The sequence below is a fragment of the Tachyglossus aculeatus genome, chromosome 20 (genome assembly GCF_015852505.1).
Source record: "Tachyglossus aculeatus isolate mTacAcu1 chromosome 20, mTacAcu1.pri, whole genome shotgun sequence".
In the NCBI taxonomy this organism is placed as follows: Eukaryota; Metazoa; Chordata; class Mammalia; order Monotremata; family Tachyglossidae; genus Tachyglossus; species Tachyglossus aculeatus.
In genome coordinates, this window is record NC_052085.1 from 23,050,610 (window position 1) to 23,194,281 (window position 143,672).

General features: G+C 42.8%; 2 protein-coding genes across 2 annotated transcripts; both read right to left on the reverse strand.

Moving 5' to 3' along the window:
• Positions 1 to 3,021: 3,021 nt before the first annotated feature.
• On the reverse strand, positions 3,022 to 108,461 carry YAP1 (Yes1 associated transcriptional regulator). Its single transcript, XM_038761734.1, has 9 exons — positions 108,269 to 108,461; positions 102,790 to 103,040; positions 58,836 to 58,951; positions 41,852 to 41,965; positions 29,393 to 29,574; positions 26,464 to 26,511; positions 12,301 to 12,431; positions 8,850 to 8,962; positions 3,022 to 6,605 (listed from the first exon to the last, which is right to left on the reverse strand). The coding sequence occupies exons 1-9, from the start codon at positions 108,371 to 108,373 to the stop codon at positions 6,367 to 6,369; spliced, it is 1,299 nt and encodes a 432-aa protein (XP_038617662.1). The 5' UTR covers positions 108,374 to 108,461; the 3' UTR covers positions 3,022 to 6,366.
• A 12,806-nt stretch (positions 108,462 to 121,267) lies between these two features.
• CFAP300 (cilia and flagella associated protein 300) lies at positions 121,268 to 139,125 on the reverse strand. The gene is made up of 7 exons (XM_038761957.1): positions 138,991 to 139,125; positions 138,169 to 138,250; positions 137,540 to 137,615; positions 134,257 to 134,423; positions 131,288 to 131,460; positions 124,790 to 124,856; positions 121,268 to 121,891 (listed from the first exon to the last, which is right to left on the reverse strand). The coding sequence occupies exons 1-7, from the start codon at positions 139,098 to 139,100 to the stop codon at positions 121,757 to 121,759; spliced, it is 810 nt and encodes a 269-aa protein (XP_038617885.1). The 5' UTR covers positions 139,101 to 139,125; the 3' UTR covers positions 121,268 to 121,756.
• Between the last annotated feature and the right edge of the window lie 4,547 nt (positions 139,126 to 143,672).

A 143,672-nucleotide genomic window follows, 5' to 3' on the forward strand; every position in this document is an offset into this window, starting at 1 on the left:
ATGCTGGGATTAGTCCCGGGTCTCAAAAGCCAATGTTAGAAGTTCACTGCCCTTTACCAAATCCTGTGACTTGCTCAGTTCTGGTACTGGAGTTGTTAAACAGGAAATGCTCAGAGTACTGACCTAACAGTGGAGGCAGAGGGAAAATCTTTAACCTAATGACGCCACTTTCCAAGATTTGAGGTTTTGCATTCTCCTTTCTAAGGGTATTTCAAGGAAAGTCAAGATTTCAACAATTTCAAAATAATAGCCCGGAAGATGATTGGATTTGGTTTGAGCTTCCTGGAGACGCCTTTTTGGGGATAGGTTTGTAAGGCAGTGAGATAAAAAAAAAAACCTTTAAAAATTCTCCAGAGCAAATAAAAATGATACCTTTGCTAAAACGTAACAACTGGGACTGGTCAAATTTGGATTGGGAGAAAAAAACAAAACCTCTATACAAGCAGATGTGAACCATCCAAAGAGAGAACTAACTCTCAGGTTTGAAAGGTTCATTAGTTGAGGCCAAATCACAAAGTCCTCCTCCCTGTAACAAAGTAACACCAGCAGGCCCGTTAGCCTGGGACTGTGTCTGCTTTGACTGAATTCTATCTACCTCAGGGCTTAGCATGGCACTCTGCACATAGGAAGCACCTATTACCACAATTATTATCATTATATTATAATTATCAGGGCCACTGTCCTCCTACCTGTTAGTCTGAAGTGAGTGTGAGGGCCATTGATGTATGACAACTCAGATTATTATTACTATTGATGATGATAATAATAATACTATATTTGTATGTGTTCCAAGCACTGTACTAGATACAAGATAATCATGTTGGACACAGTCCCTGTCCCAAATGGAGAAGCAGTGTGGCTCAGTGGAAAGAGCGTGGGCTTCTGAGTCAGTGGTCATGGGTTCTAATTCCAGCTCCGCCACTTGTCAGCTGTGTGACTTTGGGCAAGTCACTTAACTTCTCTGTGTCTCCGTTACCTCATCTGGAAAATGGGGATTAAGACTGTGAGCCCCATATGGGACAACCTGATTACCTTGTATCTCCCCCAGTGCTTAGAACAGTGCTTGGCACACAGTAAGTGCTTAACAAATACCAAAATTATTAAATGGAGCTCTCAGTCTTAAGGAGGAGGGAAAAAGTGTAAAGTGCACAGACCTGGGGAGTCTAAGTACTGGGTTCTAATCCCGATCTGCCACTTGTCTGCTCTGGGACTTTGGGCAAATCAGTGAAATTCAGCTCCATTATCTGTAAAATGGGAATTAAATCTTATTCTCTCCTCCTTAGCCTGTGGGCTCTTTGTGGGACAGGAACTGTGTCCAACCTGGTGATCCTGAATCAGCCCCAGCACTTAGTACAGTGCTTGTCACATGGTAAGCATTTAATGAGCACAACAGTAATAATGATAATAACACCAGGTATTAAAACCTGTCCTATTTGAAACCCAGGGAAGCCAAATTGAAATATCAGCTGATTACATCAGAAGAATCCCAAGACACTCAAAACAGCGTATGAAAGAATTGTGCTGAGGTCAACCACAGAAATGTTTTGTTGCTTTTTTTTTGTTCATTTGTTCTTCTTCAGGCTCATTTCCCCTGGGAAAATACTATTGAGGAAATACTAAATAAAGACAATTGATTGAATAATCATTATGCTTAATTTTGGCATCACCATCATCATAATAATTGTGGTATTTGGAAAGTGCATACTATATGCCAGGCACGGTACTAAGCGCTGGGATAGACACAAGATAATCGAGCTCCAGTCCTACATAAAGCTCAGTCTTAAATCCCCATTTTACAGATGAGGTAACTGAGGCACAGTGAAGTGATTTGCCCAAAGTCACACAGCAGATAAGTGACAGGGCTGGGATTGGAACCCAGTCCCTTCCGACTTCCAGGCCCGTGCTCTATATCCTAGACCACACTACTTCTCTACTAAAGAAGTGAGGACAGAGTGTCTGCTGTAGTCGAGACATTCTCTTCCATGACCAGAGACTGAACCTGTGTTTCACAGCATGTTCCTTTATACACAGGGAAACAGAGCAAGGGAGTGTGGATGGCTCAGCACAAACCATCACCACTACTGCAAAACAAGTCAAGCATGTGCCTTGCTGGGGGTAAGAAATACCTGAGAAGCAGCGTGGCCTAGTAGAAAGAGCCCAGACTTGGGAGTTAGTAGTCCTGGGTTCTAACCCTGGCTTCACCACTTGCCTGCTGTGTGACGTTGGGCAAGTCACTTCACTTCTCGGTGCTTCTGTTTCCTCATCTGTAAACTGGAGATCAAATGCCCGTTGTCCTTCCCTGCTTGACTGTGAGCATCATGTGGGTCAGGGACTGTCTCCAATCTGATTAACTTGTAACAACCCTAGTGTTTAGCACACATGTACTAAGTGCTTAAATCCCATTACTACATCATTTCTTTGAACCACTGGCATCTGAGCAATGATCACCCAATGCCAAAAGCCAGAAAAGGTGCCATCACTTATTTTCATGGACAAACTGTTCCCTTGTGCCAGAGAACCTCTCTCAAAGTTAATTCCCCCTCATAGATTTGGCCTTTTTGTTGGCAGTATCTTCTCATCACAGGAACGAAGCAGCTTGGCCCAGTGGATACAGCATGGTTTGGGAGTCAGAGGGCCTGGGTTCTAATCCCAGCTCTGCCACTTGTGTGCTGTGTGACCTTGGACAAGTCACTTAACTTCTCTGTGACTCAGCTGCCACATCTGCAAAATGGGGATCAAGACTGTGATCCCTATCTGGGGCTGTGTCCATCACGATTATCTTGTACCTATCCCACCACTTAGTACAGTGTCTGGCACATAGTAGGCACTTAAATTCCATATAGAAAAAGACGGAAAAAAAAGAGACAACCTACAGTAGCAAGAAGAGGAGCACAGACGTTTAAAATAAATCAATACTAAAAAAAAAAATTAGACACTGCATGGGTTTCCACCTTCCTAACCTAATTCAAGGACCCAAAGCAACTGTAAATACTTTTTATCAAATGGTCAAAACAAGGGTGATGATTTTTAAGCACAAAGTATATATTTATACCACATAAACAAATGAAAAAAAAGTATTACATAAGGAAAAAATAATGTAACAGAATTTACGTAGGTACCTAACATACTGGCATGCTTTTTCATCTAAAACAACAAAAAGGTAACATTGGTACTATATATATATATTTGACAAGTGTGCATTTAAGAATTCTCTAATATAAAACATTAAAAATGTGGAGAGTAATTTTTCAGGATATAGAAAAGTCAATAGTTTATAGACAGGCAGACCCACTATTCATATAAAAACATGCTTGCAAAGTGAAAATTCATATTAGTACTAACTTCCCAGATGTGCAAAAGCTATTAACTTAATCACTTTGAAATTGTCTTTTTTTTTTAAATTGCATTGCTTGAGCTCCAACACTGATTGGTACAATTTTTTAAAAACTGTCCGATTTACTGTTACTCCAACATGCTCCCATAGTTCACTCTGAATTAAAACTAATTTAAAAATGTGGAAAATCTGATTCTTAAGTAACACCACCATAACAGAATTGCATTTTTAAAATGGCACTTCCATCTTTTAGCTACTTCATCAGATGGCGCTTCTGAAGATCGGCAACGACAAATCAGTTTGCACCAACAATCACTGAGCTTTCTACGGAGCTTATCCTGCCTACTCAGAGGACAGAAGAGACAAGGAGGGATACATGTTGGGGGAAAAAAACTGCTTTAAAAATCGGTTTACTGTTGAATCAATTCAGAAATACCTGGTTACAGTCAGAACTTACATCAACGCTACCCAATACGACCAAAAAAAGCAGTTTGGCGTTTTTACATATATATAATGAAAACACAAATCAAGACAACAGGCTGGGCCTCGAACCCTCCCCAAAAGGAGCAATTCTCTATACTCATTCCCACCCCTCGTTTTAGCATGTCAGGCATCTGAGATCACTGCACAGTGCCACAACAGTGACGCAGAACTGGTGAAGCGAATGTCGAAGGGAAACAGCTCTTGTTGGGTGGCTTTGTTTCAAATTCCTTAAGGTTATCAACAGTGGGATCGTTTCGTACATTTAGCCACCATGCTGGACACGGCAAAAAGGTCTTTCAGGAGGAGCAGGAAGTTTCTAAAATCTCCATCAAAATCCCACTAAAACCTTATAGCCTCCCAAATCTTGTGTGCCGTTGTTCACCGGGAGGTGTAGTTTTGTGTCTTCTTTACAGGAGTAGCTTTGATCTTCCTCACTCTTTAAAGAAAAAAATGCTGAACCATCCACTTGCTATCCTGTCTAAAAGATTCAGGGAGATGCACAGGGAATATTCCACCCAAACGCCATCTCTCTGCTGCATTTTTTTTCCTCTGAAGAATGACTAAAGTCAACCGTTTCGAATGCCTACCCGCTGTTACCTACAGCTGGTTATCTACAACCCAGTGACTGAGTCGTTGGAGCAATGGAAGTACTGAATGGAAGTCCTGAATACAACACTTGCCGTTTTCACTTCTGCACTCCTAGAACGAAAGGGTCAAACGGCATAGAATCTGAATTGTACAAAAAAGGAAAAACATCGTCTCGAGAGGAGACACTGCATACCAAGTTTTGGCCAGGAAACTGTGTCTATGGCTAAGTTCTAAACCCTTGAAAATAAGGGGTTTTCATGGAAACATTGACAGACCTTTAATTATAGAGGTGCTGGCTGGTGCCACTATAATTCATAAAAAATAATATTTCATAGCTTATACTGAAAAGTTGATTCATGCTCGTTTTGTTCATTTAAAAATACTCTTTGGAAACTGTCATAATTCCCGTAGACGGACTAGTGTCATAGCTCTTCCCGCAAAAATAAAAGTATAATCGCGCTTATCTCTATCCCGGTACTAAATTCAACTACCGATATACAATTCATTACCTGATCATTTCACCAGCTAACCATATTTTCATAGTCTTTCTACACACTACCTCAGGGCTAATTTCTCAGCACACAGAACTACACAGAACTAGGGACAACTGTATGCTTCGAATGTACGTAGATGGTCCTGAAAAGGTTTGTCGCTCTTAACTTTCTGCACCTTCGTTAAAGGCGTGTAGGTTAAAGTCTAGGATTTCCTTTCAAAAGCTACATTTAAGGGAAAGCTTTTAATCAAGTTTTCTCCTGTCACTGACTATCTATTCACTGATTTGATCCAGACTAAAAACTAGTTCTTGGGAGGTTTTCTCTCTTTTTTTTAATTAAAAAAGCTACTTTCAAATTCTTCTTCATGTCCAACAGGTGATATTTACTGTGCGTTCCCAGGCACCCCTGGGAATGCACTTCTGGATTGCTTCCAACCTGATTCAAACTTCGCATTTTTGCAATAGGCATGAAAAACAAACCGCTGGTCACGTGTTCTAAAGTATACATTCAAATCTACCATTTAAAAATAAATTGAAAAGTTACAGGAAAAAACATATAAAACTATATATTCAGCTATCAGGCTATATTAGACATATAATAGGTGTATTAAAAAAAAGAGCAGACCATCAAGATTTAAATAAGACCGTGAAACCAGAAAAATCTAGATTTCACAATAAAGAGAACACCTACAGTAACCCTCCCAAACTACAACCATTGCTACGTTCACTAATAGGATCAATTCTCTACTTTCCCACAGACGATAATGAAGGCCCGAGCACGTGGCGATAATTTGTGTTCAATTTTCTGTGGAAACTGCCTCACATCTTGCAATCCCTTCAAATAAGATCAGGAGCCCTTAGTGACTAATGAGAGCATTAGAAGTGGCACACACTTAACGTCAAACAAAATCTTCAGTCTTGGTTTGATCTGCATCTCCAAATCAGTATTGAGTTCTTTTGATCAGATACATCATTTTTGGCTTGTCAGACCAGAAAGTCGTGTTCTTCCTCTCGCCACAGGCAGCTGAAGAGACCACGAGTTGAACGCACTACAAGTTGGGACACGTAAAAGTGAACTCACCAGCCCGTGTGTTTCGTTCAGATGATCTACGCACACATAATTGGACAAAAGGAATGACATCCATCATTCAAAAGGGCTCGCCACCCCCTCCGTCCTCCCACCCACTTCCAGCCCACCGAATGAACAGTAGTTGCAACGGCAAACAGAACTAAAGATCGAGACCAAGTTGATGAGTCTTCAGGGTCGACTGGGAAAGAGGTCAGCAATACAGAACAGCAGCATGACAAGGAAGAGCAAAAATATTGGATGAATCTTGGTGGATATTTGTTCATTTCTCTCTCGACACAAGCTGGAAGTCTGCCCCAGTGGCTTGTTTGAGACCTCAGGAAGAGAGGACATATCTCCTTAGATCCTTCACAGATTGAGAATGCAGTCTCCCCGAGGCCTCTATAACCATGTGAGAAAGCTCTCTTTATCTAGCTTGGTGGCTGCCAGCACAGACTCCATGTCATTAAGGATGTCAGAACTCAGAGCCTCCTGCAGACTTGGCATGAGTTCTTCTCCTTCTATGTTCATCCCATCGCCTTCCAGGGTCCCCAGGTCCACGTTCGTTCCCGGAATGGCTTCCAGGTAGTCTGGGAAACGGTTCTGTTGGGAGGGCATGTTGCTTTGGCCGATGCTATCACCTGGTTGGGATCGAGAGGAAAAAAAGCAAAAAAGAAACACAGGAAAGGCCTTACTGAGTAGATGTCATGACTGGATATGCAACTGCAACAAACAAACCCTCTGGGTTCACCTAAATTTTGGGCCCAAATTTTCTCTCGTTGGCGACGCGGATCAGACTAATTTGTGGGTGTTTGGGTAGCGGGGGGTTTGGGGCAGCACAATAATGATTAAAATAATAATGATGTCTGTGGTACTTGTTAAGTGCTTACTGTGTGCCAGGCACCATAATAAGTGCTAGAAGAGATACAGGATAATCAGGTTGGACACGGAGCCTGTCCCAAAGCCGGCTCGCAGTTTAAACAGAAGGGAAAACAGGCATTGACACCCCATTTTATGGATGAGGTAACAGGCACAGAGAAGTGACTTGCCCAAGGTCACGCAACAGGCACAGGGCAGAGCCAGGATGAGAATCCAGGTCTTCTGACTCTCAGGCCTGTGGCCTTTCTACTAGGCAACTCTGAATAACTGAATTCCACAAGATAACCCCAGCCTCATGGAGCCAATTTGTTTCGGTAGCTTTCCCCTACCAAAACAACTATGCAAACTGACCGGTCAGAGTTTCACCTCTTCTCCTCACCCACGCTCTAGCACAGGGACAAATGAACAGCGGAATGACCCCCTTCTCCCAATCCCTTCTGCGTCATCCTGATTGCTTACTTTATTCACCCCTACTTTGGCCCCAATTTACATATCAGCAATTTATTTATTTATTTATTTATAATGTCTGCCTCCTTCTCTAGATTGTAAGTGCATTGTGGGGAGGGAGTGTGTCTACCGACTCTGTTATATCGTTATGGTGTACTTTCCCAAGCACTTAGTACAGTGCTCTGCAAACAGAACGTGCTGAGTAAATCCAAGCGATTGTGGCAGCAGGGGAGAGAAGGACAATTAGCTCCAGAAAATTCCAGAACGGACTGGATCAACCTCTTCATAGTGTTTTACAAACATTAAGCCCTCAATAAATACTGCAACTTGATTGGCCACAAAGTAACTTGACCCCAAGTTGTGCTGAGCAGTAAATGTATGTCCCTGATGTCTCCCAAGAGCCTGCAATTATTCCAGCCTCCCTGCCCAGCCCTTGACCTAGATTTTTTCCTATCCCAATTCACTGAAACTACCCCAGTGCTTAGTACAGTGTCTGGTACGTAGTAAGCACTTAAATACCATGCCCTCTAGAAGGGTGGTAAAAGAATAATAATAATGATGGCATTTGCTAAGCATTTACTATGTGCAAAGCACTAATGCACAACCCTGCCCCCTAAAAAAGCCAGCGGGCACAAGGCAGGGATCATTTTACAACCTTATTTTTACCATATAACCTCTAATGCTAACCTTCTCACTGTGCCTCCATCTCATCTATGTTGCCGCCAACCTCTCGCCCACGTCCGCCTCTGGCCTGGAATGCCCTCCTACTTCGTATCTGACAGACAATAACCCTCCCCACCTTCAAAGCCTTACAGAAGGCATATTTCCTCCAAGAAGTCTTCCCTGACTAGGCCTTCATTTCCTCTTTTCTCTTTCACCCTTGTTTTTGGGATTTGCACCCTTTAGTCACCCCTCCCTCAGCCCCTTAGGACTTATGTATCCATAATTCATTTATATTAATGTCTGTACCCTACTCCCGACTGTAAACTCATTGTGGGCAAAGAATGTGTCTACCAACTCTATTATACTTTCATTCATTCATTCAATCGTATTTATTGAGCGCTTACTGTGTGCACAGCACTGTACTAAGCGCTTGGGAAGTACAAGTTGGCAACATATAGAGACGGTCCCTACCCACTAGTGGGCTCACAGTCTAAAAGACTGTACTCAGTGCTCTGCACAGAGTAAGCGCTCAGTAAATACCACTGATCAAAGACACTACTTCACTTAAAGTAAGCTTTTGTTTCCATTTTTTAAAGTTTTTTGGTGCCCTCAAAAAGTTTTGCCTAGGAACACACAAAACATTACTAGTTTCTCAAAGTGCTTTAAGTGGTTGGTGAACTTTAGAACGGAGGGAAAAATTAGGCTGCAGCAGAGTAGCATTTCTAGGCCAAATCATACGTGGCGAGAAGTAGGGCAGAAATCCTCACAATTCGAATCCCATTTCTTCCAGGAACTGATGCTAAGGCTGGCTGTGAGAACACGCTTTGGCCAAGGGAAGGTGGGAGGCGCGCAGGGGAGAGGGGCACCGAACTAAGGCCCACAAAAAGGAAACCAACCTGTATCCATTTCGTCAACACTGTTCAGGAAGTCATCTGGGGTTCTGGGAACACTGTAACTGCTCATGCTCAGCCCGCTATCTGTGCTTTCATCTCTGGAGTGATAGGTGCCACTAGGACGACAGATGGGTGGGGGGGGATGAGCTGACACAGGATGTTTGAAGATGACTCCTGACACTGAGCAAGAATCAATGTTCTTAACGTTGAAATAATAATTGTGATACTTGTTAAGTGCTTACTATGTGCCAGGCACCATACTAACCGCTGGGGTGGATCCAAGCAAATAGTGTTGAACACAGTCCCTGTCCCATGTGGGGCTCACAGTTTCAATTCCCATTTTAATAATAATAATAATGATCATAATTGCGGTATTTGTTAAGCACTTACTATGGGCCAGGCACTGTAGTAAGTGCTGGGGTGGATACAAGCAAATCAATTGGATACAGTGCCTGTCCCAAGTGGAGCTCATGGTCTCAATACCCATTTTACAGATAACTGAGGCACAGAGAAGTGAAGTGACTTGCCAAGGTCACACAGCAAACAAGTGGCCTTGGGACCCCCCCCCCCCCCCAGCCTTACACCCCCCCCACCCCCACCCCATCCCAGGCATAGCCAATGTGCTCTGAGGTGAAATAAATTAATCCTATTTGAAGCTGACTGCTTCAGGTAGCCTGGGGGTCTCCGCCATCTGAGCCCAGCTGCAGTGGGGAATGGGGGTCCCAATTTCCCATTTGATCATTCCCCCAAAGGACAGACCCAGAGATCAGTAACAGCATCTAGAAGAGCCAGCTCCCCAGGCCACGAAGCACCCCATTGTTGACGCTGCTAAGCCAAAAGATCCTGGCAAGCCTCCCAGGTCTGCCCTCCACGGTAGATGTCCGGACAGCTAAGAGGAGGCGGGGCAGATGGAGAGATCAAGGGGTTGGGGGCCCAGGTGGGAGGGCCGACCGACAGGTCTGCACTTGACTTCTGCTGCATGCCTAGCCTAGCCCTGGTGCTAATGAAAAACTAACCTAAATAAACAGCTATGGATGCGTTTTGGACAGGGCTGGGGCAAATGAGTCACTGCCCCAGGGTGATCAGTGAACCTAATCTCTTGTTGGCGCTGTGAAAGAACGGGAAACAGGAGAAGCTTCTCAGTTAAAATGGACGGCAAGAGTCGGGGGCCAGACACACACATAACCCACCGTGTTCTTTAGAGAGAAATGACGTTCAAAGAAAGGGGGCTTTTTTTTTTAAGCATTAAATCTAAATGTTTTTCCAGAAATTTACACAGGACAGTAGTGAGGACTCGTGTAAAAACCTGGTATCATGAGGCAAATGTATGGATCTGTAAATTAGATGCCCTCTGACCAAAGCACTTTGAAATCAACTAATGGAAAATTCAAGTCAACAAAAGTAGTAAGATCCCTAATGGTTTCATAAAATGCATATGGCAAGCCTTTATCTTCACCATGATCGGATGACAGTCTGTCAAAGGATCAATGGACATTAGCAGAAATCCTAAGCCTACTGCTTGAAAAATTTCTCCTTACTAGGAGGGATTTCAAGACAATTGATTACATTTTCAGGCAGTAAAAAATAGCCCACTTACAGATTAATATTTCTATTGATGATTTGAAATTCAGTAGGAGATAAACTATTGTGAGCTGGATTGCATCTCTCCTGGACCGCTGCTGGCCCAGTGATCCAATTGTCAGCGGGTCCAATCCAAGTCCCAGGATCCAAGGCCAGTCTGGATTGACCTTCAAGCAGCTATCCCCAAAGCAGGGCTTCCTAGCCCTGGGAATCCAGAGGGTTACACCTCTGACTTGCCATGATGCCTCCCGTGAGGAAGAGATGGGGGGGGAAAGAAAAGGACAGAAGGAGATACACCTTTCCACTTTGTGGTTTAAGTGCTTCTGGCAAAAAGTACATGAGTGGGGAGAGACAGAATGAGAGTAGGTGGATGAATGAGGATAGGTGCATGTTTGTGTGTGGTGTGTGAGTGTGTGTCACCACCCACACATCTGGACATACACACACACACAGTGGGTGGCTGAGTAAAGCTGTGAGCAGCTGAAAGTTAGGAAAGAATGGGAAAGAAGAATGACTAGGGAGAAGGGTGGGATGGTAGGAGGGAGTGAAGAGAGAGGGACGAAGGGAGGGAGGGAAAAAAGAAAGCACTGAGAAGTACCAGGAGGAAACAATGAACAGTAGTGGGTGAGATGATGATGATGGTATTTGTTAAGTGCTTACTATGTGCCATGCACTGTTCTAAGCACTGGGGGAGATCCAAGGTTACCAGGTTGTCCCAGGTGGGGCTCACAGTCTTAATCCCCATTTTACAGATGAGGGAACTGAGGCAGAGAGAACTGAAGTGACTTGCCCAAAGTCATCAAGCTGACAAGTGGCGGAGCTGGGATTAGAACCCACGACTTCTGACTCCCAAGCCCGGGTTCCTTCCAGTGGATAGATGGTAGGGGAGACAGAGTGGCGTGTGGTGGCATTTGAGAGTGGTAGTGGGGAAAAGAGCTGCTGAAAAGCAATGGATGGGCAGTGATTAGACATAAGGGCAGGGATATACAGTAATGAGATTAGGGCAAAGACAAAATAGCAAAGTTTGTGTTTTGGAAATGTCCATCTCTGAGGATTTTAAATACTTGATACCTAGATCTCTTTTTAGAGGTACTCCAAAATAGGAAATCAATCTTTAGGAAAAAAAAAAAAAAAACCAACAAAAAAACCCTCAAACTCCATATACTTAAAAAACACAAAACCAAAACTCGGAAGAATGAATAAACTCTGCTCAAACCTTGTTCAATAGGCTTTTGTACGCAGAGAATGCAACATGTTTCAGCCTGCAGTGGCTGTTACCACACAATACTGTGTATTTATGTAATCTACCTGAAACATTAGATTTGCGGTAACTGGGGGAAAAGCGTCCTCAGCGAGTGGGGAATTAACAAATCCTGACCCTAGTCTTAATATGTTCGGACGAAGTCCAACCCAAAACTAAATTCCTGCACTTCAGTCTGGTACTTTTGAGATGACTTGTGAAAAGCCTGAGTTAAACACGTGTGTGTAAAATTCCCAGAGAGGGGCCTCAGAGCGTAGTGTGAGGAGGGTGTTCGGGTTGCAGCTCATTTGCTCTCAGTGAAAGGCATTCACATGTTCTTTCTTGATTCTGTAAGTTTAAATAACTGTTAGTCAATAGATTGGGCCCAGGCAAACACGTTACAACTCCGAAATAAGAATCCCTTCTGCAAGTCTGAACACTTCATTTCCTCCCACAGGAGACAGTTTTTAATCCTCGGCTTTTACTGGACTTGCCATTTAAGGAGCGATTCATCTCCAGCTGGTGTTCTTGGCACACTCAAATGTTCAAAATAGACCATTGCAAGCACTCTACAGAATGAGCCTCAAAATCACGATCTTTTTCAGCTATTTGCCAGGAGGTGTTCCTACAAACCTGTTAAGAAAGGGATCAGAGCTATTTGTAGTCATTGTTCTCAGCTCCTGAGACATTCCCGGAGAAGACACTGGATTCTGAGCCCCACCATCTTGTTCCATTGTTGGCAGCTGGCTTCGGAGAGCTAATTCCTACAAAATACAAAGAACACTTCAGTGGTGAATAATCCAATACTGCAACAAGTCTTTTATACGTGTGTGTATATATATGTACATACTCATACACACATACACAATTACAATAAAAACATCAGCGTGGAAACATGGACTCAAAGCAAAAAGCTGGCTTCTCCATTTAAAGCCAAACTCAAAAAAATCTTTCTGGACCAAAGAGCTCAAAACATTAAAGATGTCTTAGCCCCTTTTAGCTCAAAACATTAAAGATTGAATTATGTTAAATTTCAGCTCACCTACCTCGCTGCTATTTCTGTATCAGTACCTTGATAGTTAACTTAATTAAGCCCGTTGTATACACATTTGATGCCTTGTAGGTTGTAGACTGGCACCCCAAAGTTCTCCAGTGGACTAAGGCAGCAAGTCTTCACTGAGTGAAGGGGTGGCGAACCTAACTTCTAAATGGGACTTTTCTTTCTCCGCCCTCTTTTGGAATTTAGTTGCCTATTTTCTGTTATCTGTCTCCCCACAGCTACTCCCACAGTGATGAACAATAAAAAATCCCCAAGGAATGCGGATGACACGAGGTTTCCCCCAAGATATCAAAGCAGCCGTGGCAATTCTGGGCTCCGTCCAGCGGGATAACCCGACTTCCACTCCGGCTCTTGTATCCCGGGCCAAAAGCCACAGATGGCACGGAGCAGGGTTTGGTTACCCGCCCCTCCCCTAGGGGTGAGGCCATCAGATTGGGTGATGGGTCAGCTGTCCCTTGTCAATATCACCTCCATTTATAAAACACAATACTTGGTAAAAAAAAATTGGGCTCTGTTAGAAAAAAAATCCGTGGTTCATGATTGACCCAAACACAACTGAATCTAGGCTAGGCCTCTACAAACCTAAAGACTTCTGCGAAATGTAGAGGTCCCTTTGATCCAAGACCCGAACATGCCCGCTAAGGCTCCCCAAAAACACTTGTCCTGTGAGCTGGCTATAACTGACCCATTCCAAGCACTTGGAGCCAATGTTGTACTCAGTGGAAAGAGCCCGGGCTTGGAAGCCAGAGGTCATGGGTTCTAATCCTGCCTCCGCCATTGTCAGCTGTGTGACTTTGGGCAGGTCACTTAACTTCTCTGGGCCTCAGTTACCTAATCTGTAAAATGGGGATTAAGACTGTGAGCCCCTCGTGGGGACAACCTGATCACCTTGCAACCCCCCCAGCGCTTAGAACAGTGCTTCGCACATAGTAAGTGCTTAAAAAATAACATTATTATTAATATTATTATCTAAGGTCTGGCCTCGCTTCTGGATTAGGACCAGCCTGCTGGGGCTTCTGGTCCTTCGGATCCTAGGAGATATCCAAGCAGGTATGCGCCTCTGGGCATGTGTAATGACTCCTGGGGCCATAATAATAATAACGATGGTATTTATTAAGCACTTACTATGTGCCAAGCACTGTTCTAAGTGCTGGAATAGATATAAGGTGTTCAGGTTGTCCCACCTGGGGCTCACAGTCTTCATCCCCATTTTACAGATGAGGGAACTGGGGCAAAGAGAAGTTAAGTGATTTGCCCAAAGTCACACAGCTGACAAGTGGCGGAGCCGGGATCAGAACCCATGACTTCCGACTCCCAATCCCGGGCTCTTTCCACTAGGCCACGCTGCTGCCATGAATGCTAGGAGACCCAAGCCCAACCCATCATTCCGACGTTGGGCTCGGGTCCAGCTAGGTTCCGATAAACATATTACATTTTAAGACTTTAATGAAGAAGCTAAGAGATACTTACACCTCCAAGTCCTACACTACTTTCAAAAATAAACACAGCGGTGGTTTGGTGTAAGATTTGGAATGGGGAATGAGCTTGGCCAGCCTAAGGTTGCTGACCGAGGGGAGATTCAATAAGATTTTGTACATCTTGTAAAAGCACAGAGACAGTTTTTAGCCATGAGAGAGGGGTCCCAAGTAATACCAGTAAGGGAACTGGTTCTAGAAGAGAGCCCGGAGGTTGAAGGGGAAGGTGTGAGGGCAAGGGGTCAGAGAAGGGAAGATGACGTTAGCAACAGAGAAAAACTGTGAATGGAAAGATCATGGATGCCATTGGTTTAATCCCAGACCAGGTGCTGGCCTATTTTGTGACCTTGGGCCAGTCACTTATCCTCTCTGTGCCTCAGTTTCATCGTCTGCAAAATGGGGCTAATACACTTGCTCTCCTTACATCTTATATATCTTGTGGGTCAGGGACTGTGTCCAGTCTGATTATCTGTGTCTACCACAGTTTTCAGTACGTCGTTGGGGCTTAATAAATACCACTGTTAGCGTTCATCAGGCGTGAATGCTGAAAGGTAGTGGATTGTTCTGGAGACACCAAAGTTATGGGCTTCTGGGACAGGGAGGGTGACGGTGTTACTGACAGAGAGGGTCAGTCAGGAGGACTGAGTTTATGAGGGAAGATGAAGTCAGTTTAGGCACTGAGTTTGAGGTGCTGGCAGATCACCCAAACAGAAAGACCACGGACAGGACTGATTTAATTCCGGCCTGGCTCCTGGCCTATTGGGTGACCTTGGGCAAGTCACTTAGCCGCTCTGTGCCTCAGTTCCATCATCTGCAAAATGGGGATAAGATACTTGCTGTCCTTATACCTCTTAGATCTCAGGGGAAGAACAACTGCAGACTGACTAGCTGGAGAAGTAGGGTAGGCAAGCAGCCAAGCTCCCTGAGAGTGTGAGTGTAAACCAATGGTGGTGGTGGGGGACCCACAACAAAGCCACAGTTAGGAGTGAGAAGGGGAAGGGGAGATGGTGAATGGAGATGATGAATGGTCAGAGAGAGAGAAGACAAATCATCCGAGTGCCGTGATGACAAAACCACGGCCTGATGGCTCTTCCAGGAGAGGGGAGTGGGGTTAGAGCCCTCTTAGAGGGCTGAAGGAGGCCAGGGAGGAATGGACAGAGCAGACTTGGCTAAAGGCTGTTGTTGGGGAGCTTGGAGAGTGTAGCCTCAGTGAAATGAAGGGGGTGAAAACCAGATGGAAATGGGTACATGGCCTGTTGGAAGAGTTCGGGCAGGAGAGTGGGCAGGGAGATGGGGTGATAGCTGGAGGGTGCTGTGGGATCCAGTGGGCTCTTAGAATGAGAGAGGCATGAGCGTGTTCAACGTCAGTGGGGGAGATAGCTTACTGAAAACTGAGAAGCAGCACGGCCTAGTGGAAAGAGCCCGGTTTTGGGAATCGGGGGACTGGGTTCTCATCCCAGCTCTGCCACTTCCTTGCTGTGTGACCTCAGGAAAGTCGCTTGAGGAAACAGAGACAAAAGAAGGTAAGTGACTTCTTGGAATGGGATCAGAGGTCTCCTCAAACCTCAATTTCTCATCTTCCTCCTAAACCTCTACCTTTTAGCTTCTCTATTATTCTCAGCAGCACCCCCCGCCAACTTCTCTGCCACTCATTCCCATAACCACAGAGTCACCTCAGACCACACTTTCATTTGGTGTTTTACATAATAGTAATAATAATAATGACATTTATTAAGCGCTACTATGTGCAAAGCAGTGTTCTAAGCGCTGGGGAGGTTACAAGGTGATCAGGTTGTCCCACGGGCGGCTCACAGTCTTAATCCCCATTTGACAGATGAGGTAACTGAGGCACGGAGCAGTTAAATGACTTGCTCAAAGTCACACAGCTGACAATTGGCAGAGCCGGCATTTGAACCCATGACTTCTGACTCCAAAGCCCGTGCTCTTCCACTGAGCCAATGCAGTCCATTCTACGTCTCACCTGTCTCACATCTTCAGTCCTTATTTTAAACCCTACAATGAACTGGCAACTGGATTACTGAAACCGCTTCAGGATACACCAACACACAAACACACGCCAGCAGGGCTCCACTTTGGTGATCCGCTTCCCAGTGCATGACGGGAGTTTGGGCTCAATGGGAATTCCTTTCCCGAAAATGCTTTCTGATGCAGACTCAAGGAAATGGCAACCGATTAGTTACGGGTAAGTGAAATGGGAAAGCCCACCTCGCATATACGTCATTGCGTATAAAAAAAAAAGAAGCTAAAAATACTTGTTTCGCGTATCGAAGTGCACGCATTTTATGAGAAATATTTGACTTCTGAAATGCAGAAACGGAAGTATGAAAACGTTTCAGCCAGATTTCCTAGACTTGATTACTTCAGAAAAATCAAGTCATTCGAAAGCTATGTCCAACTATTTCTAGCTACTTTTGGGAAAACACAATCCTAGCACACAGATATTTTTAGCACAATGTTTTAACTTTGGGTGTTACACAAAATAATCCTCCAGCTCCTTAGAGAAAGAAATAACTTTAAATATCAAATCAGCTTTTGTAGCTTTTCCAGCCACGTCCCAGGACTTTAAATGGCGATGCCAATTTGGCACGCTCCTAAAATTAGTTTCTCTTTAATTCAAAATGATATAGAAAATGTGCTTTAAAGACATTACTTATTGAAACATTGTAATTCTGAAATACTGCTGCAGAGAAACAACAGAATAGAATTTGAATGCACTTTTCAATCAAATTATAATGAGGTTTAATTAAATATTCCACTACTGTTTCCCTACATTTAAAATTTTCGAGAGTTCTTTTTTACATGTTTCTACAACCACTTCCAGAAAAATGTGAGAGACCATCTCCACAGAAGATTTAGTTTACTGCTCTGAGGGATTCTCATTACAATCCGTGGCTGGAAATACACTTATGAGCTCACTTACGTTGCAAACGCAGATCTGACTAATCTTGATTGGTCTTACAATGCTACATTTCCAGAACTTGAGGGTGAAAGCCAGAATTCATTGTTAAGAGAAGAATAAGGGAGCAGAAAGCAGCTTTAAACAAACTACAAAATAAATCCAAGTGACCGCCCAAGACTCCGCTTCATCCCCACAACTCTCTCCCATCTCCACATCCCTTCCCTGATCCTCCTCAGCTGACTCTCTCTCAAGAGGAGATCTCCCACCTACTTTAATAATCTACATCCTCTATTTGTGCCTCCGGCTCCTACTGCTCTGCTTTCGAAGATGTTCATGGATCAAAAAAACTTCTGGACCTCACCGCACCATCCAGCTATAGCCCCATTTCCTGGCTCCCATTCTGGCCCAAACTCCTTGAATGGATTGAATACACCCACTGTCTCCAACTTCCTCTCCCCTAAATCCCTTCTTGATCCCATTTTGGCCTTATTCACTCCAGGAGACTGCCCTAATGGTCACCAACAATATCCATCATGCCAAACTTCGACTCCACCAGGCACTGTACTAAGCACCGGGGTAGATACAAGCTAATCAGGTTGGACACAGTCCATGTCCCACATGGGGCTCACAATCTTAATCCCTACTTTAGAGATGAGGTAACTGAGACACAGAAGTGACTTGCCCAAGGTCACAGAATACAAGGGGCGGAGTCAGGATTAGAACCCAGATCCTTCTGAATCCCACGCCCATGCTCCATCCACTACGGCATGCTACTTCTACATTATTCCAGTTGTCATACCCTGGCTTGCTTCCCCACTGACTTCCCCGCCTCCAATCCATATTTCACTCTGTTGCCTGAAACAGTTTTCTAAAACATTGTTTTGCCCATCTCTCCCCACTTCTCCTATGTCTTCAATGTTAATCCATTCCCCTCCACATCAAGCAGAAACACCAGGCCATTGGCTTGTCTCCCATTACAAGGTAAGCTTCTTGTGGGCCAGCAATGTGTTAGTTACTTCAGTCTACATTTCCCAGGCACCTGTTCAGTACCCTACACCAACTAGGAATTCATTACATGCCGTGGCTCTAATGGCTACTAATTCAAGACTTTAGCTTTCTCCTTCCCACTTACCTAGTCTTCTCCAAGTACACCTCAGCTCACACCCTTCTCCTCTTTAGTTCACCTACTCGTTGGGCCTTGTCTTCTTCTCTCCTCCCTCCAACCTCTTCCTCACACCTTTCCCCATGTCTGAAACTCCCTCTCCAAATCCACCAGTTCGCAACTCTCCTTACCTTCAAAACCCATCAGAAATCTCATCTTTTCCAGGTTTTCCTCAGTTAATTTCTGTTCTCTCCAGATTACACCCCTCCAGCGACCACTTCACCTCAGCACCAACAGTCCACTCATGAACGTGCAACCACTGGTGGCACTTGTATATATCTTACATGCGCTGACACTTAAGCATTTACTCATATACAGTTATCTCTTTTTGCTTCCTTCTGCTCTCTGTAAAGCTATTTTGGTGTCTGCCTCCCCTGTTGGATGTAAACTCTTTGAGAGTAGAGATGCTATCTCCCAAGCACTTAGTACGGTGCTCTGCTCTGCCCATGGGTAAGCAATAAGTAAACGTTATTGATTTTTTTTCCCCATAAGCCCCCGTTACCCATTTTTTTTTTTTTGGTGGGGGTGAGAAGAATTTAGAAGGGGAGAGGTTTGAAACTCAATAGTATTATTCTTGATTCAGAGATCAGAGGAAAAAATAAATTTGGATTTTAAAATACATCCCATTTCGTGATACAACTGTGTTTCACTAAAAGTATTAACATTACCTTTTTAAAAAAGTTCTCACAATGAAACATTTTTAACATTTAACATTTTGATGACACTGTCAATCCATCTTTTCTGTCTTTATATTGACTTAGAGCACTTCTAACTGCATTAGAGCCTTTAGCAGACGTTTAAGTTGTGGTAAACATACGGCCATTTTTGGATAAAGTAGGGTAAGGGCATCAAGGACTTCTTTTGTAAGTGACTTTTTCAAATGGGACTTGTTTTATAGACTCAAAAGCCAAATTTAGACATAAAATGACTCTAAAAATACACTTCTTATAAATAGTTTGCCTACTTGCTATCGGTCTGTGTTCACAATTTTAAAAATAGAAAAGAAGGGTCAGGGATGCCTCTTTTTCAGTCATAGATTTAACTCTAAGGACGCTGAAAATTTGACTCCACAGCTGGAAAAATTACCGTAGAGTCTGAAAACATACATCTTCTTAAATCTATGATATTTAACTAATCCTTCACCTTCTCATATCAACGTTAAGAATACAGACGAGGGACGCATGTTTGAACTTTCCAAACAACTTGAGAATCCCAGTTTCCCAACAGTCTTTCCCAAATCGGGGCACAGGGATTGTAGCCGTAAGGATCCCGAAGCACTTGTAAATCTGTGTAACATTAACTTATAATTCTGGAATTTAAAGGCCTTCATTTGAAATGGTCTCCAAGCACGATCTGGAATCTCCTCGCTGCTATCATGCCTAAAAATGCTCACTTCCACTTAGTGGCGGGGTGACAGCCTCTTATTTGAGTGCCCACGACTACTTCTGGGGCTCTTTTTGGCCCACCACCACCACTGTCACCTGACTCCGGTTCTAGAGCCCAGTTAAGGAAGGGGACTGTAGAATCCCTCAGAGGTGAGCAGGGAAATATTAATGACTTTATTATTAGTATTAATTATAATGATGATAATAATAGTGGTATTTGTTAAGCTCATCGTGGAAATGTATCTGCCAACTCTGTTAAATTGTACTCTCTCAAGGGCTTAGTACAGTGCTTGGCACATAGTAAGTGCTTAATCCATTGTACTTATTGTTAAGCATTGTACTAAGCACTGGGGTAGATACAAGATAATCCCAATCTCAGTAGGAGGGAGAACAACTGCTGAATCCCATTTTCAGATGATGTAACTGAGGCTTAGAGAAGTGAAGTGACTTGCGCAGGGTCACACAGCAGAGTGGCAGAACCAGAATTAAAACCCAGGTCCTCTGACTCTCAGGCTTATACTCTTTCCCCAGGCCATGATTGCAAAAGCCCCAGGGCCTTTTACCCTGCCAAAGTGGATCTCCGGCTGATTGCTTTTCTTTATCATAAAGAAACAGTGCTTAGAACAGTGCTTTGCACATAGTAAGCACTTAACAAATGCCATTATTATTATTTTTATTATTATAAAACTTGCAACGTTTTCATTGACTGTTCACTAAGGAAGAATCATCTGATTTTCTTTGTAAATTAATAAGGATTAAAAGAAACCCAATACCCCTGATTCTTTCGAGCAAGGCTTTACTTTAACCTAGGTTGGGTAGAGTCTTGAAAAACATAACGCAGCACATGAGTAAAGCACAACCACCACAAAGTGATGTTTTCCTTGCATACTAAGTGGTTAAAAATGCCCCAAAAGTTAGAACGAGCTTTTGCCCCCATATAAAATATCCAAAGAAATTGTGCTTATGAGCCCTGTGGTGGACAGAGGGGTGAAAAGCTCAAATTCTAGATGTTGTTACTTTTTAAAAAGGTAAAATGGGGATCCTGCCTCTAAATTATTCAAGCCACTAGCAAGATGAATGACAATCTGGAGAAAAAGAAGCCAAATTCTTTGCTGTTTGCAAATCCAGAAAAACATGATTTGTTGCCAGTGGTGCAAATGTTTTCACAAGGCTCAAAACAGTAGTATCATTTTGCTTTGTTGAAGTTCCAAACATGGCCTCTCCAGTACTGGGAGTAATGGTGCAGGACAAAATCTTTACTGACACTAATATTCCAGTTTTCATCACTATTAAACCAATAAATGACTGAATTTAACTTAGATTTATTAGTCCCAATAAGGACTTGGGTTTTGCAATTTCAGAAGCCAAAGCTTACTTATAGGAACAGCTTCCATGGAGGCAGAGGCAAATTAAGAAATTATTTTTGCTATCTGGGACACCTTCTGCCAACGACTCTGGTTGTTCAGACTTTGGCCTCAAGGGGCTCTTTTTAAGTAACCGAAACCTAATGGAAGAATGGGATTAAAAAGCATTTGTATGCTTCTCTTTAAAAAAGAGACCAAAAGGTTAAGCACTGGGCTTGAAATTTGAGGACTCCCTGAGCCTGAATTTGGAGAGAGTGTAAACTCAGCTCTCTGAGACCTGCTGGGGCTTAACTGGTCACCAAAGTTGGGCCAGGCCTCAAGCCTGTGTAGAGGGGGTGAGCACTTTGAGGTCACATGAATAGCAATGCAGAGGTCTCATGGGTCAATGGATGACCAATTCCTGTTCTAGCAAAACCAGGTACAAAATACACATTGATTTTTTTTTTTTAAATGGTATTTAAGTGCTTACTATGTGCTAGGTAGTCTACTAAGCGCTGGGGGAGATACAAGCTAATCAGGTCAAATCAAGTCCTTGCATGGGGCTCGTGGGCTTAATCTGCAGAGGAAGTTACTGAGGCACAGAGACGTGAAGTGACTTGCCCAAGGTCACCCAACAGACAAGTGGCAGAACCAGGATAAGAACCCAGGTCCTTCTGACTTCCAAGCCCATGCTCTTTCCACAAGGCCACGCTGATGATAGTATGCTTCTGTCCAGCAGGTCCCTGGGTATGTGAACTTGCACCCCTTCGACCCTGGGAGAATCACATTCTTTGACAATTCCCCCTTGTGCCTCAGTTTCTCTTCCAGTAAAATGAAGAAAGTAGTAGTTGAACATCTGGTGAACTAGTCCAGAAAAAATAAAATGCAGGCAGATGGAGTGGAAGAACAAAATACCACCCAATTTTATTTTAGAGAACTCTATGAAATGTTTAATTCTCCCAAAAACCATTTACAATTTTGACCGATAGCACTATCTTGAATTTCTTTTATGGTCCTTCCTCTAAGAGTTCATGGTGCTGGTTAGGACAAGGCAAAAACTTCCATTCTGCTTTCTGACTTAGCTTCACTGTTAAAGAAGAAAGACTAGCAACCTCCTTCTCACTACAATCCCCCACATTTGCACATATTGCTTTATGGAGTCCCATTTATTCTACAAACACACTACAAAAAGGCACAACTTCACTTTATCCTCATCTAAATTAACCTTTCTGATCACAGCAAAACTCCCCAAATTGATATCTGGAGGAATATCAAATCTGGAAAACTCTTCAAAAAATACTAGGTAAGCCATAACAATAGGCCCAACAGTTATTTTCCACTCTAAGCCTAAAGCATTCATTACCTTTCCCAGGAATTTTGTGGAAGATACACACTGCTTTGGAACACTGAACACGGCATGTTTAACTGCAAAACTAGAAGTAGGAAGATAGTACCATCTAAAGGCTAGAAAGCAATGGAAGTAAGTTTCTGAAAAGCATGAGTCATTTTTAATGAGGTATTTCTAATAATGAAAAGGAAGTAGAATAATCTAAGATAGAATTAGAAAAAGTGCTATTTGCTTGGCATCGTCAGAAGAATCCATGGTGACAGGCATTCTCTCATACTATTTTGTGGAGACACGTACTGACATATTATTATTATTATTGTTATTATACTTGGTAAGCTCTTACTATGTATCAAGCACTGTTCTATGTGCTGGGGTAGATACAAGTAAATCAGCCAGGCGCAATCCCTGTCCCACACGGGGGTCACGGTCAAAGCAGGAGGGAGAACAGGTACTGAATTCTCATTTTACAAATGAGGAAATTGAGGCACAGAGAAGTTACATGACTTGCCCAAGGTCACATGGCCAGAAAGCTGTACGGCCGGGGAGAGAACCCAGATCCTCTGACTTCCGGGCCCTGCTTTTTCCACCAAGTCACACTGTTCAGTTGGACAGTCGGGCACTCTGGTACTGAGAAGCCTCTCAGAACATTAAGGCCTGTTCTTTAAAATTTTCGGTTTACCCAACTAAACCATACAGTTCTGGTATTCAAGTACTTTGAGAGTTAAGTGCAACCCCTTCAAATAATCCTGATTGCATCATCCTATACAGCGGTGTTGTCCAACGTGTTCAGCTTGGGGAACTGGGGACTGGGTGGGGAAGGATCAAAGACAGCAGGGCGTTGTCACTCTGACCACCAAGACTGTATCTTTCCCTAGGGATACGGTGGGGGTGGGAGGGGTGGCAAGAAAGGGGCTGTGCATCACACTAATCCCTTTCCAATACCCGGGCTCAGAGCAGGAGAATTTACATATGGAAAAGGTCAGTCAATCAAGCAATCATATTTATTGAGCACTGTACTAAGCGCTTAGGAGAGTATACCACCATAGAGTTGGTAGACACATTCCCTGCCCTCTGAAGAGCTCAAGGATGAAAAGACCTGATTTGGAGGGTTTCATCAGCCCTTGCTTAGAGCTTCTCTACTTTTTTTAATCCTGCTTAGCTCTCGTCAGCTTTGGGATGATCCAGACAGGGAATCTAGTCCAAAAAGCAGAAGCAGAGTAAATCGTGGGTTCCCACCTTAACCCTAATCCCCAGCCCCAACTCCCCTGACCGAGCTTAAACCCACAGGGGCCGAGGTCCGTTAGCTCCTCTGATACACACAATCCATGATGAGCCCATCTCCAGATCACAGCACTCTACCTTCTGAGCGTCTCAGCCTGTAAGCCCACTGTGGGCAGGGGATTGTATCTACCAACTCTTTTGCATCAGACTCTTCCAATTCCTTAGTATAGTGCTCTGCACACAGTAAGCGCTCAGTGATTGATCGGACTGTCCTCCCTCAGCCGACCAAAATGGTTTGAGCTCACAGCATTACGGTGATGACGGGCTGTCATGACATGTTTTCAATTCCCATAACCCTGAACCAATAAGGCTGCTTTCTGAAAGGTGACTGAGGGACAGCACCTGAAATGAGTTTCCGAGCCAGCGGCGTAAACTCTTCAGGGGACAGGAGGGTGCTGACCTGAGCTCCAGTGTTTCCTGGACCAAGCCTTCTTCTGAAAGTTCCTTCTAGGGATTTTTCCAGTGGGATGGTCAGCCCCATGAGGAATAGCCCAGAAAATTAATAAATTGATCCCCTTAAGAGAGCAGGTGACAATTTGCTAGGTGTCCAGGAGAAGAGTGGAATCAGCCTAGAGTGGGTTTGAGATTCAGGAGCCCTACCACAGGAAGGTATGGTGTAGAAAAGAATAATAATAATAAGAACAACAATAATAATAAAAATAGTATTTGTTAAGCACTTTCTATGTACCAGGGATAACAAGCGCTGGGAAGAATACAAACAAAATTGGGTTGCACACAGCCCCTGTACCACATGGGGCTCAAAGTCATAACCCCCATTTTCCAGATGAAGTAACAGGCAAAGAGAACTGAAGTGACTTGCCCACGGTCACACAGCAGAAAAGTGGCAGAGTTAGGATTAGAACCAATGACCTTCTGATTCCCAGGTTTGGGCTCTATCCACTTCATCACACCGCTTTTTCTGAACAGTTGTGGGTAGAGAATGTGTCTACCAACTCTGCTGTATTGTACTCTCTCAAGAATTTTGTATAGTGCTCTGCACACAGTTAGAGCTCAATAAATACCGCTGATGATGATGGTGATAGTTGGAAGCTTCAACTACTTGGAACGCATTAAATGACTCTTAGTTCTCTTTTTTTTCCTGTTTTCTTGTTAAATCTTTCATTTTTTCCTCTTCAGAAAACAATGAAAAGGAAGATCGCCTCCCATGGGGTACATAACAATAATAATAATTATAATAATGATGGTGGTATTTGTTAAGTGCTTACTATGTGCCAGGCACTGTACTAAGCTCTGTTCTAAGTAAAGGGTTTAACAAATACCATAAAAAAGGTGCAAAACCATAATTCACAGAGGTGCAGCATTAGTTCTTGACCCACAGAGATTCTTCCCATGCATAAAAACTAAGTACTACCGCGTTTCTCAGACTTCAGTGTGCGAGGTGCTGATGAGAAAACCAACTTTGCTCATGCTTTTCCCCTTAAAGCTTTGAGCGCATTTTGGCTCATATTTTTATACAGGACTTGCTTTTCCCTTTTAACTGCCTAGTCCCCATTCTGGTTAATACCATCTCTCTGCAAAGCAGCGTAGGATGGGATTGTAAAACCAGAAGATACAGCAGGAAGATTTGAAGCAGCGTTGTGCAGGGGAAAGAGTATGGGCCCGGAAGTCAAAGGATGTGGGTTCTAATCCCACCTCTGCCATATGTCTGCTGCGTGACCTTATGCGAGTTGTTTCAATTATCTAGCCTCAGTTACCTCATCTGTAAAATGGGGATTAAGACTATAAGCCCCATGTGGGACAGGGACTGTGTCCAACCTGATTACCTTCTTTTTACCCCAGTGCTTAGTACAGTGCTTGGCACATAGTAAGAACCCAATACCCCAATTTTTATTTATTTATTTATTATTATTATAACTTCTTCTGAAACAGGGTAACTTCCTGTCCAATAAAGGTGGCATTACGGTGCTATCCATTCCACAAGCACTTACTGTCTGAACTAAAACTAACAAAAATAACCATTTGTGGAATTCCTTAATGCCCAAGAAAAGAGTGACTCAAGTTCCAGAGTCCAGCCGTCGACCTCCCACCCTACCATCTACCCCAGGGTGAAGAAAAGAGGGTTACAGTGTGTGCTTTATACACAACTGTTACCCCAGACCCATTGGGATGGATTGGGATGACTGGTCGTGAAAATTAATTCAATATGAAATTGGAGCCCTAATAAGAGAGATTGCCTTTTCCCTTTCAGCAGCCTTCCTTCTGTTTTTCTACTTGCTTGCATGAAAGGGTGTTCCCTTACAACATCTCCCACCCACTTCCCTCCTCTCTGGAGTGAGAGTCAATCCCCCAGACATCTAAACACCCCTGTTAGGACAGGAAAGTAACCGGTTCTGCTACTCAAGAAAAGCACCTACAAAACAAGGAATGAACATTTCTCTCAAAGAAGGATCTACTCAGAACCTCAGCACAACTACTTAAGCTATCTGAGTTACACAGGCTGGGTTCTCCTTGCTAGTGTGTAAACTGCTAAATGTTTGGGATTAAAATAAAAGTGAAATTATGTACCCTTTGAAATGACATCAGTGCACCCTGAGACCAAGCAGCAGTGTGCAATTTACAGTGAAAAATGTGCATGCCAAGATTCCCTGGAGTAGTTCAAAAATGGGAAAATCCCTTTCTTTTGAAATACCATAGCACTCCGCTAACATTGGCATTAAGGATTTCAGCAGAAAGGTGGCTCATGGGTGGATGAAGCTACAGATCTTCAGTGAGGATGGCTGCCCGCAGCACGATTTTCTCCCTTGGCTATTTAGAGTGGATATTATTTCTTCTTATGCTAAAACATCAGTTTAAGAGCCTACCTGACGTTTTGGAGAATTTGCTGTGCTGGGATTGATATTCCGCAATGCCTAAGAGTAAAAAATAAGATGGATAAAAATTACTTTAGGCCACATGGTTTGGCTGTGCCGGCTGATTTACAAACACCATCCCACAGCACAGAATTCCCTTGATAGCCCAAGAGGAGACAGACTGAGGGTGGTAAGAGCCAATGGAGCCACCAGAGGATACAACTGAAGGTGAGGAAGCTTTGACAGAATTTGAGAATGAACAGGAAAACCTGTCTCCTTGCCTCAGGTGCTTCAGACCCTCCAACTATCTGCCAATTGCTCTCATGCCATAAAGGAGAAAGGTCCAAAGTGGGCTGGAATCAGTCAGGGACATGCTGAAGCAAAAGGATCCATGGTATTCCAGTGGAAAAGAGTTCATGGAAAAGTAATAGACGACAAACTTGAAGAATGGGACCTAATTTACAGACAGCTAAGTTCTCAAAGACAGCTGAATCATTAAAGCAGAAAAAACAATGATTCTACAAGCCACCAATGCCCAACACTAGGCAATGACTCAGAAGAAGAGAAAACTCAAAACATTACACCCTTAAAGATAATAAAGCTAGTTCTTTCCAAGATCCATCACCCTTAGTTTGTAGAAGGATTGTAAAGTCTTCTGAAGGAAGAGCTTTATAACAGTAGTGTTTCACCCACAAAACCCAAGCTAACCTATACAAGCTATCTGGCAGGAGACCGGTTTCTACCCCCAAAAACATTCAGGAGGAGAAGCATTAACAGGATTTTCAAGTAGCAACTGCAAGGACTGCTCTCATCACTTAATGGATTTCACCATCTATTCAGGGAAGTCCGACTTGCATTGTTTGTTTGAGCCATTCAGGGAACAGGAGTTGTAAACTGTTTTCTAAAAATGACTGAAAAGTAACCCGAGCAAAAGGGAATGACTAATTCTACTCTGATTGGCGGTGCTGCCCAGTTAGAGAGACAGCATCACCTGAATGGCAATTTTCCAAGTCATCTTATGGCTCTTGGGAAGTCCTGATATTTAAGGATATGTTTAATAAGTAATGTCACCCTATTAATGGCAGATGATAAACAGATGTTTCCCCAATGCCACTTTTTGATGTCATGTGTTGGCTATTTTTTTCATGCAGTCAACTCTAATACCATCTTTACTGCAATTGGCGATATATTTAAATGTACTATTTAAAGCACTGTGTACATTGACAATCTGTCCACATTTTGGTAATAAAGGGCATTGGAACAAATGCATTAGAGGTTAAATGTCCAGATTGCCTAGGACAACTTCCCAGCAGTATGGTCTGGTCCACCATATTCAAAGCAGACAAATGGATAGATTTACTTTTAGAAAGGGCCTGAAGGGGAATTTAAGACTCCTCTCTATGGATAGTAAAGCCTGCATGGTTCCTTCTGGTAGGATGAGGGGAGAATGGTTAGACAGGATAGGAGGTGAAATGTTATGGGCAACTAAAACACGCTATTGTACATATGAACTGATCATTCTAAAAGAGTTCATTTTAAAGCACTTTGGTCGGCATTATAAATTCATCTGTGCTTTAAAAATCATATGTATAACACTAGAAAGCAGATTTTTAAACACCCTACAGAAATAAATGTACACACCCACATTTTAAAAAATTATGGTTTCAAGTAGGCTTGATACTCTGGGTTATCCAGTTGCAAATAATGAAACAGAATCCCAGTTCTAGTTTGTTGATTTTCTCCTCCAGAGCTATTGGCGTTATATGGCTAGATATGACATTTTAGGAGTGGTGTGAGCAGACCAGAAAGGAAAGCACTTGCCAAGCACACGTCTTCGTTAATTAAGAACAAAAGTTGGCAATCCAGAGAAATTCAAGTATAACTCCAGTGGCACTGAAGCGGTCCAACGATGCTATTCCCGTGACCCACTGACCATTTTCCAGAAAGTCAAAATCTTTGGTTTTCGGGGGAGACTAAGGGAGAGGATGATTGAGATACTGGAACTTAAATACAGTGATGAAGCCCCACAGATCGCTTGGTCTCAACATAGAAAATTCACCCCACCTGAAAAGGACTGACATATTGAAAAAGGCAATGTCATCTGGGGACCTGATAATAGGATAATGGCAGGAATGGGTGTTCCAGGAGAAGCAGTGAGGCTTAGTGGATAGAGCACGGGCCTGAGAGTCAGAAGGACGTGCGTTCTAATCCTGGCTCCTCCACTTGTCCGTGTGTCACCTTGGGTCAAGTCACTTTACTTCTGTGCCCCAGTTCTCATTGGTAAAATGGGGATTAAGACTGGGAGTCCTATGTGGGGCAGGGACTGCATCTAACTTGATTATCTTATATCTCCCCCAATGCTTAGAACAGTGCCTGGCACATATCGAGCGCTTAACAAACACCATAATTAGTATTACTATGGACTGTGTGAATTTGGAGGAGGAAAGCCAATGGGATAATCTAGTACTATACCTGGGAGCTTTCAAATATGTGAAAGAAATCATTCCAAACCCTGAAATGCTCAAGTTAAAAGCTGGTTAAGTGCTTGGGAGAAAGGAGACAGCCGGGAGTTCTAGGAGTAGAGTCTAATCCTAGCTGACTTTCAGAGTAGGTGAAAGACTTCCCTTCAACTCTCCTGTAAAACCCTAAACCAGAGCACCCACCTGCTTTTGAGAAGGGATATTCTGGATCTATTGTCATCGGTGGTCTGGCGCAGGTTTTGGCGCAACAAGATAAAAAAAGCCCAATAATTGAAAATGAAAAAAAAGTCAGTGAACAGGAAAGGCCTTCTACAACAATGTAGCTTCAGGCATTGTTGTGCTCCAGATCCCTAGAGCTTCCCAGAGGCTAACAGAAGCGGAGCAGAACCAGCCATGCTGAACATCACAAACATAGAAAAATGAAGAAAAGTGGAAGGTGGGTTTCTAACCTGTGGCCTCACCTGCCGGAGCAGTTCTTGGTGTTTCAGGCGAAGCCTCTCCTTTTCCATCTGCAGCTGCTGCAGTCTCATCTGTTGCTGCTGATTTGAGCTGCCTCCTCCCATAATTCCACCCTGAGGACTTTGGGGAGTCAATGGGGGTGGCTGCTTTACTGGAGCACTTTGGCTGATTCTCTGGTTCATGGCTAAAAGGGAGCAAAGATATGGTCCATAAAAATAAAAAAACCAAACCAAACAAAAAAACCGCACATCAAAAGACAAGAAGCAGCAGTTGACTGAGAATTATCACTCAAAAACAGCTGAGTACCAAGGGAACTACTATAACAGTAGTATGGAACAGGTTAAAAAAGCAGTCGTTCCCCATTACACGTCATTCTCTGCCACGCAAATCAGAACAGATTTCGTTACGTGTGCATCCACAAAACTCTACATCATTTGTGGATTCAATGCAGCATGGCAATAATACTAATTTTGGTACTCGTTAAGCGCTTACTATGTGTCAAGCGCTGTTCTAAGTGCTGGGACAAATACAAGGTCATCAGGTTGGACACAGTCCCTGTCTCACATGAGACTCACGGTCTTATCCCCATTTTACAGATGAGGTAACTCAGGCATAGAGAAGTTAGCCAGGAAGCCAAAACAGCTTAAATTATGTCAAGGACTTGCTGACTCTGAGAAGTAAAAGTAACCTCAATTAATAGCTTCATGTTTCATCACCTGAAAACCTGACAGAAGGTGATGAGAAGATTTGGGGGGAGCAGGGTTTGGTAAATGGAAGAATGTAAACTGGGTGTTGAATTAAGCCTTTTTAGAAGCTAATCATGTTGAAGTCTTCTGGCATGATTTCTGTTAGTTTGACTTATAAACGGAGTCCAATTTTTTTTCCTATTTTCTGCTTCCAAAACGCTATGGATCCTATAGCCCTTTCTTGCACAATCACAAGTCAAAATGGTTAAATGGCCAAGTCAGCACCAATGTAATTCTGATTACGTGTTCTATCCAGCAACACGGCTCTGTAGGTCACGGAAACTAAATACATTTAGGATAAATATAGGATCACATAGTTACTGTGCCAACTTCCATTTCTGTTGTAAACAGTTGATGGCCTGTAGTCAGTGTTAACAGAGCTACATATTAAATCCAGGCTGTTCAAAGGGGCAGCAGTGGCAGTAAATCAAATCAATGGGATTTACTGAGCACTCACTGTGGGAAGAGCAGTGTACTAGGCTCTTAGGAGGACACAATACATGAAGTTGGTAGATATGTTCCCTGCCCATGAGGGGTTGATTGGTAAGAAGAAAAAACATCCTTACAGAAAACACCAGTAAAAGAGGAGTATTTTAAAATGATTGCACTACAAAGGATTGCTTTACCTTAAGAACTATTTGGTGTAGAATGGTTTGTCCACATCTAGGGAAAAAACCAAAGTCCACAGTAGTTTTTTAAACAGTCAGAAAATGTCACAGCCAGACATTTTTCTCTCTCCATGGTTTCTAGCCATGTAGAAGGGGCTGGTTTTATCATAGCCTGGTCATTTGTTGTTGTTTTTTTTTGAAACAGAAAAACCCATTATTGAAATTAAGAGAGCAGAAAGACCTACTGAATGATCGCACTTCATTCCTCAGAAAATTGAGTTCTAAAATGGAGGAGGAAGCACTTGTTCTTAGTTACAGGTTCATTTTCATAATCTTTAAACCATTCCCAGTTGGGTTAATTGAAAACTTAAAGGCACTACACCTCGGGGGCAGGTTTTTGTTCCTGTGGGGAGGGAAAAGAAAGGGAGTTACCCTTCAGTTTGGATATCAAAAGACTCTTGGATGGGGAATCCAGGGGAGAAATGAAGGGACCCAAAGGGAACCAGAAGGGGTAAACGAAACCAGCTTTATCAGTATAATTTTGTGTAAGCACATTTGTTGGGGGAAGTCTTCAGTGTGGTAACTCTGGGACACAAATAATTTCCAGTTGGTCTTTGCTTACCAACCTGACTTGAACTGGCTTTAATTCAAAGGCAAATAGCCTGGTTTATCTACTAGAACTTAAGATTTATCAGTTCCCTATTGCATCCTGTTCTTTACCTTTTGAGTATGTTAAGTATTTCTGCAGAGTGCTGGGCTATGTAGCAAAGACCTCACAGGCAGACAAGAAACAAAGGGGGCTTTGTTTCTGGGGGACAGGAGGGGGCAGGGTAGTGAGAGGAGGGAAGAATAGCGTTACCCTTTCCCCACCTTTACAATCCCTACAGAAACCCTAATGTTTTCCACATTAGAGTACTTGTTCTTGGTTATCAAAAATAACCAAGTTTCAATTTGTTAAAACTTTAAAATACAGAAATAAGCAGATGTATTCCTTAGAATCTCTAAAACAGTATCTGTTTCAGCTTCATTCAACAGCCAACTGCACAGCCCAGCCTTCTAAGCAGCATGGCGCAGTGGAAAGAGTCTGGGCTTTGGAGTCAGAGGTCATGGGTTCAAATCCCGGCTCTGTCAATTGTCAGCTGTGTGACTTTGGGCAAGTCACTTAACTTCTGGGTGCCTCAGTTACCTCATCTGTCAAACGGGGATTAAGACTGTGAGCCCCCGTGGAACAACCTGATCACCTTGTAACCTCCCCAGCACTTATAACAGTGCTTTGCACACAGTAAACACTTAATAAATACATTATTATTATTATTAATGTAATAATAAATCAACTATTAGGGGAAACAAACGACTAGGAGAGTCACTTTCAGTTATGTTCCCGAATGTCACTATTTCCTTCAAGCCTCTGAATCTTCAGGGTTCAAAGTAATTTTTTCCCTGCAGCATCAAGGATTAAAGGTCCTTTTTGGAGACTGCAAATTTTTCAGACCAGCTTTTCTAAACATCCCCAACTCTTCAGAGTTTATTGCTCCCACGACCTTTCAAGCTGCACAGGTTTTAATAATAGGTTAAATGCCAACTCACAATGGGTACAGAAGAATTCCTTGAACTGGTTACAACTCCAGTTCCTACCAGAATCCACAGGATGGAATACAAAGAAAGAAAATCATCACTTGGTTGCAGGCAACTTGCTTACTGCCTTCTAATTTATCATTAAGTACAGGTTATACTTATTACGAACCTGTGAGAATGCTGTTCCTAAAAAGACCATAATAAATAATAACCAGTGACTGTAAGTTCTTTAGTAATAATAATGATGATGATGATAATGGTATCTGTTAAACACTCACTATGTGCCAGACACTGTACTAAGCGCTGCAGTGGTGACAAGCAAATCGGGTTGAACACAGTCCCTGTCCCATGTGGGGCTCACAATCTCAATCCCTATTTTACAGATGAGGTAACTAAGGCCCAGAGAAGTGAAATGACTTGTCCAAGGCCACACAGCAGACAAGTGGCGGAGCTGGGATTAGAACCCATGACCTTCTGATTCCCAGGCTTGTGCTCTATACACTACTTCATGTTGCTTCTTTCTGGACAGGGGACGTGCCTACCTATGTGCCTCCCAAGTGTTTAATACAGTGCTCTCCACACAATAAACACTGAGTGATCAATAGATGATAAGCTATTTCTGGGAATTTTGCTAGTGCCAGGAACTGAGCACCTTAGGACAAAATAAGAGCAAGGAGGCAAATTACTAGATCACCAGTCGACAAATCAATTATTAACTCAAAGGCCCACTGAATAATGGTGCTAAAATGGCTGGAAAGGATGTTTTTGAACTCATTTAACTCATCGAACACTTTCAATTCTAAAGCCTAGGGTAAGTTTAATATTTTCCCTCTCCTTTAGAAAAGTTACTTACCAAATCATAATCTTATATTGGGAACCCCAAATTCCCCACCACGGTAAAGATGTCTACCTTGCAGAATCACATTAATTACCACTTCTTGCCACCCTTCAAACAGAGGTAGGGTTTTGCTGCGGCTAGTTTTTGTAGCCTCATTCTGGTCTTCCTTGCTTGTCACAAATTTCCATTTACAATCTTCTTTAAGGGCTTTTTCTTTTTGCAAGAGGAATATCGAATTATAATGCCGGCATTCTTTTCAGCACTTTCCTTCCTCCGAGATGGCTGTGATAATGGGGGCAGCTTTTACTTCAGCTGAACTAAAATAGTCAATGCCCCTCCCTGGCACCAATTGATGCTGACTATGACTATGTGCAAGGCACTGTACTAAGCACTTGTACTGGTATCTCGCTGTTGATGGACCTGTGTTCTCCCACCACCCCAATTTATAGTTTCTCTACCTACCTTAAAACTGCTTACATTCCTTCCCCCCCACCCCCCCACACACTTTCCCAATGGCTGTCTCACCCCATTGATTTTCAGTTGCTAATGAGTGGGATTGTGCCTATCAACTCTACTGCATTCCTCCAAGTGTTTAGTAGAGTGCTCTGCACACAGTGAGCACTCAATTAATTTAATACCATTGACTGATTTATATTAACATCTGTTTGCCCCTCCAGACTTCGAGTTTGTTGTCAGCACAGCACATGTGTATGCTAACTCTGTGGTATTGTACTCTCCCGAGTGCTTAGTACAGTGCTCTGCACATAGTAAGTGCTCAATAAATACGAATGATTGAATCTGGGGCCCAGGCCTCCCCATTCCTCATTTTCTACATGAGGGCCCTGATTATGCACTGAAAAAACAATGCAAAAAACACTTAAATGCTCAAAAACCTTGTTTTGAGAACAAGAAATACCAACTGACCCTATCACCTCAAATAGTTAGGGGCTCTGCGCTCCAAAGAGTCTTCAGAATAACTATTCATCACAATCCGAAGCTCTCTACCCAATCCATCTCTTCCGACCCCACCAAACAGCCATGATGAAAACCCTTTGTGGTGAAACCACTTCCAAATAGTACAACGTGGTACAAGGTTAAAAACCAGGCAGAACATTTTCTCCTCATCACCTCATTAAACATCCTGGGTCAAGACCCAAGGGCAGCTAAATGAGGTGGTGGAGGAGAAAGTGTTCTAACTTACTTTTCACCCTTTCTCTTCTGAAGCTACCACTTTCCTGCTGGGAAATGGGGTTCAAGTCTAGTTTTTAAGGAGAGGAAGAGACATACAGAGGGTCTTCCATTAATACGCTATGATTAAAAGGAGAGCACCTTTGATTGGAGCAAGGCTGTACATTACACTGGGTTTTATGAAACCAGTTCCACATCAGGTTTAAAAAATATGCTTATACAATACATGGTTATAGTACATACCCTGACCCATGAAGGCAAGCCTACACTCCCCAGAGCATTAATATGGAATCCTATTCATAAGTTATATATTTAAAGACCCATTGTTCTGGTGAGGATTTGCAATAGCACAGACAATGCCTGGCTATCCCACCCTGTAACTGCTCTCTTTTATATCTGGGTTGTTTCTTTGTAAACTTCAGTGCTTCCATAAGGCATGTTTTCACCACGTATTTGGGATAGAACTCTGGTAAGGAATTAGGGAATGCTGTTCAGACACTGTATCAATCAATCAACAGTATTTATGGAGCACTTACTGTGTGTAGAGCACTGCACTTAGCAATTGAGCAACTACAACATAGTTTGTAGACACGTTCTCTGCCCACAAGGAGCTTACAGTCCATCTGGATAGAACTCAGTGCAGTGTTAAAGAAACGGCTGCAACTATGTGCTTGTGCTCTTTGTTAGTCAAGGAGGTTTAGAACAGTGCTCAACACATAGTAAGTGCTTCATAAATAACATACCAAAAAAAAAGTGGGGGGGGGGGGGGGCGGCAGCATTCCAAGATACAAGATTTCTTTAACGTGGATTTATCTTAATATGTAATGTCACAATGCAGAACTGAGTGTATGTGTGCTTTATTGTGGGTTAAGATTTCTCTCTAGACTGTAAGCCGAGCCCTTACCAACGTAAAAGATTCCTCTATCCTTTAAAAGCAAATCTGAACTATCAATACAAACACAGTCCCCAAATGGCCAAGGAAAAGTGGGGAAGAAAAACGTAATAAGGATAAGTCTTCCCAATGTTTCAAATTCATTGCTCTTTAGTCACCTCTTTATGACTAGCCCCAAACACAAACATAAATGCCTTATCAGAGGCACAATGAGTCAGTAGCAAGTTTTCAATTTCAGTTTGTTTCTTAAACAACAACAAAAATTTAATCTGCTTCCAAAAGGCTTTTTTTGTTTTTTGTTTTAATTTATGGATGATCAGTCAGTGGTAGCCACAGGGAAAGAATGGAAGGAAGATCCCAAGCATTTAGAACAGTGCTTTGCACACAGTAAGTGCTCAAGAAATACCATCGAATGAATGCAGAAGGTAAGGAGAACTCTTTCTTCAAGCACCCTTAAATGTCACTACTAGTCCATTAATCAGTGGTATTTATTGAGCACTTGCTCGGAGCAGAACACTGGGAGAGTACAAAAGAAACAAAGTTGGCAGATACGTTCCCTGTCCACAAGGAAGTTACTGTCTAGAGGGGGACAACAGGCATTAAAATGACAGAGAGCAAATGGGAAAGTTTAAAATATGCACATAAGTACTTATGGGGTAAAGACCCAAGTGCAAGTGACACACACACACAGGATACAGTTGTGCCTCACACCCACAATAAACTAAGCCGCTTAGAAAAGGATAACCCAGAACTCATAAGGGGAATTTCTCAGGAATGACTTCTCCAGAAAATTCAGTAATTCACCAAAAGCTCAGTGCTAACTCATTCCATATAATGGAATTTATCTGTATTTCAGAAAGACAAAAACAAACAACTTCAGCAAAGCACACTGATATTCCATTAAAATAATCAACCAACCAATTGTTCATTAAGGGTTCAAAATATTCCTAAAAGACTTACTACTTATTAACAATAAAGGTGACCCTGGAGACTTGGGCCAAAAGGATGGATGAGTTTGGGGATTCAGAGAGTCTAGCACCCAGAAAAACAGAGAAATTAGAAATTTTGAACAAGAAGAATAATGTTTGTTTTCTCTGGGTATCTGTGGGCATTGACAGGTTAAGTGCTCTCTAAGCACTTTATATTCAAAAAGATTTCACTATCACCCCCTACCAGCACACCATCTGGGTAGATAACATGATTTATTATTATTTCCATGACAAGAAACTAAAGAATAGAGCTTCAATAATTACTAATGGGCCTGGGTCAGTCTCAAACCATAGAGTTCATGAGTTTCTAGGTGCAAAGTCAACACCATGCGTTGAGTCCAGGATTGGAAGGGGAGGATGCAGAATGACCTCTAAAGAAAATTGGAGTCAGGCAAATTTAAAATACTTTAAGAAACCTCAAGTCACAGATGCGCAATTCATTAACCGGCATTCTCCAAAAGCTGGCCCATTTTCCAGTAGGTACTGGTGGCTTCACAAGGGGTGTATGGTTTTAGAAGCAGCATGGCTTAGTGGATAGAGCATGGAACTGGGAGTCAGAAGGACTTGGGTTCTAATCCCACTTCGCCCCCTTGTCTGCTGTGTGACTTTGGGCAAGTCACTTCACTTCTCTGAGCCTCAATTCCCTCATCTGTAAAATGGGGATTAAGACTGTGAGCCCCATGTGGGACAGGGACTGTGTCCAACCTGATCAACTGTGTTAGGTGTAAGCACTTAACAAGTACCTTAATTTATTATTATCATTATTATTATTATTAATTGCAGATCTCAACTGGCCCCAAAGTGGGTCACAGTAAAAGAGGGGGGATATTTGATACTGGATAAGGGAGAAGGAAAACCAACACAGCTCCAAACCCGGGCGGAATAGAGCTTTGCTACACAACTTTACGGACCACAAGCAGAGTCAACAGCAATGCCCCCAAGTTCAAAGTCACTGAACCATGCGGCGCAAGGGACGGCACGATTGTCTGCCTTGTCAGTCTGCCTGGTTTTGTCCTCTACTGCCAGCCTCCCTGGCATGTTGGAAGGGAGCAGTGATGCGCAAACTGATTATTGCCATGGGGCCCAATCAACAAATTAAATGTAGCAATTAAACTCCTGGCTTTGTTTTTTCTTTATTTAAAAACTGGCTCCAGATTGTAAGGACGATGGGTTTTGGAGGAAAACAAGGGTGGCTGAATTCGCTAGAGGAGCTGGGGAGGAAAGACTTTGAATTTCTATTCGCCAGTGGTGGATAATATCAGAGGAATGTTTGGTAGGGCCTACAACCTAGATATAACCTTTATGGCCTTCCCTGAGGAAACCACACATCCCTCAAGATTGTAAGCTTGTTATGGGCAGGGAACTTGTCTGCTAATTCTGTTGTATTGTCCTTTCCCAAGCACTTAGTACAGTGTTCTGCATATAGTAAGTGCTCAACAAATACCATCAATTCCCTCCTCCGTAGATACACTGAAGGATCTTTCATCGCATCTTCACCTAAATCTACTCAGTTCAAAATTGGATCACTAATAAATTAAAGCAGTTAGTGGTGTCTTCATAGGTTTTATTACCCATTACACTATGCAATTTAAGTTTGTTAGGAAAGAGATGAAGAAGAACAAACAAAAAATACCCTACATGTTTTATGTGAGCATTTCAGACAATTTACTTGGGCAAATTCAGGTATCGGTACATCAATACTCCATATAAGAGAATCCACTAATGGGCTTTCCATTTCTAGTCATTAAATTTTAAGTGTTTTCAACCTACAATTAACTGGGCACAACTTCATGTACCAGGTGGCAATTAAGAGTATCTTATCAAAAGAAAAGTATTTTTATTATCATAATTTAACATAATTTGGTTCTGGAAAAGGTTCATACAATTGACGCACACCTCCCCAGCTCCCTTGATAAGGTCTCATATTCATAAAAATCTTTTCACCAAAAGGGCAAGAAACATACCTCTCGGTATGAAAGGAAGATGAGCAAAGGAAAGAAATATCTTCTGCTCTGCACTGATTCTAACTTTTCCAGATCAGTTTGGAGTGGCTAGAAACTAGGAAGTGAAACAGATTACTGATTTTGAATTAAAAATGCAATTTCCTTTTCAGTAATGAAGTGCATCACAACTTCCAAGCCTTTTGTGATGTTGTGTTTTCAAAATGTTAATTAACTCAAGAATTAGAATCCTGGGTTAGGCCTCTTCAAATCTTTTTTTTAATATTGTTGATTTAAAGGTCAGATTTTCCTCTCCCCCAGCTATGTCTCCAATAAGTTCTTTTGTTTAAAACTAATGCACTTATTTTTATTCATGTGGTACCATCAGCACTTATTTCCAAAAGCCTGATCTCTAACCCTGTTTAAGATGGCCTTTTAAATAAACAATGGAAACAAAAAAGTATCCTATATGACCATTAACTGTCAGTGTGTTGGCATATATATTTCATCCTTTAAGATCCTATTAGAGTTCTTTTGTGTTTTCATTAGCAATTTTACTGGAATTTTATATTAACACAAGAAATAAAAAAAAGCTCCAATATGAAAAATAAAATGCTTGAACTCAAGATTCCCATAAAAATGGGTCTCAAAAACTAAAACAAAAAAAGACTCTGGAAAAAAAGTATTTGACTGCTGCGATGGGATTTACTATTTCCCTGTGTCCAGAATCTGAAAATGTTTCGATAAAGAACCGAAATATCCCTGTGCCTAGAACCTCCTAACAACTATCTTAAGTTTTCAAATTGCACTTTTGATTTTCTGGTGAAAATGGCTCAGCCTCCCATAAAGGTAACAAGTGAGTTCCTATGATTTTTAGGGAGACAGGGAGAAGAGAAAGTGCATGTTTTAGAGAACAAGAGCCAGTCACTCACTCTACCACATGCACTGACATGGCATTCTGAACTGCTCTGAGTTTTCCAGTTGCAGGTAATGAGTTGAAAATGATAAGTATTCTCAATGATGAGTTCAGCTAAGACAGCAGATTTCAAGTGTGGCTCTGCCACATGCATGCTGTGTGACTTATGGCAAGTCACTTGACTTCTCTGAGCCTTGGCTGCCTCATCTTCAAAATGGGGATTCAGATCTCCCTTCCCCTTGGATTGGGAGCTCTGTGAGGGACAGGAATTATACCTGAACTAATTACTCTGCATCTTCCCCAACGCTTAGAACAGCACTTAACATATATTATGCACTTAACAAATATTAACCCCCACTCTCCACTAAAAAAAACAAACTAATGCTTGAAGGACAAGGGAGTATTTGTCCCCACCTCCGCTCTCCCCAAATTGGGAGATGACCCTATTTATTTGTCCCCCCCAAAAAAATCCATGCATATTTTTAAACAGCTAGAGTCAGGCCCAGTAACTTAATGTCAACAAAAACGCAGCACTCGTTGTGCTGACCACGTCTCCAGAAGGTTAGAAAGAAGAAAAAGGAAGAACAACATTTTCTATTTCCTTGGCACAGATAAAATGTAACCGCAGGACAATGTGTTCGACTCCAGAGTTTAGGGAAAACTTGTAGTTCACTAGCAGCTAGCAGCTTGTCTCTATTTGCCGTCACTCTAGATCAGAGGAGCCCACATGCTTTTTCCCCCCTCCTTTCTTGAGCCCTCCTCCTCTGCCACCCCCCTCCTTCAGTTTCACTTGAGCTGTCTGACTGAAAAGGTCTGGAACAGATTAAAAGTCGGACCGCAAAATAAAAAGCCTTGGCATATTCTCAGTCCCGTCTGGGACATACGGACACACACACACACACACACACACACACACACACACACACACACTCTCTCTCTCTCTCTCTCTCTCTCTCTCCCTCCCTCCCCAGTGGGCCCCAATAGGGAAACTCAAGTCAGGAAGAAGTCCTTTATGAAGCCCATTGGTCATTTCTAGCCTCTTTTTGAAAACAACCAATAGCGTTAACAGTTTTTGGAACTTAACTATGCTCGAGACAAATGGTTCCACTCCTAATAGGGAGAGGCTATTTACCATAGTTGAAATCGTTTCTCAAAAATGAAACGTTTCGCTCAAGCTCCTGACCTTTGTTATTTACTTAAGACTTTACTTGATGCCCCTTGACTAGCTCTTACATTTCTTATATTTGCAGCAAGGCTCTTTTTTTTTTTGAATAGAATAAAATCAAAAAATGTAACTGGAAAAGCCAAATGTTTGCAGTGAGAAAGATGACTTGGGAAACAGAGCTATATTTCTCCAGTCGTGGCAAATGGCTGGCTACATTATTACCTCTCTAAATTACTCGGTTTCCCATTTCAACCACAAGGCCGTATTCATGTATTAAATAGACTCTGGAGTTGCAAATTACTAACATACTGCATTTCTTTTGCGACACACAAACAGGTCTGGTGCTCAAAGGCTAGTGTTCAAGCCAATTCGGACAGCTGTGAAAATGGACAGGCTCACCTTTTTGACTCGACTGGAGATCAACCTGTCTAAGAGCCTGGCTGGCCATTCACTGAGCAGTTTTGACTACTCTGCATTTTTCCACGAGGGTAAAGGAAGTTTTGTTGTGTTTTAAAAAGCCATAAGCTCAGGTAGACACCACTGCTCATAAAGTTCCTGACAGCTAAGTTATTTAACCTAAACAGCTCTGGGTTGTGTTTTTTTTCAGGGTTGTGTTTTTAGATGGCATTCACAGAGTTAATGCCTCTTTCCCGAAAGGGCCTCACAGTTGTTGTTAGGTCAACTCCTGTAAAGCTTCAAAGGCTTTGTATCCCCTCAGCCTGACCTACTCCGTGATCTGCACACTGTTTCCATTTAGCTGCACTGAGTCCAAGACTAAAAGCTTCAAAACCACAGTGATCTGCTCCTTTTTAGACTCGTTTTTCCACAGCTCTGGAAAAATACCTCACAAGCCTACCCAAAGAATCAGAAAACGGTGAACTATCAGCCTGGCAAATTGAAACTCATTCGCCTCTGTCAAAATGTGCAAACTTTGGGGGTGAAGGGTTTTGTGGGGCAGAAGAGAATCACTTTTGTTTGTCACTTTTCTGAGGTGCGAAAGAAGCCACTTTGTTTCAAGGCCAAACACGCTTTGTTAAACCATTTCATGTGATGCCTTTCCCAAGGTGATTGGTTAGTTTTTCTATGCAGGACAAGAGACCCCCGAAAACTTTAAAGACCTTTTGGGAACCATCTCTCCCCACAGAAGCCTTTCTTTTCCTTTTCCCTCACGAGCACCACTGAAAAGCTGAAATTATGAGCTGGTGAGCAAGTTTCAAATACAGGCTGACAGCCCGATTATTATTATAATTCCAGGGAACCTTTAAGTAGGGTCATTTTACTTCAAATAAAGGCTTGCAGGGAACAGTGATTTGGACTCAACTTAATTTTGTCAATTAACCTTTGGGCTGCCTGAAAAGCTGGGAACCCAGCTTGGGCAACCGACTTCATGAAGCATGGACTTCAAGCATTCTGGTATGTAAAACTGAACCAAGTGCAATGATGAAAGTGTAAAGTTAATTCTTTTTTTTTTAAAAAAAAAACAACAACTTTTTTCTAACTCTCTTTCATAGTTAAGTATGCTCTTCCACACTCACAGGTCCCCCAAAACGACAGATCCCAAGAGTAATCAGAAAGACTCTGAAATGTTTGAGATGAACCTTTACCAAAACGAGGGTCAAGCCTGGGGTCTAGCCAAGAGGTGGTCTTGTTCTTATGGTTTATGTAGTAAATCTCTCCGTCCTGGGTCATAGCTTGTTCCCATCCATCGGGAAGGGGGCCTGCAATATAGAAGGAATGAATTCATGGTAGGCTCTTGGTTTTTTTGTTTTTGTTTTTGTTTTGTTTTTTCCAGCTGAAAAGATAGAGCTAATTAAAAAAAAAATTAAAAGTTGGTGGGGGGGCGGGGGAAACATCAGACACAAAACAATACATGAAACAAATTTCAAGCTCATGTTCTGGGAGGGAAGAGAAAAAGCATCCAAAAAAATTAGATTACAACACTCCCCAACAGCTAATAAAAACCTGAATGTCTGGGTGCGGGGGGTGGGAGGGGGGGTTTGATTTAAACACCTGCTTTCGTCCTTTATTGTGATTTGACAAGTTTCCTTTTTGCAGAATCCCTTCAGGGGAAAAAAACATTTGTCACAAAACCAACAGTACAGCAAGCCTGCCATAACAGAACCCGCTTCTGCACCACAGCCAGATGGATTACATCTGAGCTATAAGAAAGAATATTTAACTGGCTAGGATGAGGTGGAAAGTCCCCCCACCCCCCACCCCAAAGACAAGGACGGGAGCACAGAGTGGACTTGTAGAAATCTCTCGGGGAGGTTAAGTTGAAGGCAATAGGGAAAAATTACAAGATCAATTCCAAAAGAACACACACTTGCTGGGGTAGTGTAGAGATGTTATGCTCTCTTTTACTCAGTGGTTCTCAAAGTGTGGTCTACAGGCCAGAGCAGTTGCCTTGAATACAGCTGTAAGGCCACAGGTATGGCCCTCACTGACTGAAGTGAACAGGATGGTTTGCATTTCAATCAATGGCATTTCTTTCTCAGTGCTTACTGTGGGCAGAGCACTGTACTAAGCACTTAGGAGAGTGCACTACAGAGTTGGTAGACACGTTCCCTGTCCACAATGAGCTTACAGTCTAGAGGAAATGATCGTAATGATACTTGTTATGTACTTTAAGACTAAGCCCCCCTTTTCCTCAGCTCCCTCCCCCCTCCAAGTTGCCCTGACTCGCTCCCTTTGCTCTCCCCTCCTCCTCCTCACCCCACAGCACTTGTGTATATATGTACATATCTATAATTCTATTTATTTATATTGATGCCTGTTTACTTGTTTTGATGTGTCTATCTCTATTATTCTATTTATTTATATTGATGACTGTTACTTGTTTTGATGTCTGTCTCCCTACTTCTAGACTGTAAACCTGGTGTGGGCAGGGATTACCTCTGTTGCTGAATTATACTTTCCAAGTGCTTAGTAAAGTGCTCTCCACACAGTAAGTGTTTAATAAATATGATTGAATGAATAAATGAATGAACTTTGTGCCAAGCCTTGTTCTGAGCAGTGGGGTAGATCCAAGTTAATTAGTTTGGGCACAATGCCTGTCCCACATGGGGCTGACAGTTTAAACAACAATATCACTGCAATATCTCTTAACTGCTCTACTAAGCGCTACACAGACCCAAGAAGATCATCTGTAGTAGCTTCCCTGGAAGTGAGGCAGGATGACTACAGGCTTCCAGACGCGCTTCCAGAGAGGAACCTTCTATTTCTTTTTTTAAAATGGTATTTATTATTATTATAATAATAATTGTGGTATTTGTTAAGTGCTTACTATGTGCCAGGTACTGTACTAAACAATGGGGTGGATACGTGCAAATTGTGTTGGACACAGTCCTTGTCCCACATGGGGCTCACAGTCTCATCCCCTTTTTACAGATGAGGTAACTAAAGCATAGAGAAGTGAAGTGACTTGCCCAAGGTCACATAGCAGATAAGTGGTGGAGCCGGGATTAGAACCCAGGACCTTTTAACTCCCAGGCCTGTGTTCAATCCCCTATGCCACACTGCTTCTCTGAGGTCTATGACAAATCTGAAGGTCTTTTGCTATACCAGGTCATCAATCAGGGTGATTTCCTTAGACAGCTCCGGAGCAACAGCGGACAGACTGAGATCTCAGGAAATTTGTTGGGGCACACAAACTGGGGTCCGAGCTCGCCTACGGTTCCGACAAGGAATGAACTCTTCCACCAGGGCATTTTACTGGGTCATTTTGCAATAATGGAGTCTCCAGAAACTGAACCCAGAAATTTGCATCCCTGATGATCAGGTACGGTGTCATTCACCACTCTGAACATTTGTTATTCATTAGTCTTTAAACTTTTCAAAAATGAAGGCATTAGTTTTCAATCAGTGGTATTTATTGAGTGATCACTGTTCACAGAGCACCGTACAAAGCACTTGGGAAAATACGATACAATAGTGTTGGAAAACCCAAATCCTGCCCTCAAGAGTTTCAAGCAGATCACAATTAAAATGCTCATAAAACTGAATTTTCATTAAATTATTAGCAAGACACCTTATAAACTCTTAATCCTTCAATTGTTTATTCTACTCAAGACAGTGGAGTTCAGAAACAGTCTCCAATAAAGTTCCAAAAAATTCTCTCTCCTGTCATCTCTCTATATGGCTGCTTGGGACTAATTCAGCAAGCAGAAGTGGGCTTAGGCAGTCTAGCCATAAAAATAGAAGTGACAGAGAAGAGGAGGAAGCACAATACAAACACAGAGCAAGATAACTGCTTCTGTCACAGCACTTTGAATCTCACCCCCCCCACACAGCTCTTATGTGCACTTTTGTATCCCAAATTGATTCTACCTTACATGTAATACATTTTAATAACTGTTTTCCCCACTAGATTGCAAGCTCCTCGAAGGAAGGGGATCACGTCTACCAACTCTACTGTATTCTTTCAATTGCTTAAAACAGAGCACTATACCAGCATTTCAAACAGTGCTTGGCATATAGCAAGCACTTGACAAATACCATCATCATTATTATTGTTACTACTCATTAAGTGTCCAGTAAATAGCATTGATCAATCGACTCCCTCGCAGGGGTACTGAAATCGCAATGCAATGTTGTTTGCACAGCGCAAAATGGGTTCCTAGGCTTGATTATCCAGGTCTTGAAAGCCTTCTAAGGTTTATTCTGAAATCTCAAAAAGATGATACTTCTAAGTGCTTGTTTCATGTATTCGAAAATGGTTTCCATTCATGTCACCTCACAGAAAAATCTAAGGATGGAGCGATGGGTTTTAAGCCAGGGCAGTTCTGGCAAGAGCACCAAAAATGAAACCTGAATCATATAGAAAAGCGGCCTCATGGTAAGATAGCTTCCATACGTACAGCAAGGATCCCTAAGCCACTTCAAGGGCATGAAATTTCACAAGCAACACCATCGTGACAGCCAAAAACCCATCTGATGAGACTACTTTACTATTCAGTGGACCAGCTGCTGGGGAAGTGTTGCACAACCTTGAAATTTAGAGTAAGTAAATGCAGAAACATTCAGTTGCCATGATGGGCGTTGGTCACAACAGCAAAAGGATCTTCTACTACAAGGAAATACTTACCTCCAAAAGGAACCCACTATGGTGCACTGCAATTAGTCTGCACCCTTCCCAACCACGCTTCACCCCCACCCTATTTTAATGGCATATGTCAAGTGCTTACTATATGCCACACATTCTAATTAGCGCTGGGGTAGACACAAGCTAATCGGGTTGGACAGAATCCATTATCCTCATGGGACTCACGGTCTTAATCCTCATTTTAAAGACGAGGTAACAAGGCACAAAGCAGTGAAGTGACTTGCCCAAGGTCACACAGCAGACAAGTGGCAGAGCCAGGATTAGAGTCCAGGTCCTTCTGACTCGCAGGCCCAGGCTCTATCTGTCTGCTAGGCCACTCTGCTTCCCCTCCAAGGTTTCCCTGCCCCGACTTTACCCCATTACACTCTGTGGGTCTTCCCACTGCTTCCAGCATAGGATATAATCACTGGGCAAGGAGAAAATAGAAAGTAGAAGAAAAAACAAAAGTAAACCACCTCCTTAACGGCAGCAGTAAGTAAAACTTTACATGTAAAGGGTGCATGACCACACACTGCAAATCTGGAAGCAGGTTAATTCTATGAACTTTACTCCATAACTGCAGTTGGGATCCTGTGCACAAATATCGTGTCCCTGGATCAGTGCGTACCCCACTCTTCATCTTTCATCTTTTTCGGTTTCCAGACACAGCTCAAGTCATAAGGAGCAGTTGCCCCCACCAATGTAAACCTCCTCTTCCTGCATCACTGCATGGGGTTCAGCATGGCTGAGGGGAAAGAGCACAAGGGCCTAGGAGTCAGAAGACAACTGCCCTCAGCTCTGACACATGTTCTCGGGCAAGTCATTTGGGCTATATGACCTTGAGCAAGTCACTTCATTTCTCTGGGCCTCAGTTACCTCATCTGTAAAATGGGGATTAAGACTGTGAGCCTCCTGTGGGATAGGGACTGCATCCTGATTACCTTATATCCAGCCCAGTTCTTAGAACAAGTGCTTGGCACATAGTAAGCGCTTAGCAAATACCACGATTATGATTATTATTAAGTCACGGGGGCAAGCTGCTCAAAGACTTCTCATATCTGCAGCGTTCCTTGGAAGGAAAAAAGTCGTGGCCTGCAGTAAGCATGTGCAGAACACCCTGCCCTCCTCCCACCCCAACGCCCACCACTCCTCCACAGAATCTCCTCAGATTGCTGGGCCTCTTCACAAGGTTGCCAATTCCCTAGTGCCTTTCCACCACCCCCCACCCAGTAAACAAATCCACCCCAGTCTGACATGGGGGTTGTAACCTCCCCTCTCTAACATGGGCTGAATCTACAAGGAGGTTGTAAATAACCATTCATCCACTCATTCATTCAATCGTATTTATTGAGCGCTTACTGTGTGCAGAGCACTGTACTAAGTGCTTGGGAAGTACAAGTTGGCAACATATAGAGGCGGTCCCTACCCAACAGTGGGCTCACAGTCTAGAAGGGGAAGACAGACAACAAAACAAAACATATTAACAAAATAAAATAAATAGAATAGTAAATATGCACAAGTAAAATAGAGTAATAAATATGTACAAACATATATACAGGTGCTGTGGGGAGGGGAAGGAGGTAAGGCCGGGGGGGATAAGGAGGGAGAGGAGGGGGAGAGGAAGGAGAGGACTCAGTCTGGGAAGGCCTACAGCAGACGCCAGAATGCTAGGCGTATGTTTCAGAGAGAAGCGCTTCACAGAGAAGCAGCATGGCATAGTGGATGGAGCACAGGCCTGGGAGTAAGAAGATTATGGGTTCTAATCCCAGCTCTGCCACTTGTCTGCTGTGTGACCTTGGGCACCTCATTTCACTTCTCTGTGTTTCAGTTACCTCATCTGTAAAATGGGGATCAAGACTGTGAGCCCCACATGCGACAGGGACTGTGTCCAACCCGACTTGCTTGTAACCACCCCAGTGCTTAGAACAGTCCCTGGCTCATAATGCTTAACAAATACCATAATAATAACAGTAATATTTATTATTGTTATTTCAGCAACATCCAATTTGGAGAAAGAACTTGAAAAGCAATAGATTGAAGCAGCCTAGTGGAAGGCGTACAAGACTGGGAGTCAGAAGGCCTTTCATTCATGCATTCAATCATATATATTGAGTGCTTACTGTGTTCAAAGCACTGTTCTGAGCGCTTGGGAGAGTACAATACAATGACAGACACATTACCTGCTCACAGTCTAGAGGGAGAGACAGACATTAAAATACATAAATAAATAGACCTGGGTTCTAATCCAGACTCCTCCTCTTGCCTGCTGGGTGACCATGGATAAGTCACTTGACTTCTCTGGGCCTCATCTCCCTCAACTAAAAACGGGAATGATTCTCTCTTCCCGCCTTTGACTGTGATCACACTGTGGGAAAAGAATTCTGTCTGATTGGACTGTGCCTTTCCCAGGGCTTAGTACAGTGCTTGGCACACAGAAAACACTGAACATATACCACAATTATCATTATTATTATTGTTATCATCATCATCAAGTCATGGGGCAAGGTTGCTCCTCCCAGGAAGGAGCCCCAATTCCTGAGGCCTGGGAGTCACCTTGCTTGCAACAGACAACTGGAGGAGGCGACTGTTCTTCTCTCCTCATTTGCCCATCTGGAATTTCAGAATGGTCTCCAAGAATCCCCTGATTAAGGACAGGGTCTGGGAGTTATAAAGCCCCAAACATCCATCAGGAGGACCAAGATGACAATCAATCAGAAGAGAACGTGCAGGAGCCGGAGTCTCTGATTTAGGTTTGGAGATTTTTTTTTTTAAAGCATCATTTGTTAAGTGCTTACTACTTGCCAGGCACTGTACTAAGTGCTGGGGTGGATACGAGCAAGTCTAGTTGGACACAGTCCCTGTCCCATTTGGGGCTTACTGTCTTAACCCTCATTTTGCTTTGCACATAGTAAGCACTTAATAAATGCCATTATTATTATTATTGTTTTACAGATGAGGTAACAGGCACAGAAAAGTTGAGTGACTTGCCCAAGCTGAATCAATCAATGGAACTTACTGAGCACTTAGTATGTGCAGAGCAATGTACTAAGTGCTTGGTAAGAGCACAATACAAGTGAATTGGCAGACACGTTCTCTGCCCACAATGGGCTTACAGCAAGACAAGTGACACCCTGGCCCGTGCTCTATCCACTAGGTCACACTGCTTCTCAGAGATAGCTTTGTGGTTCAGGAACAATGATATTTAATGTGTCAGTCACTCAGTTGTATTTATTGAGCGCTTGCTGCGGGCAAACCAGTGCATTAGGCGCTTGGGAGCGAACGATATGACAGAGTAGGTTGACCTGTTCCCTACCCACAAGGAGTTCATTTCAGTCTTTTCTGCCCAGAGCTAGTTATCCTTGGCTAGCATCTACTTTTAGATCTGCCCTGGGTTACTTCATGTCCTCCCCTCCCCTCTTCTCTCTCCCATCCCCAGCGAAAATGCTCCAAGGGAAAACTCCTTTCAGAAAGATGCGTAGCCTCATGCAGACACGGCCAAAGTCCTGCCAGAATGACCAGAAATGAGAGGTGCAATAAACTTAACCTAGGACGCTTGGAAGCTTTTGCTTGTGTAGAACGTGACTACTGCCTACTTACTAAAGACCTGAGCAAACTGGTCTCTTCTGTACATTCCAATCTAATCACTGCTGAGGAACAATTCAGAACTTTGATTTCAATCTATACACTTGGACTTGTTTACCACAGCACAGAATGAAGTGAAGAGTTAGGCAAAAATAGTGGGAGGATTTGGGCTTTCATTATTCAGTTAATTTTGACTGCTAGAAGAGACCTGGTTTGGGGGATTATTTCCACTTCCAGGAACTCTGATGACAAGACATTATTTTGGAAGAAAGGTGTGAGGGTTGAGTACTTGAAAGTTCTAGGGCCTTTCCTAGAGAAGAACCATATTTTGCTAAACTACAGACCCAGTACAAAACACATTGACTCAGCTTGTTTTACTCTGATTTACGACTTCCGCTGTCTGGCTTAGTTTTCTTGCTTCTTTTGTATTGTTGCTAAATATAACCACGTGCCCAAAGACCACAGTGATGGTAGTGTTTTTAATATGAAAAAAATTATTGGATTCATCATGGGTGGAGATTAAACATTGTATTACAGTACTGATTAACGAGCCCCTTGTTAGCTTCCTTAAATGTGGTGTCGTAACTCAAGTTTCAAGGGAGTGAATATTAAAATCTGTAAGGTTTGAGGGTCCCTCACCTTCTTTCGATGAGCAAAATCCAGATAGCTGTTGCTTGTGCAGCTATTTCACAACCACACTGAGTTTTACAGAGAAACTAGGAGTTTCCTATCAATCAGCATATCTTCGTGGAAAAAAGCACACGCCTAGGAGTCAAAGGACCTGAGTTCTATTCTTGGCTCTGCCACTCACCTGCTGTGTGACCTTGGGCAAATCATTTAACTTCTATATGCCTCAGTTACCTTAACTGTAAAATGGGGATTCAGATAGTGAGTCCTCATGTGGATCACGGACTGTTTCCAACCTGATTATCTTATATCTCCTCCAACACTTTGTACAGTGCCTGGCACATAGTATTTAACACATGCCGTTAAACAAACAACACCCCACCCAAAACAAACAAAAAATCAATGGGATTTATTCAAAAACATAGCTAGACAGGTGTGTTCTACAGCTATTTCACAATGACACTGAGTTTTAGGGAGAAACTAGGAGTTTCTGGAAATTTGGCATTTATTTCATCAATGGTATTTACTGCGTGCTTACAATGTACACAGCATTGTACTAAACATTTGGCATTATACAGTAGAGTTGGTACACCCATTCCCTGCCCTACTTATGCTGCTTATTGCCAAGAAGGAAGATTAGGGTTTCCTTAAAAGACAATCAGAACAAAATTTAAAGCTAACCTGTTTAGCTAGGAGGGGAGGCATCACAAGAGCTTGCTTGTCTACTTTTACTGTTTCAAACCTCATATGAGGATCAGGCATATAGTGGAACAATTTGGCTTCAGTAACAAATATTGCCCAAATTAAGATTTTTTACCCACCATAAAGTATTTACTAAGTTTCCCCCTGGATGCAGAGCCCCGTACTAGGAAAAAGAATAAACATTAGATGGAAATTTTTCAAACAGATGATTTCTACTTTCTCCCTTAGCAACTCCAAACTTCCAGAACATTTCACAGAATAAACAAAAACTCTCCTTCCATTAAGACTGACTCAGTACCAATGTCCTGCTCTGGCTTAAGGGCCCTCTCACATTATTTTAAGTGTCTGACTAAAGCAAATAAAGGGTCCGCTCAAACAAGAAAACCTTGATTGAAAGTTGAGATCAGCATCAGCCCTGCCTTAGAACCGTCCTATGTTTCACGGGATAATGGCTCATAAATGAAATGAATAACCACACGCAAAAAAATCACTTGACGACGTGGCAACGCAGTTAGCAATGAATCATTTTGATCAGGGAAGGGACCAAGCTACCAATTTTATTGTACTCTCCCGAGTGCTCTGCACATAGTAAGTGTTCAATAAATACGAATGATTGATCACAGGAGTTCAGTTCAAGAGCTAAGGATAATAACAATAATAATAATAGTAATATTTGTTAAGCACTTATTCCGTGCCCAATACGGCACTAAGCGCTGACAAAGATACATGATCATCAGGTCCCTCATGGGGCTCATAGTCTAAGTAAGAGGGAGGACAGGCTTTGAATCCCCATTTTGCAGATGAGGGAACTGAGGCACAGAGTAGTTAAGTGACTTACTCAAGGTCACGTAGCAGGTATGAGGCAGAGCCAGGATTAGAATCCACGATCTCTGACTCCCAGACTGGTGAACTTTCTCAGATGAGTAGATGCACTGCTTTGAAATCATGCATTACTTGTTGATGAACATGAACAATCGATTTCAAAGTGTGGGACCCAAACTCCTCTCTAAATGGGCAACTGGTGTTGGTGGATTGGATCTGGGGACAGGGGGAGAGGCGCTTATCTCAGAGACCCAAGATTCTGGGCTTTGTGGACCACAAAGCCTGCAATTTTAAACTACACAGTTCCAGGTTGGCGGACTGAATAAAGGTTCAAGTTTTTTCTCAACCTCCTGTTGCTTTGTTGATATTACGTTGGTATACAAGTGTGGAAAATAGAAAAGAATTGGAGTTGAATGGATTTTAATTCTATATATCTATCCCACAGGTTTTAGGATTTTGTGATGTGGAGATTGAGGCCCCCGAGGAAGACAAGCAACTATAACTTATGTGGGTAGGTCTAATTTTTCCAGGAGCTCTTAATCACTCAATGTTATTTCCTGAGTGCTTACTATGTGCAGAGCACTGTGGTAAGCTCTTAAGAGACCTCTTCTAGAAAATTGGGGTTGCTCTAGAACAAGTAAAAAGGGCATAACAGAATGTTTTACTAAATTAGCACTCCTGACTCCTCTTTTCCATTTTGCTCCTACAGAGATTATTCATCTATCTATATTAATTTATGTCTCTTGCCCACTCAGTATTAATGATTATTCATGGTGAGTATATGCCCCTACATTGCACACACCCCAAAATGAAGTTCTATATGCATGCCTTTCTCCTTGAGCAAGACCGTAAGAAGGAATCTAATGTGTGGAATACACTATGTACCATGTTAATTTGGAATGCCCATCTGTCCTTTCGAATTTTCAATGGAGGGATGACTTCTGGAAATAAAGTCTTCCCTATTCCGGTGTGATGCAAGCAGCTAGTACATTACCTAGTATAGAGAAGCAGCGTGGCTCAGTGGAAAGTGCACGGGCTTGGGAGTCAGAGTTAATGGGCTCTAATCCCGGCTCTGCCACTTGTCAGCTATGTGTGACCTTGGGCAAGTCACTTAACTTCTCTGTGCCTCAGTACCTCATCTGTAAAATGGGGATTAAGACTGTGAGCCCCATGTAGGACAACCTGATTACCTTGTACCCCCCCAGTGCTTAGAATAGTGCTCAGCACATATTAAGCGCTTAAATGCCATTGTTATGATTATTATTACTTCAGTCTCTCTTTCCTAATAAAGGAAACCTGCAGGTGAGGGGCCAGTGCTGTACATAGCATTATACCTGCAAGAAGGCTGATTAAGAGCTAATGTCAGGCTACACTTATTGGGTCTCCTAAAATGGTGTTAAAAAAAAAAAGTCACTGGCTACACAATGCTAGTGGTGGTCATGGAGTTTCTGTATCACATTTTAGCCTGCTATCCCAGGAGATTAAAAACTAGAAAATCACATCAATTCAACTAATGCACAAGTGGTACATCCATTATACAATCTTCTCCCAATGAACAATCGATTTATATGAAAACCCTATCACATGATTTGGTTGCTGAAACTTGTTGAGATGAACAGTCCATTCCAGGACACATTTTTTGCCCACCTCACTCAGCCCATCAACATATTTCAGAATTCATAGTAGGTAAATAATGCATATGGGCTTCAGCTATGCAGACTGATCAGGTAATCAACAATCAATGGTATTTATTGAGTGCTTACTATGTGCAGAGTACTGTTCTAAGCACTTGGGAGAGTACAATAAATCAGAATTAGTAGACACATTCCCTGACCATAATGAGCTTACAGTCTAGAGGGAGCTTACAATCAAGAGATAATGGAAGAGAGGAAAGGAAATGGCAAAACAGTTGTCTCATGGCCATTTCTCAGTTTAGTTGGGAAGAAATGCTAACTGGGCAATTTTTGACATCAATAATTGTAGAAGTGACATCAGAAAATCACCCTGGGGCCAGAGGCCACCTTTGAGCATGCACCACTCTTTAAAATGCTAAGTCTGGGTGACTCTTGTCTCTGTGCCGTTATTAACTTGTCATTGATTGACACTGCATAAAACTAGTCTCAAATGATTAGCAAATTGAAATCATTCAGTTTAGGCAAGATCATTTTTATCAGCCCCAGGGATCTTGGTTTCTATGTGAAAAGTTGGGGTAGAATGTGAAGGCAACTAAATCATCTTGCATTTTAATCCAAGCCGTCTTCCACCTCTCTACCCTGTTAGGAACAGCGTCTTTTGGAAAACTATCTTCTCTAGCTCATTCTGGAAACATTAAGATAGGGAATCTCAACTCCCTATGTGGCAGGGTTAGTTTTGTTTCACTTCATTGTCTATATATGGCAATCTATAAATACCATTTTGCAAAAATTAGCATCTTGATCCTTCGCACAAATATTCCTTCTATGAGTCATAGAATGCTTGCAGCAAGAGTAACCAAAAGAATTTGGAAATCACTTAGAAGGACAAAAATTAAACTTCCGGCATTATCAAGAGGAGACAGAAATAGATGCTGTAATAGTTCAACTTGGTTGCCAACTGTAAATAACCTAATCCTTCTTTTGTCCTCAATTTTTTTTTTTCTACAAAATATCTCTGGCACACACAGAGAAACTATTATTAAAATAGCTCAACAGAAAACTGAATGTGGAAGAAAAAATTGGATAGACACACACCTATTTTACAAGCTCCACCCCAATAAAGGAAAAACAGATTTAGCTGAACAGTAGCAAAGGTAGCTGTCCCCACTCAATGTCTGAATTCTTTGTAATTTTTCTACTAACCCAGCATTCTTCAGTGTACTCTGTACCCTAAATTAAGCTGGCAGTTGGCAACCAAATACATTCTTTTTCTCCACTTTGCCTTCTTCAGAAGTAGTAGTGATTATCCCCAAATCAAAATGTTTACAAGTATAATAAATATCCCAGTGCAATTTTCACTCACCATGAAAGAGCAACCCTCTTTGATATTTGAATTACTTCTTTTCCCATACTGGGTAAAAAACAGCTACCTTAAATTACGTTCATAAAGGTGAAACAGCTAGATGAGTTCCTCTACTGAACACAGGGGTTCTCTTGGGATGCCTTTTTTAAAAAAAATGGTGTTTGTTAAGCAGTTACTATGTGCCAGGCACCGTACTAAGAGCTGAAGCAGACTCAAGCTAATCAGGTTGGACACAGTCCCTGTCCCACATGGGGCTCTGAGTCTTTCATTCATTCATTCATTCATTCAATCGTATTTATTGAGCGCTTACTGTGTGCAGAGCACTGTACTAAGTGCTTGGGAAGTACAAGTTGGCAACACATAGAGACGGTCCCTACCCAACAGTGGGCTCACAGTCTAGAGTTAGACTGAGGTAACTCAGTCTAGAGTCTCAATACTGTTAATACTCTACTGTTAATACTTGATGATTGCAAGCTCCTTGAAGGCACAAATCGTGTCTATTAACTCCCCTGTAGTCTCCCCAAGCACATAGTACAGTGTTCTGCACAGAGTAAACAATTACTCTTGACTGATTAAGAGTTCCACAACTGTGGTAATATTCATGTAAATTTACTGATCATTTTTTTTTTCCACTAGTTTATACCAATCTGAAGACTTTGACTCCATTACAGTAACTTTTCTACCTATGCCGGGATGCACCAAGGCTCATTTTAGAAATAAATTACTATTTGTTCTTGGGAGTTGGAAGGAATACCGGTGGATGGAGAACCTTTCTCTTTAACATGCCTTTCTGAGAATCTTTTAGAGCACTGAGTGTTTCTCCTTTCCTCCTACTCCTTTAGAGTTTGGCTGCTACTCACACAACAGTGGAGGAAAAAAAGAGAGAGATTACAAAGTTAGCTTAGAAAATGGAGTTAGAAGCCAAGTAGCAGGGTGGAGGCTTTTGAGTTTATTGTATTGGATGCAACATGTGCCCCAAAGGCAGGTTTCATGTGTGGGAGCGTGAATGAGGAGCTCCTGACCCTGCCGGCTAGCAGGACTGAACTGGAAAAGCAGGAGGTTAACAGATAATTTTTAGGCCAAGACTTTCCAGGACAATTTAGAGCAATCTCATCTCCTTGTGTGTGTGGAAGTGTGTAGAGTATGGAAAAAAAGTCCCAGGGCCACTAGTAGTAGTAGTATTTCTCAAGCACCAGCTTTTTGCCGAAAACTGGATTAAGCGCTGGGAAAATACAAAAGTGAGAGAGTACAGTCCCTGATCCACCAGGGGTTTAAAATCTAAAGATGATAACCCATTTATTCAATCTGTGGTACTTACTAAGCACTTACGATAATGATGATGGCATTTGTTCATTCATTCAATAGCATTTATTGAGTGCTTACTGTGTGCACAGCACTGCACTAAGCGCTTGGGAAGTACAAGCTGGCAACATATAGAACATCTGTTAAGCGCTAAGTGCCAAGCAGTAATTTTTCTGTGCTCTACACACAGTAAGCGCTCGATAAATAGGATTGACTGACTGTCTTGAGCTCAGGTCTCTGACACTCTAGGTAAGAGAGCACATGAAATTCTTCAGCTCCTAAATTCTTGAAGGCAGTTGAGAAAGATCCTTCCCATTAGTGATCTGGCCTCGTCCTTTCTAACCTCACCTACAAAGACACCTACTTTCAACATCTCTGATGTTATGTTAGATGGATATTAATGAGATGGGGAAGAGAAGCAGTGTTGTCTAGTGAGAACAGCACAGGCCTGGGAGTCAGAAGGACCTGGATTCTAATCTCAGCTCTGCTGCTTGTCTACTGTGTGACCTTGGGCAATTCATTTCACTTTTCTGTGCCTCAGTTACCGCATCTGTAAAATGGGGATTAAGACTGTGAATCCCATGTGGGAAAAGGACTCTGTCCAACCTTAGTTTGCATCTACCCCAGCACTTAGTACAGTGCCTGACACACAGTAAGCGATTAATACCCTTTTTTAAAAAAAAGGCGGGAGAGGGTTAGAGACCTAATCTTCCTCACCAACAGACAGAAATAATAAAATAGAGCAAATTCTGAGGTTTTGTTGCAAAAAGACTGAAAACTTCCATTCTCCTAGTAACATGACCCAGGTGCCATTCTCCTAGTAACATGACCCAGGTGCCATCACTGTAAATTTTATACTACAAAAACCAAAGCTCGGTTTCACAGCAGTTCCCTAAAATAGCTTTAAAAACAAGTTTAAGCAGAAAATTGCCCCAAAACCATGAGTATCACACATCCCTATGAACATCAGCACAACAATCAACCAAGTTACCACATTCCAAGGAATCATAAAAGTTTACGAGCAACCTTTACAGAAGGAAAAAATTCTGCTTCGACTGATGAAGTCTGCATGGCAAATTATCTATTTTAAGCACAGGGCTTGACAATAAAAGACGTCACTTTTTCTTTGGAATGCACAAAAGAGAAAGTTTGAGGTTCTATTCTTTTTGTTGCTCGCGTTGAAGGAAATAGATATTATTTAATAGATAACTTTATGTGAAAAAAACACTATCTTAAGTACTTAACTTTGAATATTTCTTTTGTTCCATTTTTACAAGGAAAGTATCTAAGGAAATGGGTCTGGCAGCAGTAGTACTTGATTAAAAGATGGATTTATTTGCACATGACAACGATTTAATTTCCTAACTCAAACAGCCCTTCAGTATTTCCCTAAACTGAAGAACTGCAACTGAACAACACTCATCAGAGCAGATTTCTGAAAGTCCCAAGCTCTTCGGTCACATCCAGGACCCTACAACTGAGCCAGAAAACAGTAATGCTTCCCCTAAGAACATTTTAAAACCCTGGAACTGGCAGGAAAGCATTTCCATGCACACCTGAGTTTAAATCCAAAAGAGGATGTCAATTAGCTTGCCTCTATCTTGGCTTACACAAGGAAAACATTACAGAAGGTGAATAGGAAACCAACAACAAAAATCTCCCAATTTTTCCTACTCTGCCCTTAGTAGTCTGCTCACAGGAGAAGTAGAATAAATATAATATCTACTTTACTGCTCAGAAATCCCCCCAGGGCCATTATGATCCTTCAGAACCCCCCAAAGACCATCTTTTATGAATGATAGGTCAAAAATAAGGCAAGCTGTAAAAGCAGCAAAAGTCAATTTGTGCGTGGGTTTATAGGGCTAGGAATACGTGATACAGGGAAAGGAATTTGATGTATTTTTTCTGGAACAGGATCTATGGGGTTTAACCACGATACTGGTCCCAAGAGAAGCACTGTGACTGGGAAGCACAGGCCTGGGAGTCAGGACCCAGGCTCTAATACAGGTTCAGCCACTTGCCTCCTGTGTGACCTCAGGTAAGTCACTTCACTTCTCTGTGCCTCAGTTTCCTCATCTGCAAAATGGGGATTCAATGCCTGTTCTCCAGACTGAGGGTCCTAGCTGGGACAGGGACTGTGTCCAAACTGGTTATTTGGCATAATAATAATAGAATTCATCATCATCATCATCATAATAATGGTATTTGTTAAGCGCTTAGTATGAGGAAGCAGTGTGGCTCAGTGGAAAGAGCCCAGGCTTTGGAGTCAGAGGTCATGGGTTTGAATCCCAGCTCCGCCACGTCTGCTGTGTGACCTTGGGCAAGTCACTTAACTTCTCTGAGCCTCAGTTACCTCATCCGTAAAATGAGGATTAAGACTGTGAGCCCCACGTGGGATAACTTGATCCCATTGTATCCCCCCAGTGCTTAGAACAGTGCTTTGCACATACTAAGCGCTTAACAAATGCCATCATTATTATTATTATTATGTGCCAAGCACTGTTCTAAGCACTGAGATAGATACAAGTTAATCAGGTTGTCCCACATGGGGCTCACAGTCTCAATCCCCATTTTACAGATGACGTAACTGAGGCACAGAGAAGTTTCCCCTCTTTTATGGCTATGGCACCTTCAGCAATAACAAAATATTAAACCAAACAGAAACTCCTCACCATTGGTTTTAAAGCACTCAATCACCTTGCCCCTTCCTACCTCATCTCTCTACTCTCCTACTTCAACCCAACCGTTCGCTCCTCTAATGCTTACCTTCTCGCTATTACCTCGATCTCATCTATCTCGCTGCCCACTCCTCGCCCACGTCCTCCCTGGGGCCTGGAACGCCTTCCCTCCTCAAATCTAACGAACAATTACTCTCCCTCTCTTCAAAGCCTTATTGAAAGCACACCTCCCCTCCAAGAGGCCTTCCCTAAGCCCTCATTTCTTCTTCTCCCACTCCCTTCTGTGGTCGCCCTGCCTTCTCCCTTTATTCACCCCCCTAGGCCAACCCCACGGTACTTATGTCCGTATCTGAAATTTATTTATATTAATGGCTATCTTCCCCTATAGACTATAGCTTGTTGCGGGCAGGGAATGTGTCTGCTGTATTCTCCCAAAGGCTTAGTACAGAGCTCTGCACACATTAAGCAATCAATAAATACGATCGACTGACTGGTTTATGTCTTGGGTAAGTCAACTTTTCTTTACCTCTGTTACCTCACCTGTAAAATGAGGAATAAGACTGTGAGCCCCATGTGGGTCAGGAACTGTGTCCAACCTGATAAGCTTGCATCTACTCCAGTGCTTAGTACAGTGCCTAGCACATAATGAGCGCTTAACTATCATAAAAAAATTAAGGCTTTTTAAAAAACGTAGCAGCTATTCAAAACTAAAAAAGACAAAGAACTGGGCTTTTATAAAATGAATTAGGAAGCATGGACAACTGTGCATTCTTCCAATGAGGGTCTCTGACTTACCTGATGCGGAATTCATTATATTCTGTTGCACTGGAGGGCTCGTCGGGGCCGTCACGTTCATCTGGGACAACATGGCCTTCCTCGGGTCCTGCCATGTTGTGGTCTGATCGATGTGACTGAAACCAAACAGATCCTTCATTAGCTAACCAAGCTCTGTGTCTTCACAAAAGTGATTTCTACTATTCCCTCAAGGACGCTTTTCAATTTTTTATCTGCTCCTGGAAAAGGACATTTGGCTCGCCTTTCCCATCCCACTGTAGTGACACCACACATTATGCAGCCACTAAAATTGCTCCTCAGTGGGTCATACAACTGTTCTGCACATCCTCAAGTGGATTTGGGCAGTGACCATGATCCTCAAGGAACAAGAAATACATCCACATGATAATAATGAGAAGCAGGTAGGCCAATGGATAGAGCATGGGCCTAGGTTCTAAACCCGGCCCTGCCATCTGTCCGCTGGGTGACCTTGGGCAAGTCATTAAATTTCTCTACCTCAGTTCTCTCATCTGTAAAATGGAGGGGTTAAGACTTTGCTCCCCATGTGGGACGTGGACTGTGTCCAACCTGATTAATTTGTAAATAGCCCAGTGCTTAGCACAGTGCCTGGCACACATCAGGTGCATAACAAATACCATTTAAAAAAATCATTTCCCACACATGAGTAACCCAACATTGTAAGACTGGTAAAGCTTTTGCCCAAGTTTGAAAACTCACCTAAGCATAATAAATACTTGAAACACACTGTATTTTTAAGTTTACACCACACCATTATTTGCAACTCTATTCAAAAACAAGTCAACTTATGCAAGATGGTGAATCAAAATATGCTTTTTAAACACTAAAAGATACACCTGTCAGTGTTAAGATTAAACTTGTGTTGACTTCACTACCCTTCACACACATGCTGTGTAAATATATATGCTTGGAAAACTGAATCATTATCAAACTTGGGAAAGGAAAGAATTCTCAAGAGTGGATCATGTGTATTTTTCCATCTTCCTTTAGTCAGGAACAATTCCCTAAACTTTTAGCTCTTTGGTGGTCTTCATTATTCTTGTTTTCCAAACACTGAATTTTCCTACATTGTAATTAACATCATCAGGGTGCTTCTTAACCCAATTTTTAAATCATCATCACTAGTATTTACTGTGTGCTTCTTGTAGGCAGAGCACTGAACTAAGCGCTTGGGAGAGTACAATACAACAGAGATGGCTGACACGGGAGTTCAGTCTAGAAGGGGAGATGTTAATATAAATCAGTTTTACTCCTCCAACCCCTTGCCCACAGTCTCCCTCTGGCGTGAAACTCCCTGCTTTTCCATATGATGATGATGATGATGATGATGGTATTTGTTAAGTGCTTACTATGTGCTAAGCACTGTTCTGGGCTTTTTTCATATGTGACAGACTACCATTCTCCCCACCTCCAAAGCCTTTACCAATGCAATTGGATCTGTCCCTCTGAAGCACTTGATATTCACACCACTCTCAGCTTCACAACACCTAAGTCTATAGCCACAATTTATTTTAATGTCTGTCTCTCCGTTCCACAGAGTTGTGCCTTCCAACTCTTACACTGTACTCTCCCAAGCACTCAGTGCAGTGTGTTGCACACAGTAAGAGCTCAATAAATACCACTGATTGACTGACTCCATTCTCTGCAAGCTATCCACTGAGTCAAGTTAAATGCACTGCAAAAATAGAGAGTTCAACTAAAAATTAAACAGAGGTGCAAATCTTTAAATCCATGGACTCAATTTATGGCCTGGTTACCTTAGCTTCTGTTCGGTTTCACTCCCCACACTTTTTAGATAAGGGAAGGGGGGTGGTCTCAAGAGATTGCAATAATATTCTTCGGTTGTACCTTAGTGCTAGTCCAGATTATGGATCATCGGCAAGATTCCGTTACATGGGGAATACATCAAGGACAACAGAAAAGGTCACATGCAACCGCAACAGTGGCAAATGAAATCTGGTAAGCAACTGAAGACCAGACCTGCAAATTTCATCACGCTGTTGGAGCTCGGCCAGGATTTTCCATCTTATGAAAAATGTCATAAAATAGTGAGATGTATAGTGAAAGAAGAAAGGAGAGAAAGAGTGAGTGTGTGTGAAGAAAGAGTAGAAGCTAAACTCCTTCTAGCAAAGCCTTGCACTTTCCGAATCTGTAGCAGTAAACACAAACCTCAGAAGTGCAGAGAAGTACTCTAACAGGCACTTGGGGAACAGACAACATTTTAACGCCTCATTAAGACTCAATTACACAACTCCTCTTTCAGAAGAAATAAAAATAAGTATGGCAAATGAAAGATTTTCATTTCTTCTCCCACCCGGGAGAAAAAGACAGTTGCACCCAAATCATATTTTGCAGTTCTCAGCCGTCAAAATAAATCTCACAAAAATGAATTTAAGTCCAACATAGATTATTCATGTTTCAAGTCACAAGTCAAACTCTGAAGTGAGGGTTTTCTTTTAAACAACGACGGTTAATGGTTCAACCCTTGTTTCAATATGCTCAAACAATGTGTTAAAAATTTGCACACTGCAGGCAAGCAAAGGTTTAAACAGACTTTCCTCTGGTCCTTCTAGACTGTGAGCCCGTTATTGTTGGGTAGGGACCGTCTCTGTATGTTGCCAATTTGTACTTCCCAAGCGCTTAGTACAGTGTACTAAGTACTTAGACTGTAAGCCCCATGTGGGACGGGGCTATGTCCAACCCAATTTGCTTGTATCTACCCCAGGGTTTAGTACAGTGCGTGGCACAAAATAAGAGCTTAACAAATACCAAAATTACTATAGGCTGATTGCTCCACATTGCCTAAAGTCTGGCAGTTGGTCTTCTGAAAACAGAATAGTATTTTTGCCAACATCAAACTCACTCACACAGACCTATAAGGAGAGGCCAACTGGTGAAACAGATGTAGATGAAGATGCAGAGTTGCAGTTTTTTTTCTTCTAGTTAAATAGATAATTTAATCAATGCAGTAGAATACAATAAAGTATAAGTTAATTTTAATAAACTACTTTCAAATTTTTTTAAACTTCTGAACTCTTACTTCTCATTCAGTGGGCTCCTAGGTAGCTAGGCAAAAACAAAGTTCAAATGTAAATTAACTAGAGGATATAAAATACATAGCACATAATAATAATGATAGCATTCATTAAGCGCTATGTGCCAAGCACTGTTCTAAGCGCTGCAGGGGACACAAGGTAATCAGGTTGTTCCACATGGGGATCACAGTCTAAGTCCCCATTTTACAGATGAGGTAACTGAGGCACAGAGAAGTTAAGTGACTTGTCCAAAGTCACACAGCTGACAAGTGGCGGAGCCAGAATTAGAATCCATGACCTCTGACTCCCAAGCCAGTGCTCTTTCCACTGAACCATGCTGCTTCTCTGCCAAACATCAAATTTCTTATTTTAGCTAAATTAATCTGTAAAGACAGTCACTACAAAAAGATCATCCTCTTAAAAACAGCTTTCGAGTACAAACTGATCAGAATGGGTCTGATCATTTGCTTGTACTGTATTTTACCAGTGCTTAGTACTTAGTAAGGGCTTAACAAATCCTGCAATTACTATTACTACTAAATGTTCTAGATATCTCCTGCCTGAAAAATTAGTGGTTAATGAGATATTCCAATCCCAAGGAGAATTTAAAAAGTCTAGCCAAAAATAAATAAAATTCTCTAAAAATAGGTATCATCAAAAGTTATCAACTTGACTGATAAGTTTTTCATACATTCAATTGTATTTATTAAATGCTTACATTGTGCAGAGCACTGTACTAAGCGCTTGGAAAGTATAATTCAGCAACAAAGAGACAATTCCTGCCCACAACTGGCTTTTTAAAAATCTCAATACAAAGTCAAAAAGAACTATCCTGCTTCAAAAAGAGCAGAAATATTTATTCAGAAGACAAGTATATTTCATACAGCAAGGAGGTACTTCTGATGACAGGTCAGAAATCTGTCCAAACAACTTGAAGAGAAAAGGATGCTTTCTTTTGGCCTCAAAAAATGATGCAAACATACCGCCATCCAAAATAGCCTGCTGAAACTCCACACGTTAGCCGCTGTCCACTCTAACACAGAGACTGACTCATTCTCCAAAAGCAACTTGTCAATCCAATACAGTACTAACCAAATAGCACCGAAAATGCTTTCTTCGATAAGAGCAGCTTGTGAATAGATGAACTGATGCGACAATTTACTGGGGAATAAAAGTTTATGTTTGAGGACACAAGTGTCTTCAGATTTTTTCCTTAAGTGTATTTCAACTTGGGCCCTTTCAGTCACCTGGGGAAGCCTAAAGCACTTAGGCCAACACCTACTTAGCTTTTCTGGGAAGCATAGATGGACAGTTTTCATTCCCACAGGACTCATGCTCAAGTACCATGATTCCTCACTATGGTTTGGCTAGAAGTTCAGTTTAAGGGATAAGGAAGTGTAAAGTAATTTTTATGTTTAAATTTTCTTCTCACTTGAAACCTCTAATTTTTTGTTTGGGTGATGCTACTTTTGATTCTCTTCCAAACAGATGAATATGTTAGTTTAAAAAAAAAAAAAACTATTGAAGTCATTGTAAACTCCTAGAGGGTAGGGATTGTTTCTATCCATTCTATTGTATTGTAGTTTCTTAAGTGCTTAGGACAGTGTTCTCTGCGCATAGTAAACGCTCAATAACTACCCTTGATTGACTGAAAAACAAGTGTAAGCCAACTTCAGACCTAGGCACATTGACTCCTGGATGGATAAGTTTTTAACACAGACAGAGCATTCTGAGGTTACTGGCTAATGAACGTAATAGTCCCTCCTTCGCTGAGGGTTGGGAATTAAAGAGCAACCTCAGGCTCACGGAGTGGAAGTTTCCAGGTCGATGCCCTAACTAGACAGTGGGTGGGTAGTTTCTTTTGGTGAAAAATAACTTCCAGGTAGGATATCTTCATCCAAAAATACAAAACTTACCACATCTCTACCCTTAATACGCACCTTTTCATTCTAGAAAGGTACCAAAAAGTTCTGGATCACTAACCGCACTGATTTCATTGGGTTTGCCCAACACAATCACAGTCACAGTCCAATTCACAGCATAATTGACTAAAAAAAAAATGAGGGCTGAAAAATATTTTCCCTCAGGTCACTGGAGGCCACCCTGGCTGCCAGCCCAGTGATTTAATTTCACAAATTTCTGGTTCTCAATTTAGCACTGAACAGCCCACACTGCCAGAACAGGCAAGGATGGGAGATAGTAAAGTCAGCTCTGCCAAGACGCCGTTTTCGCTACATGTTTCAGCTAGAATGCTGTTAGGAAAACCAAATGCAATCTCCCCAAAACACCAGCCTGGCAGGGCTCCAGGGGCATGTTTTCGGAAGAAATGTCTCGAAAAACATGGCGTGTGGTGCCGACACAGATAGGTGCCATGGGGAGAGTTTCTCAACACGGGGTTCTGCAACAATGAAGAGTAGATGGACTTGGTCCTCCTCTATCAACCAATGGTATTTTATTGGGTGCTTACTGTGTGCAGGGCATTCGTAGTAAGCGATTAGGGCACTGTACTAAGCGCTCAGGGCATTCTACTAAGTATTTTGAAATCTTACTGAGGTAAGCCTGGGATAATGTTTTGGCTACTGAGTTTTAAAATACCTGTTTATGAAAATCTCAGCAAGTGTCCCATTGCATATCCACAATGCTAATCAATCAATTGTATTTATTCAGTGCTTACTATGCACAGAGTGACGTACTAAGCGCTTGGGAGAGTACAATAGAAGGAAATTAGTGGACACAGTCCCTGCCCACAATGAGCTTACTGTCTCAATAGCACAGAAAGGGACTGTGCAGTGTCAAAGCTCTTCACACCAAAAACCCCCTAATTCATTCATTCACTCAATCATATTTATTGAGCACTTACTGTGTGCAGAGCATAACAACAGGTCCACCAGGTTTAGAGCTCTTAACTGCCAGACTGTTTTAAGGATAAGGATAGAGAGGCAGTGTGGCCTAGTGAAGACAGCCCAAGTCTGGGGTCAGAGGACTTGGGTTCTAATTCTGGCTCTACCACTTGTCTGTTGTATGCCCTTAGGCAAGTCATTTCACTTCTCTGTGCCTCTGTAGCCCCACCTGTAAAATGGGGATTAAGACTGTGAACCCCATGTGGGGGACAGACTATCTCCAACCTGATTAATTTGTATGTACCTCAGAGCTTACCTTAGTGTTTGGCACATAGTAAGCACTTAACAAGTACCATTATTATTATTATCCTCAGCGATGAAAGGTATTGTCAAACCAACCACATCCAAAGGGATTATGCCTCCTGGTTATCTTTAAACTCCCAGGGACAGTGCTTTCCACAGACTCTGGAAAATTCTGAGACGCTTGGCAGATAGGGCTCGGATATGTCTCAGGAAGTGATCATGGAACTGGTAATAATAATAACAATAATTATGGTACTTGCTAAAGCACATACTAAATGCCAGGCACTGTAATAATAATAATAATAATGATGGTGTTTGTTAAGTGCTTACTATTTGCCAAGCACTGTTCCAGGTGCTGGGGTAGATACAAGGTTATCAGGTTGTCCCACGTGGGGCTCGCAGTCTTAATTGCCATTTTACAGATGAGGTAACAGGCACAAAGAAGTAACTTGCCCAAAGTCACAAATCTGACAAGTGGCAGAGCCAGGATTAGAACCCACGACCAAGCCCATGCCATTTCCACTAAGCCACGCTGCTTCTCTAAGCGCTGGAGTAGATACGTGATACAAGTTGATCAGCTTAGACATAGTCCTTGTCCCACATGGGGCTCACAGTCTCAATCCCCATTTACATTTATTATAAATCTAAACTTTTAACACTTCTACAATTCAAGCTAGTCTCTAAATCAGATTCCTCCCTCTAGACTGAATCAGAGAGCCTTTGGTTTATTTTGGTGTCCAATCTCATTAAATTTCTTGAGGGCAGGGATCAAGTCACTTACTCAATGGTGCCGTCCCAAGTGCTTAGTCCAGTGTTCTGCAAACAGTAGGTGCTTCATAAATGCTGTTGATTGATGCTATAAAAGATGTTTTAGAAGGATACAGTGCACACTAAAGTTTTATTGCCTTCTGGAGTCATTCGGATGGTTTCAACTTTTGCAATAGTGACCTTGTGACATCAAATGACTAGCCCAAGTGCTAGTGTAAATGAGTGTTTTGTAAGAGGAGGCAACAGAGTGAAAAAAATACGTAACGAAGTGCAAGGGGAGGGGGGAATGAGCACCCCAGGTGCTTGGGTGATGCAGAAGTGCTTAAGCGGCAGTAGGGAGAGAAATAGGTTGGAGAGAAGAGAGATCCGGGGAGGTCTCCTGGAGGTGTGATTTCAGAAGGGCCTCGAAGATGGGGAGAGCAGTGGTTGACCAAATGTGAACGAGAAAGGAGGGAGTGAGCAAGAGTTCAGCAGTGGGAGATGTGAGAATAAGGCACAGTGAGTAAGACTGGATTGAGGGGAGCTAGGTGTGATAGTTGGCATGTAGAGGGAGAGGAGCACGGATAAATGGTGGGGAAAGAGAGCTGACTGAGTGCCTTAAAGCCAAAAGTAAGGAGTTTCTGCTTGGTGCAAAAATGAGAAACCCCTAGAAGATTTTTGGGGTTTTTTCCCCCAATGGTATTTAAGTGCTTACTATGTGTCAGGCACTGTACTGAGCGCTGGGATAGATATACAGTAATCAGGTTGGACAAAGTCCCTGTCCCACAGAGGGCTCACACTCTTAATCCCCATTTTACAGATGAGGTAACTGAGGCATAGAGAAGTGAAGTGACTTGCCCAAGGTCACACAGCAAAGTGGCAGAATGGGGATTAGAACTCGGGTCCTTCTGACAACCAGGTCCTTGCTCAATCCACTAAGCCATGCTGCTTCCTCGAGGGGAGGTTTTTAAGGGGAGCGAGGGGGAACAGAGTGAAGAGGGCACAGTTTGGAGGAGGGAAGATAGGAGACGGATGTGGTATCCAAGTCAGGATGTAGTATGTGCTTGGACTAGGATGGTAGTTTGTATGGATCCCTAGACCCAATTAACCCAGTAAGAGGAGGAGGCAGCTCTTTAACTTTCTACGAAGGTTCGCTCAAGAGCAATTTATTTAATCGGATCCAGCCATTATAGGCAGTTGGTCAAAACTGCTGACTGGAAATTCTAGTTTACATTCAGCCATCTCCAAGCTGCCTAGGTGTTAAACCCTTTCACTGGATGTGGCGCCCAGATCACTATTAGAATCCCTTCTGAACCCATGACAACCAAGGGTGCTCTTCTATGTACTCTCCCAAGCCTTTAGTACAGTGTTCTGCACATAGTAAGCACTCAATAAATTTGACTGACTTCTAGCCCACGCCTCTTCCAAAAGGAGGATCTTAAAAAAAAAAGCACCAATGTGAAATTCCCACGCCACTGAATTTTTTTTTTTTAATATGTGTTAAGCTCTATGTGTCAGGCATTTTACTGAGCGCTGGGGTAGATATAAGCTAATCAGGTTGGACACAGTGTATTTCCCACATGGGGTTCCCAGTTTTAATCCCCATTTGACAGATGAGGTAACTAAGGCACAGGGACGTTAAATGACTTGCCCACGGTCACACAGCAGACAAGTGGCGGAGCCAGGATTAGAAACTAGGTCCTGACTTCCAGGCCTGTGCTCTTTCCACTAGACCACACTACTTCTCTATTCATTTGAAATTCTGAAGGTTGCAGAGCTACACCTTCATCTATCTGAATCTTCAGTGGACTGTGAGGGCAGGAATAGCTTATTCCTGGGAAAACTTAACATATTAAATGCTCCCAGGGCCTATTTACTCCCTGGTACTAATTTATACACTTTAAATGGAACATTGACTCAATTCCCTGGAGAACTGTTATACACGTACAGCACTTATACCATGCTATCTGTGCACTAACAGATTCCTAAAACATCCTCGAAGAGGTCTGAAAAGCTTCATTTTCCTCCCAGAACATCTTATTGCCAGGGAATAAATCCAAGCTCATAATCTACAGCACTTGCCAGTCCAGGGAACAAGGATGACCACTGGAAGTATCCCTCCATCCTCTCGGCTTTAGATAGACAGACATATCCATATTACTCCTAATACGAGAAATTCCTGACTAGGCTGATAGGCTCAGAGAACTTGCCTGATAAAATTATCTCAAATCTATTAAGATGTTTGGCTTTTTGCTACCTTCAAGTATTCCTCTATTACTGGTAACTAAACTTTGGAGGAAAACCCACCAGAGGCTGCCATTTAAGACAAGGAACTATAAATAATATTCCTTTCTCAGTAGTGAAGCTAGACTTATAGCTCTTTCCCTATGAGTTTCAGTTGACTATAAGGCAACCTAATCTCCCTCCAACATAAACGCAGTCATTTGTATTACATTCCAGGAGACGAGCCACCAATACTGACTTAAAAATTAAGACTGGGTATGTTTAGAGGACACGTTCTCTTGGTTTGGTGGTATTTAGTCGGAAAGTATGCCGTTTCTGCCAGATGTTATTTTCATTATTCATTTGGCTAGAGCCCCATCAGGGAATTAGGCAGTGCCGATCCAAAAACACCAGTCTGTCGGGATCCAGTGTGATAGTGTGGGGTAGCTGTGATGGTGTGACACAACACACATGGAGAACACTCCACGCAACCCCCGTGTCACAGGAGAACTGAGTAGACAAATTGATGGGCTGAGGTTCTAGTCTTGAGCTTACGAACAGAACTCAATCAAGATACAGCAGAGGGTGACCAGATGATGATTTTTATGGTATTTATTAAGCATTTATTATCAATCAATGGCATTTATTGGGCACCCATGTGCAGGGCACTGTACTAAACACTTGGGAGAATACACTATAACAGAGTTGGTAGTTACATTCCCTGTCCATTGTGAGTTTAGTCTAGAGGGACAGGAACCAAGTCTAATTCCCACCTGGGTTTCCTTTCCCAGCACTCAGTAAGTACTTAATAATTATTATACCTTTCAGAGTATGAAAGTATAAATCCTCCTCTCCCACTACTTAAGACTGTGAGCCCCACATGGGACAGGGGTTTTGTCCAGTGATTATCTTAATTCTACCCCAGAGCTTAATACAGAGCTTGGAATCTAGTAAGCGCTTAATGAATGCCATAATTAATGAAACGAGAAGGAGGAACCAGCAGTAACCTTTAAACTATGGGGTCTCAATTTTAATGGCTGAGTGAGAAAAATAACAAGAATGAAGTGTTGTATTTGCCTAACTGGGCTAAATGCCTTCTCACACCTGCTTCACTCTACTGGTCAAAACACATGTCCTTGCTTCACCATGCAATCCAGAGAAAATGGATCTCCTCAGAAAGGTCCCCTGGCCAAGGTGATGAGAACTGGCTCCACAAGCCTTCAAGACCTTGCCTGCTGCTGGTGTGACTGGCTGGGGAATTTAAGGGCTTTTCTCCTTTCCTGCCAGCAGTCGTGGAACCCCCGGAATACAAAAGAAAATAACACATCAGAATGTGAACACTGAAGTCAAATCATCTTAGTGACTTCTATAAAAATGTCCACTCTGAGTGATTCCCTTTAGCAGCAAAAACGCAAATGATATCTGGGAGCTGAGCTCTGTGGATCAGAAGCACCGTGGCCTGAGAGTTGGAAGGTCCTGAGTTCTAATCCTGGCTCTCTCTCCTTGTCTGCTGTGGGACCTTAGGCAAGTCACTTAAATTCTCTGTGCTTCAGTTCCCTCATCTGTAAAATGAGGACTACGACTGTGAGCCCCATGTGGGAAAGGGACTGTGTCCCACCTGATTCGCTTATATCTTCCCCAGTGCTTAGAACAGGGCCTGGCACCGAATAAGTGCTTAAATACCACAACTAACTCTCTATTCAACCCCCTCCCACCAAGAAAAAAAGGCAAGCAACTAATCAGTCGATTGACAGAGCACTTACTGTGTGCGGATCATTGTACTAGGAGCTTGAGAGAGTATAATGCAACAAAATTGGCAGACATATTCCCTGCTTCCAAGGAGCTTGCAGTCTAGAGACTGATTCCATGTTGCCTTCTCTCTGACCAGAGGGAAAAGAGGGGCTGTGTAGAGAGGGAGGGGCAGTGGACCAGAGGTGCTGGGAAGAGCAAGAACAGAGAGGGTGATTGTATGTGGGAAGAAGATGGGAGACTGACTCACCACCCTCCCATCAAAAAGCTATTTAAATCTCTTTCTCTTCCAAATCGGCACAGAACACAGGCCCCTGGAGTGAGAAATGTGACATAAGTAAAGAAAGCTTACATTTAATTTGGCACTGTGGTAGCATTGCTAATTATATTTCAAGACATTTCCAATAACTGTTCTCTTAACAGAAGACGATATCTACTTTACATTTAAAACTTCAATTTGGTGATCACCAAAACTTCGAAAAAATGGAATTCAAGATTGATTTGCTAAAACTGAGTTGTGAAACTGCATCAGTGATGGTACCTGGGTAACCAGGTCCGCTGAGAAGACAACATAATGGAAACATTCCACCACTTCCACAGTCTCTTCTCTCCCTCATACCCCAACACCTTTGCTCCAGACCAAAATTTTGAATTTTCAAGGCTCCCAGAGTAGTGTCAAGTTGTTGATTACAAATCATATAGGCCTAGGACGTACCAAGTTTCTAGTTTACCCTGAATTACTATACATTCTCAGTTCCACTTTATCCATCTTGACTGAAACAAACACAAAGCAACGGGACAAATAGATTCTTGTCCCGATCAAGTATTTTCATGGCTAACATCAAACAAGGCCTTGTCTTTGTATGTCACAGAAAAAGATGCCTTCTGGCAATTGTGGCCTGGATGAAAGCTAAAATGCATCATTGTGAGAACACACACACACATACATACCCCTACCCCTCTCTCCCCCCGCCCCCCCCACCTTACAGCAGATTGCAGATTCTAAGCTTGCTGTGGGCAGGGAACATGTCTGCTAACTCTGTTGGATTGTACTCTCCCAAGAGCTTAGCACAGTTGTAAACGACTCAATAAATACCATCGATTAACTGTACTTTTCACAGAATGACAGGAGGGACATAAAGAATGTCAATTCACGCATACTTTACAATAAAGCATGGAAATCTAACATTGCATAATCTACTTTAAAGCCAGACATATTGCAACTATACCCATCAGTAAAGGAGAGGGGAAAGTTGATACATGGTGCTTGTTATTCCTGTTAGAAAGTTTATCCGGGAACTCCTTACATTCAGAAAAGTTTCCCTTGAAATGAATCTATGAACAAGACACAGCTGGCAAAGTGGAATAATACAAAGTGAGTGTTATGAATGTCAATAGTTGGTTTCTGTATTGTTTACCTTTTTTTGCTTGATGTTGTTGTCAAACTTCCCAGGATATTATGATGGCAGGGTTGGTTTTAAAATTCAGAGTGGGCAGACAGCCCAGATTTATGGCTCACTTATCAAGCCCATGTTTGTTGTGCAAGTGTTATTTATAGTGTCACATGCTAGGGGCTGAAATCAAGCTAGCTAAAGCTACATGCTTAATTGACTCCGTGGAACAATACTGCATTGTTCCACCTAATCCTTCTCCAGCCTTCAGCTCCTAAACCACAAACGTATGCTTTTTAATATTTGTACACTTATACCCTGACCTATTTTGGGAACCACTAATAAAAGCCAAGAGATACATACACAAACGACAACCCCTTGATAAGAAATGACTGCTGTATCATTCGCTTTGTCGCTAGGATCAGATTCTAATTTCCTGTTACAGCTGAAGTTAGTCTTGCAACCAATCAAAAGCACTGGACTAAATGGGATGAGGCAAATTAATTACAAAAATTACAATTCTGGATATCCAGAAACATTTGTTGTTTGAAAAAAAAATGTGGAGCATTATTTCTGCTGTACTTAGACATCTGAAAACCCTCAGTCAGTCAATCTCTCCTGGCAAGTAGAACATAAGTTTAAACTTAAACCAGGTTTATCACATAACATAATATTTACATATATATCTACTCTGTGAAACAATATTTTCTTAAGGGGAAGATCATGGCTATCAAACTCCTTAGAACTTTGCTCCCAAACTTGTGCTTCAGCTCTTTCAACACCTTCTGGAAGCCTGTTCTCATGTGCATGTGAAAGAATTATCTCTTGTCAAGTGCAATAAGGTTCTACCTATTCTTCCATCTTTATTTACATGGAGCCTTTCACCTCACAGACTTAAAAGTATTTTACCTATATTAATACATTTATACTTGGGAAGATTGGACCATGGGAGTAACTTGGCCCAGGTCATGACTACTACCACTATTGCCACCAATAATTAATTAATTATATTATTGTTATTATTATGTGCCATCAAGTCATTTCCAATTCATAGTGACTCCATGGATATATTTTCTCCAGAACGTCCTGTCCTCTGCCATAATCCGTAACCTTTCTAATGGTTTTTTCGTTATCATTGTTATGGTCTCTATCCATCTAGCTGCTCGTCCGCCTCTTCCAGGTTTTCTCTGGATAATAATACTCCTTAAACACTTACCATTTGTCGAAAACCTGATTATCTTGTAACTACCCCAGCATTTAGAACAGTGCTTGGCACACAGTACACGTTTAACAAATACCATAATTACTATTATTATAATTAAGCTCAGTACAGGAACTTGAAACTTGAAGAGTGGCCAGGCTGTAAAGTTCTGTAAAGGGTACATTCTATCTGGCGGGGGGGGGGGGGGAGGGGGGGAAATTGGACAGATTCTGCATCAGTTAAGTTTTGAGGGGGATCCTCAACCCCAAGGTCTTCCCCAGACTGGTGACCATCTGCAGCCGAATCTCCTTTTTCAGCTGCCAACAGCTCTTTCCTAAATCAGCTGGGGATGTGATGCCAACCACAGCACAAACCATTCACTGAGAAAGATACAAAGACATACAAGTCTGCTTCCTTTGTTACAACTAAGAGGGCAAAAATCAGGAGAAAAGGAGGAGTAAGTGGTTCATAAGTTACGCTGATGAAACTGCTTCAGGAACTGAATGGGGTCTTTGTACTAATAACTGTGGTATTTGTGAAGTGCTTACTCTGTGCCAAGCACTGTACTAAGTGCTGGGGTACGTCCAAGATAATCAGGTCCCACATAGAGCTCACAGTCTAAGTAGGAGGGAGAACACATATTGAACACCCATTTTGCAGATGAGGAAACTGAAGCCCAATGAAGTGAAGTGACTTGCCCGAAGTCATACAGCAGGTAAGTGATGGAGCCGGGATTAGAACCAAGGTCCTCTGACTCCCAGGCCTGTGCTCTTTCCACTAGGCCAGGGCATAGAGAAGGCTGGACACAATGGCCTTGTAATAATAGTAATAATAATAATAATGATAGCATTTGTTAAGCGCTTACTATGTGCTGAGCACTGTTCTAAGCACTGGGATAGATAAAAGGTAATCAGGTTGTTCCTCGTGGGACTCACAGTCTTCATCTCCATTTTACAGATGAGTTAACTGAGGCACAGAGAAGTCAAGTGACTTGCCCAAAGTCACACAGCTGATCAGTGGCAGAGCCGGAATTCGAACCCACGGCCTCTGACTCCCAAGCCTGTGCTCTTTCCACTAAGCCACGCCCCCTGCAACTTGTATGAAGTTTGATTCCCTGTTGTCCCCGTGTTGCCTTAAAGTCTTCTCAAATTGTCAGCCGATTGTATTGAGCGCTTACTGTGTGCAGAGCACTGTCTTCTATTATGCTATCGAGTCATCCCTGACCCATAGCAACTCTACAGACATCTCTCTGAGAGTGCCCCACTCTCCATCTGCAATCGTTCTGGTAGCGTATCTGTAGAGTTTTCTTGGTAAAAACCAGAAAGGGGTTTACCATTGCCTTCTTCCGTGCAATAAACTTGAGTTCCCACCCTCTACTCTCTCCCACCCTGCTGCTGCCCAGCACAGGTGAGTTTTGACTCATTCATTCAATCAGATTTACAGAGTGCTTACTGTGTGCAGAGCACTGTACTAAGTGCTTATCCAAGCTAGGAATGGAATAGGTATGCCTCTGCTTGACTCTCCCTCCTGTAGCTGAGACGGGTAGAGTACTTGAAACTCTCCAGGTGTGATCCTGAGAGGGGAACAGAGCACTGTACTAAGTGCTTTAACCCATTCTGGCCTTTGTTTTCCTCCCCTGTAGCCCACAAAACAGCATGCTTACTCGCTAGCAGAATTCAATCATTGCTTTGAGTTCTGTGTTGAAGATGAGAACTTTGGCAGTCCGGATTTCCCCAGAAACAGAAATTGTTTTCCTTCAGAATTCCTGGCAGATCTTAATGCTGTGCTGACTCTGCAGAGTTATTCACAATCACTCCAATGTCTCCTGTGTGCATGCGTCTCAGAGACTTCAGATTCTAATAAACAGTTTTAAGCCCTTACTATGTGTCATGCCCTCAGATAGATAGGACCATCAGATTGCATGCAGACCTTGTCCTACATAATTAAGGAATTTGTTAAGCATTTACTATGTGCCAAGCACTGTTCTAAGCACTAGGGTAGATACAAAGTAATCAGGTTGGACACAGTCCTTGTCCCACATGGGGCTCAGTCTTAATCCCCATTTTATAAATGAAGTAACAGACACCAGAGAAGTGAAGTGACTTGACCAAGATTACAAAGCAGACAACTGGTGGAGCAGGGATTTGAACCCACACCCTCTGACTCCCAAGCCCATGCTCTTACCACTAGGCCATGCTGCTTCTCATGGGGCTCACAGACTAAGAGGGAAAGAAAACAGGCATTTAATCCACGTTACAGATGAGAAAACTGAGGCATGGAGAAATTTAGGGACTTGCCTATGGTCACAAAACAAGCAGGTAGCAGAGCTGAGATTCGAATCCAAGTCTCCTGATTCCCAGCTCTGTGCTCTATCCATTAGGCAACACTATCTCTCTATTATCTTCTTTTCATATTAAGTAAATGCCATGCCAACTCTCCGGCTACCTTATCAGTGTCTGGCACACAGTAAGCACTTAACAAATACCTTCATTATTATTACCCTTATATATTGATAGACTTGTGCCCTTTATAATCATTTCTCTCACTCTTCACTAAGATTTGTCCTTCTGTCCATCTCCCCAACTACATTTTAAGCTCCACAAGAACAAATATCCCATCTTTCACATCTTGCTTGCCTATCCCGCCCTGCCCCTAATAATAATACCCGTGGTATTTGTTAAGCACTTACAATGTGCCAAAGCACTGTACTAAGGGCTCCGGTGGATACAAGTAAATCAGGTTGGGCACAATCTCAGATCCATGAGGGGCTCATAGCCTCAATCCCCATTTTACAGATGATGAAACTGAGGCCTGGAGAAGTGAAGCTACTTGCCTGAGGTCACACAACAGACAAGTGGTGGAGCTGGGATTAGAACTCATGACCTTCTGACTCCTGGGCCCGTTGTCTATCCACTATGCCATGCTGCCCCTGGCCCTGACCACCCAGGGCTGTTGTTACACCTCCTGGGTGGAGGGTATACGGGTGCCATCGTGCTTCAAACAGGATTTCCAGAACGGGGACCTTGTGTCTTGACTTGCAAACCCGTTTCATTCACTGGGTCGGTCCATTTCTGCTCCAAGTAATGGAGACCCCAACTGACATCATTTCCTGAACTGAACCTGTGGCTCCACCACACCTGTTAGCTAGCATCCATCCACCCTGGCCATACTGACAGCTAACTTTCTTCTGCCAAGTTTAGTTATATGAATTTGAACCACATTCTTCCAGAGACACCATCCTCCACAATGCACTCCAGGCCTCCCTGGCCATCTGTTGCTGGTCCTGTTTGACTGGGCTATTGCCTTGCTATGCACCCATAGCTGTCCTCTTGCTGAAAGGACACACCCAGACAACTAAGACAGAGGCACCTTCTAGCTGTCCAAACCAAACAGTTCTACTTCAAATAATCAGGCCAACCTGCAGAAGTTGACATTTCAGAGAAGAATCTTTTTCCTTACCGTTACATAAACAATAACACATATTTGGATACATTATTATTTTAAAAGATCATACAGTCATCACTGTCTTCAGGGGGTGGCCATGTGTTTAGTAATTACACCAATGTTTATGGAGCCACATACTTCTAATCGATCCTCAAAGACCCAGGACCCTCATAGCAGCAAATGGGCCTAGCTCCAAAGGTATATTTTGAATTACTCCAGCCTCTACCTCATTATTATTATCATTATAATCATCATTATTATTATAATTATTATATTTGCTAAACACTTACTATGTCAAGCACTGTTCACAACATCCATTTCTTCTCTGGACCAATAGACTAAAGGCAAAGTGGAAGATCTAAAATTTTATGATTAAAAAAATGGAGTAAATTCACACATTCAAGAAGTTGGTCCAGGAACAGATGTGAAAAATCCTGGGACAGAGCAGACTTGTAATGCACAGTATCTGTTTGGGGGGGTGGGGGGGAGAGTATGTATGTATAATTAAGACCACAGCTTCTATTTAGTCGCAAATTCTTCTTTAAAAACACTTTCAAAGGCACTCTTTGGCTGTGATAGTAACTGTTTGGGGAGGGACTTCAGAAGCCAGAACCTATGTAATACCCATGAAAGCAGGGACAATATCTTTTGTTGTTTTCTCATTACCAAGCCCAAATGGGTCATTTGAACATTTTCTACAATTCTGCGGTTTAGTATTATGTCACACTGGGACTAGCCTGTGTCCAACTGAAAACTAGGGCTTTTTCTTCAAGTTATCATTCCGATTCAGTAACTTTCAAAGTAACTACCTTCCAAAAAAAAAAAAAAAATTGTTTTCCCTATCACCTCTCCCTCCTGTCTCAGGGCCAGAGCCTGGAGCTCTGAATGCCAAAAGGTTTGAGAGCCCCAAGAGACCAAGAACACTATTTCCGGAAGCACTTTGATTGAAAGAGGAATTCTCTCAATTTCATGAATTGTAATTTGCCCCAAAAAAAAACCCACCAAAAAAACCCTCTTCCTCCTCCCCATAAACGTGCAGAAGATTCAGGTGGCAAGGGATCTCTCTTTCATCACATTTTCATCTTGGTTGACATGACTTAGTTCTCCAGAAACTTAGGGGAAAGATGTAGTGAAGGGCCATGACGGGAAATAGGACAACCCAGATGAAAGGAAGAAGTGAGCATCTTTTACATGGATCTTAGAAATTCAAATCATATTCTCATAGTTATTCCCAACTCATTTCAAACTATGTGGAAAGCAGAGTACCGTCTGTCCCAAGGCAGCAGTTCACTTTTAATATGGTTTCTGGGAATTTAAGACCAACTACATACACTTTTTCTGTGTGTGAACAGGATTGGTGGTGAGGGAATGATTTACCAAACCCATTTCACCACAAGAAAAGGGAGGACCAAGGTTTGATCCAGCTATTTAAAAGCTGAGGAGACAGTACGTAGGCCTCCTTTCTCCTCGCTCCAGACTGAAGTTGAGGCATATGAGACTAAAAGCTCCCCAAACTGATTTGCTAGATTAGTCACCAAAAGTTTCCAGAGAGAAAGGCAAAACCTCAACTCTTTAATTTAGCCTTTCGTGTCCTTTCTTGGGCCCAACCAGAAGATTAGGCGATTTGGCATCACAGCCACAACCGAGATGTGCTCTTGGTTGGAGATGACAGAGAACTCAGAATTCTTGCTGTCCAAATCCAAGTCAGGGTATTTCTAAAAATGACCCTCAATCTCTGCGGAAGGAAGCAATTGCTCTATTTTCACAACATTACCTAGGCACCCTCTTTTCACAGCTCCATACTGAGTGGAAGGGAAAGACACAGGCAAAGTCCTGACAAAATCTGTGCTTGAGAAGCTTACATTCTGAAGAGAACCATAAAACACCCTACACCAGAGACATAGCTAAATGTGTACACTTCCAACTGCTGCTGCAGAACAGTATTTATGTAGTACTTAGTGCCTATTGCCAGAGCGCATCTTGTTAGACAAAACATACAAGTGTCAAGTAATCAACCGTTTGTAAATAGGACTGGACAACTGCCAAAAAAATTAATAAATTGGGGCCTTCCCAATAAGAATACTTGGACCCAACAAGTATTGGGCAGAGGCAATGTACGTATCTATACATTATGTATTATAGATTATTTATAAGCAGCATGGCATAGTGGACTGAGCATGGGCCTGGGAGTCAGAAGGTCATGGGTTCTGATCTTAACTCTGCCACTCTGCTGAGTGACCTTGGACAAATCACTTTACTTCTCTGGGCCTCAGTTACCTCATCTGTGAAATGGGGAATGAGATTATGCGCCCCATGTGGGACAGGGACTGTGTTTAACCCAATTTGCTTATATCCACCCCAGTGCTTAGTAGAGTGCCTGGAACACAGTAAGCACTTAAAAACCTCAAATATTCTTCTTCTTGGTATATTAATGTCTGTCCTCCCCAACCTCCTCCAACCCCCACAGACAATAAACTCATTGTGGGCAAGGAACATGTTTAACAACTCTGCTGTACTCTCCCACTTGCTTAATACAGTGCTCTGTACACAGCAAGTGCTCAATAAATACCATGGACTGACTGATTTATTGATTCCTCTGCCATGCCCTCCTACCTGGTTCCAAGCAGCTTTTTGGCTTGGAGCCAGAGTCCTGTGGCAGATATAAACAAGTCTGCTGAGATGTTCAGCCCGTTTGTCCACGAAAGGACCGGCAACCAGATTTTCTCCAAATTAAAATGAGCCTGGTCAGTCCAGGCTGGGAGGGTTGAAAGCTACGTAGGTGATGGCTGAAATGACTGGAACCAGACTGTTGCAAGGAGACATCTAATATCTGCTAAATGACTTTAGGAAATGTCTTAAATAATATGGCCACATAGCCTGAACTGTATTTTCCCCAACACATTCTGAGAGCACATTACTAAATCACCATGATCAACAAATATTGCATTCCCCACTGCCAGTCAACAAGTACATCTTGGGCACTCTCAAAGGGGAGTAGCATAGCCCACGTCGCTTTCTTAGAACTCCCTGAAGTGCAGTGAAATAAATCCCCCAAGACTGTAAGCTTACCCTGGGCAGGGAAAGTGCCTACCAATTCTATTGCATTGAACTCTCTCAAGTGCTTAGTAAAGTGCTCTGCATGCTTAAAGCGCTCAATAAATACCAAAGATTTATTTTTTTTTAATGGAATTTGTAAAGTGCTTAATACGTGCCAGGCACTGTTCTAAGCTCTGGGATAGACACAACGTAATCAGGTTGGGCAAAGCCCATGTCCAACGTGGGGCTCACAGTCTGACTCTCCATTTTACAGATGAGATAACTGAGGCACAGAGAAATTAAGTGGCTTGTCCAAGGTTACACATTAGAAAAGTGGTGGAGCCAGGACTAGAATCCAGGTCCTTCTGACTCCCAGGCCTGCTGTTTCCCTAAAGAAAAAAACAACAACAAAAAAACCACACCTTTCTTACACAGTTCTATCAGGGAACCTCAATCCACACCTAAAGCAAGACAAGATCACAAAGATGATCCCATCCAAAGAGATGCATACAGAAGTCTGCATGATGCACACAGAGTAAGTATGGAACATGCATGACCAGTTGTGGGATGTCAAGGTTGAAGAGCTTTAAGGCTTTATCAGTTGCCAAATCAAAGATTCCTGCACCACTACCGACAGGATTTACTGAGCATCTACTCTGAGCAAGGCATCATCCCAGAATAATCCATTATAGCCACACACAAAAAACCACGAAGTGTAACCTGCAGAGATGGGCACAGAGAATATTAACCATTTTTCCATGTCTCCTCCTATTCCAAAGGATAAGGCCTTGAAGCCTAGAAAATTTGCCTCCACCTACAGCACGCCCTACATTTTGAGGAATTCAGCAGTGCAATCAGAGCCGGCCAACATGGTATGTTTTCACACCTGATGCGAAACCTGACCTGCCCAGATTGTAGGCATCTGCGGGACCTTTTCCTTCAACTGAGAAGATGCTTCAGGATCTCAGTGTTGCTAGCATCAGTCAGTCAAATCAACCGTATTTACTGAGCATTTACTGAATGCAGGGCAGTTTACTAAGTGCTTGGGAGTGTACAATATAACAAGCATCTTCACGAAGTGAGAAAGAGTTGTGGTAATGCCTGCGACTGTGGTACACTGTGATGTGTGATGGGGAAGAAGCATGGTCAAGTGGGTAGAGCGCCGGCCTGTAAGTCAGAAGGATCTGGCTTCTAATTTTGGCTCCATCACTTGTGTGCTGGGTGACCCTGGGCAAATCGCTTCTCTTCTCTGTGCCTCGGTTACCTCGTATACAAAATGGGGGTTAAGACTTGTGAGCCCCATGTGGGACAGGGACTGTGTCCAACCTAATTTGCTAGTAACCATCCCAGCGCTTAGGACAGTGCCTGGCACATAGTAAATGCTTAACGGAACAGTTATTATTACTATTACCTCACTGTCTGGCACTGCCAGTCAGGGTTCTTCTGGACCAGCTAACAACATACCCACCCCAAGGGACGGGGACTGTGTCTAATTCCCAACTACGTAGTCTTTCCCAGCGCTTAGCACAGTGCTCAGCACCCAGGAAGCACTTAAATACTATTCCTACAACCCTGGTGCACTACCACAATTACGATATGGCATTAAGCAGGGAATCTGCCCACTTATTGCGTTGCACTCTCTCAAGCACTCAGTACAGTGCTCTGCACACAGTAAATGCTCAATAAATACAACTGAATGAATGATTTGAATAAATTAGATGACAGCACAGGGGACATAACCTCCTCTGCGCATCTGGAAAGTCCCAGGAACACCACCATTAAAATGCCTGGAGACAGTCACTTAGCAGCTGGTCCATATCCCAGAGGCACACGCTTACAGATGACGGAGAACTGCTTTGCGGATTCAGCCCAATGGTAAAGATTAACAATAAGCCTGGAGAAAAGTTGCAGTAACTGAGCCAACGGTGCCAGGAAAATCCTACACACAACCAGAGATCTTTGTCAGTGACACGAAACTAAGCTCCGTCACAGAAGCCCGTTTCAGAAAAGAAGAGCCGAAAACCCAAGTGAGAAGACTGGTGGAGAGCGTGGGGGTGGTTTAAGGGGCAAGCAGCTTCAGAACTAGGTCTCACAGATGTAACATGATCCCGTCTTCTACAGCGTTATGGGATTTGGCCCATCCCACAGATGCTGAGGACAACTCTTCTTAAACAGTCCGAGCAGGGCTAACAAATGACCCAACAAGATCTGAATGAATGAGTTGCCAGAAGATAGATTGCCGGAATCTATGTGGTGCTCCCTGCAAAATGACCTTGTTGTGTGAGATAGAAGCATAAGATGGGAGGCAGCAGCATGCCCTGATAGCTACTATATTGTTGCATAATAATAATTGCAATATTTCTAAAGCACTATGTGCCAGGCCCTGTACTAAGTGCAGGGGTAGATACAAGGTAATTGGGTTGGACACAGTCCCTGCGCCACAAGGGGCTCACAGTCTTAATCCCCATTTTACAAATGAGGTAACTGAGCCCCAGAGACATGAACTGCCCAAGGTCACACAGCAGACAAGTGGCGGAGCTGGGATTATAACCCAGATTCTTCTGAGTTTTCCCCACTCACAACGAGTTTACAGTCTATAGGGGGAGACAGGCACCCTCAGCTGCACAGCACTTATGTACATATCTGTAATTTCTTTATATTAATGTCTGTTTCCCCCTCTAGACTGTAAGCTCGTCACGGGCAGGGAAATGTGTCTGTTTATTGTTATACTGTACTCCTCCAAGTGCTTAGTGCAGTGCTCTTCATGCAGTAAGTGCTCAATAAATACAATTGAATGAATTTATTTTTATTAATGTCGGTCTCCCCTCTAGAATGTAAGCTCGCTGTGGCCAGGGAACGTGTGTACCAATTGTTATACTGTACTCTCCCAAGGGCTTTAATAAAGTGCTCTGCACACAGTAAGTGCTTAATACGATTGGTTGATCACATTAATATAAATACATTATAGATAGATACCTAGGTGCTGTGGGGCTGAGGGTGGGGTGACTATCAAGTATTCAGAGTTCAGATCCAAGTGCACAAGGAGACTTCTGCCTCAGTTTCCTCATCTGTAAATTGGGGATGAAAGTCTTGTTCTCCTGCCTACTTAGACTCTGAGCCTCATGAGGGTCAAGGACTGTGTCTGACCTGATTACCTTGCATCTTTCCCAGACTTAAGAACAGGGCCTGGTACATAGTAAGCACTTAAATATCACAATTACTATTAGTGAAGGGCAGCACGAAACATAAATGTTGGGAGACATACAGCTGGTAAACAGCCTGGCCTGCTGCAATTGAGAAAGGAGTGGTTTGTGTGGCGAACTCTGTATTTTACTAAAATTATGAACAGATACTTCCATCCACAGCAAACAGAAAAAAAACTTAGGAATGCATCATTTACTATTCCTTAGGTGGATAGCTATAATATTTTATGGATTTTTTTTTCTGTGAAAAGCATTTATCCTTCCGGCTGTAGTTCTCAATTTTTTTTAGAACAGGATCAGTAACTTCCACCAGCATAATTCTACTTCCTAAATTATATAACCAAAAAGTTTTCACTTTTACTTACACCGGTGCTTAGAACAACGTTTAATGTAGTTAGCGTTTAACAAATACCATAAAAATAAAAGTGCTGACCGTTTTACCGAAGTTTTCCCCAATTGTTTCACCAACAGCAATTGAACGATGGCACAGACACTCAACCCACCCAATACTCACAAACTCTTGGAGCTCTGATCTACTACGTGTGGGAACACAAAGCATAAAGATGAATTCAAATGATGGGGGAACATTCCTATTTTAAGGAAACAACTATTTAGTTCTGTTCACGACAGTCGGAAAGCCACAGTGTCAAATTGTGTGGCTCCACTTCTAACATTAAATGATACTAAACAGAACACTTGGAGACATATTTACCTGGGATCTCGACAACTCATGGTAACAAATCTTAGGGTTTCCTTGTCCATTTTGAACACCAACAGGACAATCCTAATATTTTGGCCAATATTACAATTTATTTAAATATCTTCAGGAATTAAATGCGGGGTTAGATGCCAAAATCGTCTAAAGTAGGGTGAGGCGAACCTACGGTGACACTGGCTACAACCTAAATGCTATACAAAACACATTCTTTTTTAATTCAACTGTCTGTTAAAGTCAGTTACTTTCATACTAGAAAGGTAAAAAATGATAGAAAGGATTTTGTTGCATCAAAATTCTGGAGAGAGACTTGATGTGGACAATCGGAAAGCACAGGTCCCAGACAGAATGGCACCAAATGATTAGCAGTCTACTGCAAAGAAAATGCATAGCAAATAATGTTGTAATACACCATCTCTTACGTTTAATTAGCATGCCAAATTCCTGCATGGTGAGAGAAATCCGGTTCTTTAAATAGGCGCCAAAAAGTAAACAAAACCATTTTCCCTATCGTGATAAGGACATTGAAAAATTTTAATTTCTTGAAACCTAAAAATGGTCACTTGTGGAGCAGGACAACATTTTAAGTTCCCCACAAAATGAGAATTTCTACCAAAGTTGGGGGTGGAGGAGTTGGGAGGGGAGACTTTGAAGCAGAAACGCCTTGGCTCTGTGAGGTCACTGATGGCTCCTCCAGACACCGGACAAGGAGATGCATGTGACATCACATTAGGTCAGACAGGAAGTATGACAAAATGACATTACGCGGGCCATTTGGTGAAGTCTGTCTGAGGCCAGGATGACTTCTGACACACACACACACACACACCCACACACCCACCCACACACACCCACACACACACACACAACCCCGCCCCCCTCCCCCCCCAACCGGGTCCCCATTTCTCCAGACCTGTTATGTCCCCTTGAAAACAAGTCCCCCTTCCAAGCTGCAGAACTTGGCAGCAGGACTCAAGGCAGAGGGAGGTTGGGCACTGGAAATAGAAATACCGGACACAAAAGCTTCCTGTGCTGTACCCATCCCACACACGCCAGCTGAAAACCAGACTGTCCTACACTAAGTTCATTGTGGGTGCGTTAAAAAAAATATGGTATTTGTTAAGCACTTACTGTGTGCCAGACACTGTACTAAGCACTAGGGTGGATACAAGCAGATAGGGTTGGACACATCCCAGCCCCACATCGGGCTCACAGTCTCAATCCCCATTTTACAGATGAGGGAACTGAGGCACAGAGAAGTGAAATGACTCACTCAAGGTCACAAAGCACAAAAGTGGCAGAGCCGGGATCAGAACCCATGACCTTCTGATTCCCGGGTCCATGCTCTATCCACTATACCACACTGTAGGGAATGTGCCTACCAACTCCTATATTGTATTCTCCCAAGGGCTTAGTACAGTACAGCCCAGAAGTAAGCAAGCAATAAATACCATTTATTGATCATAAAACTAGGCTGGCCATCTGGCTTTTATGCTATAGGCTACAATGTCCTTCTCCCTCTAGGCTCTAAGCTCATTATAGGCAGGTACTGTCTGTTTACGGTTATACTGTCCTCTCCTAAGCACTTAGTACCCGTGTTCTGAACACAAACGCTCAATATGACTGAATGAACTAAAGAACCTTGTAAGTATTAAAACTATAGTAGTTCTCCACCCTTAGAAATTCCCAAAGAAATCGGTTAAAATGAGAATTCGTAACCTATATATGGCTTACTGATTCCTAACTCTTTCTCCACTTTCCTAACGGTCTGACTGTCAGGTTCAACATACCACCAACCGAAATAATGAGACTCTTTAATTATCACTTCATTCAGAACCAATCCAGAATCTGCCGTTCCAATTCTCAGTTACTGATCCTAAGATTGCTGTGGGGAGAAGTTTTTTTGTTTTGTTTTGTCAATAGCTGTAAAGCACTTTAGAAACAATAAGATTTCCATACCACAGATGCCAAACACAATTTTTACTTCTGTGCTGGCCAGTGATAAAAGGAAAACATGTCTGAAGACACACTGATTTTATGTAATTCACAGAAGATAAAAAACACAAAACAGGTCTATTAACTACTGTACCACATTTAACTAATGCATGTGTTAGCACAGAATTTCAAGTTTCTATTAAATACCAATACTTGTCACATCTACCAGAAAGCCCTCATTTTTAAAACTTCTCAGCAGAATCACAGTTCAAAGAAAATATATAAGGCTGCCAGGATACAAACTAAATCACCAAAGTTAACTTCCAAGTGACCCCTGAAGTATTTTATTAAGAAAGCAAAGTCTAACGGGTCTTCCTCCACCTCGGTCTTAAATCTTAACTTCCTCCAACTCCATGATCTCTACTTTTTTTTCTTTTAAATGGCATTTGTTAAGGGCTTACTAGGTGCCAGGCACTATACTAAGCACTGGGGTATAATCAGGTTGGACACGGCCCATGCCCCACATGGGGTACAAAGTCTTAATGAGGAAACTTAGCAGATGAGTAGCAGAGCCAGGATTTTAGGAGGGGGAGGGAAGAAGGGAGGGAAGGTAAATAAGTTTTTATGTGAAGACATCTTTAAAGTCTCCCCTTTCGATTTCTGGCATATAGTTTGAAAAATTTTCAATTTGGGGAACCCCTAAACAACGTCTACTGTCCAAAAAGCACCCCAAATGTTGTCATCTATGATACTGACATCCAAATTCACAAAGCTACTAAAGACGTGGCTTTTTCAGTCAGCCCACAGAGGCAGAGCCAGGGAAGAAAAAGAAAAACTTACCAAATGGAAAATATAAGTCATTTAATTTTGTCATCTTCCAAGGCCATTTAAAAAACAATGGAAAACCAGAAGTCAGCACACAGACTCAGTTGATACACCCTGGTGGGTACCCGCCCCCCAAAACATCTGAGAAATGACTTGGCAAAGCTTCTCTGAAAGACAAAGTTCTAGTTTGGTAGCCTTCAACGCACATATGAGCATTTTCAGTGATACTAACAGACTGCAATAAATGAAAAAAGCAATCACTCATTTTGAGAATTAGATTTCTGCAAAGAACCTACCGCAATAATGAGAAAAATCAACTCTACTGCTGAAACAACTAAGTTAAATATGCTTCTGAAGAGAAAACAATATACTAAAGGCTCTTGAGACAGCAAACAAATGTATAAAATTCAGAATAGGCCACAATAGGTAGAGGTGCCCTATGTATGTCAGTCAATCATATTTATGGATCACTGCCTATGTGCCCAGCACTGTACTAAGTGCTTGGGAGATTATGTGCAAAGAACTCATCCCCTCTCCCACAGCAGAAGATTCTTTCTGCGACATTCTTGTGTCATACAGGGACAGACTGCTTATTGCATCCACATTGTACTCTTCCAAGCACTTAGTACAGTGCTCTGCACATAGTAAGAGTGCAGTAAATACCACGGATTGATTGATGAAAAGAAAGAAAGAAGAGGGAAAGGGAAAAAAGCAGCATGGCAATGAGTGTCCATTCCCAGCAAATCTTTGAAAAGATCTGCTATCACTTTTTCTCCCATTCCAACAACTAGTTGAAGGCCCTGAGAGAGGTGTCATATGGGAATTGAATAGGCAGGGGGGCAGAATCTTACCACCCAGTGAAAAGAGAATGTGGTTCATCACTCTACTTTCCCTACAACAGTGCTCCTGGGATCTCTGCAGGACAAAAGGGCTCCAAGATTTTAAACTAAACAAACAAAAAAGAACAAAGAACAAAAAGGTACGGATTTGTATCCCTCTTGAACCAGATATTGTAAATATCCTGCTACAGGTGGGTAGGCCATTATTTAATCAGTACATTGATGGAGAAGTTATTGTTGAATCAGTTTGTTTTGACTACCACCTGGTGTTTCTGCACTAATCTCAACTACTATTTACCAAAGAGCAATTGTAAAGCAAAACAAAAACTCCTGGGTTTAGATAGGAAAAACATAAATATTATACCATTCATTCAATCATATTTATTGAGCACTTACTGTGTGCAGAGCACTGTATAAGGGGCCTCCAAACATCAATCTTCAGGGAAAACAACTCCTGCTATATCCTTTAGTACCTATTTTCTGGTGTCAGTGAGAATTCAAAAGCTATGGGATAGTGTGTGATTGATGTACTTGGAGAAGAAACTTCTAAATCATCTATTCTTTTTTTAACCATGACACACACCATTCTGTTCAATTAATTTTAGGATTACTGTAACAAAGCTCAGTAATGAAGGTATATTTGCCTACCAAGACTAAGAAATGTGCAAACAATACATATTCCAAACAAAAGGGTTCAAACACAGGTTTCACAGGGTGTGAAGATTAAGACCCGTCTGGTCCAGAACTTCTTTGATGGGCAATTCCAAGCTTCTGTTACTGAGAGCTTAAACCAATGGGGTGAAAAAAAATCACCTCAATTTATCAAACAGAAGTGATTTTAATCATTTAGAGGTAAAACAACATTAAATTTAGAGGAGTTTGGGTTTCTTTTATTCTTTGATGCCAGGCTATACTCTGCAGCTAAAAAAAATGTTCCCTTCAACTCTTCATAATTTACTTTTTAACAATTCGGGCTTAAGGTGCTTTTAAGTACCTCCTTCCCTTCAGCAAAGCAAGCAATTAAAGAAAATTAAAAAGTGCAAACTAGTGAACTCCTACTCCAGGCTGACTTCAGGGTGGAAGAATCAATTAAGTGGTGGGCAGTCACCAACTTGCTCAGCAACTCCTGCTCTAGCAAGACTGGAGCTGCAAGCCTGAGGAAAAGCTTCTCAAATAACAACTCCCCTCTCCCTTTTTAACTCCTCTCATTGTCCAAAGACAACTCCAATCTCTGAACTGCAGTCACCACAGCCTTTTATCTTGTGAGAAAGAGCCAAAAACAAGCTACTTAACCCTTAGAAGTACTCCATGCTACCACAACACTGAAATCTGATTTCCTAAAGAAACTTAGCTGTTACTAGTTTTCAAGACCATTCCATTTGGGAAAGAGATGAACAATTTGGATGTGTTCATGACTCCTCCTGCATATAGCGCTCCTATAAAAAACTCTTGGCTTTTAGATTGATCCACTATTCTTTCCCCAGCCCTTACCACTTTTCTCCTAAAAACAGAGTGCTACGTGAACCAAATTTTAGAATGTTCAAGCAAAGCCAGGCTGAAACCTAGGCTTCCAAACCCTGAAAAGTTTTGGGAATCGCAGCTTAGTGGAAAGAGCATGGGCTTGGGAGTCAGAGGACATGGGTTCTCATCCTGGCTCCGCCACTTGTCTGCTGTGTTAAGTGGCTTGCCCAAGGTCACTTTTCCATGCTTCAGTTACCTCATCTGTAAAATGGGGATTTATAAAAATAATAATGATAATGACGGTATTTCTTAAACACTTACCATGTGCCAAGCAGTGTTCTAAATGCTGGATTATGACTGTGAGACGCACAAGGGACAACCTGATTACCTTGTATCTACCCCAGCGTTTAGAACAGTGCTTGGCACATAGTAAGCACCTAAAAAATACCACTATTACTATATCTCCCTTCCCCACCAATTTTTGGCAGGGGGGGAGAGGCGAAAGCGAGAGGATGCTGGATGGTAGCCTGGGAAATGGGGCTAAGTGCCTGGGAAAGTACAATACAAAAAAGAGTTGGTAGACACATTCCCTTGTCCACATGGTGTTTACACTTATGGTATGGACATAAGTGCTATAGGGCTGTGGGAGGGGTGCCCTAAAGTCTACAGATCCAAGAGCATAGGTGATGTAGAAAGGAGAGAGAGTAGGAGAAATGAGGGCTTACAGTAAGTGCTCAATAAATACAATTGAATGAATGAATGAAAAGAAGGCCTCTTGGAGGAGATGTGATTTTAAGAAGTCTCTGACAGCGGGAAGAGAAGTGGTTTGTCGGATATGAAGAGGGAGAGAATTCCAGGTCAGGGGGAGGACGTGGGTAATGGGTTGGGAGCGAGATAGACAGGATCAAGGTATAGCAAGTAGCTTGACAGAGGAGGGAAGCGTTTGGGCTGATTTGTAGCAGGAAATAGGCAAGGTAAAATAAGAGAGGGAGAGCTAATTGAGTGCTTTAAAGCCCACGGTAAGGCATTTCTATTTGATGCAGAGGTGGATGGGAAACCACACAATACAACATAGTCCAAACTCCCAGCTCAGTGCAGACTTGGGTGGTAGAAAAAGACGAGCTTTAGAGGTGCTTCATTTTGGTTCACTTCTTATTATGGTGTTTATTAAGCACTTACTGAGGCCTAGGGAACCTGAAAGATAAATCAAATTGGAAACAATCTCTGTCCCACCCAGGGCTTGCAATTAAAAGGGAAGGAGACATTTTAATCCTATTTTCCAGATGAAGAAACTGTGGCACAGAGGGTTTAAGTGACTTCCCCAAAGTCACCGAGGAGGCCGGTGGGAGAGCTGGGGCTAGTAGGGACAGTCTCTATAGGTTGCCAACTTGTACTTCCCAAGCGCTTAGTACAGTGCTCTGCACACAGTAAGCGCTCAATAAATACGACTGAATGAATGAATGAATCTCCTGCCTCCCAGATCTATGCTCGTTTCCACTAAGCCACCCTGCTGTCTGAGCTCACCTTAAACAAAAAATAAATCCATCAGTGCTATTTATTGAGTGCTTGCTGTGCGCAGAGTACTGTACTAAGTGTCTGGGAGGGGCCATACAAAAGAATTGGTAGACACATTCCCTGCCTGCAAAACAGAACTAAATGTGCCTCAGTGTTCTTTCTTTGCCTTGCTGTCCTGCCTAGGTGAGGGTCAAAGAGAAGGAAAAGGGGGAGGCACAATCTGTTTAGGCTTGGCTCTCTAATTAGTTCGACCTGGGTCCAGAAGATAGCGGTCAGCTGCATTGCTCCCAATATGACTGAACCTCACAGACAATATACAGTATTTAAAGCCTGAACATTCAGGTGACTAAACCCATCATACAAATATTCTGCTGAAATGGAAAAGCTGCTAATAAGTGCCCAAGTTTACTCATTTATAAATGCAGTCTAAAACTTAGGCTGCTGGGGTAAACTAGACAAACACACTAAGTGTTCTAAGTGATAAACATAAATAGAGGAAGGGAAAAAAATAATCACCACTGAGACAGCTGTGAATGCAGGAATTAAGGTGTGCAAAGCATTCAACTAGGGATGTTCAGACTGCCTAAATTAGTTTTCCTTTCTGCAAGACGGAGATGTGTGGATCATCCTAAAGTAAACATAATGAAAAAATTAAAAATCTAGCCCCTCTTTTCCTCCCTACCCAACATGTGAAAGTGCTTCAAGCTGTTTGGAGAATACATAAAATGCTAGAATTTTATCATGATTGTTATTATAGAGCACTGCATTTAAGAGCTTGGAAGAGTTCAATACAGGAGTTGATAGACACTGTCTCTTCCCACAAAGAGCTCAATCTAGAGAGGAGCTTGACTGTCTACTTGCTAACAACCCCAAAACGCCATTGTGAAAAAGTATTATCCATTAACCCAGTGTTTTGAGAACATGAAGGAACTATCCAAGGCAGTGTACATATCCTTACATTCTAGTATTTCCCCTAGATGTAGTTTATTTTAATGTCTGTCTCCTCCAAAGACTCTAAGTTCACTTAGATGGGCAGGGCATGGGCAGGGATCATGTAACTATATTGCACTGTACTTTCCCACGCACTTAGCACTCAGACTTTGCAGTGTAAGCTTAGTACAGTGCTCTGCACACAATAAATGCTCAATAAGTAACATTGATTTATTGAAGCGGTAAAGGAGAACTTGACGGGGAAGAACTTCCTCCTATTCACTGCCGCAGTCTGGTGTTGCCACTCACACACAGCCAGAAGACTTTGACCAATCCTGGTTCATTCATTCGATCATATTTATTAAGGGCTTACTGTGTGCAGGGCACTGCACTAAGCTTACACTGCCATGTCTGAAGAAATACTGACCAGTGACTTGAACTCTGGGTACCTATTTGTCTCCCAGAACAGAAAGGCTTTTCTTTCCACTGTCCAAATAATGCAGAACTAATAGAAATCCACAGATAATTTATGGGGAGCTGAAGAGATCCGCTTTCTCTCTTTTCCTCTCCCAGATCACCTGAAAGCAGCTTTCAGTCTCTTTTCCAGTTTCTTTTCTTCCCCTCCCACAGAAGAAGGCTTTCCTAACTCCACCAGGTTTATCCTCCACACCCACACTTCCCTATCCTTCCCCCAACTCAAGTTATCTGGCCTGGAGAAATGGCTCCAGGCCAGAACCACTCAGTTATGGTTCTCTCTCCTGAATGCTAACAAAGGCAATGACAGAGGATTCTGGGTGATTTATGTAGGTTTGCTTTTTTTAAAAAAATTAGCACCTCCTACAGCACCTTGAGACCAAAGGAATGGAGAAAAAAAAGAATTAAACCTTGGACAGAGAATGAAAATACACACTATTTTCAGAAGTCAGCTGGTCTTTAAAAAAAAATTGCATGCTTCAACACAAACCAAAAGAGTCAAGTCTGATTTCAGTCTCAAACTTCCTACAGTTTAGCTTTCCAACACCAGTTTCATAAAGAGATACAACATCTTTTTCTCTAGTATAAAAAGATGAAAGTTATGTTGGCTATCTCAATTTCAAACAGACATGAAAAAAACTTTCAGGTACATAACTTTGATGTTATCCTTTAGCCATAAACAAAATTGATACTCAAAATACTGGTAACTAACTCAGCTGTCAAGATGACTCTTAGGAAAAAGGTAGGTGAAAGAAAAAAAATCAATTCTCAAATCAAATTCCTCAAGTGTTCAACAGTATTGTGATTCCCTACTTTAGATCCTTGGCATATTAGGAGAAAAACAAATTGACCCAAATAAAGGGCAGATCATTAAAACTGCAGAAATTGCACATACTTTGGAAGTTCTCACACTAATAGGTATAAAAACGTATGTCTTGTTTTAAGCAAAATGAGACCTAGGTGTATTATTTTGCAATTTAAGGAAGGCTTTCTTTTTGCTTTTCCAACACAATTCCAAAGGTTAATTCAAAAGGGAAAAAGAATCCTTGAAACACCACAAATTTAAAAAACAGCAATGCAATGCAACTTCAAAAACAGGCTCCCTACAGCTCTCCATAAATCAGAATTTTTTTCAGGTAAACAACAGTAAATGACCTCTACTTGACTCTGGCTGTCAATAATTCTTCTATTGGGTTTACAGCAAAAATCTGTAAATGACCATAACTAACTTTTCTTATACCATCACCACCGTTCTTGAACTTCTCTCCAACAAATTAAAATGAGACAAATGATAAAATTCTGATTTTTCCCCATCCCAGAAAACTCTTATTAATGAAGTTAAAGCAAAGTCCAGGATTGTTTGGAAGACAACATTTTGTTTCCTTAGTAACTAGCGAGGTTGATAAGCTGCAGTTCTAGTAGTCTTGTTACACAATTCTGTTAAAGCTAGTTTGTTTATTAACTATTTGATTCATCACAAAAAATAATGGCAGCAATTTAAATGAAATCTATCATGCACGGTTTTTATCCCTACTTTTGAGAATGAGAAGCAGCATAGCCTAGTGGATAGAGCCCAGCCTGGGAGTCAGAGGACCTGGGTTCTAATTCCAGCTCTGCCATTTGTCTGCCGTGTGATCTTGGACAAGTCACTTAACTACTTTGTGCCTCAGTCACTTCATCTGCAAAATGGGGATTAAGAGCTTAATCTGTAAACCTCATGTGGGACACAAACTATGTCCAACCTGATTATCTTGTAACTACCCTAGCGTTCAGTACAGTGCCTGGCACATAAGCGCTTAACAAATACCATTAAAAAAAATTCAAGATAGAATCTAACATTTAGAGTCTGAATTTTTAAACCCAAAATATGGTTAAAGTGTATTAACTGTTCAATTTCCCCCTATACAGGACAGTTATATCTCATAATTTGATTTGGATGGTTAACTAATCGTGGATTAAACTTGATGCAACACAGAGTCATAACACTCTTCTTTGGAGAACCACCTTATACACAATCCAACCTCTAGAAAAAGATAAACCATTTTAAGATATGGAAAATTTGCCTTCTTTTAGTTGACAATTTAAACCAACATTTTCAGACCCCATCAGGAAGGTTTTACTTGTTACATCTACAGGTTTCTCCCATTAAGGGTACACCCTTTTCTTCAGTAATGTGCATGCTCCACATGGGAATCATCTGGTGGCACGCCTTTGATTGATATCTAGGGCACAGAACCCTACAGCTACCACGCTACTACTGGAAATCATCTGTGACTATAGTAAAAAGACTGGCACAATACATCCAAATAGGACCCAAGAATTTAAACTGCCCAATCCTAGGAGTTTACTGCAACATATGCTGCACTGAAATGGGCACTGGGTTTGGAGTTGACTCACATATGACTAAACTGAATACCAGGACTTGCCCCAAAACTTTGCCATTTACAGTTAAATATTTTCTATCTAGTCAGAAGCTGGGGCGGGGGGGGCGGATCCAAGAAAAATTAGCAAAAACCCTGGCACACCACCATGCCACATGCCTCAACTCCCATCTCTAGGCTGTAAGCTCACAGTAGGCAGGGAATGTGTCTGCTATATTGTATTCTACCAAGCCTTAGTACAGTGCTCTGCACACATTGTGTCCAATAAATATATCTGACTCTGAAAATGAGTCACATCAAAGTCGTCCCTAGTCCTCCAGCCTGCCAATCTAATTGGTAATTGTGGTATTTGTTGAATGTTTACTGTGTGCCAGGCACTGTACTGAGTGCTGGGGCAGAAACAAGCAAATCAGGTTGGACACAGTCCCTGTCCCACATGGGGCTCACAGTCTTAACTTCCATTTTACAGATGGGGTAAAGGAGGCCCAGAGACGGGAAGTGACTTGCCCAGTGTCACACAGCAGACAAGTAGCAGAGCCAGGATTAGAACACAAGTCCTTCTGACTCCCAGGCCCATGCTTTAGCCACTAGGCCACACTGCTTCTCTTTTCTATAGTTTCCTGCAGTCCTCTCACATACCATTTTGCTCCTCTCCTCTACCCTTTTGATATACTTTTTATAGCATAATCTTCATTGATCTACATCAAACTGGTTGAGTGAGTGTCCTACAACTTAATTGCCTTTTAAAGTTTGTCGGTCCTGCCAGACACTATATCTGGCTTCCTGAACCACAGTCGCCTGTCACTGGAATTGTTTTATTTGGGAAAAATCAGATTTAAGTTTGCCTTGTGTTTTAGCTTTATTTTTATGATGTAAGTGCAATAATATCTTCAATGGGAGTATTCTTTCAGTAATATTACCCCTATCCAGTATTTGGAAAAGGCTAAGAGAAATCAACAGCACACTACTGTTGGGGATATGTGTCCAGTGTAAAATCAACAGCGCTTGATTTGGCTCATTGGATTCTGGAATCAATCTAAAATTTCATTTCCTAGTCTGGGTTTGGGGACAAGGGCTGTATAATGAAAAATGAGGACATATGAGATCAACAACAATGACAACAACAAATCGACCACACATGCCACTTTTTCCAAGAAAAGAGAAATCTTCCAATAAACAAAAAGTATCAGAGCACATTTTAAATGGCCAAACCTTTCATATATCACATTTCCAAACACAAGTCAATCAGATCTCCCTAACAAAGGAGACAGTGACAATTCATCACATCAATGGGCTAAATGTAAACTTTTCTTAAATTCATATGACAGTGAAAATGTTACCTTTGTTAAAAATTGGGTTTAACCCACAATTTTTAAGAACGATGCTTCGAAGTATAGAGTAAAACACCAAAAATCCACAAACTACCTACGAACCAGTTAATCTTAACTGGCATGGGGAAAAAAAAAAAATCACCAACAACATTCTCCACATAACACGGGAATCGATCCGCCTGCAACACAACATTATTGAGCTGGACATGTGTGGAGGAAGGATAACAGCAGGACGTCCAAGGAGGAGCTAGAAGGTCAAGTGACAGGAGACTACAAGCAGGGGGAGCAGATTAAATGAAATGGGCCCACTGCCATCTGCAGCATCAAATGCCGGGGACCATGATATTCATTTAACCAGTTAAGGTGAAAAGTTACCCCCCTACACCAATCCAAAATACTGGGGGGAGTAACAGCAAGAGCTGTCCCATATCCTGGCTCTCAGGGTTAAGACCGATCCTGAAGCAGTGCAGCTTAATGGATAGAGCATGGGTTTAGGAGTCAGAAGCCATGGGTTCTACTCCCGGCTCCACCACTTGTCAGCTGTGTGCCTTTAGGCAAGTCGCTTTGCTTCTCAGCGCCTCGGTTACCTCATCTGTAAAATGGGGATAAAGAAAGTGAGCCCCGCGTGGGACAACCTGATTACCACTTAACTTCTCTGTGCCTCAGTTATCTCATCTGTAAAAATGGGGATCAAGACTGTGAACCCCAAGTGGGAGAACCTAATAACCTTGTATCTATCCCAGCGCTTAGAACAATGCTTGGCATGTAGTAAGTGCTTAACAAATACCAACATTACTATTACGTTGTATCTACCCCAGCGTTTAGAAAGCGCTTAATAGCATCATCATCTGGACTCCATCCAAACGACAAGAGGAAACTAAACCTATCAGTATGGACATGAATAAAAGGAAGCAAGAGCAACATCTGCACCTTTGGCCAAGTCTCCCCCGAAGTCGTTTACCTTCCTTTTTGAAACCACCCAAGTGAATTCGGCAACTTGCTCCACTGATCAAATTACTGGCCAGAGCTTGGGGCAAGGATATACCTAACGGAGCCGCTTCACCCCAACTACTGCAACAGACTGCAGCCAGCTTTCGCTTGGTAGTACCAGACGCACCTCCCTTTCCCCCCACCTTAACTTCAAGTAGCTCATCCAAACCCAAACTCTGAAACTCTGCTCTCGCCCTATCAACGTTTGTTTGTTCACTGAACTCACTCCAGAGTAACCACAGAACTATCCAAATACCCCAAAGCCAGAAGATAGATGGAAAACTGAGGCCAAGCCGAACTTCAAATAATTTTGTCTGAAATAATAGGATAACTGAGGTTCCAGCATTGTTTCCCTCCTTGAAGTTCTAAGGCTGGATCTTCAGACACAGTGAAAACACTTCCAGTGACTGAACTAGTCTTGTAAATAGTCCCAGGACTAGCAATAATGAATGCCAGACGAGCAATAAAGTATGCAGATTTCATTTGTTTATCTAATAGGGGGAGGTCAGGCTGATAAAGAAGTGTGAATTGAAGTTATTCTGGGAGGGAAATTAACATTTTCTTTTAAAACTGTCTAAACTATGTTTCCAAAGTGCTTTTTAAAACAACACGCAAATTCATGCCACAAGTGTCTTTTCTAAGCCACAGGAGCTATTTTCTTCCCATATTTGTCACTAATACCAGGGCTTCCCAAGATGGTACAAAAGCTTTCAGGATACTTATCCTGTAAAACAGGGCTCTTGGGTCCCATTCCGCATATGTTTTCCCATCCGGTGGGTAAACATGAGGAGTAGAAAGTCAGATACCAAGGCCCAGTCACAGAACAAAAGTTTCCTTAAGTCTTCTGAAACAGAATTGGGTGTTCTGCCCATCTTACACATCTCTTTGCTCTTTCTCTGTCCACAAATTCCTGGCTTACTCTAGTGGTCATTTAAAAATCCCTGGCCAGCTTATATTCAGTTTTGTCAGGGCATGTCACCAAGAGAGTGATGCAGAAGCCTAGCCCCAAAAGGGTTTTTTGTGGCAACTCACACTTAATCAATGATATTTACTGAGCACTTACTGTGGGAGCAGGGCATCTTCATCAGCAACAATGTATTACATATAGAGTTGGTAGACGTGTTCCCTGCCCCAAAAGTTTGCAGTCCAGAGGGAGACACAGATATTAATATAAATATATTTCAGACATGTACCTAAGTGCTGTGGGGAGACTATCAAGTGTTTAAAGTGTACACCAGATATTCAGAGTTTCCCATATTTGGAAGAAGGGGGGTTAGAGCAGGGGGTTTCAAGTCTCAAATCAGGGGAATCTGATGAACCTAATGAGACATGGAAAAATGCCCCTGTGAAAGGAGTGAGAAACAGAGAACCAGGAGACAGTGAGGCCATAAAGGATAAAAACAGCTGAAGATGCCTGCGGGAGGGGAGGGAATGACTAAATTAGCATCCTTTGGTTAATTTGCAAGGATTGTCTATCACTTTTTTGATGAGTTACAGATTATAATCCCTCCCATTCCCTGAGCCTGATGAGGATTCAACAACTGGGCCATCCCCTGTTTCTGGCTTCTAAGAATGTGGAGGAGAGGACTGTCTTGATTTATACCAACTCCTTTTGTTCGCCTTTAGGAGAGGTCAAGCCCTGAACAAATAAAAGTGCTTCCATGGTGGCAGTACTTGTTCCCAGGAAACCTGGTGCTACAGTACTTAAGTGACTAGAGCCATGAAGCAATCCTTCTTCATAAAGCAATAATGTCCCTTTCATGGTCTGAAGTTCTGATTAATCCTGGAAGCCACAGCCCAAGGAGGAGGAGATGATCGCTTAGTAACCACTGTTCCCGATGCACACAATTCTTTTAATACTTCCCATTACACAACTCTGTTCTAGTATAGATCTGAATTAAGCCACATGCAACAATGGTTAAATGACTCTAGAAAATGCAGAGCATCTCTAAATTCAATAAAATGAAAGACGCTATTCTATATCAGATAAAGCTACACTGCCCATTTCTGCCCCCTTAAAGGTTCTACGCAAATTTAAATTTTGAATGTATCATCTGTCTCAAGAGTAAAACAACCTTCCCCTTTGGCACCAGTCCACTTTTACTACTCGGGAGACGCACACTATTTCTAGGCATAGCTAGCAGAAAATATACTTCACACAAAGTAACAAAAACTCCTTATATTTATTTTTTTTTGTTTTTACCAGCATCCAACCACCCTACAAATACTAACGAAATAGTTAAGCTAAACAGTGTGAGGAAAAAAAAAAAACAACCTCGCATGCTTGCAGACACTTGAGTTTACTGCATTTCTGCATGTAAACTACTAATTAAATCTTGCCCTGTTTACATTAAAAATGCTTTCATTTATGCTTTTGCTGATAAGTGGGCTTATCTTACAGTCTATTTGTTTAGTTACAATCACCCTCTTCCAACTCTGTTTTCCCTCCTGAACTGCAAGGAACTGAACTGCACTCTCAAATGGGCTCTTCCAGAGTCTTTCTGCCCTTCCAGATTCTTTTCCTCTAAATCAGAGTGGTATTGTGGATCACCCTTTCCATTCATTCCCACTCACTCACTGCAGAGCAGAAGGGACACTTTCATCCTTACCCCAGCTCAGTCTCAATACTAAGACCAAGTGGTGGAGACTTACCCCTCCCCTGAGATCTGGAAATACTTTATGAGACAGCAATTTGAGCTGTTTTTGAAGTTTCCTCCACATCTTCCACAGAATGACAGGCCTTTCATTTTCAAGAGGGAAACCCTTTACTTATATTTACTTGAACACCATCTAACCTGCACCATGACTAACTTTTCATTCTTTGTTCTACTGTTGTGGGCCTCATTTTAAAACACCTAGCTTTTAGCATATTGGTTAAGATGCACACCTTTGTGTTCTCTAAAAGGTATAAGACAGCACATGTTTTGGCAAAAGTGAAGAGCAAAAAAGAGCCAAAATCATTTTTCGGGCACCAAATAGCTCACTTAGATATCTCGTTAAACATCTTAGTTTGCACTGGAGGAGTCAAAGATTTACTTGACTGTCTTTCTGAAGCACTGGTAAGTGTCAAAGGAAGAGCTAAAGTCTATCTACTGAAGCAGTTACAAACATGGTCTGTGACAACAGTTCATTTGATACCTGAAAAGTCCCATATCTACGCAGAGCAAGGCCAAAAGCTCTGAGATGCCCCATTAATCATGGTGCTGAATGTGTTATTTCATCTGCGGCTTAAAGGCACTCAGGACAAATTTTGTGAGTACAATCTCAAATCTACCTGCTACCCAAGGAAACCAGAAAAGACTAAAACAAGGTCTTTTGCCGCTCAATTGGAATAGATAAGAAAAAAAAAAACCCACACACATACGGGCAAGAAATCTAACTCTGAAACGACATTATGTGGCACAAAATAAATGCAATCTCTAAAAAATTCCGTACTTGGGTCCCTTTTTTTAAAAAAAGAGAGAAATGATTAGACACCAAGTTGCAGGAAGTTGTGTGTATATGGTAATGGCTTCAGGGAAATTGATAATAAAAACTCATTTTGGAGAAGTATAAACACCCTCTATACCCAAAGATAGAACTGAAGACTAATTCAGGAAGTTATTCAACAGTTCATAAAGAAATAGGAAGTTGTTGACAAACTATCTGAAGAGCCATTTCCTGTAGGAAAAGCAACTACAAGGCAGCCGAGGTGCAGAACTATTTTCTCAAAGCATGATGAAATACAGCAGTTATCCATGCGCGCTCAATCCATAGTGCGAAGAGAGCCAAATTGTAAGATTAAATGAATGACTGAAAAAGGAGGATTAGCTGTACTACATGTACCCCAAAATATTTATAAAAATAGAACCCTGTTCAGGCCGCCTAACTCTGGTCCAGGTAGTTGACCTGTGCTGTTACTACTATAGTAAAATATTTCCATGTGCTCTCTTACCAGGATGAAGTAGATGCTTTCTTCACAGCTCAGACCATTGGAATGGCCTCCTCAGGAAGGAGGTCTTTAAAAGTAGGACTTTTTTTTTTAATGGCATTTGTTAAGCGCTACTATAAGTCAATCACTGTTCTAAGCACTGGGGTAGGTACGAGATAATTAGGTCGGACACAGCCCCTGTCCCGCATGGGGCTCACAGTCATAGTAGGAGGGAGAACAGGTATTTAACCCCCCTTTTATAGTTGAGGAAACCAAGGCACTGAAAAGTTATGTGACTTGCCCAAGGTCACACAGCAAGCAAATCGCCAGAGGCAGGATTAGAATCCAGGTCCTCTGACTCCCAGGCCTGAGCTCTTTCCACCAAGCCACTCTGCTTCTCGTTTGCTACTGCTATTCCTTTGGGATGGTGGAGGCATTGGCCAGCCCTCCGTGGATCTTTTCTGGATGGTGAATGGATCGATTTTAAAAGTAAGCCAATCATCCAAACCTCTGGGACCCAACGACACATCACCTTGTATTTTTATACTTAATTGGTATCTAAAAGATAGTCCACATAGCATTCTGTAACACATTCACAATATTTGACTTTCAACTGGTTAAAATTTAATTTCAGATTATTTGGCATGCTTCAAAATGATACATGAAATATTTCTTTTAAATCTTCACCCACCCCTGACCAGGAAAGCAGCAATAAGGAAATATCTGCATTCAAATAAAAGGCGAAGTGAGATGTTCATTTGTATGTCAGCCTCCAATGCACCAAAAGGTGATTAAATTCTTCAGATTGATGAGTACCAAGTGTCCAGTATTTAGACATCTGAAAAATCAGTTTAAATCCCAATGCACATTCCTTGTGCTTACTCTAGATTTACAGAATTTTCCCTCTATCTTCACCAAGATTCTAATACTGTTTCAGGGCAGTCTACAAATTACAGTACTAAGATAAAATGGTCTAACTTACTGTTTCAGAGCTGGATCCCACCTTAACAGAAGCCAAACATCTTCGTAACTGCCATGGCCCTTGAGTTACTCCCACTCACTCTCTCATTATATAAGAGGCACTGATCTTCGGATGGTTAGAATACGATTTCCCACATTGCGTCCCACTGAGCTATGCCAAGAGGCATAGCATCATGGAATCGGCCAGCAGTTGGAAAAATTGAACACATAAATGTCCTAAGTCAGGGTACATTGTTTCCAACCTTTTCAGAAAGGCACATTTTGCCTACAGCGGATAATACCTAGGATGGTAAAAACAACAGAAAATGAGGCTCAAAAGAAAAAGGTAAAAACTGTGACTACTTGAAGAAAAGTGGTCTTTCCCGAGAAGACTGCTTCATTCACTCGCTAACCCTGAAGGGCAAAGTGTCGGAAAAAGATTGTGTCTGAAATGGAATCATTTCCAATTCCTACCCACTAGAAAGGCTACTGGAAATACCTCAAGAAATGCTTAGGGAGGAGGTTAATTAAGGGAAGCATTCCCTCCAGAAAAACTATCTAAAAAGGGACCTATTTTTGAACTGGGTTAAGAATGCCCTAATGCTCAAAATAAGGAAGAGTGTTTACTCATGCCGAACCAGAGGCATTGGTGGTCTCCAACCTATAGGCAGCATGAGAAGAGCTAAAAACTTATTAAGAAACTGTAAACAGTCTTCAGCTGTTCTCAGAGTCTCCCCACAGCACTGAGTAAGGAAAGCCGAAAGCAAACAGCCTATTAAGCTGTTTAAAATCTCCCCAGGTCAGCATGTGACCCAGCAGGGAGAGGTTCAAAAAGTACAGCCTTTATTTTTCTTCCTAACAACCTGGTTTGTTTCCACTCCTTTCCCCTTCAAGACACATCCTTCACAGCTAGCAGCTCTTTCAATCATTTACTTTGGATGTCTGCTTGAGAACAAACCATCTTGCTCATGCAGATGAGTTTGCCAGACTTGTGTGTACTTTCCAGTCTCAGGCTCTTTATTGTTCTGGTGGAAACTGACCCTTTGAAATGGATACCAGGACACCAAGAAGGGGCAAGGGGAGAAAAATAAACCTTGCAGAAAAACTTGAAAGATTTTCTGGAGTAATAATGAAACTGTAGAAAAATTTAAAACCTTTCCTGGGCTCTTCACCTAAAAGAGCAGAAAAATATTTCGGAGCTCTTTAAAACAAACTGTTTCTCAAAATATGGAATGAAAACCCATGTTCAAAAAACTGAAATATCAAGGTGCAATGGTACAGCTAAAATGATATTACATGCAATTTATTTGGATAAAAGACTCTTCAATCTCCCCAACTTCCTTTAAAAAGATTAAGATTTTACTATGAACTAGTCCAATTAAAAAACTTGAAATACTTCTCACTGTCCCAAAGAAATCAAACCTCTATATTGTTAGATCAGCTTTATATAAAACAGAGTTACTCCTCTCTAGTCAAAACTATTACTACTATTTCTACGTTTCGAGTCTTGAACATTTTTTCCTTTTTTGGTAACCCTGAAAAATGTTTTCCACATCTTTTAGATGAAATGGGTCACAGACTTAAGGGGACTTTGTCTCTAACTTTAAAATTAAACAGGAAAATAACAAGTACAATCCAGCTTCGATGGATCTTTGAGCATTCCATTAGAGCATCTGAAGGCCAACTGAACTTCTTGGTGGCCATTTTCAGAGGGCGTCAGCGACACTAGAGTACTGCCCAGCTTAAAAAAAAAAAAGGGTGACACTCCAAACCTGATAGCCTGGATTAAGCATTTTAGCCATCAAAAGTTTCAAAATATTGTCATATCAACTGTCAAAAATTGATTTTCAAGTGTTTGGTTTCTAAGATTTTCACACCAAACTTTTTAAAATGGAAGTATCTTGTACTTTAATGCTCAGATTCGTTTTGTGACTTTTTCCACTTCGACAGGAGAGATGCTGCCACTTTAAAATTAATTTGGCAAATTGCTGAGATGTGCAAGTCCAGTTGGTTTGGGCACTTTTTTTTTTTAATGGTAGTTTTTCAGGAACTAGGCACTGTGCTGAGCACAGGAGTAAGAAACAAACTAACCAGTTTGGATGCTATCCGTGTCCCACGTCGGGGCTCACAGTTTTTAATCCCCATTTTACAGATGAGGGAACTGAGGCACGGAGAACTTATGTGAGTGGCCCAAGGTCACACAGCAGACAAGTAGCAGAGCCAGGGTTTGAACCCAGGTCACCTGATTCCCAGGCCTGTGCCCTTCCCACTAGGCGACTCTGGTTCTCTTGAAGTCTCGCTGCTGCACTTGAAATCTCCGGAGTTGCACGTTCCAACACACCTGCACAATCATTTTCCCCAACAGCACCAGACAATACATATTGATTGAATGAGCTTTAATACAGCAAAAGACAACTATATATCTTCTTCCGCTCTTGAAAATGTAATTGTCAAATGAATGGCTTGCCCCACCACTACCCCCCACCTAGTTTACTTACTTCAGAAAATATCTCTGACCAGAGGATGTCTTTGCCATTTCCCAGCCTGCTGGCAGTGGCACATCATCAGGGATCTCGAAGGACGACTGGCGGAGGTGTTGAGTCGAAGGAGAAGCTCCAGGGCCTGAAAGGACTCCAGAGGGTGTGAGTGTCCCCGGAGAGACAGCTCCCAACTGCAGGGAAGCCGGAGAGGAATGAGCTCGGACATGCTGAGGAGTCAGGGCTCCTGCGGTTCCTGCATCAGTGCTTGCCTGTTGGGAGTCCAAAGTGCTTCCATTAACCTCTCGCTTAAAACATCCATTAGGCGCACCAACAAACGTGAAGGATGCATCACGACACGATCTGACTGCGATATCCCAAGACCTTGAGAAAAGAGCTCTTCAAAAGTAGCCGCCTCAAAATAACGGATAGGGCTGGCTCTTGAAAATGCTTGCGTGGGTTTCTCATATTAAGGGCAGGCTCTACTTCTACAGCCTTCACTGAGGAGGATTCCCTTAACCGCAACACTCAGCCTGGCATTTCAACAAATACTACTGGCACCATTCGTCTCAGAGGACGGGGCAAACGCATTTAGCAATAACTGAATGAAAATCTGCCCGACCTAAAAACAATCTGTAAGGTACGAAATACGCAGGTCTGAAACAAAAGAGTAGAGTTTCAGCAATCCATTTAGCCTTAAAAGAGAATTTTGGTCCTGGTTTGGGAAATGTCAAGTATCAAGAAAATTAAGTTTCTTAAATTGATTAGGTAGGTGTGTGAATTTTTCTTTTTTTTAAAAAAAATCAACTTCTCTCAACCAAACTCTCCATGAAATTCATGCAAATTTCTTCACAGTACGGATAAATCCTCAAGGAACAGAGTACATTCACAAACACAAGTTTTAAAGGAGGTTTAAGCAGCTGATGTTACAAAGAGTAATTATTTTTTGCTTAACAACTGGAAGCCGTCATTAATTTCAGCAGTTGTAAGCATCTGGACACTGCAATTTTTGTGGCTTACCGAGAATATCTGCTCCAAACCCTACACCCTCTTGTACTTCTTGGGTATAATAGAATCCGATCAAAATTAGGTCTTGGAATACTAATGTACTTAGAATTTCCCCCAAGTACTCCTGTGCAAACCTGAAAAATATGTCAAGTCAGTCTGAAACCAGAATCAGAACCCATAACTAGTAAAAATTTTTCTTTTTAAACATGGAAATGCATTTCAGTAATAAACCTACAGGGCTGGGGTCTCCATGACTTCTGCAAGCTTCTAAAGTACTTGTACAGGGCTCTGCACACAGTTAGGCCCTCAACACATTTGACAGTAAAATGCTGAAAGATGGAGAACCAGAAGTTATAATTGATGTAGTGTGAATTTGCAAAGAAAAAAAAACCACAAATTGAATCAACAGATTAAGTAGCTCTACAGCATCATGGCTTGGGTTGTAAATATGAAAATCAGCACAACTATTGCCAGAAAGCTGCCAGCACCCAGAAGTTATTAACTGCCTTGCACTCATTCAAGTTTTGCATTTGCGGGGTATACTTTTACAATCCCAACTTCTTTGTGCGGGCTGTTGAATGTTCGTTTCAAGTAATGGATTTAAAGTGTGGAAAATGAATACAGAATGCTTAATCTAGTTTGCAGTAATTGTTAGATTTTTTAAAACCCATTCACAGCCAAAATTTTATCCCTGCATAGCTATAGAATGTTTTCAGCTGTAGAGTTGTTGGGGGGGAGGGAGATTGTGTGTGGAATAATGCAACTAATGCTTAAGGGCAGTGCTCAGATTTACAACCTAATCAACTCCTGAAAAGTTGGGATTTTTAATTGAACCAATTTCTCCAAATATAAATGGGAGATTGATTCCTGGATCAAGATCAGATACCCTATTTTTACCAAAATTACCCAGAATTGTGAGACCACGATGAGGTCGCAAATAACAGACAAGCCCTGGTCATGTCACAATGACTTTGGGACCAAGAACATGTGAGAAGAGATTGATTACAGTTCTCGTGGTTCCAGAATTGTGAACTCAATAGGATGGATAATTCCTGAATCGCTACATGAATGGAGTATATCGAGTCTGAGAGGTTCCGCGATAGGGCAGGACTTTTACCTCAATACACATGAAGCGGATGTATCAACACTCCCTAGTGACCACCTAGCAGCCATTCCCGTGCCTCTTAAAAACTTATCCTTTCACCCTCAGCTTTTAAAGTGGTTTCCAATGGCTCACAGGGGTATCCCTGTGCCCACATGCCAGAGTTAGGGCCACAAACGAGGCTACTGTGGTGGAGTGTTGTAGTGTTGAAACCAACATACCGAAAAGCTGAAAAAGAGTGCAAGGATTGAAACTTGTGTCATTCGGTCGAAACCAGAATGTAATAACGTGTGCATTGTTCTTGAATCAGAGACCTAAACTTTCTCTCATCTAACCTAGAGGCACACATTAAACAAAAACCCATTTCTAGTCCTCGCTTCACTCCCTGATTTTAGAAGGTTCAAGGGAGTTGGGGATGGGGGCGGGGAGAGAGAAGCAGAGGCAGGGAGAAGGGGAAGGATCAACTATTCTTTGCATTCAGGACACTCTGGGCTCCAAGAAACCCGAAGGTAGTTACTTGAAAAATCAATATCCATCTTGGAACAAGTTTCACCTTACAAAACACTTGTTGTGCTCCATGCTTCAAAGTTTAAAAGAGTTTTAAATACCTCAAAACAGGGCGTTAAAATGCTGTCAGACCCTTAAAGGAAAGGGAGGCAATGTGAAGAAATGGTCATTGAATTAACAAAATATATATCTGTATAAATATATATGTCCGTATAAATAGGGAAGGAACATAGCTTTGTGGATGGAGTACAGGCCTGGAAGTCTGAAGGTCTTGGGTTCTGAACCCGGCTCTGCCATTTGTCTGCTGTGTGACCTTGGGCAGGTCACTTTGCTTCACTGTGCCTCAGTTATCTCATCTGTAAAATGGGGATTGAAACTGTGAGCCCCACATGGGACCAGGATCGTCTCCCACCCGATCTGCGTGTGTCCACCCCAGCGCCCAGTACAGCGCCTGGCACATGGGGAAGCGCTTCACTAATGGCCCAATTATATACTTTCAGAGAAGCCACGTTCCTAGCCCCGAAGAAGGCTGGGCTTCATCACTTTTTGAAGAGTTAGTCATCGCTTCCCAAACACCAACTTTTAATCATCCTTGCACTACGAAAGAGTCGGCATGAGTCAACCTGCAGGACGTTGCCAAAGACTGCTTTAATGGGCGCTCAAAGCGGAGCATTGTAGTGGCGGGGCCGGTCCTGGGCAATCCGGCAGCCAACAAAACATTCCCAACTCCCAAAGTCGACACGTGAAAACGAAAACGTTGAGATTTATTTCGGGGGTGAGGAGGAGGAAAACTTTGTGAAAAATACCTTCGAGATCAACTTTAAGGGAAAGTTTTGGCCTGGGGGGCGGGGGAATGGTGAAGAAAAAAATAATAAATAAATGCTTTCTTTGCTTCCAAGGAGGGAGGTCGGGGAAAATGGAGAAAACATGAAGGCTTTCTGTACTTCCAAGGAGGGGGGCGCGGGGGGGGGGGGATGGGGAAAAAAATAAATGCTTTCTGTGTTTCCAGGGAGGGAGGTGGGGAAAAAAATAATTTTCTGTACTTCCAAGGAAGGAGGTGGGGGGGGGGGGGGAGAAATGGGATCAAAAATAAATGCTTACTGTGTTTCCATGGAGGGAAGTGGGGGAAAAAAGTTTTCTGTACTTCCAGGGAGGATGGTGGGGGGAAAATGGGGGGGGGGATGCTTTCAGTGCTTTCAGAGAGGAAGGTGGTTGGAAAAATGGGGGGGGGATGTTTCCTGTACTTCCAGGGAGGGAGGTGGTGGTGGTGGGAATGCTTACTGTACTTCCAAGGAGGGAGGTGGGAGAAATGGGGAAAAAAATTTATTCAATCGTATTTATTGAGCGCTTACTGCGTGCAGAGCACTGTACTAAGCGCTTGGGAAGTACAAGTTGGCAACATATAGAGAGGGTCCCTACCCAACAGTGGGCTCATAAATGCTTTCTGTATTTCCAAGGAGGGTGGTTGGGGAAAGAAAAAATGCTTTCTGTACTTCCAAGGAGGAAAATGGGGGAAAAAGTTTTCTGTACTTCCAGGGAGGGAAGTGGAGGAAAAATGGGGGGGGGGGGGAATCCTTTCTGTACTTCCAGAGAGGGAGGGGGGAGGAATGGTTTCTGTAGTTCCAAGGAGGGAGGTGGGAGAAAAATTGAGAAGGGGGAGAAGAGGAAATACTTTCTGTACTTCCATAAGGGGGGAGAAATGCGTTTTGTGCTTCCAAGGAGCGAGGAAAAAGGGAGAGGAACTAACCCCCCACTCCCACCCCCCAAATCGAGCCGGAAAACTAGCGAACAATTATGCGCCTCCCGAGGAGGCTGAGCAGCCCCCCGGCGGGGGGATGGGGAGGAGGGGGCGGGACCCCAACTCCACTTTAGGAACTCGTCCGGCCTACGCCCCAGCCGGCAGGCCGACCCCCACCCCGGGAGGGCAAGAAAGGAAGGCAGGAAGGAAGGAAGGAGGGAAGAAAAAGGAAGGAAGGTAGGTAAGTAGGTAGGTGCGGGCCGGAGGAGAGGTTCTTGCCTTGTGCAAGCCCACCGAGTTGCACGGAACTTCTCGCCGAAACTTTCCCCACCCCCTTCCTCCCTCCCTTCCTTCCTCCTCCCGCCCGCCCCGGGCAATGGGGGAAAGGGGAGACCGAAAGGAAGGAGGAGGAGGAGGAGGAGGAGGAGGGGACAGGGGGAGGGAAGCCCTGCCCGCTGGAGACGGCCTGGGGCTGCCAGCGTCGGGGGGACCACGGGAGGGAGCACGGAGGGAGTAAGGGGGGAGCATTGAGGGAATAAGGGAGGGAGCACCGGGGCAATAAGGGAGGAGCAGAGAGGGACTAAGGGAGGGAAGCACAGAGGGGATAAGGGAGGGAACAGAGAGGGACTAAGGGGGCAGAGAAGGACTAAGGGAGGGAGCACGGGGGGATAAGGGAGGGAGCACACGGTGGATAAGGGAGGGGGCACGGGGGGATAAGGGAGGGGGCACGGGGGGATAAGGGAGGGGGCACAGGGGGGATAAGGGAGGGGGCACAGAGGGGATAAGGGAGGGGGCACAGAGGGGATAAGGGAGGGGGCACAGGGGGCATAAGGGAGGGGGCACAGGGGGCATAAGGGAGGGGGCACAGGGGGCATAAGGGAGGGGGCACAGGGGGCATAAGGGAGGGGGCACAGGGGGGATGAGGGAGGGGGCACAGGGGGGATGAGGGAGGGGGCACAGGGGGGATGAGGGAGGGGGCACAGAGGGGATGGGGGAGGGAATAAGGGAGGGAACACAGAGGAGATAAGGGAGGGAGCACAGAGGGGATAAGGGAGGGGGCACAGAGGGGATGAGGGAGGGAACACGGGAGGGGATAAAGGAGGGAGTATGGGGGTCTGGCGGGGTTTTTGGGGTTGTGTGCGTACCTGCCGTGAGTGCGCCTTGGGGTCCGGGGGCTTGAAGAAGGAGTCGGGGAGCTTGCGGAGCCTCATGGGCACGGTGTGCGGCACGTTGGCCGTCTTGGGGTTCATGACGGCGTTGAAGAGCGCCTCCAGGTCCGTCTCCGAGTCCCCGCGGACGTGGACGATCTGGTGGCCGGCCGGCGGGGGGCCGGACCCCGCGGCGGCGGAGGAGGAGCCCCCGGAGGAGGAGGCCCCCCCGGCGGAGGAGCCCGCGCTCCCGCCCGCGGGGGGCCCGGGGGGCCCGGGGGGCTCCGGGGCCGGGGCCGGGGGCGGCCCTCCCCCCGGGGCCGGGGCCGGGGCCGGATCCATGTCGACGGACGGGAGCCGCCCGGAGGGCTTCCCGGAGGCGGCGGCGGGCGGGCGGGCGGGCGGGCGGGCAGGCGGGCTCAGAGCCCCCCGCAGCCCCGGGCCCGGCCGGGGGCTCCCCTCGGGACGTCCACCTTCTCCCAGGGCCCGGCCGCCCTCCGAACAAACTTTCTTCCCAAACTTCCTTCCCTCCTCCTCCTCCTTCTTCTTCCCGGGCCCTCCGGAGCCCCGCCCCCGGCCCCACGTGACCCCCGGCCCCTCCTCACCCATCCCGTCCCATCCCATCCTCCTCCCATTCCCAGCCCTTCCCAACGGCCCGGGCCTTAAAGGAGCAGCCGCCCCCGGAATGATGATGATAATAATAGTGATGGCATTTGTTAAGCGCTTACTATATGCCTCCCATTCCCAGCCCTTCCCAACGGCCCTGGCCTTAAAGGAGCAGCCGCCCCTGGAATGATAATAATAATAACAATAATAAGGGCATTTGTTAAGCGCTTACTATGTGCCTCCCATTCCCAGCCCTTCCCAACGGCCCGGGCCTTAAAGGAGCAGCCGCCCCTGGAATGATGATGATGATGATAATAATAATGATGGCATTTGTTAAGCGCTTACTATGTGCCTCCCATTCCCAGCCCTTCCCAACGGCCCTGGCCTTAAGAGAGCAGCCGCCCCTGGAATGATGATAACAATAATAATAATAATAATAATAATAATAATAATAATAATGGCATTTGTTAAGCGCTTACTATGTGCCTCCCATTCCCAGCCCTTCCCAACGGCCCGGGCCTTAAAGGAGCAGCCGCACGTGGAATGATGATGATGATGATAATAATAATAATAATGGCATTTGTTAAGCGCTTACTATGTGCCTCCCATTCCCAGCCCTTCCTATCGGCCCGGGCCTTAAAGGAGCAGCCGCCCCGGGAATGATGATGATGATAATAATGATATAGCATTTGTTAAGCGCTTACTATGTGCCTCCCATTCCCCAGCCCTTCCCAACGGCCCGGGCCTTAAAGGAGCAGCCTCCCCGGGAATGATGATGATGATGATAATAATAATGGCATTTGTTAAGCGCTTACTATGTGCCTCCCATTCCCAGCCCTTCCCAACGGCCCGGACCTTAAAGGAGCAGCCGCCCCTGGAATGATGATGATAATAATAATAGTAATATCATTTGTTAAGTGCTTACTACGTACCAAGCACTGTTCTAAGCGCTGGGGGAGATACAGGGTCATCAGATTGTCCCCCGGGGGGCTCACAGTCTTCATCCCCATTTGACGGATGAGGTCCCTGAGGCCCAGAGAAGTGTAGTGATTTGCCCAAAGTCACACAGCAGACAAGTGGTGGAGCTGCGATTAGAACCCACGACCTCTGACTCCCAACCAATCGGCAGTATTCATTCATTCATTCATTCATTCATTCATTCATTCATTCCATCGTCTTTATTGAGCGCTTACCGTGTGCAGAGCACTGCACTAAGCACTTGGAAAGTACCATTTTACAGATGAGGGCACTGAGGCCCAGAGAAGGGAAGTGACTTGCCCAAGGTCACACCGCAGACGAGTGGCGGAGTCGGGATTAGAACCCACGGCCTCTGACACCCAAGCCCGGGCTCTTGCCACTGAGCCACGCTGCTAGTCATCACCATCATGCTATTTGTTAAGCGCTTTCTAGGTGCCAGGCACTGTACTGAGCGCTGAGGTGGGCCCAAGCAAATCGGGTTGGACACAGTCCCTGTCCTCCGTGGGGGCTCACAGTCTCCATCGGCATTGTACAGAGGAGGAAACTGCGGCACAGCAAAGTGAAGTGACTGGCCCAAGGTCGCACAGCAGACAAGTGGCCGAGTCGGGATGAGAACCCAGATCCTTCCGACTCGCTAAGGGCTTACTATGTGCCAACCATTGTGCTAAGCGCTGGGGTAGGCCAATCAGGTTGGATACAGTTCCTGCCCCCTGTGGGGCTCACTCAATCCCCCTTTTTTACAGAGAGGCTCAGCAAGGTCACACAGCAGACATGTGGCAGAGTTGGGATTTGAACCCAGGTCCTTCTGCCTCCCACGACCCGTTGCTCTAATAATAATGATGATGATGATGGCATTTGTTAAGCGCTTACTATGTGCAAAGCACTGTTCTAAGCGCTGGGGCGGGATACAAAAGTGATCGGGTTGTCCCAGGTGGGGCTCACAGACTTCATTCCCATTTTCCAGATGAGGTCACTGAGCCTCAGAGAAGTGAAATGACTTGTCCAGTGTCACACAGCAAATATGTGGCGGAGCGGGATTAGAACCCGTGGCCACTAGTGGCTAGAGCTAGTGGCTGTAGCCACTAAGATACGCTGCAGTGATCTTTGGTGTCACTGGAAACCCTCAGCGTTTACTCTTTTATTTATAGACCTTGGATTTTTTTTTGTAAACTCGCCCGGGTCAAGAGGAATTGGCCAGAGCCAAGAAAGTGCACCGACTTGTTTCAGATTCCTCAAGAATTAAAAAAATGCAACCTTGTCACTGCAGGATGACTGAAGTTCATGATTATCCCGGTAACTTGGGGAAGAAAAAAAAATTCTGATTTTAAAATTCCATACCTCTCTAACAGATGTCTTGGGTTTTGGTGGGATTTTAGAGACAAAACTATGAGGGAATTTGCATTTAATACCCTTAATGAAATTGAGTAGGGTTTTAAAAATTCTAGGAAGGAGAAATTGTATTTTGTGGATGGCAGTTATGGAATTTGGGAATGGAATCTGGACTGGCTTCAAGTTGGAGAAGTGTCTCGGAAAAGCATTAATCTCATCACCTTAGCGATTACTTTTCCCTATTTTCTGAAAAAATTATCTTTTGCCAAATTCTGGCCATTTGGAATATTTTTCTTTAGGTTCAGATTCCCGTCCCAGTACTAGTTCCCCCCTGAATCTGGAAAAGGATGGGTAAAAATTCAAATGATTCACACCTAATTTTGACTGTCTCCCCCCTGAATTTTGAAAAGGTATCCGTCCCTTAAACTAAGCTTTTACCAAATAAATACATTTTCTTGCAATGCTTTAAGTTGATGCTTCTGTCACTCATCCGTATAACGTTTCATCGTTAGAGACCTTTTCCATCTTTTAATAATGGCCAATTGTTCGAACACATTCTTTGTTAAAATGGCCTTTTCATTGTTTTAAGCTCAGACTGAGGGGAAGAAAAATAGGTGCCTGTACGGTTCGGTTTAAAACTTTCTGCTCCAGGAAAAGTGATTTTAGGACAATTACACGGGTTTACTGTCTATGGTATCCAACAGATTGACGTTTCCCAATTAAACCTAACAAAGTAGTGAGGTCTTGTGTAAAGAGTATGAATCTGGGAGTCAGAGGACCTGGGTTCTAATCCTGGCTCTACCGCTTGGCTGCCATGTAACCTTGGGCAAGTCATTGAACTAATCTGTGCCTCATCTGTAAAATGGGGATTAGATCACCCTCCTACTCAGCCTTTGAGCCCTAGGTGGGTCAGGGACTGGATTTCATTCATGCATTCAATTGTATTTACTGAGTGCTTACTGTGCGCAGAGCTCTGTACTACATGCTTGGGAGAGTACAGTACAACAATAAACAGACACATTCCCTCCCTACAGCGAGTTTACAGTCTAGAGGCAGGGATTGGACCTGAGTGTTTTATTTATATAGAGATATATACCTACATATATATATATCTACCTATATACCTATATCTATATATCTTTCTACACATATTTACCCACACTTTGTACGGTGCTTGGCACATAGCAAAAGCTTAACAAAGATCACCATTATCATTAATATCTTGGCCTTAAAGAGCCACTTTTTCCAAGTGCAAAGATTTTAAAATTGGCTTTACTGGGAGGAAGCGGGATAGTCGCCTTTGTAGCCTTTATACCTCTAGAATGGTTATTATAATATGTCTACACAAAATCACCAACATTGAGGCTAGTATTTACTAAACACTCACTTCCATATTTAAAATTGTGAAACATCATCAGAGCAAATATTTGTAAATGTTCTGAAACTTTTTTTTTTGCATGTGACATTACTGCAGAATTTTGTGTCCCACTGTCTTGGGAACTATAGAAACTGAGGACCAAATTTTGATCTACTTTGTTAGGAAGCACAGGGAGAATAAGTAGGGAGGAACCAAACAGTAACAGTAGTTTTCAGAGGAATGAGATTTATTCTCAGAAGAATCCCATATAATAGTAGCATTCATTTGATTAATCGTTGCAAGAAAGTCAAGTGTACCTCTGCTAAAATTTGAACCTGTTGCTTAAGTAGGGATTCTTCAGATTTTTTTTAATAATATTTCTATGTTCTCCAGTCCCCTTCTTGACATTGTTCCCTTGTATTACCTACTCTCCCAACCTCCTGTCTTCTTAACCCCAGTTTCTTCATCTTCATTGTATTTCCTCCTTCCCCTTACCAACAGAAACATTTGCCTTGGGCAAAGACTAAGCATTGGAAACTTCAAGCCAAAAGGAGGGGGGAAAAAAAATTCAAAAGTTGGAGTGAAAACCCGGTTTTGTAATGGAAGTTGTCTTGTAACTATAGTATTTACTGCTATGAACGCTATAATTAAAGGGCTAAAGATACAGAGGAGGCTGCTTTGTTCAATATTGTTTCACCTGCTTTAAATTGGAAACAGAATTACTTTGTAAGTGAATTGGAAGGTTGTTTGGTGTCATTTTATCTTCTGCAAGTGTCTCCATGGCCTTGCAAAATGCTATTTTATAACTGAGACATCCACGTGATAAATTTCAATCATAGGTTAGGAAGGGATAAAGAAAACATCCCTTTATTCCTCTTCTTTTGTGAATAGTCATCGGATAGAGATTGGTGCCTTGGGGAGTTAAACTTCTCTGGATCTCCACTGTGAAACTGAAAATTTAACAAGAACATACTGTGACAAGATTCTCTTTTATTTAACATTTCCTTTTAACCTCACTGAGAGAATCCAGCCTGACCCTTTAAAAGGGCCCATGCCAGGATCTCACTGGCCATGAAACAAACTCTAGCCTTTCACAGCTTTCTTACATCATGGAGTAAATCTGATCTTCACGGAGTAAACCTAATCTGTAATTTTGATGAGGCTGAAGTAATTATAATAGTAGTCGTCATAGTAGTAGCAGCAGCAGTCGATTCAAATAAAGTCGATTCTAAGAGAATGAATGATCAAGTACCTTCCTATTTATAATTTTCAATTCTTGGTTATGTCTGCAAATAGCCATAGGACTTAAAAGAGAAGCTTTCAAGAAGTTGATTCCTTCAATTGTGTTTTCTGAGAACTTAGAGTGTGCACAGCGCTCTATGGGCTAGGTTTTGGAGAAGTACAATAAAAAATAAAGATATGATCTCTGATTTCAAGGAGCTGACAGTCTTATGAGGGAAACTTTTATTGGGTGATCGCTTGGTGCCTTGTACTTAGGTTCTTTGAAGTATATAATTAGAAAGTAAACATTCCCTGCCGGCAAGCAGTTTACACTCTAATTAGGGAAACAAACAAAAACATTTAGATAATAATAGTCGTAGTAGTAGACTCAATAAAGTCAATTCTAAGAGAATAAATGATCAAAAATGCTTGGTAATGCCTCCAAATAGCCATAGGACTTAAAAGAGAAGCTTTCAGGAAGTTGATTCATTCAATAGTGTTTACTGAGCACTTAGAGTTTGCACAGCACTCTATGGGCTGGGTTTTTTGAGAAGTGCAATAAAAACCTAAAGATATGATCTCTGACTTCAAGGCGCTCACAACTTGTTGTGTGGGTGATCACCTGGTGCATTTGTACTGGAACCAGGTGGTTTGAAGTATAGAATTAAGAAGGTAAACATTCCCTGCCCACAAGGAGTTTACACTCTGATTAGGGAAACAAACAAAAGCATTTAGAGGAGCAGTCAAAATAAACCATCGAATGGGATAGATGAAAACACAAGAGTGGTGAGTAGGTGTAAATCACTGTTTCAATGCTAGAATTGGTTGATGGGTTTATTTGGCAGATTTCCGGGAAATGAATTGGGGAAGGTTTGTTGGAGGCGGTGAGATGGTAGGAGGGCATTGAATTATTCATCGTATTTATTAAGTACTTATTGTGTGCAAAGCCCTGTACTAAGCGCTTGGGAGAGTACACTATTACATCAGACACAGTCCCTGCCCATAAGGAGCTCACAGTCTAGAGGGGAAGATAGACATTAATACGTAGTGGATAGAGCGCGGGCCTGAGAGTCAGGGGGTCATGGGTTCTAATCCCGCTCGGCCACTTGTCTGCTGTGTGACCTTGGGCAAGCCACTTCACTGTCCCTCAGTTACCTCATCTGCAAAATGGGAATTGAGATTGTGAGCCCTATGTGGGACAGGGACTGTGTCTAACCCTATTTGCTTGTATCCACCCCAGTGCTTAGGTCAGTGCCTGGCACATAGTAAGCACTTAACAAATACCATAGTTATGATTATTACAAAATAAGAAGCAGCGTGGCTCAGCGGAAAGAGCCAGAGCTTGGGAGTCAGAGGTCGCAGGTTCTAATCCCTGCTCCACCACTTGTCAGCTGTGTGACTTTGGGCAAGTCACTTAACTTCTCTGGGCCTCCGTTACCCATCTGTAAAACGGGGATTAAGACTGTGAACCCCACGTGGGACAACCTGATCACCTTGTATCTACCCCAGCGCTAAAATAGTGCTTTGCACACAGCGTTTAACAAATACCATAATAATAATTATTAAATAGATAAATAAATAAATAACAGATAGATACATATGTGCCATGGGGAAGGGAGAGAGGATGAATGAAGGAGCAAGTATGAGCGGCACAGAAGAGAGTAGGAGTCAGGGAAGGCTTCCTGGAGGAGATGTGCCTTCGATAAGGCTTTGAAGATGGGGAGAGCAATTATCTGCCTGAATTATCTGAATGTGGGGAGATAATTATCAGTTTATCTGAATGTGGGGAGAGTTGTGGTCTGTCAGAATAGGGAAAGAAGGGAGTTCCAAGATAGAGGTACCGAGCAAGCTAGGGGGCAGAAAGTGAAGCATAAGCAGCGTGGCTTAGTGGAAAGAGCTCGGGTTTGGGAGTCAGAGGTTGTGGGTTCTAATCCTGACTCCGCCACTTCCCCAAGGTCACACAGCAGACAAGTGGCAGAGTCGGAATCAATCAATCAATCAATCAATCATATTTATTCAGCACTTACTGTGTGCAGAGCACTGTACTAAGCGCTTGGGAAGTACAAGTTGGCGACATATAGAGACGGTCCCTACCCAACAGTGGGCTCACAGTCTAGAAGGGGGAGACAGAGAACAAAACAAAACATATTAACAAAATGAAATAAATAGAATAGATATGTACAAGTAAAATAAATAAATAAATAGAGTAATAAATACGTACAAACATATACATATATACAGGTGCTGTGGGGAAGGGAAGGAGGTAAGGCAGGGGGATGGAGAGGGGGAAAAGGGGGAGAGGAAGGAGGGGGCTCAGTCTGGGGAGGCCTCCTGGAGGAGATGAGCTCTCAGCAGGGCCTTGAAGGGAGGAAGAGAGCTAGCTTGGCGGATGTTGGGAGGGAGGGCATTCCAGGCCAGGGGGAGGACGTAGGCCGGGAGTCGACGGCGGGACAGGTGAGAACGATGCACGATGAGGAGATTAGCGGAGATGAGCTCTCAGCAGGGCCTTGAAGGGAGGAAGAGAGCTAGCTTGGCGGATGTTGGGAGGGAGGGCATTCCAGGCCAGGGGGAGGACGTAGGCCGGGGGTCGACGGCGGGACAGGCGAGAACGATGCACGATGAGGAGATTAGCCGCAGAGGAGTGGAGGGTGCAGGCTGGGCTGGAGAAGGAGAGAAGGGAGGTGAGGTAGGAGGGGGCGAGGTGATGGCCAGCCTTGAAGCCGAGGGTGAGGAGTTTCTGCCTGATGCGCAGGTTGATTGGTAGCCACCGGAGATTTTTAAGGAGGGGAGTAACATGCCCAGAACGTTTCTGGACAAAGACAATCCGGGCAGCGGCGTGAAGTATGGATTGAAGTAGGGAGAGACAAGAGAATGGGAGATCGGAGAGGAGGCTGATACAGTAGTCCAGACACGATAGGATGAGAGCTTGAATGAGCAGGGTAGCAGTTTGGATGGAGAGCAAAGGGTGGATCCTGGCAATGTTGTGGAGCTGAGACTGGCAGGTTTTGGTGACGGCTTGGATGTGAGGGGTGAGCGAGAGAGCGGAGTCGAGGATGACACCAAGGTTGCGGGCTTGTGAGATGGGAAGGATGGTAGTGCCGTCAACAGTGATGGAATCAGAATCCAGGTCCTCTGACTCCCAAGCCCGTGCTCTATTCAAGTAGGCCATCCCGCTTCCTACTAAATGACCGCACAACTAAGTTTCTTGAAGGCAAGAAAGATTCAGATGGCTTTTTTGTCTATTTTTGTTGACTTCCTTTTTTGCTGTGTTTTTTGTTAATACTCTCTAATCAACCTTGTATTTTCAGAACATTTATTAGTCCACTAGTTTTTTTGGTTTTTTGACTAGTCTATATCTCCTGTGGAAGCACATATAAGAAAACAAAGTCAACAGCAATGGGTAGCTTACTTCATTCCTGTATAAATTTCTATCATCCGTGAGCTTGTGGCCATTTACAAAACTGCCAATATGTATCCTCAGATTGTATATAGTAAATGTTCATGATATATTATGCTTCTTAATGTAAATTTCCCTCTAGACTATAAACTCCATGTGGCCAGGGAACGTGCCTAATAACTCTATTATATTGTACTCTCCCAAAAGCTTAGTAAAGTGTTCTGCACAGAGTAAGCATTCAATAAATGATTGATGTATTTATTAATTGACAAATAGGGCAGGTAAATCAAAGTTATTCGCTGATGTACTTGTACTTAGTTCACTTATTTCACTAAATCTTAACTGTATTATGAGGTCTGAATGAATTCCTGCATCCGCATGTTTAAAACGCAATCATTAGAACCAAAAGGAAATTGATAATCCATCCTATTGAAGAGAAGTTCATTGTGTGCAGACTTTTCAATTCAACATCACATCTTGTGGTAATTACATTTGCTTTATCAATGGAACATCAGAAGTGGTTGTAGCTCGTAGTAGTAGAAAACAAAGATTTATTGGGGAGGTTGTAAATTGACACTTCTGTTCTTAATCCATTCTTCATGGTTTACCGTTGCTGAAAAGGGAGTGAGAGAGAATAATGGGGTAATCAAGTATAATGCTTCAGTGCCTCAGTCAGCCTGGGAAAAGACAGAGCTCAGCTCCTCTAGACCTCAGAGACTAATACTTGAGAAATTAAAGTTACAAGCCATAAAAACATTAGTCTAATTAAGGGAATGAAATCTATCTCCATAGTTTAAAATTAACAATTTTTTCTCTTGCAATCATGGACTCTCTTCAGTTGTTTTTTTTGTTACTGAAAAAAAAGCCTGTACTTAGACTGTCAGCCCCTCATGGGACAGGGATTGGGTCCAACCTGATAAACCTATTTCTAACCCAAACCAGTATCTGCCCCAGTGCTGGGAACAGTGCCTAACACATACTAAGTGCTTAACAAATGCTCTAATTATTAGTTGTAGTAGTAGTAGTAGTAGTAGTAGTAGTAGTAGTAATAGTGTGTCTTGTGTAGTTCTTTTAAAGTTAACAGTTCCATTCTTTTCTTATAATTGCACCTGTCCAAAAAAAAGTGTGTATTAGAGATTTAAAAAAAAATATGGCCTAGGAATAAAGATAGAGTTTCAAAGCTGGGATCCAATTCTGACTGCTACTAATTTGTGGGATGCTTAGTAACTAAATCACCCTGCTTTGACCCCCTCCCCCCCCCACCAGTTTTTCTATCTATAAAATATGATAATAGTGTTATAGGTCCTCAGCCACCTAAGGAAATGGGAAAGATTAATGGGATCATGTAGCGAGGCATTCTAATACCCTTGAAGGAAAGACGTTTTGGAAAGTTGAAACATCACTGAGTTGAAAGTCAGATTTGCTGTTTTATGGCTGCTTCTGTGTTGGCAAGGCTGAGTGGCACCAGGAAAATCCCCTGCCTCACATCTCTGGCCGCCTTGCCACTCTGGGCCCTTCAGCGGCTACGGTTTCCTCGCACCAGTGAGACTTGTCCCGAAACCCGGTTAGAGGTTAAAGGAGTACCAGAAGTCTGGGCCAAACCAAGAGGAGCAGATGCAGCAGAAGTAGTAGTAATAGAGTAGTAATAGAGAAGCAGCATGGCTCAGTGGAAAGAGCATGAGCTGGGGAGTCAGAGGTCATGGGTTCTAATCCTGGCTCCCCCACATGTCTGCTGTGTGACCTTGGGCAAGTCACTTAACTTCTCTGAGCCTCAGTTACCTCATCTGTAAAATGGGGATTAAGACTGTGAGCCCCACGTGGGACAACGTGATCACCTGGCATCCCCCCCAGCACTTAGAACAGTGCTTTGTACATAGTAAGCACTTAACAAATGCCAATGTTGTTATTATCAGTATTAGTAGTAGTAATGGTAGTAATAATTATGCTAATAATTGTGGTATCATCATCAATATCATCATCAATGGTATTTATTGAGTGCTTACTGTGTATAGAGCACTGTATTAAGCACTTGGGAGAGTACAGTGCAACAGAGTGGATAAGCACATTCCCTGCCCACAAAGAGTTTATAGTCTAGAAGGGGAGCTCGACTTGAATATAAATGAATAATTGATTTATGAAACTCTTTCTATGTGCCAAGCACTGGGGTAGATACTGTTGTAGGGGGAGGGAGAACAGGTGTTTAATTTTCCCTTTTACAGGTGAGGAAACTGAGGAATAGAGAAGTTAAGTAACTATTTGCCCAAGGACACACAGCAGGAAAGTGGTGGACTCCGGATGAGAACCCAGGTGCCCTTACTTGCAGGTCTGTACTCTTTCTATGAAGCCGTGCTGCTTATTGAGCGTCCATTGGATCCCAAACACTGTACTAAATGTTTGGAGAAGTTCAGTAGAAGCACGAAGGACATTCCCTGTCTATAAGGAGCTTACACTCTACTGGGGGAGTTAACACTATTTATAATAATGTTATATTATTTATAATAATAATAATTGTGGTATTTGTTAAGCACTTTCTATATGTCAGACACTGTACTAAGTGCTGGGAGTTGGGGGTGGAAATACAAGCAAGTCGGGTTGGACACAGTTCCTGTACCACATGGGGCTCACAGTCTTAATCCCCATTCTACAGATGAGGTAACTAAGGCACAGAGAAGTGAATGACTCGTCCAAGGCCACATAGTAGACAAGTGGCAGAACCAGGATTAGAATACAGGTCTTTCTAATGCCCAGGCTTGTGCTCTATCGATTAGTCCATACTGCTTTTTATACTTTTGACAAACAAGAGATTCTGCTTGATGATTTGTCCCCAAAACTGTCCTTCATGATCCCAAATGCCTTTTTGTTTCCTGAAACCCCTGGCCAGAGTGGCAGACCAGAGAAGATCTTCTGTTACGAAGAAATACGTTTCTTTCTCCCCCTCACTCTCTCCTCTCATCCCCCATCACCCCCCAAAAAGTGGAGGTTAACCATTTCAGTTGCACTAGAAAAGTATTAGTTTTACAAATTCACAATCAACTCTATCATACTTTAAAAAAGAATCAATTTTGCTATTTATATTGTTAAACTATTTACTGGTGGATTGATAGCCATTCCTTTCCTTTGGGAAATATTTGTCAGAAGCTTCTTTCAACAGCAAAGATGGTCTCTGTACATATGTAAATCGATTCTTCAGAGGTGGATTAGATTCCTTAATCCGCAAATAAACACAAAATGCTAACTAGAAGTAAATCCTTGTTAGCCCTGTACTCTGAGGAAGAGAAAGGAAACCAAGCCTTCAGAAACACAATTACCTGAGCAAGTCAGGCAAAAAAGTCGGTTTGACAGTGGCCTTCCGCATTTCCCTTCCTTGCAGTGATCCTATTCTGAGATAGACGAGATCCTCAAAACCACTAGTGTGGGGACTCGACCCAATTTACCCTCCAGAAAGCTGGGTGGAATTTCAATTTAATATGCAATATTATCAATATGACGTCTTTATTAGTCATTGGCATTTTTCCTGTTGAAATTCCCACGTTAGCCAGGGTTAGAGGACCCTTGGTGCCAGCATATAGTGGCCATGGTTTTTAGGCTGGGTGAAAGCAACTTCCTTTAGGGAGAAACACGTGCCTTGGAAAGGCCTTAGCCCAATCACGGGACATTTTGCCGAGTGAATGATGTAATCCTTAGCCCTTTCCTTCTGCCAACCCTGGATACCTCACTCTTCACCCCGGTGCCCCCCGAGATGGCTCCGGGGCTACCTCCAGAGACCGGGCAGGCTGTCAGTAAGGTGCAGAAGGTGAGGCAGGAAGGCCTGATCCTTGAGATGTTGGCTGTTAATCATGTAGACCGATTATAAGACATCTACAGGGAAGCAGGTGCCACAGAACTATTATCTGGGTTTGGGTGAGACCATCTTGGCCATTAGGATGGTGAATGGGACCAAGTGGAACTGCAGCGACAACAACAACAAAATCCAACTTAATCTCCCTTTTGTTAGCATGAAATGATGCAGGAATCTTAATGGCAATTCAGGAGTGGACAGGATTAGCTTCCATTTTTAGAAGTCTCTAAACTACAGATGTAGTTGCCTCACGGAGACACAGTAAGAGTTTACAAATCCATTTATTGAAGAATTTTAAACAATACACAGCGAAACATAAAAGGAATGACTAAGTATCCCATAGATACAAACAGAATGCCAAGAAGGAAGCAGATATGAGCATGTCAGTGAATTAAAGAATATTAATATCTATCCGAATAGCTCACTCATGAAACATCCAACTTCCTATTAAAATATGAGTAAAGCCATTTTAAAAATAAAACACAGAGAGTAAATAAGAAGTTACTAGGTATTTACAGTTTTAAGGGAAACATTCACTATGGCTTAGTTTTATTCCAAATAACTTGAATTTTCATGCTCTTTCCTAGGACATCATAGGACATGACGCATATGAGTCTGAACCTCCATTAGCAACCCAAAAGAATGGATACTTGAAAAGCTAAGTATTTTTTTCCTTTTTGAGGCCAGCATGTTATAAATGTCATTATAAACCAAAGACCTGAAATAGTAAAGAGCAGCTGATGAGTCTATGCTGGAAAATCAATCTTCAGATACCTTCCCTACACCAAAAGAGTGGTATAAAACATGAACGTGGCGCTTCAGAGGATCCACAATCAGGTAGGCAAATGTCTGCTCGTGACTTTTTGTTGAAGGATAGCATAAGCCGGTGGCATCCTGAAAATATATCAATCTTGAATTACTGACTTTGGACAATGGTGACAAAGTCACATATTTAAAATTTCATCTGCTTAAACAGGAAGAAATGCACTGTAAGGACAAATAAGTTGGTGGCTATTAGTATTTATTAATAGTGTGGTAACTTAGGCTCTGTACATAAGAAAGACAAACGCCTTTTCCTCAAGGAGTTTGATTCTGAAATAAGAGCTGTTTTACCAAGTCTGAACTAAGCAAAATTCCTTTGTGTGGAGGTTTTTTTTTTGACCCTTTCATTTTTTTGCCCCTCTGAGGGACATGGGTGGTTCATCTTGTACACTCTAGACTGTGGAAAGCAGTGTGGCTTAGTAGAAAGAGCATGGGTCTGAGAGTCAAAGGACCTGGGTGCTAATCCTGGCTCCGTCGCTTACTGCTGTGTGTCCTTAGGCAACTCACTTAACTTCACTGTGCTTCAGTCTCCTCATCCGTAAAATGAGGATTAAATCCTACTCTCTCCTATTTAGACTGTGAGCCTATGTGGGGCAGGGATTTGTGTCCAACTTGATTATCTTGTATCTACCCCAGCACTTAGTACAGTGCCTGACACATAGTAAGCACTTAACCAATACCAGTACTAGTATAATCATTTCTGTTATTTGAACACCTGGAAAACATTCTGTCCCCTTTTCTCTAATAATAATAACAATAATAACAATATTAATATGATCGGGTTCTACCTGGGGCTCACAGTCTGAGTAGAAAGGAGTACAAGTATTGAATCCTCATGTTGTAGATGAGGGAACCGAGGCACAGAGAAGTGAAGTGCCTTTATATTATTTACTTTCTCCAATAAAGAAAAAAACTCAGCTACCTGGAATGTTAGGGAATGGGACCATCCTGGGCACTTGGATACTGGATAATCATATTTCTCTATTTTTACTGAAAAGCGGCTTTAAGATGGCATTCAAATCCGAATGACTGGCAAGTCCTAAGCCCCTTATTTAATTATTGGTAATCTTTACACTCTACAACAGAAACCTACTATGACATCATGGGGCTTGGGATTCCATAGAATTAACATGTGGTTGGCAGAATTCAGGGTCTTAAGTAAAAAAACACTTAAAAATCTCAATAATCATTCTGGAGCAATGAAAAATGAGCTCCAGTTTACGTAAACCAAAGGAGCCCCAAATTCCTGTCCTGCCTAATGCCTGGCACCCAGAGGTGACTCTGGCGCTGGCTGGCGCCCACATCTAGCCCCTGCCTGACTTCTGCCCTCTGCCCTAGAGCGGTTCTATAGGTAAACAGCCCCACTTCTGGCTAATTAAAAAAAAAAAAAAATGAAAGCATCCAAGCATCTTGTGGGCAGGGAACGGGTCTTGCGCTTCTTGTTGTACTTTCCAAATGCTTAGTACACTGAGTTGTGCTCAAGAGGTGCTCAGTAAATATCATCATTGCTACTACTAAAGAGTGGGCTCCATTAGGAACCTGGCTTCAATCATTCATTCAGTCGTATTTATTGAGCACTTACTGTGTGCAGAGCACTGTACTAAGCGCTTAATGACTTTAGTATAATAATAATGATAAAGGTGGTGTTTGTTAAGCGCTATGTGTCAGTCACCGTACTAACTAAGCGCTGGGGTAGATGCAAGATAATCGGGTTGGACACAGTCCCTGACCCATATGGGACTCACAGTCTTAAGCCCTATTTTATAGATGAGATCACTAGAGGCACAGAGAAGTTTCCCACAGTCATACAGCAGACAACTGGTGGAGTCAGGATTAGAACACAGGTCCTCTGACTCTCAGGCCACCTGCTTGGCTTTTGGGTTTTTGCCTTTATATAACAGTTCCCACTGGTGTGGAGATCAAAACTTGTGCCTGCTGTTGTGTGATTGTTTTATGGCCTCACTAAGCTCTGTAATACTCAATTCTGTTTACCTTACAGTTTCCATTTCATTTACACTTCGATAAATACACTTTGGTAGCACTTGGCCAATACCTAGTATTCCCATGTTCTTTATACAGAACTAAGGCCTGTTACTACCAGGCAAGAACAGAATTGAAAATTCTGCAATTTTCTGAACAATCGGAATCTGGATATGAGAAGTTTTATTGGGAATAAAAAAGCACTTCCTTTTGACCACTCATGGTTAAAGGGTGTACCTAATATAACTATTGTCCAAATTCATGTTACTATGAAATAATTTGACGACTGTTTTCTGTAAAGGGGTTCCTTCTTGGTGTAAGTACCTCTCTATTTCTTTAATCTGAAATATGGGTTTTGGGGAAATTAGCATCATTTTTTGTATCTTTAGATTTTTTTGAGGAATAAAGTGACATTTAGGGCCCTCATATTTGCTGTAGCTTGTAGAGATTTCCAGCCTTGATTGGGTTCAACAGTCATACAATCAATCAGTGTGATATTTACTGAGTTCTTACTTTGTGCAGAACACTGTACTAAGCTTGGGAGAATACCATACAACAGAGTTGGTAGACACATTCCCTGCCTACCATGAGCTTACGGTCTAGACGGGGAGACAGACGTCAATATAAATAAATAAATAATAATATACACAATCACACTGGATTGTAGTTTAGCCCCAGATGCAACCTTGGGGAAAGCAAGGGAATGTGGGAGCAAAGGTGTAGCTGACAAGGGATAGGGTAGACGAAGAGAAGAAAGGGAAATAGATTGCAGAGGGGCCACCAGAAATAAGCACAATTGCTTAGCAGTTTTAATCTTCTCCCACTTACTATGGAATATCTCCATCCCACTCCAATAATCGACAATTTCCCAGTTGCTAAACCCCTCCCAATCCCATTAGTAGAATGAACCTAGATCACTTGACGGTTTGACACTCCCTTAATCACCCAGTGGCAAGTGGGTAGACTTCAGCAGACTAAATCAACACTTACGTATGCTAAGACCTTGAAGATAGTAGAGGTAATATGAATTCCCTTGGATTCACGATCCTTTTGAACACTGAAAACAAAGAAAGGTGTTAGATGTTTTAAACAGAAATACCAACCTCTAACATTTTAAATATTTAACTGTCTTCCGCTTCCTTCTGCATCGCCTTGACTTGCTCTCTTTATTCATCCCCTCTCCCAGCCCCACAGCACTTATGTCCATATCTGTAATTTATTTATTTCTATTAATGTCTGCCTCCCCCTCTAGAGTATAAGCTCACTGTGAGCAGGGAATGTGTCTGTTTTATTGTTATAGTGTACTCTCCCAAACGGTTAGTACAGTGCTCAATAAATATGATTAACTGACTGACAAATAAATTACCTCCTGTGGACATTCAATTTGGCTTTAATGCACCTAATCAAATACTATACATGCTATACATGAAGCAGCATGGCCCTAGTGCATAGAGTATGGGCCTCGGAGTCAGAGGGCCTGGTTCTCATCCCCACTCCGCCACTTGTCGGCTGTGTGACTTTGGGCAGACACTTAACTTCTCTGTGCCTCATCTGTAAAATGGGGACTAAGACTGGGGACATGGACCGGGTCCGACCTGATTATCTTGTATTTATCCCAGTGCTCAGTATAACTTCTGGCACATAGTAAGTACTTAACAAATACCATTTAAAAATACACAGAGAGTGGCACAAATGATGGAAACATAAAACTACTGATACAGAAAAAGGACCTAAGTCTGTTGTGTTTGGAGGCTATGGAGGCAGCAAGCTCAGGTCCCTGGTCCAAGCTTCATGTTACAGAGAATAATTTTTGTTTGTTTGTGTTTTGTGCTATTTGTTTAGTGTTTACGAAGTGCCAGACACTGTACTAAGGGCTGGAGTAGAAACCAGCTAATCATGTTGGACACAGTTCGTGTCCCACATGGGGCTCACAATCTTAACCTCCATTTTACAGATGAGGTAATTGAGGCACAGAGAATTTAAGTAGATCACACAGCAGACAAGTGGCAGACCGGGATTAGAACCCAGGTCTTTCTGACTCCGAGACCCATTCTCTATCCCCTAAACCTTACTGCTTCTCAAAGAGGAAAGATCTGTCTTTCCTCTTTCAAGTCCCCTTGAAAGACTGTGTCCAACCTGGTAAACTTGTATCCACCCCAGCACTTAGAACAGTGATTAGCACATAGAAAGCACTTTAAAAAATGCCATATTAAAAAAAGATATCTAACAAGAGTTTTATCAGAATTCAAATCTGTCTACTAGGGAATTCTTTCATCTGTTAATTTTGTGTTTTCATAACTACTGCTTGCTTTTCTTTCTTCTTAAAAAAATCAGGGCTATTTAAAAAAATATTTTCCCATTAAATTATTCTGGTTTCAAGAAAGACTTATGAGGTGACAGTTTTCAGAAGATTAGTATCATTCATGGTACACTTCCTTGTTTTTCTCCCTAAATCTCTGTTAGTGACCATGTTTCCAAGGTTTCAGATGAGTCTGGTCCTCTCCGGTTATAAATTAAACACCTTTGGAAGCCACATTTCCTCTTTCAGGCCACCATGAGCTACGTCAGCAACAGTAAAATATTCAGATCCTTTGGCTTCATCATTTGAAGTATTTCTACTGGATCCAGTGTGAAAGAAAACTGGGAGCAGAAGTCTCCTACGACTTTCTATTTCTGTCTCCCTCAAGAGATTTGAATCTCCAAGAAACGGGATTGGAGGACTCTCAGAAAACAGAGAGGCTGATTTAAATGATGCATTTGCAGCATGGATAACACCCCAGGTCCGTATAAGAATAATGATGATGATGATAATTGTAGTATTTGTTATGAGCTTACTACATGCCAGGCACTGTACTAAGCACTGGGGTAGATACAAGCAAATCGGGGTGGACACAGTCCCTGTCCCACGTGGGGCTCATGGTCTCAATCCCCATGTTACAGATGAGGTGACTGAGGCCCAGAGAAGTGAAGTGACTTGCCCAAGGTCGCATAGCAGACAAGTGGGGAGCCGGGATCAGAACCCATGACCTTCTGATTCCTAGGCCCGTGCTCTATCCAATACGCCATGCTGCTTAACAGACTGCGAGTCTGTTGTTGGGTAGGGATTGTCTCTAGAGATGCAGCGAGCCCCCCCGTGGGACAACCTGATCACCTTGTATCCCCCCAGTGCTGAGACCAGTGCTTTGCACATAGCAAGCGTTTAATAAATGCCATTATTTCTGAGAAGTGGCGTGGCTCAGTGGAAAGAGCATGGGCTTGGGAGTCAGAGGTCATGGGTTCTAATCCTGGCTCTGCCACTTGTCAGCTGTGCGACTTTGGGCAAGTCACTTAACTTCTCTGGGCCTCAGTGACCTCATCTGTAAAATGGGGATTAAGATTGTGAGCCCCACATGGGACAACCTGATCACCTTGTATTCCCCTCAGTGCTTAGAACAGTGCTTTGCACATAGTAAGTGCTTAACAAATACCATCATTATTATTATTATGTCAATCATGTATGTTCTCCAGTTGGCTGGAAAAAATTCCAGTTTAGTTTACATTTGAATAATATAAACAACTCCTGGCTCAGCCACCTGTTTGCTTTTTGACCTTGGGCAAGTCACTTAACCTCTTTGTGCCTCAGTTCCCTCATATGGAAGACTGTGAGCCCCATGTGGGACACATGCCCGTGGACATGGACACAGTGCTTAGCACAGTGCCTGGCACCATGTTTACTGCCCCCCCCACCAAAAAAAAAAGGAAACCAATGCTATAAAAAAGTGACCTGATCTCCAGAGATATCCTGCTGGCTTCCTTTCCAACAAAAACTAAGAGTTTCTATTACCATCAACTTATTCGGTTGTCTATTGTTGAGAGACAAACCCTGGAAAGGGATATTAATTAGCATGGACGGAAGTCAGAAATGGCTTCAGGAAAAAGATAATGGACAACTTTGGTCTCTGGGGAAAACCTATCAATAGTTGCTCGAAAATGAACGTTTGCAAATGATTAACCCAACTGGGTGAAGGCAGGGAAGGAAATTTTACAAAGTAGGAATCAGAGAAGGCATTCTTTGAGGGGCCCAAAGGAATCATTCACTAACTTACTTAAAACTAATTTGAGGTTCCAAGGAATAGAATCCACGGGGGAGAACATGAAACAGACCCTTAAGGAAATGGGATATTAGGGGGTGAGTAAAAACAGAACAGCCATCAAGAGCCATATGAGAAGCTAATTTTTCTGCTCCTCTTTCTAGAGGAGGTTTTTAGATCTAACCCTGCCCGAGAAAGATTGTGCTTAAAGTAGCATGGAGGAGCACATAGAGCATGGGCCTGGGAGTTAGAAGGTCCTGGGTTCTAGTCCTGGCTCCACCACTTGTCTGCTGTCTGACCTTGGGCAAGACTTTACTTCTCTGTGCCTCAGTTACCTCATCTGTAAAAGGGGGATTGAGACTGTGAGCCCCACGTGGGACAGGGATTGTGTTCAACCTGATTTCCTTGTATCTCCCCCAGTGCTTAGTACAGTGCCTGGCACATAGTAAGCACTTAACAAATACCATCATTATTATTATTATTAAAGATAAGTGGTGGAAGACAGACTGCTTTTTTAACGGAGCTGATGGAATTCCCCACTTGTCCTCGGCAGCTTTTCATTCATGAAGGGTTTTTCTGCACATTCTGAAAGTACACATAAAACCACCTGGATAGCCAAGCGCTTAGTACGGTGCTCTGCACACAGTAAGTGCTCAATAAATAAATACAAATAATGAATGAATGAACTAGCTGAAATAATCAGTATCTGAGTGGAGGAGCCATTCACTGGTTCAGCTCCCTGCCTCTGGGTAGGGGGAATGTCTAAGCCAGTCAGGACAGATGGTGAGCTATTTTTAAAGATTTCCAAGAGTAGAGGCCACAACCACCCCCAAAAGTCTTCTCTAATGTTTTGACTCTTGATGGCCAAGAAGTTCTTTTTTTTATGGTATTCGTAAATCACTTACTATTGAGTCAAAAACTGTTCTAGGCGCTGGGTTAGTTACAACGTTGGACACAGTTCCTGTCTCGCATGGAGCTAGCTCACAGTCTGAGTTCTTCCCTGAGTCCAGCTAGAATCTCTTCTGCTTTAATGTTAAGCTCATTTCTTCTGGTTTGGTCATTTGCATACCTGGAGAATTCTACACAACAACCCCAATTCTTTCATCTCATCCTCAGAACCTCCATTTTCCAGCTCTTCAGTCGATTGGACTGGAGAAGCAGCGTGGCTTAGTGGAAAGAGCCCAGGCTTGGGAGTCAGAGGTTGTGAGTTCTAATCCCGGCTCCACCACTTGTCAGCTGTGTGACTTTGGGCAAGTCACTTCACTTCTCTGGGCATCAGTGACCTTATCTGTAAAATGGGGATTAAGACTGTGAGCCCCACGTGGGACAACCTGATCACCTTCTATCTCCCCCAGAGCTTAGAACAGTGCTAGGCAGAGAGTAGGTGCTTAACAAATACCATTATTATTATTTGCTGCTTTTCTCTGGACCCTGCCCAGTATCCCCAATGGTGATCAAAACTAGGCCCAGGAGTCTAATAAGGATCTGACCAATGCCGAGTACAGCCAAAGGATTACTTCCAAGCCTGTCCTGTCCCATTCGACTTTCGACTAAGTGTACCACCCCGCTGACTCGTATCTATCAATCCATCACATTTATCAAGTGCTTTTAACATGTGCAGAGTACTGAACTAAGCATTTGGGAGAGTACGATAAAACAGAGTTGGTAGACACACTCTCTGCCCACAGTGAACTTAACTGAAATCCAACTAGAGCCTCCGGGTTCTTTTCTGCGGAACTTGGCTAAGCCAGTGCAAACCCACACTGTCTTTATTTTGTTTGTTTTGTGCGCTTGGCCCTAAATATTGACCTTGTCCTAGTGAATTGCATCCTGCATTGGTCAGGTTACTTCTCCAATTTCTTCAGGGCCCTGAATTTTCTCCTTGTCTTCCACAATCATAGTAATGCCAATGAATTTAGCACCAATTTACATGTACCATCAATCTATGTGCTACATACTGGATTTGAATACAGGATCCTTCTTTTGTTTTTTGTTTTTTAACGGTATTTGCTAAGGGGTTACTACATGCCAGGCACTTTTCTAACAAAGTGCTGGAGTCGATTCAATAATAATGATAATAATAACTGTGTAAAATAATAATAATTGTGGTATTTGTTAATCACTTACTATATGCCAGGCACCATTCTAAGTGTTTGCAGCAAATACAACCTAATCAGGTTGGACAATGGTCCATGTTTGGGACTCACAGTCTTATTACCCATTTTATTACAGATGAGGAAACTGAGGCACAGAGGAAGTGAAGTGACTTGTCCAGGGTCACACAGCAGACAAGTGGCAGAGCCGAGACTAGAATCCAGGATCTTCTGACTCCCATGCCATACTCAATCCACTAAGTCATGCTTCAAGCTAATCAGTCTGGACACAATGCCTCATGAGGGTCTCACAGTCTTAATCCTCATTTTACAGATGAGGTGATGGAGGAACAGAGAATTTACTTGCCAGCAGAAGAATGGCAGAATGGGGTTTAGAACCCAGGTCTTCTGACTCCCTTGATTTTGTAGTAAAAAAAAAGATAGCTTTGAGGAGATTTTGCCATTAATCACTGAGAGTCAAAAAAAAATCCGTGAAGGAGAGGAGGGGCAGAGAGATGGCCACTTCTTCCGGAGTGTTCCCAGAATAAACTGCTGTGGAGGGAAAGGCTGCAGAGATGGAGGGGATGAGAAACAGGGAAGGAAAAGAGCCAAAGATTGGAGTGAATTAATCGATCAGTGGTATCAAGAATGGTACCAAGACTTGACAGCTTGTTGTGCGCAGGGAATGTGTTTGTTGTTATATTGTACTCTCCCATGCACTTACTGCAGTACTCTGCAAAAAGTAAGTGCTCTCTAGACTGTAAGCTCATTGTGGGTACGGAATGTGTCTGTTTATTGTTGTATTGTACTTTCCCAACACTTAGTACAGTGTTCTGCACACAATGTGTTCAATAAATATGATTGATTGAATGAATAAATAAATGCGACTGACTGTAGGTGGGGTTGGTTTGTGCATGATCAGGTGATCAGAGCGATTGGAAACAGAGTTATCTAAATCTCGGTGATTAAACATCTAGACTGGATTTCCCTCCCTCAGTTAAAAGAGATAATAATAATAATAATGAAATGTGTTAAGCGCTTACTATGTGCCAAGTACTGTACTAAGTGCTGGGGTAGATACAAGATAATCAGGTCCCACATGGAGCTCACAGACTAAGTAGGAGGGAGAACAGGCATTGAATCCCCATTTTGCAGATGAGAGAACTGAGGCACAGAGAAGTTAAGAGATTTGTTCAAGCTCACACAGCAGGCGAGTGGCAGAGCCAGGATTAGAATCCATGTCCCCTGCCCCCCAGGACCGTGCTCTTTCCACTAGGCCATACTGCTTCTGTTTCTGTGTGCAGCCTATTATCTAGTAACATTACCTCACCAAGTCCTTATAGATAGATTTCGTCGTTTCCAGGTATGGACCTAAGATATCTTCAAATTGACAGAGAACTCCACCAAGACAAAGGTGTTTAAAAAGACGATAAAGGAACTCCTCTCGCTCTAATTGGCTGAAAATCTCATAATTTTCGGAGTCTTCTAACAGTAAAACCTTGTATAAAGTAAGAAAAAAAAAACAAGCATACTGTGACAAATAGCTTTTGATAAACCCAAACTTACACTGAGTCATGGCTTAGAACAGTACTTGGCACATAGTAAGCGCTTAACAAATACCATCATTATTATTATGATTATCATTGTCACTGTTAACAAGACTGTATGCAGGACACTGGATTCTAATCCTGACTCATTCTTTCGGTAGTATGTATTGAGTACTTTCTGGGTGCAAAGCACTGTACTAAACACGTGGGAGAGTCCTATACAGCAATAAACAGACACATTCCCTGACCACAACAACTCTGCCACTTGACTGTTGTGTGACCTTCACTTCACTTCTCTGTGCCTCAATATCCTCATCTGTAAAATGGGGATTCAACATAACAATAATATTGGTATTGGTTAAGTACTTACTATGTGTCAAGCACTGTTCTAAGCACTGAGGTAGAGACAAGGTAATCAGGTTGTCCCACATGGTGCTCACAGTCCTAATCCCCATTTTACAGATGAGGTAACTGAGGCACAAAGAAGTTTAGCAACTTGTCCAAGGTGACATGGCAGACAAGTGGCGAAGCCCGGATTAAAACCCATGTCCTTTGACTCCCAAGCCCGGGCTCTTTCCACTGAGCCACATGAGCCCAATGTGGTTTAGGGACTGTGTCCAACCTCATTATCTTGTGCTTAGTACAGAGCTTGGCACATAGTAAGTGCTTAACAAATACCACCATCATTAGGGCAGATGGACAGAGCTTTGTTGGTCTTCATATTTATGGAGCTCTTACTGTGTGCAAAGCACTTACTAAGCGCTGTCAGCTCTGCTACCCATAAACTTCTTGAAGACGCGGATCACTTCTAAAAACTCTATTGTTTTCGTCCACTTAGTGTAGTGCTCTGCACAGAGTAAGCACTCAAATACCACTGATCGATTTGCAAGGCCAGAGAGTTTATCTGCCAAGCCACAAGATGGTTGCCATCCCCCTACTTTGCAAAACTGAGGGAGATGGGGCTATGAAAATGTTTATTTTCTTTTCAAATTTAAAGTGTGGGTAAAGTCTACCTGCTACATCACACTCGCATCTGTGATACAACTGGAGCGCATACCTGAAAAGTCGAAATTGAAACGTTCTCTTGTGACACTGCTATCACAGAAAGAGTCAAGCAATCAGTCATATTTACTGAGTGCTTACTTTGTGCAGGGCACTGTAATAAGTCCTTGGGAGGGCACAATGTAACAGGTTTGGTAGGCATGTTCCCTGCCCTCAAGGAGCTTAAACTGTCTAGAGGGGAAGACAGACATTAAAATACATTGTGGATACGGACATGAGTCCTGTGGGGCTGAAGGTGGGGTGAAAAAAGGGAACAAATTAAAGGGCAAGAGAGATGCAGAAGGGAACGGTGACAATGACGGGAGGGATTCCTGTACATTCTGTAAAGAAGTCAAGGATTATATAAGTCATTAATTTGGAAGAATAATGAATAAAATACCAATAAAACACAAATTGAGTCCAACCCCATTAATTTGGACCCCACTAACCAGGACATGGCAGCTTAGCGCACTAACCCCGCTTCTTCCTTTGGACTTCCTTTCCTGTGGTTTTGATCTCCAGATGTGGTTAACAAAGACTTAGTTAAGCGGCCAGCTCCCTGGGCAGCGGGAGAATATGCAGAGAAAGTGGGAAATCAGCTGGGGCAGAGTGAAACAAAGCACTTCCTGAATCTCCAGCTGCCTTACAGAACAAATTAAAAAAAGGGAGAAAAAGAGACAGACAGACCAATAGAAATCCCAGAAAACACACAACAGGGAGATTGGTTTTCTTTCTCTCTCTCTCTCCCTCCCCCCTTCATTCACCCTCCCTCCCCTCACCCACCTCCTCTCACCACTTCCCTCCCTCTGTCCCCTCATTTCCCTCCCTCCCTTTTTCCACATTTCTCTTCTCCCTTCCCCCATTTCCCTCCCTTTCTCTCTCCCATTTCCCTCCCTTTCTCTCTCCCATTTCCTCCTTTCCTCTCTCCCATTCCCCTCCCTTCCTCTCTCCCCCACTCCCCTCCCTCCCCCCATTTTCCTCCCTCCCTCTCCCCCATTTCCCTCCCTCCCTCTTCCCTCCTTTTCTCCCTCCCCCCATTTCCCTCCTTTCTCCCTCTCCCTTATTTCCCTCCTTTTCTCTCTCCCCCATTTCCCTCCTTTTCTCCCTCCCCCCATTTCCCTCCCTTTCTCTCTCACCCATTTCCCTCCCTTCCCCTCTCACCCATTTCCCTCCCTTCCTCTCTCTCTTGCTCATTTCCCTCCCTTCCTCTCTTCCCCATGTCCTTCCCTTCCTCTCTCCTCCATTTCCTTCCCTCCCCCTTTCCCTATTTCCCTCTTTCTCCCCCTTTCGCCCTTCCCTCTCCCCCAATTCCCTCCCTTCCTCCCTCCCCCTCTCCCCCACCCACCCTCCACTCTTTCCCCCACTCTCTCTCTCCTTCCACTTCCCTCTCTCCCCCACCCCCTCCTTCACTCTTCCCCCCCCCTTCCCAATTCCATTTCTCCCCCCTCACTTCCCTCACACTCTAGACTCCTGATCTTTCCACTAAACCAGGCTGTGGGTGGAGGTGAGAATTCAGGAATGGCCCATAGAGAGGCTCTTTTACCTTTTACCTTTCCAGTGGGAATCATGCAGAGCCACTGGAGCCCGAGGGTGGAATAAATACCCTTGATTGATGGATTGATTGAATACAGCCCAACAGAAGAGTGTTTCTAGCCATAGGTAAGATGTGAAAACATCATTGTAAAATTGAAAAATGCTGCACTTACTTTTCGTAACTCATCAGAGATCACGAAGCAATCATAAAAATCATCCAAACACTTAACAATATGCCCACTATCTCGAACTATTTCTTCAGAATACAATCGGTCAAAAAATGACATTGAAACTTGTGTGCACGGAACAGTGATGGCCTCGATTTTCTTCACGTCTGTTCCTGAAAGATATTTTATAAAGAGTCACCAACAGAAAATTCACCAAGGGCGTTGATTATCCTGATTTCTGAAAGAAATTTAGAAGAATGCCACAGAATGGAGATAACAAGACATCAAAGGTATTACACTAATGCAAATGACAGAATGAAAATGAAATGAAAGTGAAAAATTAGCATCTGGAATTTCTTATCAGGCCCAGCTAGAACTAAGGACTGAGAATGACTCCAGACTTATACTGGACTCTCTCAAGCATTCAGTCCAGTGCTCTACACAAAGTAAGCGCTCAATAAATATGATTGATTGAGTGATTGATTGATTGGCTTCTGGGGTTTGGCTTGGGTAAAGCCACGATGGAATCAGGAATTTGGCCTTTGAGGATTCCTTATCATCATCATCATCATAGTGTCATCAGTGGCATTTCTGGAGCATCCACTGAATGGGACGCATTCCACTGAGAGCTCAGTCAACCCCAAACAAACTAAAATTTCATGTGATCTTTAAGGAAACCATCAGTAGACCACTTGCACATTCTATCTCTGAGTAAGAATTTTACTTTTGGCTCTACTGTTACTGTTTGATTAAAAACATCTGGTTGTTACTCTTAATTGTGAGCACCAATATAAATAAATAATATGCCTGAGGGGAAAAATGTGATGGTCTGGGTTTTCAGCCTTTTGATACCTGATACTGTCTGCCCCAACTAAAAGGACTTTGACTAATCTAGGCTTTAGGTTTTCCTTTAATTAAAGAAAAAAAAACTTAAGCTCTAGTGTGGATTTTTATGAATTTTAATCCCAGGAGAAGGTACCATTGTTTAAAATATGTACTAAGACAGAGAGCATGATCATTGAGAAGATTAGGGGCCCCACTCCTGGGGGCTGGTGATGGGAGTGTCCAGCCCAGGTCTGGGGAGTCAGAGGATGTGGGTTCTAATCCCGGCTCTGCCACTCCTTTGTGATCTTGGGCAAGACACTTAACTTCCGTGCCTCAGTTACTGCATTTGCAGATTGGGGATAAAAATATCTGTTCTCCCTCCCTCTTTCACTGGAAGATCTATGTGTGACAGAGACTGCATCTGATCTCTTTGTATTATTATTATTATTACTACTACTGTCCACGTGTTTGTATGTCTGGATGCCCACCCTGGGCAAGTCACTTCGCTTCTCTGTGCCTCAGTTACCTTATCTGTAAAATGGAGATTAAGACTGTGAATCCAGTGTGGGACAGGGACTGCGTCCAATCTGATTAGATTGTATCTACTTCAGCGCTTAGTACAGTGCCTGACGCACAGTAAGCACTTAACAAATACCACAATTACTATTATTATTACTACCTCCTGGTGGGTGTGTATATCCGTGTTCCTACATATTGTATTTTTTCCCTACCTCTGCCCTGTATTCACCCCCACTCTTGACAAAACTAGTTGGCACCTCTGTAGAAGATGATGACCAGCTGTTCTCTGCATCCTCTGAGGGCAAAAATAAAGGTAGAGATAGCTTAAACTGCTCCTTGAATTATTTAGGATTTAGCCAAAAATTTCCTAGTGGCGTTTTGCACACAATGGGCATTGGATAAAGAGGGGGGTTGACCAGCTGACTGATTTCCTGTAGTGAAGGTGGCTTACACAAATACTGCAATAGAATACAGTCAGTGACTCTCAGGACCAGAAAGGATCTCAAGAAGTTAGTGCTCTAACTTCATGTCTAAACTGTTAACTCAGATGGCTGTTGGTTCCAAGTAGCTTGTCCCAGTGTGAAATAATAATAATAATACTAATAGTATTTGTTAAGCACTTACTGTATGCTAGGCACTGTTCTAAGCACTGGGGGTAGATACAAGATAATTGAGTTGGACTATATATATCTGTATAAAATATATCTGTATTTTATTTATTTATGCATATTAATATCTGTCTCCTCCTCTAGACTGTAAGCTCACTGTGGGCAGGGAATGTGTCTGTTTATTGTTCTACTGTATTCTCCCAAGTGCTTAGTACATTGCTTGGCACACAGAAAGAAAGGAAAGGAAGGAAAGAAAGGAAAGGAAGGAAAGGAAGGAAAGAAAGGAAAAAAAGGGAAGGAAGGAAGGAAAGAAGGAAGGAAGGAAGGAAAGAAGAGAGAAAGAGAGAGAAAGATAGATAGATAGATAGATAGATAGATAGATAGATAGATAGATAGATTGTGGTGCTTCAACCATTTTCAAACCAGCACGGGAGTCCTAGAATTTAGATTTAAATAGAATCTGGGTTGAAATCAAAAGAAATAAGAGAGGAAACAGCCTGGATCTAAATGCTTACAGTGCCCTAATGATATATACAAGTAAATTCACCAATTTCCATAGGAATATGAGCAATTTTCACAAATTTTCCTTTGGGCCTGAGTACTGGTACTCGTGGCTTAATACATGGAGGGAGAAGAACACAGGTCAGTGTGCCAATTATAGGTCTGAACTAAGGTCAGAGCTGCCAGATGAAACAAGGAGAGGGAAAAGGAGAAAGAGGGAGAGGGATGGGAAGAAAAGACACTGAAGCCCTTCCTTTCCCGTGTTTACAAGCTCTGTCAGGCTTCTCTGACTGGAACCTTTTGAGAAGAATTGGGAACCAGCTGATCTTCCAGAGGTTTTCTGGGAAATGTAGTCCTTTCGGAAACACAGCTCCCAGGAGGACAGGACTGTAGGAATGAGTTTCTTTTTCTTCTTTCGGTTTCCTTTTATTACAGTTTCATGGCCAGGAAGAATGTAAATATTTCCACGGGTTCCGCTTCTCACAGTATCCCTTCATAAACTCGATACGGTAGCAGGAAGCCCAGTGAGTAGGCTGACGGAGAAGTCAAGAGAAGTCTTGGATGGAGGGAGAACAGCAAAGTTTGGGAAAAGGAAAGGGATTCAACTGCCTCAACTGTGGAGAGATTAGAACTGACTGACAAATTAAACACAGAGCCAAGATTGACTGTTCAATCAGTGAAAAAACATTTAGGAGACAGCTCAAAACAAGGGTGGAGATTTCCATATGAATCATTTTCTTGTTTTCAAAACAACCAAGCAGTGAAGGTAAATATTTTCTCAGAAATACAGGAAAATAACCACATGAAAAGCTCTCTTCAAAATAAACGATATTTACCGAGGGTAATCCACTGTCCAGAGGACTCCGAAAGTAATTTCAAATTGGCAATAACATTTGGATCTCTAAAAAAAGCCTGTAATGAAAAGTGAGGGAGAAAAATAGAACGAAATGAAAGACTAGGTTGCTAAAACAACATTAACTTCTACAACAAACAGAATATTTTCACTGAACAATGTAGTGGTAGGACTTTTCTATGAGTCTTGGCTCTGAAACATATTTACAAGTCTCTGTGGATAATGATAATGTGCAAGACAATAAAACTGTTAGAAAACTCTTCCAATGTCAGGTCTAAAATGATAAATCATTGTCCAAAAGAACGTATGCAGCAAATATTTACAGAAGGAACTGATGAAAAACCTAGCTAGTTCAGAAGACTAGCATCTTGGTGGCATCTGTTAAGCACACACTATGTGCCAAGTCCTGAGCTAGTGTGAGGTAGGTAGGAGATAATCAGATGGGGCACAGTCCCCATCCCACATGGGGTTCAAGGTCTGGGGGAGGGGGAGCAGGTATCGAAACCCCAGTTTCCATCTGAGGACACTGAGGGCCAGAGGAGGTAAGTGACTTGCCCAAGGTCACACACAGCAGGTAAATGGCTGTAGGAATCAATCTTCCACTTCGCTTACCATCACAAAATCATCTTTCCGGTAGGCCTGGAAATTCTGGTCAAACCCAAAGGCCTGGATGCAGATCCTGCCCAGCATGGACCTGGGGCACAGGGAATGGCAAGTGAGTTGGGGGGAGCCCGAGGGACAAGCCCCATCGCCCAGCTCACCCTACGAACGCCACCCCCTTCCCCCTCAACCGCAAACCCTTCTCCCTCAACCCCTCCATCCCTCCTGGGAACTCTCTTGAAACCCTCCTCTCCATCTCTCCTCCTTCTTGGAACGCTCCTCTCCATCCCTTAGACCGCCCCACTTTCTTTCCTCTTGGAAACCCACTTCCCTTCCTCCCTCTTGGGCCTCCTCCACCCCATCCCTTAGACTCTTCCCCCAGCTCCCTTTTGGGGATCCTTCCCCCCATTCCCTTAGCCACTCCCCCTTTCTTCCCTCTTGGAAACCCACTCCCCTTCCTCCCTCTTGGGCCTCTCCACCCCATCCCTTAGTCCCTCCCCCTGGCTCCCTTTTGGGGATCCTTCCCCTCACTCCCTTAGCCCCTCCTCCTTTCTTCCCTCTTGGAAACCCACTCCCTTTCCTCCCTCTTGGGCCCCCTCCACTCCATCCCTTTCCCCCTTTTAGACTGTGAGCCCACTGTTGGGTAGGGACCGTCTCTACATGTTGCCGACTTGTACTTCCCAAGCGCTTAGTACCGTGCTCTGCACACAGTAAGCGCTCAATAAATACGATCGATTGATTGATTGATTGATCCCTTAGACCCTCCTGCTCTCTTCCCTCTTGGAAACCCACTCCGCCTCCCTTTTGGGGACTCCACCCCAGGCCTCCGCTCACCACTGCCGGAGCCGATTGACGGTGTCCCGGGCAGTGAGGGACGGGAAGGATTTCTGAGGCAGGAATCTGAAGGTGAAAAGGGGTTCGTAGTCGGATGCTCCCGCCGCCATGGCAACAACCTCCAGCCCGGGCAGCAGCAGCAGCAACGGCCGGTCCTGGGCCTGGTTGCCATGGAGACGCGTCCCCTCTCCTCTTTGATTTCCTTCCTCTCCGGAGCCCGCTTCGAGGGACAAAGGTTCCGCCCTAGAAAAGGCCCGAGAGCTCTGCCTTCATTCCCTCAACAGAGATTTCCCCTTAGAGTCCTGCACACTCAATCCTGCCTTTTGCCAAGTAAAATAGGACATAATAATAATAATAAAAACAATAATAACAGGGGTATTAGTTAAGCAGCACATCTTAGTGCAAAGTGCACAGGCTTGGGAGTCATAGGACATGGCTTCTAATCCTTGCTCTGACACTTATCAGTTGTATGACCTTGGTCAAGGCATTTCACTTCTCTGGGCCTCAGTGACCTCATCTGTAAAATGGGGATGAAGACTGGGAGCTCCACGTGGAACACCCTGATTACCTTGTAGCTACCCCAGAGCTTAGAATAATAATAATAATAATGATGATGATATTTGTTAAGCACTTACCAGGTGCCAAGTACTGTTCCAATCAATCAATCAATCAATCAATCAATCAATCGTATTTATTGAGCGCTTACTATGTGCAGAGCACTGTACTAAGCGCTTGGGAAGTACAAATTGGCATCACATAGAGACAGTCCCTACCCAACAGTGGGCTCACAGTCTAAAAGGGGGAGACAGAGAACAGAACCAAACATACCAACAAAATAAAATAAGTAGGATAGAAATGTACAAGTAAAATAAATAAATAAATAAATAAATAGAGTAATAAATATGTACAACCATATATACATATATACAGGTGCTGTGGGGAAGGGAAGGAGGTAAGACGGGGGGATGGAGAGGGGGACGAGGGGGAGAGGAAAGAAGGGGCTCAGTCTGGGAAGGCCTCCTGGAGGAGGTGAGCTCTCAGCAGGGCCTTGAAGGGAGGAAGAGAGCTAGCTTGGCGGATGGGCAGAGGGAGGGCATTCCAGGCCCGGGGGATGACGTGGGCCGGGGGTCGATGGCGGGACAGGCGAGAGTGAGGTACAGTGAGGAGATTAGTGGTGGAGGAGCGGAGGGTGCGGGCTGGGCAGTAGAAGGAGAGAAGGGAGGTGAGGTAGGAGGGGGCGAGGTGATGGACAGCCTTGAAGCCCAGGGTGAGGAGTTTCTGCCTGATGCGCAGATTGATCGGTAGCCATTGGAGGTTTTTGAGGAGGGGAGTAATATGTCCAGAGCGTTTCTGGACAAAGATAATCCGGGCAGCAGCATGAAGTATGGATTGAAGTGGAGAGAGACACGAGGATGGGAGATCAGAGAGAAGGCTAGTGCAGTAGTCCAGACGGGATAAGATGAGAGCTTGAATGAGCAGGGTAGCAGTTTGGATGGAGAGGAAAGGGCGGATCTTGGCAATGTTGCGGAGCTGAGACCGGCAGGTTTCAAGTGTTCCAAGCACTGGGGGAGATACAAGGTAATCAGGTTGTCCCACGTGGGGCTCACAGTCGTAATCCTCATGTTATAGATGAGGTAACTGAGGCACAGAGACGTGAAGTGACTTGCCCAAAGTCACACATCTGACAAGTGGCAGTGCCGGGATTAGAACCCATGACATGCTCTCAAATGCTGGTCCTTGATTTTACAAGTCTTTCCTACATCTGTTCCTCCAGAATTTTCTTTGGCTATGTTTTCTTTTTTCTGTGCTTTCAGACATCTTTCTGGATACCTGTATATATGTATATATGTTTGTACATATTTATTACTCTATTTATTTATTTATTTATTTTAATTGTACATATCTATTCTATTTATTTTATTTTGTTAGTATGTTTGGTTGTGTTCTCTGTCTCCCCCTTTTAGACTGTGAGCCCACTGTTGGGTAGGGACTGTCTCTATATGTTGCCAACTTGTACTTCCCAAGCGCTTAGTACAGTGCTCTGCACACAGTAAGCACTCAATAAATACGATTGATTGATTGATACCTTATTTTCATTTATGTCAGTTTTTTAATTTAATTTTTATTGTACTTTGTTAAGTGCATTCTATGTGCCAGGCACTTTACTACATGTGGAGTAGATACAAACTAAGTAGGTTGGACACAGTCCATGTCCCACGTGGGGCTCACAGTCTTAATCACCATTTTACAGATGAGGTAACTGAGGAATAGAGATGTGATTAATATTTATATTAATGTCTGTCTCCCCCCATCTAGGCTGTAAGCTCTTTGTGGGCATGGGATGTATTTATTTATTGTTGTATTTTACTCTCACAAGCACTTAGTACAATGCTTAGTACTTAGTGCTTACAGTACTTAGCACACATCGAGCATGCAATAAATACAACTGAATGAATGGACTAGCCCAAACTCACATAGGATACTCATAGTGGAGCTGGAATTAGAACCCAGAACCTCTGATTCCCGGGCCTGTATGCTTTACAATATGGCACTTTGCTTACCTCAATTCTATTCTATTTTCACTTCATTTCCTAAGAAATTCATTCAGAAATTTATAATAAAGTGAACGCTTATGGCATGATTTTTAGGTCCTGCCATGAAGCAATTTAATAAACCAAGAGGAAGCCATCACTAGTTTTGGCATATTTTATCATACCTGCATGTGTGCCTGAAATACAGTGCACTGTGTATTTTGCCTTCTTGAGTGGGTGACAATCCCTTTCACATGCTGTGCCTGCAAGTCTCATTATTTTTAGCTATGCAGTTGCATTGACTATTGGTAACACCTGGTGCAGACTTTTATTCTTATGTTATCCTGCCAAATTGGCTCAACATTGGCTCAAACAATCAATCAATGGCATCAAACTTCCCTCAAGATTTTCAGTGTGTCAGCAACTTTGGATTCTTTGCAGGTGATTCCACACATCTTTTTTTTTTTTCCTTTAGTAAATACAAGACACAGCAACAGCAGCCTGGGGCCACCACAAAGTTTGTTATGAGGAATTTTAGGATATCCAATTATATGTCCATTCTTGGCAGACCATTCACAGAGGTAATATTTCACATTAATGTAGAGGTGACTTTTTGAGTTGGCCAGAGTCAGAGGTAGAGTCTCAGTAAGGTCAGAAGCTTCCTGTAGAACAAGGGACACAAGGGACACAGAGAATTAGTGGCCAAAAAAAATGGGTTAAACCTGACTTCCTGCTGTTTCTGATCAAACGTGGAGAGGGGTGGAATGCAGTCTGCTCTCTGACAAGACTTGTCTTGGATGTCAACTTAAAGGTTTTTTAGGGCCGGCAGGCAAGGAGATAAGCAGGCAGATGGATCAGTTCCTTTGCTTTCTTCAGGACTGAGAAGAAAGGTCACGTGAGTCTTTGTTTGGCTTCCATAAAAATAGTTTTTATTGCAAAATCCTGTTTTTTGTTTACACTCATTGAAGCAAAGTTTATGAAATGATCTAGAGCAGGGTACCCCCAATTTCCTGCTCCAATCAATCTGCCAGGCTTGCAGTGCTTCGGGAACAGTCCTAGTTTAGTTCTAATAAAGATTATTCAGCGTTAGAATCACTCAAGAAAGGAAAGCGGGGGCAGTAAGGGAAATGGAAACTTAACCCAGGGAATTGATTGTTTGCTACACAGGTATTTTGCATTAGAGTCCCAGATAGGTTTGATTCTAGAGCAGCCAAAGATTTGGAGTCAAAAAAGTTCTGTTTGGTGTGGATTTCTTTTGCACATGACAATGTGCCTCAGTTTACCTGAGACACACTATGACCCACCATGTTGTACTTTTGTACTGTTGGTCTTTAAATTTGTAGAATTGGTGTCCTATATTTTTTCTGAGCATTGTGTTGTGCTGAGTTGGGTCTCAAATGATTAGAGATCAGATGATCAGAGAAGCAGCGTGGCTCAGTGGAAAGAGCATGGGCTTTGGAGTCAGAGGTCCTGGGTTCAAATCCCTGCTCCACCAACTATCAGCTGTGTGACTTTGGGCAAGTCACTTAGCTTCTCTGGGCCTCAGTTCCCCCATCTGTAAAATGGGGATAAAGACTGAGCCCCACGTGGGACAACCTGATTCCCTTGTATCTATCCCAGTGTTTAGCACAGTGCTCAGCACATAGTAAGCGCTTAATAAATGCCATCATTATTATTTTCAGATTTCCTGTTCCACAAAGGGCTCACAATCTCATGGTTGAGAATCATTTCCAAGAGAAATGCTGATGGTGGCAGGGCAGGATGAGCTTAAATGCTTTTAAAGAAGCATATGGTTGGTGATTCTTTTGACTCTTTTATCTTTGTCATTCTCCTTTCCCTCTTTTTGTCATTCTCCTTTCCCTCTCTTCTGCCTCAGTGAATTCATCTCTGACAGTCAATAGCTTACTGTAGTAGGTTCTTTACAGAGAAGAGGCAGGACCTGCGGTTATCAGCATTCTGTGGAGACAGCTGCAGTTAATGCCTGGTGGTTTTCTGTGGCTTGTAAAAGTTTCTGTACCATGTAAGGATTAGGATTATCAGATCTTGATTTTTTCATAAAAAAGGGCGATGGAAAAGGACGTGGGTTAGGGAAAGAGAGTCAGAGGACATGGGTTCTACTGCAGCTGTGTCACCTTCTGTATGACCTTAGGT

Coding starts and splice junctions, on each gene's coding strand:
- YAP1 (XM_038761734.1), bottom strand. CDS start 108,373: ATGAACCCCAAGACGGCCAACGTGCCGCACACCGTGCCCATGAGGCTC. Junction 12,432..26,463: donor CAAATTCTCCAAAACGTCAG/GTAGGCTCTTAA, acceptor TGTATTTTGTAG/GAATTAGCTCTCCGAAGCCA. Junction 8,963..12,300: donor TCTGATCCCTTTCTTAACAG/GTTTGTAGGAAC, acceptor CTGTCGTCCTAG/TGGCACCTATCACTCCAGAG.
- CFAP300 (XM_038761957.1), bottom strand. CDS start 139,100: ATGGCGGCGGGAGCATCCGACTACGAACCCCTTTTCACCTTCAGATTC. Junction 137,616..138,168: donor GGAAAGATGATTTTGTGATG/GTAAGCGAAGTG, acceptor TTTTCATTACAG/GCTTTTTTTAGAGATCCAAA. Junction 134,424..137,539: donor TGGACAGTGGATTACCCTCG/GTAAATATCGTT, acceptor AATATCTTTCAG/GAACAGACGTGAAGAAAATC.